This window comes from Pseudopodoces humilis, chromosome 8 (assembly GCF_049639895.1).
Source record: "Pseudopodoces humilis isolate 2021_Gansu_Grassland_sample_001 chromosome 8, ASM4963989v1, whole genome shotgun sequence".
NCBI classification, from domain to species: Eukaryota; Metazoa; Chordata; class Aves; order Passeriformes; family Paridae; genus Pseudopodoces; species Pseudopodoces humilis.
In genome coordinates this window covers 1283695-1399348 of record NC_142207.1, presented here as the reverse complement: position 1 = coordinate 1399348, position 115654 = coordinate 1283695, and the positions used below count along the sequence as shown (strand labels likewise).

General features: G+C 46.7%; 3 protein-coding genes and 1 long non-coding RNA gene across 14 annotated transcripts; 1 reads left to right on the top strand and 3 right to left on the bottom strand.

The window, feature by feature from the left end:
* Positions 1 to 228: 228 nt before the first annotated feature.
* On the bottom strand, positions 229 to 10409 carry ARL5A (ARF like GTPase 5A). Of its 3 annotated transcripts, none has more exons than XM_005519580.3 (6): positions 10294 to 10409; positions 8482 to 8542; positions 6185 to 6332; positions 4699 to 4782; positions 2830 to 2981; positions 229 to 2195 (listed from the first exon to the last, which is right to left on the bottom strand). In XM_005519580.3, exons 1-6 carry the CDS (start codon positions 10337 to 10339, stop codon positions 2147 to 2149), a joined length of 540 nt encoding a protein of 179 aa, XP_005519637.1. In that variant the 5' UTR covers positions 10340 to 10409; the 3' UTR covers positions 229 to 2146. The 3 variants fall into 3 exon arrangements, with proteins under 3 accessions (XP_005519637.1, XP_014104819.1, XP_014104818.1); XM_014249344.2 differs by lacking the exon at positions 10294 to 10409 and adding an exon at positions 9559 to 9647; XM_014249343.2 differs by lacking the exon at positions 10294 to 10409 and adding an exon at positions 9062 to 9083.
* A 3775-nt stretch (positions 10410 to 14184) lies between these two features.
* CACNB4 (calcium voltage-gated channel auxiliary subunit beta 4) lies at positions 14185 to 93002 on the bottom strand. 7 transcript variants are annotated; one of them, XM_088058703.1, is made up of 15 exons: positions 92956 to 92970; positions 92796 to 92879; positions 48113 to 48222; positions 38601 to 38720; positions 38226 to 38348; positions 34968 to 35098; positions 34104 to 34180; positions 33195 to 33214; positions 33004 to 33084; positions 31269 to 31327; positions 29166 to 29275; positions 28060 to 28211; positions 27552 to 27647; positions 23520 to 23705; positions 14185 to 19847 (listed from the first exon to the last, which is right to left on the bottom strand). In XM_088058703.1, the coding sequence occupies exons 3-15, from the start codon at positions 48188 to 48190 to the stop codon at positions 19587 to 19589; spliced, it is 1494 nt and encodes a 497-aa protein (XP_087914829.1). In that variant the 5' UTR covers positions 48191 to 48222; positions 92796 to 92879; positions 92956 to 92970; the 3' UTR covers positions 14185 to 19586. The 7 variants fall into 7 exon arrangements, 5 of the variants coding, with proteins under 5 accessions (XP_087914829.1, XP_087914828.1, XP_087914830.1 ...); XM_088058705.1 differs by lacking the exon at positions 48113 to 48222 and adding an exon at positions 22425 to 22477 and having other exon boundaries at positions 19718 to 19847; positions 92956 to 93002; XR_015773071.1 differs by lacking the exon at positions 48113 to 48222 and adding an exon at positions 23127 to 23192 and having other exon boundaries at positions 19737 to 19847; positions 92956 to 93002.
* Positions 27562 to 38170, top strand: LOC148183819 (uncharacterized). Of its 2 annotated transcripts, XR_015773072.1 has the most exons (5): positions 27562 to 27670; positions 27989 to 28047; positions 30704 to 30870; positions 31292 to 31396; positions 34352 to 34952. It is a non-coding gene; the product is annotated as an uncharacterized LOC148183819 (long non-coding RNA). The 2 variants fall into 2 exon arrangements; XR_015773073.1 differs by lacking the exons at positions 31292 to 31396; positions 34352 to 34952 and adding an exon at positions 35708 to 38170.
* Positions 93003 to 94556: 1554 nt separating the features above from the next.
* Positions 94557 to 115323, bottom strand: STAM2 (signal transducing adaptor molecule 2). 2 transcript variants are annotated; one of them, XM_005519578.3, is made up of 14 exons: positions 115213 to 115323; positions 108933 to 109017; positions 106741 to 106816; positions 106455 to 106550; positions 103892 to 104038; positions 103000 to 103069; positions 102488 to 102674; positions 101720 to 101814; positions 101217 to 101299; positions 100966 to 101053; positions 100513 to 100567; positions 99574 to 99727; positions 98419 to 98576; positions 94557 to 97314 (listed from the first exon to the last, which is right to left on the bottom strand). In XM_005519578.3, exons 1-14 carry the CDS (start codon positions 115250 to 115252, stop codon positions 97116 to 97118), a joined length of 1533 nt encoding a protein of 510 aa, XP_005519635.1. In that variant the 5' UTR covers positions 115253 to 115323; the 3' UTR covers positions 94557 to 97115. The 2 variants fall into 2 exon arrangements, with proteins under 2 accessions (XP_005519635.1, XP_014105090.1); XM_014249615.2 differs by having other exon boundaries at positions 101217 to 101296.
* Positions 115324 to 115654: the final 331 nt, after the last annotated feature.

Genomic DNA, 115654 nt, shown 5'->3' with positions numbered 1-115654 from the left:
GTGATGTGTAAACACAGAGTATCTGCTTGCAACCCAAGGCACACCTGCAGCAACCACCACACCTGCATCATCTGACAGAGTTCCTACAAATGCACAACCAAGCAGCAGAAATCCCAACACTGCTCCACCACCATCAGCAACAACTCCTTTCCTCACCAACCAGCCCCCAGCTCACCCAACCTGCGTGGATTCAGCCCGGGGAAGACACAAGACTCAAAAACCAAACACTTGGGTTTAGAAGCAAATCTGCTTTTTCTTTTTTTTTTTAGACTAGAAAATGTACAGTTCCATTTCGTATGCAAGTGTGCACAGAGCTCGTTGCTTGTAGATACTGTCAGAGAAACTGAGAGTCTTTGCATTAAATTGTTAATTCTTCAAACATTGATACATTTTGCAATACACCAGTTAAATACCAAGATCTATGTGCATGCACTAGAGATATATGCATGTACACCTTAATGTTTAACAAAGACAGCAGATCCCCCAGCCAGGGAGCATTGAAGATACCAAAAATAGATTAAAAAGTTAAATTCTTTACCTGCCTTTGTTAAATACAGACTTTGAGATTGCCTCCCCTCCTTTCCCCAGGATTCCCGTGCTCCCAGGAAGGCAGGTGGGCAGGAAGGCAGGAGCTGACCAGATTATCCCAGAACCAAAGAGAAGCACCTTAAAAAGTTCAAACCAAGCTTTAAAATGCCTTTTCCATCCTTACCAGGCACGGGGGCTGAGAAAGGGAAGAACACTTTTAACAGTTTTGTTTCATTGTGCTGAACTCCCAGTGCATCTCCCACAGAAGAACCTGACTTTTCCAACCATCCCACTGCCTTCCCAACTGCCTGGATCCTCCAAAGTGGGAATTCTGACCCCCTTCACCTGGGACAGCCAGCCCAGCAGGTGCTACAGCAGGGAAAAGTGATCCTGGTGTTCTCACACTGCTTGGGGACCATGCAAGGGAGCTCTGCTTTCACGATCTGCCCTGGAACTCATGTGGGTCACCTGGAGCTTTTCAAGTAGTGTCATCTGCTTTGTCCCCATCCAGTCCCCTCCCCACTGCATATTGATACATCTGCACATTTTAGTATCTGCAGGTTTTATGTAGCAAAGAGTTTTTCCTCTGAAAAAACACCTCATTAGAGCCTGACTTGTACGATTCCAGTGACACTTTCAAATGTACTTTTGTGCCTCTTCTTTGGTTAAGAATAAAAAGATACTTTTCCCTTTTTGACAGCTAAAGGTACCTAAAGGCCAGACCTGAATCAACCAGCACAGCAGAGAAGGAGAGCAGTGGGCAGGACCTGCAACATCACCCAATCCAATGATGACCACAATAAAAGAGGAAAATCCGTTTCATTTGAAACTCTTTGGCAAATTTGTTCTGTTTGCCAACCCTGGAAAGCAAAGCTCAATCCGTGTGCCTCAATCCATTCCAGCCTCTTCCCTAATCAAAAAATCATGTGGAAAAACAAGCAATGGGCTGAAGAGAGAGTTTGTTTATCAGGTTGTGGAGAGCCGAGGTGTGATTGCTGTTACAGCCGTACGGACACAGAGGGACGGCACCGGTGACACGGGGACGTGCCACAGGTTAGTACTACTGCCAACATACTGATTCAGCTTTACACTGGTCTGAGCAGATTGCAATTAACCTAGGATTGAGGTATAAATATACACAAATATGTACAGTACACATACAGGAAAAGAGTTTTGCATTTGTAACCTTAGGAATACTGGAGAGTCGATGCCTACGCCGGTGACTCGCTCGCTGATTTACTGGAATAACGAAGCCAACAACTTCCACTAGAGAGGGCTACAATGGATAATAAAACTCTAAATTAAAAGCTCCTTCCTCTCGCTTCATCCTCCCCACGCCCAAGGCCGGACTGTTCCGAGGGGCAGCTTGAAAAGAAGGTTGGTCACAGCTTTGAACGCGTCCTCTGAGGAACCCGAACCAAAGTGGAGCCCAAAGTGCTCCTTTGCTCTTGTGCCTGCTCCCAGTTCCTGTCCCTGTGTGTGTGTGTGTGTGTGTGTGTGTGTGCAGCTATGTAGAAAATACAGTTGCCATCAGTTCAGCATAAATACATCCACCCCACCAATCTGCCACTGGAACAGCTCTGCTGCAGCAATGTCTGTGCAAAGAAGTCATTAAAAATCATCTGATCTTCAGCCGGGACATCATCCACTCCAGTCCTTGGCACAGCCTGGGAACACAAGAGAGAGCGTTTAGGGAATGCAGGCACCTCTCAGGATAACTCCACAGCATCAATTTAAACTCTTCCCAAGAACTCCACATCATTTCTGGAAACTCTTCACTCCCTGCACGGCACTTCTGAGACCTCACCACATCATCTATGGTGAGAGAATTCAGGTCCCAGCTCTTCAACACATGAAGTTCTCTCTAATTAAGATTATTCTTAATAAACCAGATTTCAGCTTGCCCCCACCTCACCCCACCCTCATCAAGTCCGAATCATATCAAGTCTGTCTCTGTGAGGTGACAGTGTGGGTCTGATGTAGGAAATCTTGCAAGTATCAATATGTTGAAGTGCTGTGGCCCTGGCACAGGATGTCCAGAGCAGCTGGGGCTGCCCCTGGATCCCTGCAAGTGTCCAAGGCCAGACTGGACACTGGGGCTTGGAGCAGCCTGGGATGGTGGAAGGTGTTCCTGCCATGGCAGGGGTGGCATGGGATGATTTTAAGGTCCTTTCCAACCCAAACCACTCTGGGACTCTGTCACCATTATGGACAGGGGAGGAATGTGTGTGAAACCCAAATACCAGAATAAAACCCTGGAGTAATTCAGATTCCCCTCCCGAGGACACAAATCCCTCTTACCCCTCTCCAGTGAGAGCACAGCAGGCCTGGATGTGCCACTGGTGATCCTTAATTGAAGTCAGCTTCAGGAACTGGGAGATCTCAGCTACTGTCATGCACTCCTTCACATCCTGCTTGTTAGCAAAGATCAGCAATCCTGCTTTCTTCAAATCCTGGGCAGAAAGGAGAGGAGGTAATGACAGAGCAGCCCTTGGAGGTGAAGGATGGGACACCAGAGCAGGGAACCCAGAGCCCAAACCAACAATCCTCCAGAACAAAGTGCTGCAGGCTGACAGGAACTGCAGGAAATGCTCTGATCCAGCACACCACAGAGCCGTGGATAAGGAGTAAAAAACTCAGGACAACGTTTTGCTGTGCTCCACGAGGATCAGAGCCCTGTACCTGAGCAGCACTGACAATTTGGGGACAGTGACTCCAGGGATAAGCTTATTTTACCTCAAATTGCTCGGAATTGCATCAGGGCAGGGGTGTATTATTGAAAATCTTTCCCTTGGAAAGCAAAAAGGTGTTTCCAGGAAGCCTGGCCAGCCCAGGCACTCAGCTGCCTATCAGGCACACTCCTGTTTACAAGCAGCAAAATTAATCTCCAAATAACCAACTGCTTCCAGAAAATAGCTGGAACAGAGCTGGACAACTCAATTTTGCCTTAACAGCAACTCCATGGAACCGGTTAGGAGAAAGAAAAGATTTTCAAGGAGCAAAGAAAAGCGATTTTAAATCAATATTTGACTTTCATTGCTGCTCTCTCCCAACGTCACAGCCACGTCTGGAGAGGGAGCCTGGGAACATCCTGCCGGGTAACAAAGGGCACATTCACTGCGAGGTGGCTCCCAAATCGGCTCCATTCTGCCTGGAATTCCAGACCTTCCCCCCGGCAAAATCAGCTCGTTAACAACTTCATCTTCCTTTAGACATTAGGAAACACAAGATGCAGGTTTTTGCAACAGCCTGGAGAGTCCAGCTCTGAAATCCTGATCATGGACAGCAGCACTGAATCCCTCTGTGCTACATTTAACACTGCACAGCCTCACCTGCTCTATTACAATTTATTTTATCAAACATAATTTAAATTAAACATCAAAAATTTAAAAAAACAAAAAAATAAAACCTCCAAAACATGAAAATTTGAAAGATGCTATGCAAAGCCCTTGTTTTTCCTCAGTGGAAATCCATAGGCAGGCTGTGCCCTTGCTGCAGGCTCCCAAACCTTGGCTATAGGTTAAATATAGATGTAATATTTTAGGCTATAATGCCATCATTTTTATGCACATTTTTTTTTTATTCTGACATTTAAATTTGGAAGCTCGGTGTCAGCTCACACACCCTGATCCAGTTTGCATTCAGGTCATGCCACAGGTGCTGCCTGGCTTTTACATCAGCCCAGCTCAGGTTTAGACCTGACCCAGGGCTCGGGTTTAAGGAGGGTCTTTACAATTCAGCAATTTCCACTCTGGAATTCCAAATACCCACAGAGCACTGGCTGACACAGCCACGGGATGAAGTGACTTCAGTTTTAGAGCTGGGTGCTCTAACACACATTGTAGAGGTTGTAAAACCTCAGGCAACCACGAAGATATCAAAAATAATTATTAAATTATTGCAGAAAACCATGGGGGTTTTAAAGGCTCTAATTCAGATATTAACGTGGATTGAGTGAAGTATAGAACCCACAGATGTCCCTGACAGGTCCCAACTGCTGCTTCACTTCTGTAATTTAGTATTAATTAACAGCTTTAGTTGAAGTTTCACAGCAGACAGTGCAGCAGGGCTGAGGCAGTTCAGGGTGTAAATCTGCTTCCTTTGGTGTGTATCAGCCAGGTAATTAAAATAAATATTAAAATAAATATTAAAGGCACAGGGTGCACTTACCTCGTGTGCTAACATTTTATACAGCTCTTCTTTAGTCACAGAAATTCTCTCTCTGTCTGTGCTGTCCACCACAACTATCACAAACTGCAAAAAGGCAGAGTCGTTAGGCAGAGGAACTCTGCTGCTCCCACTCCCAGCCCATTATCCAGCTGGATCACCAGACACCATCCCTGTTCCCAAAGCTTCCCTCCAGCCCCAGCAATCCCACAGGGCTGATTCACAGCTTGCGCTGGGCTTTGGGGACAAAGGCAGCTCTGACACAACTTTTCACTTTCTGTTCTCCATTTTTCAGTGAAAAATTCATACTGAAAGCAAGAAAATTCTCAGTAATCCCAGATCTGGTTTTGTCCTTTGCTTGGTGGAACTGAGGCACTACACAGACCCCTCAAATAATTTGCTGCAGCCTTTAAATCAAAGTGCATCAGCTGTCTTTGTCTAGGTCAAGAACTAACACGCAAATATATTAATCTATTATATTAAAAATAGGGATTAAAAAAGTCCTGAAGTTCCAAACTCCCAAGAAAACACTCCCAGCTTCATTTAGGCTGGAAAAGAACTTCAAGGAGTCACAGCACCTCATAGGGATGAACTGGAGAACAGAGGTAATGACTGTGATAATTGTACTTAACCATACAAAATGTAATTTATATAACAGAATAACTGTATTTAAATTGTAACTGGTAACACAGGGGAAACCTTGATTTAAAGCATTATTTTTATGAAGTTCTGTGCTTGGCATAATTTATATACATATGTATTTTTTAATATATATATATATTAAATACATGTTTTTATATTTTTATATGTTTTTATATTATACATATATTTTATATTTTTGTATAATATACTTTATATATTTTATATATTATATAAAATATACATACATATTTATATATTTCTATTATTATATGTATTATATATTATATAAAAATTATATTATATTGTATTATATTATATTGTATTGTATTATATTATATTATGTTATGTTATATTATATATATTTTTATTTATTTTTATTTATTTGTATATGTACACATACATGTGTATATATCTGTATATCTATTTTATATACATATATACACATATACATATTTTATATACATACATATATTTTTATATATATACACAGATATATAAATATATGTCTATGTATATATATATACACACACACACGTATGTATATATATATTTTTTTTTATGTACATATGTGTGTGTGTACTGCAACTACAGCTCTGCAGAGTTCTGAAAACCCTTGGGAGTGTTTAAGCTGCTGATGACAGGAGTTTGTGAGTCAGAGCTGCCAACATTTTGGAGGAAATCTTTGGGGCTGTCGAGCAGGTTTTGGAGGATCCACTGCAGAGAGAGCGAGCGTGGAGACAGCACGGGGGGCTGTGCAATCCCCAGAGCAAGGGAGAGTCCCAGAGCAGGAGCTGAGTGCCAAAAGGCAGCCCCAAATCCGTGCCAGAGGCGCCCCAGGGCAGCTCACCTCGGTGTTGGTGTAGTAGGTGTTCCAGGAGGAGCGCAGGGACTCCTGGCCCCCGATGTCCCACATCAGGAAGCGCGTGTTGTTCACCACGATCTCCTCCACGTTGCTGCCGATGGTGGGAGAGGTGTGAACCACCTCGTTCATGGAGCTGCACAAGGAACAGGGACAGGACAGTCACCAAATGTGACCCAGGAAACCACCCGAGGGGAATTTCCCCCCGCAAGAACCTCTGCAAACACTCCCTGGGCAGCTGAGGTTTGATGGTGGAGGGTGCAGAAACATAAAATAAAAACAGCAATAAAAAGGATTCAGTGAAGTATGTAATAAGCAAATTATAGAGCTGAGAGAGCACTCGTGAACAAAATCCGTTGTAATTAATTAAATCACGGAGCTGAAAGAATTTTTGCTTCAGAAGCTTTTGGGAGAACTCAGTTCTTCTTTCTCCAGGCCCATTTTTGCTCACATGGGACAGAGCAGTTGTTTTGCTTCAAGAATGTGGTTAAGCCACAAGATTTCCAAGGTTTCAGAAAAACAACTCATCCTCCAGAAACACTTCACCCTCTCCATCCCACTCTCCTTCCAGGTCACTAAAACCAGATTTTCTTCACAATGCTTTATGTCCTAACTTCCTCCTCTTCTCCCCTCAGCACAGTCCAACACACAACTCTTTGGAGACAAATCCAATATTTCAAATACATTGTTTAGAGATACTGAGTGTGACTTTGTCACTGAGAACACCAGTTTCACATCGAACAACCAAACGTGTGCTCTGGATTCTCCTAAAGTTCAGACTATTTAAACTCTACTGTAACAGGCAAAAAAAATTAACACTAGCTCCAAGGCAAACCATCTGTGTTCAAAAGAATTAATTATTTTTTCTTCTGATCATCCTGATACAGCTTTTCATTTTGTATGAACCTTTTTGAAGTTCCAGCGGACCTTTTAGTTACAGTGACAGCAATTTGAGACTTGTAATGGTGCTGGAATATTTCCTGAAGAGGATACAGAGAGCCAAGGAGATAAAGGGATGGTGCAGAGTTCTGAGAAGCAATCCCAGTTACCCTGGGCCAGTGCAAGGAGAGCTGAGTATGAGAACGGGAGAAAAGGAAGTGTCTGGGAGAGGAAAAACGGGATCTGCAAAGATGAGGTAGCGTCAAGGAGGAGTAAGGCAGAAGAAGAAGAGAGCTGGGAAAGTCCTGTGGAGTTAAAGTGGGTACAAATTAAAAGGAGACATACAGAGATCTGTACGAGAGGGAAAAGAAAACTCTGAAACTGCAGAAATAAGGGGAAGAACTACAAGACATTTGTGGAGGAAGTGGATTAAAAAGCACTAAGGATGGCCTTCAGCTGCCTTTAGAACTGCAGCTCCCAGTCTTAAGAAATACCCTTCATCCTGTTTGTGTGTTTTAACATCTCTCTATAAATCACCACCACCCTCACCCTTTCACTCTCCCTGCAGAGTGGCAGGCCACGAGCAGCCAGAAATGTTTTGGAAAAGGCAAAGCAAGTTGGAATGTGACAAACCACAACCACTTCCAAAAAGCCAATTTTAAATGTGGGATTGGAGCAACACGGCCACATCATTTAACAGGAATTATTTCTGACTCAGGAACATTCCTCAGTGCCACAGCACTGCACGTGGGAAAGGGCCAATCTGTCCCCAACACAAACAGACCTTGAGCTGCTTGTGTCACCAGTAGCTTCTGAGCCTGTGGACAGACTGGTGTCCTCTTATCAAACTGCAGCTGAGGAATGGAGATACAAAGCTCATTCGAGCTCCATGTAAACCAGGAGAAAGGTTAATGCAAGGCAAACACAAATCAATGCTGCTGTTGAAGGCAGAAGGTGCAGGACAGCACGGATTTGTCCCGGGTTTGTGCTGGTATCAGCCTTCCTCCTTCATCCCATCCCACAGACAACACCAAACTAAGCACTGGGGACACAAGGCATGGCAGCAGAGGTGCTTTGCCACTCACAGAATGAGTTGTCTGCTGTTTAAATCTGCGGCGTGGATCAGTTTTGCAACAGCCTCCCGTGGCCAGCACTCACTACAACCGTATTTTATGGGGCTGGCAAAGAGCCGAGGCCGTGACACCAAGGGCGGCTGGGAGTGTGTGCTAACAGCAGGTGATGTGATCCAAAACCCTCTGAACAAAACCTCATTCATCCAGCAGTCACAGCAGAGCCCTTTCTAAACTCCAGACACCCGCTGCCACCTGGAAAGCTCCGAGTAAAACCACCCAGGGCCACGTACCACACCTGGAAATGCCCCGGACGTCCCCGCAGGTCCTACTTACAATTGGTACAGAATGGTCGTTTTCCCTGCATTGTCCAGGCCCACAATGATCACTTTGTGCTCTGCAATGAAAACAGCACTGGTAAGTCACAGCTGCTGGGTCTGGATCAAGGTTAGTGCCACGTTTGCCACTGGTTTCCTGAGCCAACAGTGCCCAGCTCCAGGTGCTGTGGCCAGGTGTGTTTGTGGGCCAGCCCGGGATGTTTGTGTGGGCAGGTGCTGCTCTGGGCAGGGAAAGGACTGGCAATTTCTCCCCCTCCACAGGAACCATTCCTGAGAGATTTCAGAAGGATGTTTTCCATCTCTGACTGCCAGTGTCACGCTGGGATCCTCTCCCAAGTTCCTGCAGGGTTTTGCAGCCTGTATCAAACCCCATCCCCCCAGCCACAACTCCACTTTCCCTTCATCCAGGCAATATCTCCATGTCTTTACAAAAAACCCCAGCCAGGCTGGTTTGCAGTGATCCCTGTGCCCCCAGTGCCCTCCTTTCCTCCTGGGGAACGGATGTGCCCTCCAACACTTGACAGGACACATTCACCCAGTCTGGCCTTGGACAAGTCACCAGGTGCTCCACAACCCACCTCTGACATTTTGGAGCTCAATGCCCCAATCAGTTCTTGCTTCCCTTCAGCACCTCCTCTCCTGTGCATCACAAGAGTGACTGGGAACTCTACAACTGCTGGTGTCAAGCACATCCAAATTTACGACCTCCAGTTTGGGTGAGCACAGCCAGCTCTCAGCTCTGTTACACAACTTTCACTTGCACAACCAAGCAGGACCAGTCACGTAAAAGCTCGGTGAGAAGGGGGTTTCTCCCGTCCTTCCCCGTGTTCCTCAAGGGTGACAAAAAGCCATTAAAACAAGCCCAAGCTGCAGACACTGAGATCAACCCCTGCCAGCAAACTACACTCACACTGATTTATCCCAGAGGACAGGGGTCAGGTAAGTGGGGGTTTCTCGGGTTTGATTTTATCAATATTGTGTGGTTTTGCAGAGTTGTCTTTTATGCCATCCAATATAAAAGTCCAACCTCAATAACTTTGCATAACTGCACAATATTGTAAAAGTGTCTGCTTACCTGACCCCACATAACTAGGAACTTTTGTTTCAGGTGGGATGCTGCCAGCATAGTGGATGTTAGGAAATCAGTTGGAACAGAAGGTCTGAGGTGGGGCTGGATGCTACAAGACAAAAATATTTTGTTGTATTTGCGCTACTCATTAACGGGGACATAACTGGGACATTCAAGGAGCAGGTGTGAGAGTACCGAGGCTCACTCAAAATCAAATTCCAAGGGCTTTAGAAACATGGAAAGAGCATCAGCAGGTGTTTTGTAGTTAAAATTCCAACTTTCACGAACACCTTGCTGTAAGGAGACAGGTGTTAAAAACCCCAGAGTGGTTTGGGTTGGAAGAGAAATTAAGGATCATCCAGTGCCACCCCCCTGCCACGGGCAGGGTCACCTTCCACTGTCCCGGGCTGCTGCAAGCCCCGACCTGGCCTGGGAAACTTCCAGGGATCCAGGGGCAGCCACAACTGAAGCTATAAATAACATTTACTCCATGAACGAGCCAGATATCGAGGTTTGCCACTTAAACCCACACTCTGCCGACAGCAAGACGAACCCCCCCGCCCCGCCGCGCCACGGCCGCGTTCCTGGGCACGCGTTAATAATTTAACAGGCGGCTGTCAGGAAATGAACATTCCTGTAATTAAAGGGGGGGAAAGAAGGTTTAAAGCCCCGACTTCCAGAAGCCCGTGCGGCCGCCCCGGAGCGGGTGTGGGTCCCTCCCGGATCGCCCCCGGGCCTCACCCTGGTGGTTGAAGAGCCTCCATATCCTGGTGAAGAGGATCCCCATCCTCGGCCGGGCGCTCCGGGCCTCGCCGGCCGCGGCTCTGCGGGGCCGCGGGCGCTCAGGGCCCGGCGCAGCGCCCCCAGTGCCGGCTGGGGCCACGCCGGGGCCGCTGCCGCTCGGACATCGCCGCGGGGTCGGGACGGGGCTCGGGATGGGGGTCGGCAGTGGCAGCGGGGCGGCAGCGCCGGCGGCGGCAGCGGCGAGGGCGGCGGGAGCGGCGCCGCGCCCGCGGCCGCCTCCCGGGCGGGCCGGGCGGGGCCGGGCGCGCTGCGCTGACGCGCGGGGGCGGCACCGCGGCCGCCATTACACGGCACCGCCTCAGCGCGCCCGGCAGCGCGGGCTGCGGGGCCCGACAGCCTGACAGGGCTCCGGGATCCGAACAGCCAGACAGGGCTGCGGGACCCGACAGCCTGACAGGGCTCCGGGATCCGAACAGCCAGACAGGGCTGCGGGACCCGACAGCCTGACAGGGCTCCGGGATCCGAACAGCCAGACAGGGCTGCGGGACCCGACAGCCTGACAGGGCTCCGGGATCCGAACAGCCAGACAGGGCTGCGGGATCCGAACAGCCAGACAGGGCTGCGGGATCCGAACAGCCAGACAGGGCTGCGGGACCCGAACAGCCAGAGAGGGCTCCGGGATCCGAACAGCCAGGCAGGGCTCCGGGATCCGAACAGCCCACCGGGGCTCCGGGCCGGAGGGAGCAGAGCCCGCAGCCACCGAGTGCTGTGGGTGTGAGGCAGCCCGGAGCCCATCCCGGACCACCCCCCTGCCACGGGCACCTCCCGCTTCACAGCTGCTCCGGTGACCGTGCCAGGATCTCGCTGCCCTCACAGCGAGGGATTTCTCTCCAGTACCGCATCGAAATTACCCCTTCCCTTCAGGTTTAGACCGTTCCTCCATGTCCTGGCCCTCCATCCCTTGTCTCCAGTCCCTCTCCAGCTCTCCTGGAGCCCCTTCAGGCCCTGCAAGGGGCTCTGAGCTCTCCCTGGATCCTTCCCTTCTCCAGGGAAACATTCCCAGCTCTCCCTGGATCCTTCCCTTCTCCAGGGGAACATTCCCAGCTCTCCCTGGATCCTTCCCTTCTCCAGGGGAACATTCCCAGCTCTGCCTGGATCCTTCCCTTCTCCAGGGGAACATTCCCAGCTCTCCCAGCCTGTCTGCAGTCCATGAAGAAACTATGTTCACTTTGCCCTACTAAAACTTGGTGCTCTGAGGAAAACCTGGCAATAACGTGGGTGAAGTTGCTCCCCAGCAGCTGGGGCTGAGTTTGCATAAGGGTTGTGTTTTCAGTACTGGAATGGGCTTTACGATCTGCCCAGAGCCTTCACTGAGATAAATTCCCATCCAAACCCTCCACTGGGTTTAAATCCTCAGGTATTTGAAAATCCCAGACAACAATTAGGTTGTGCACGGCTGTGTCCTGCCTGAGACAAGGCATGGGGTGTTTGCCCTCTCACTCGTCCTGTCCCTGACAATTCCTTCCCCTTCCATGGCAGGGACACCTTCCACTGTCCCAGGCTGCTCCAAGCCCTCTCCAGCCTGGCCTTGGGCACTGCCAGGGATGGGACATAGAATCTCCTTTCTTATTCCAGAGGTTTTACATCTTTCCTTCAAGCAGCTTTTATTCCCACAGCAGCATCTTGCATTTAATTTTCCCTGCTGGTCCGGAACCAAAGCAGCAAGGCCAGAATAATCTCCGATTTTCTATGTCCAGAGATTTGTTGTGTTTCCTGTTGTTCTGGAGGGGAATTTATGGCCCTGACCAGTTTAGGAAGAGAAATGTGATAATCCAGTGTGCCAGTCCATGGCGGTGTCGCAGCTGTGGGTCCTGGCACCGTGTGTAACCCGCAGGGAAACAGCAGCTCCTCCGGTGTAAAACATTCCACAAGTTCAGCATCCAGCCTGCAATGGCATTAATTATTCATTAGCTGTCAATTATCCCCCTTGCTGCCGGTCCTCAGCTTGGAATTTCAGAAGCACTCGGGGGTTTCTGTTCTCAGCTCTCCTGGGCTCAGGGCAGGGTTCGGTGGCTGTGGGAGAGCTACCAAAATTCAATTAAACAATTTATTCTGATTATTTAAATAAAAATCTCCGAGGTTCCCCTCCATGTCATTTGCTCGGGTTTTTTTCCTGGTTGAACCTGGATCGTACTGCTGGTTTTTACAGGCTAAGCTGAGCTTCCAATGCTGCTGGAAGCTTTCTAGGAAAGCATTCCAGTGGGCAGGGCTGGTACAGCCTCGCAATTCCCTCCTGGAAATCTGGGAGGGCTTTTTCGGGTCGTGTACGTTTTGTTCCAGGCAGCTGTAACACAGACAGGGTCAGGCTGGCTGTGCTGGGGAAGTGCTTCGGATGCCGATTTCACCATGGAAATGCTTCTGTGCAGAAAAAACCCGAACAGAGAGAATAGGGAATGGTTTAGGTTGGAAAAGGCTTCCAAGATATTTGAGTCCATTCCCCTTGTACTGCCCCACGTCCCCAAGAAATCCCTCCAGGGATGGGGACTCCACCTGAGCACCCTTTCCATGAAGGAATTGTCCCAAAAATCCAACCTGAGCTCTCTGGTCCAGCCTGAGGAGTCAGGGAATTCCAGAGAGGGAAAAGATCCCTCGGGATCCTCCTTTGCTCCAGCCTGAGCCCCTTCCCAGCTCCCTCAGGAATTCTCCAGCCCCTTCCCAGCTCCCTCAGCAATTCTCCAGCCCCTTCCCAGCTCCCTCAGGAATTCTCCAGCCCCTTCCCAGCTCCCTCAGGAATTCTCCAGACCCTTCCCAGCTCCCTCAGCAATTCTCCAGACCCTTCCCAGCTCCCTCAGGAATTCTCCAGACCCTTCCCAGCTCCCTCAGGAATTCTCCAGACCCTTCCCAGCTCCCTCAGGAATTCTCCAGACCCTTCCCAGCTCCCTCAGGAATTCTCCAGACCCTTCCCCAGGACACAGACAACTTAAGCAGCTTAAGTAATTTTAACCCCTAGCATTGTATGAAAACACACAAAAGGCATTTTTTTCCTCTCAATTATATTTATTTGAAAACCCTTGTGCTTTTCATTAACAGTTTAGATGAAAACTCACGTGTTGAGATCTGATTTTGAACACACAGCCAAGAAAACCTCGTTAAACAGAATTTTAAGAGCTTTAAAGATCTGTCAGAGGGGTGTAAATGCACCGTGCAGCTCACCTGGCCAATGTGCTCCTGTCCCTCCAAGGCAGGGTTTGGGTGCTCACAGCATCTCTGGGAGGCTGCTGGCTCCTGCTTCTCATTTTTGGGAAGTGGAGGCTGGAACTCTCTGCCAGGGGCAGCATCTCCCAGTGCTTTCAGTTCTCCAAGACACCATCAATGGCTGGAGGTGGCACTCTGGGCTGGTGACAAGGTGGGGATCACTCATGGAATTCTTTTCCAACCTTCGCCATTCTGTGATAAACTATTAATTATCTTTTATTAATTATCCGATCCTTCATCCCTCCCATCATTCTGCTCCTTGTTCCTGCCTTGATCCCACCAAGGACCAGCTCCAAAGCCCTGAATTCCCGAGAATCCTTCAAAGGAGCAGTTGGCTGCAAGTCCCTCATTCCCTGCTGGATCAGCAGGAATTATCTGTATTTTTGTACTTCTGGGTCGCAGCTATTTAAGAGCAGATCGTTACAAAAATAAACATCATTTATTTCACAGAGCAGATGCATCTCCTTCTTCAGAACCTCATTAAATTTTCCTAAAAATGTAACACGTGAGGCTGCTGCCAAAAACTATTGGCAAACGACAAAAATGCCAAAAGACTCCAGGTTTCTCCTGACTCTCCTGAGCATTTTCCCAATCTTAGTGCAGGACACAAAGAGACCGGACAGACTTTTAAACTCTTGGTAGTTTTGTTCATTTATTGTAGAAAAGTTATTGTAATGCAGTTCATCTTTGTACATCTAAATTCCAGAAAACGAATCCATAGAAATGAGGATACTATGGGCATGCAGTCTGCATGATCCTGGTCACAAAAATAACACCACTTTTTAATTTTTTTTTTTTTTTTTAAATTTATTTTCTTTTTTTAAATTTTTGTAGTTTTCTTTGAAAGCCACTAAAAGCAGAGGGAGAGCAGAGCATGCACCACTGTACACATTGCATAGTATATGGTACCCACATGCCTGGTCAGGTGCTACACACACAGGGTCTAGAGGGCAAAACAAAGGGAAAATCAGCAGAAAACACAAATTTGGGGTGGCTCTGTCCCAGTAAAGGCAGAAATGTCTTCACCAGTGCGGCTCTGAGCTGGCTCCCAGCGAGGCAGCGCTGCCAGGCTCTCCCTGGGAACCAGCTGGGCTGAGAAACAGAGATTTCCTGGGATCTGAGAAGCCCAAGGTCTGGAGTTTGCAGTTGGAATTGCTGATCCCAGCTTTCTCCCTGGCTGCACCAGGAGGGAATCCATCAGCTCTATCCCAATCCCAAACACATTCCTTAACCTCAGCTTCCCTCCTTGGGCATTTGGGGTGCTGTGACTCTTCCCTCCCCCCTCTCCAACCCCACAAACATTTACTGGGAGCGTTTCACTCCCGACCTCGGGCTGCTGGTGGATTCACCAGTCACATCCCAGATCTACACATTGGCCAAAATTAAAGTTATTAATGTGATTTCAGCTTCCAGGAGGAAATCAGCAGAAATGAATGCAGTGGGCTCTGTGATTTGAAAAGATTCTTTTTGCTGTCATTAATTAATTAATATGGAAGGGATACGAGTTATTGAAAAATCAATCCCATGTGCAAAATGCCAAAATCAACTGCTGAAGTATCAGGCAGCGAGTAAACAGATCAAAAATGCAATAAATCCACTGATGCTGGATCAGAAATCTCCCCCTTGGTTCCAAGAACACGATGCCAGATGCAGGAGTGGAATTATTGTAAATTTGTGCTATAACAAATGTGCTTCTTTTCCCTTGCTCTGTTTTCATGCCATTGGCAAAAGAGAGAATGTTGAGCTCTGTGGATTCTCTGCTGCAGAGCAGATTTAACTGGGGATGTCACAGTTAATTACAGTTAATTGCAGTTTGGTTTTCAGGCAATATTGATAAGGCAGGGGATGATCAGGAGGTGCCATTCCTGGGCAGACCTTGCTCTTGGACAAGACAGGAGCTGGGTGTCATTGCCAAGGAATTTGGTTTCCCAAATTCCCGAGGCAGATCCATAAATCCTCCTCAGACCCAGCCAAGGCTGCTCCCAGTTTCAAAGGAATAAAGGAGTGACACTCATTAACATTTGAAATTATTTCCACCTCCTCCCCAAATTCTCTGGATGGATTTAATCACAATATTTCTCCTGACTTCTTGAGTGGATTGGATTCCACACACAATGAAAGAAATCTGAAATTTCACTCCTAAGTAGCATTTTCACCTCTGAGTTAATTCCTTACATATATTTTACAACTTTATTAAAATTTCCTTTTCTTTTTAAAGATACACCTTTTGCTTTTCTATGTAAAATAAACTGGGCTTGGCAACAAACTCACCAAGGTTATTCTAATGACTCTTAAATAATGACACCACACTCTCTTTTAGGATCATTTTAACTCCATTCCCCCAGAGTTAAGCTTGGCTGCATTACAGGATCCTGCAGCCTTTGCAGGGCTAATATTAACTAATAATAACTAATAATAACTCCAACAAAATACATGGCACCATGGATCCAAACCTGGGCTGGCACCAACAGGTGTAACACAACTTGATTTTAAAATTCACATTTTTAGGAGCAAACCCAGGTTTGTACAAATGGCATTTTGTAAAATAGGCATCTGATTTTGTCATGTGTAGTCTCCAATTATTTTGCCTTAAAAAAAAAATTAAAAAATCAGGAATGTGGGATGAAGGACAGGTTTCAGAAGTACTGAACTTGTGAAAGAAAATACAGCAGAGGACACATTTAATGGATTATTAAAGAAAAAAGCAGTGCCAGAACCCCTGACTTACCCAAATCAGTGCGCTGTGAACAACAGGAATGACAAAATTATTTTAGAATGGTGAAGTCAGTAAACACAGGAGAGTCTGGATGCTCCAGGGAATTCTGTGGTGTTGAGACCAAGCTGAATTCAAAAGATTTGGCATCAAACTGAAGTTACAAATATCAGCAGCTGTGAGTTGCACATCCCATGGGAGAAATGTTTGGCATCAGGAAAAGAATCTGTACATGTTAAATACAACTCCAAGGAGAAAGCATTTGAAATTCAAAGGTTAACAATTAAAAGAATTGATTCCCAAAGATAAGAATGTGCTGAATTTTCTCTTTAGAGATTCTTGTTACAACCTTCTTTATTGGTTAAATCCTTGTTAATTCCCAAGTGTCTGAATGAGAAGCTCGGATAACAAGAGAACTTAAAAAAAATCCCTATTTTAGAAACATTTCTAAACCCTCTGTCTCTGCCAGAGCTCAGAACAGAGCTCTGGTCTTTAGTATTCTTTTAATAACAAGAAATGATGTGAGGACTGGAGAATGAGGCTGGATTGCTTCAGTCAGGAACACATGAACTCCACAATTTCAACTAAACCCCAACAGATCCCACTGGGAATTCCCAATCCCGATCCTCAGCACAGCTTTCACTCCTTACCGTGTCCTGAACAGAAATCCCTTTTTCAAACAAAGACTGCCCACAGTATCTGCAATAAATGAAGAGTCTCCCAGCACAGTTGGTGTATTTATACTTAAAAAATATCTCTTTTTAAAGAATTAAACACCCCCAGCAAGGAGGGAGATCTGCAGGGCCCCGGCTCCTTTTATTACAAGGGAATGGGGTCTGGGAGAAACTCAGGAGTCAGGGCAGCTCCACCCCATGGAATAAAGGACCTGAGGCCCAGCCCTGGCTTCCCTCACAAGTTTGTTTTTGTCAAACCAGAGATGTTCAGGTGATGGACTGTGCAGATGTGGTGCCTGGGGTGACATGGAAGACTTCAAACAAGGCTCTGAAAGGCTCTAGGAAATGGACCTGGTGCTTTGCAGCCACTGCAAATATGCAAATCTCCTCAAGCACTTAATGAGCTGATCCCTAATTTAGCGCAGAACAAAGAGAAGCAGCTGCTGCCTAGGGTTCTACAGCTCCCCTGCAATCAGGACTTCAACAGGAGAGAAGAAGGGGTGGCCCAAGGGCTCCTTTCTCAGGCAGGTCCGTGTGCTGGACATGGAGAAAGGGCTGGAAAACTTCCTGGAGGATGCTCCACCGTGCTGCAGCACAGAATCCTGGAGGAGCTGCTGGTCCCACGCCAGGTCCTGCCACGTCCCCTCGGCCTCAGAGCTCCTCTGCAGCCAGAGGGAATGGTGCAGGATCAGGATCCACCCACAACTCTGGGAATCCAGTGGATTCCCATTATTTCCCTTGGTAACTGGTCCATTGGGATCACCCAGTGGTGCTGGAGCTGCCTGTTAAGCAGTGGGGTCATTAAAGTGATTAATTAATCAGGTGTCTGGCACCTTTGAATGCTGCTGGGGGTTTGGGTGTCCCACAAAGGACATGGATTGCTTTTCCCAGTAACTTCCAAGAGGATCATCAGACTCCTGGATGCTGGAAACACCACTGGTCTTTGCCAGCTGGTCCAGGAAGCAGAAGAAACCGGAATATTCCAGAAATTCCTTTAGTGCTACATGTTTTCAAAGCCTGGGTTCAGCAGGCTTTGGGAGGAAAACAAGCAAAAAAAAAGTTAATGATCCTTATTTTGGGGAATAAAAAAAAAAAGAAGTTGGGACACGAAGCTGCATAAACAAATTCACGTTCAGCACAATTGTGTCAAATCCAGGGAATGTGTGAGGTGGGAAATTTTGGGAGGCTCTGCTGGAAGATGTCAGTGGTTGTACAAAACGGGCAATGGGGGTCAATTTTCAATCCCATGGCATCTAAGGCTTCACTGATGGTGTAAAACACAAGGTGCAACCACAGGAATTCATCTCTTGGAAGGAACTCAGGACTCAGTAGGTGAAAGAAATGGTTGGTAGGAAGTAAGGCAGCAATATCTCCAAGGATTTATCAGAGCTCTTGGAATCCAAAGCTTGGAATCAGCTCTACGACTTCCCCGGGAGCAGATTTTTGTCTGACATTCCCTTTTTATTGCAATTCTGACCGAGATGTTGTTTGAAATGTTGGTCACCGATGATTGTTTAAGCCCACTCCCTTCCCCTTGGATTTCATGGCTGGAATGGATCTTGTGGAGAGTTCTTGTGCGCCGCTGGAATCGTCAGACATTCAGAGGTGCATTTGGGAAGATGGAACGTGTGGGCAGCGACTTGGGGTACTGGGATGGAGGTACTCTACACACGGGCTCAGAGATGGGGGGATTGCTTTCCACTGAAAAAGCAGGATAGAAAATGGGAGAAAAATCGGATGTCTCGATATTCCTGTTCCATTTTGGGAATTCTAGCTGTGTTCAGGTAAAAGAGTGAGGGAAAAAAAAGACTATTCCCAACTTCCAAGCAAACAAACCATGGAGTTTGTTCCTTTTCCTGTCCCTATTTCCCATCTCCTGTCACATTTCCTCCCCGCTGGTCCCCACAAAACTCTCAGGACTGGCTGAACTCAAGAATCATTTGGCTGCAACATTCATGCCAGGCCTAAAAACAATTTCAAACTGGAAAGTGTTTTGAAACTGCTGCAATAGTTTGGGATATTTGGCACTCTCGAGAGTTGACATTTGGTTTGTCTGAAAAAGCCATTCTGGAAAGAAATCGTTAGAATAAATCCTTTCATTCTAACCTGAAATGGAAACTGAGCTCCCAGCAAACAAATACTGGAGCTGACTTTCTGACTCTCAGTGGTTTGTAATTTGCAGATTTTTCTTTGTACTTGGTTTGTTTGTTTTTTTCCCAACATGCTCACGTCGACTTTCCAGTCAATTCACCCAAATTCCAACAGGAATTGGTTTATAAATTGGTTCCAACTGGAACTGGTCATTTGGAATTTCCAGCACAGGAAATTATTTTATAAGTGCCTCAATAAGTACCCAAAATTACAAACGGATGTGTCTAATACCTAAGGACAAGAAAAAAATATGGCTATAAATGCAAATGCTGTATTAAACCCAAAAATAATCCCAAAAACAACCTCTATGATCGGGCAGAAACGGAAGGGCCGGGTTTGGGTTTTGCTGCCCCCTAATTAAACATCAATGACAGCAGAGTGCAACCGCAGTGTCACCGTCACACCTGCCAAATTAACGTGATCTAATTGTTATTTCTAGCTACGTTATGGCAAGGTACCAACGGATGGATCCTGGTTTTTTTCCCCAGTCCCCGGACTCAGAGCCGGTGCCGCGAGTCGTGGCTGTACCCGCCGGGGGAGCCGCGGTTCCGGTGGGGTTTGTACAAGTCCTGGTAGGGGTCAGAGTATTCCTCTTCCACGAGGGGATAGTGGTCTCGGCTGTGCTGGGAACTGGAAGACAAGCGGTTCCTGCTCTTCCGAGCCCTCTCGTTGTGGTAATTCTCGTCGGAGGTCACGAGGCTGCGGCGCTCGATGGGAGAGTTCTCCGCGGAGTGGGCGCCGTGCCTCCCGCGCTGGCTCTGCGGGGGCCAAACAAGGGCAGCGTTAATACCCCCGCACCCCGGGGCTGCCCCACCTCAGTCCTGCCCAGCCCCAGCTGAGGCCTTCCAGCAGCCTCATTCTCCAGCAAAGCCCGCCTGCTGCAGCGGGCCAGCTCCGCTTCCTCGCCCTGCTGAGTATTACATCGAGCATGAAAAGTGAGCTGATGTAGTCAGCATTTATCACTTTTCTCTGATCAGGAACGGAACAGTCACGCTGCTACTCTGCTTAGGGAATGTCTAAGCGTCCACTTTTGTGGTCTTGGAAAACATCTGAAGATGTTTGTTTGGGTTGTTTTTAAAGGTGCAGCTCTGAGCCTTATTTAAAACCCTTCCTAAGACCAAAGCAATGATGATGGGCTGCTCAGCGGGCAGCCAAGGGGAGACTAAAATCATTAGATAATAAATTCTTTCAACTGGAACACAGTATTTAAATATGTTGACAGAAAAAATCCCTTCCTAAGATAATTTATTAATTAGAAGCCTTTGCTCTCCTCATGTTCCCATAATGACAATGCCCATTTGTCACATGAACAAAATTAGTTCGTATTTTTTTTGCCAGTTAATAGCACAATGAAAAAATAGCCTAAAATAAGTATTTAGTTTGCTTTCATCACACATTAAACATCTCAGGAGTATCAGCACCCATGTCTCAGGACAAACTCCGTGCTGAAAGTCCAGCCCCTGCTCTCTGGGCTATAAAACCTTCCTCCTGCTGCTACAGCCTCTGCCTGGTGACTGTTTTCCTGAATAATTTATATCCAAGGCTGCTGTGGCCGGGGCAGGGATGGAGCAGGGGGTGTGTGGTTACAGCTCTGGGCTGGTGCTGCCAGGGAGACTCCTGGAGAGGGGCCCTGAGCCTCAGCCCAGATTCTGGGGAGAACTCCAGCCAGGGGACCCCCAATTCTCCTCAGAGCACCAGGTTGTGGTGGGGATTATGGCAAAGAGTTTCAGAAATTAAAGGCAGACTGGGAGAGCTGGGGACGTTCACCTGGAGAAGGCTCCAGGGAGAGCTCAGAGCCTGAAGGGGCTCCAGGAGAGCTGGAGAGGGACTGGGGACAAGGGATGGAGGGACAGGACCCAGGGAATGGCTCCCAGTGCCAGAGGGCAGGGATGGGTGGGATATTGGGAGTTGGGAATTGTTCCCTGGGAGGGAGGTGAGGCCCTGGCACAGGGTGCCCAGAGCAGCTGTGGCTGCCCCTGGATCTCTGGAAGTGCCCAAGGCCGGGCTGGACGGGGCTTGGAGCAGCCTGGATGGGCTTCAAGGTCCCGTCCAATCCAAACCATTCTGGGGTTCCATGACTCCACAATGAATTATCCTCGTGTTTATCTGACACAAATGCAGTTTGGATGTACAAATCCCCTCACCAATTGTAGCTTTAACTCTGTGCTCACCCCTCTGCCTTCCCTGTGGTAATTCCCCTCTCCCCTCATCCTGCTGCTTTCCCTGGGCTGTGCTCACCCCAGTGCTGCCCAGGGACACACCTGGCGTGGTTACACCTGGCCCAGGTAACTTGTGATGCTGCTGTGTGACTGGAATGACTGCCTGCAGGAATGGAAACCCCAATCCCCTGCAGCCTGAGGAACACATCTCCCAAAAGCCGAGCTTTAGGCTTTCAGTCCATGCACTGAAATGGGCCAGGCTGTGTTTAGAGCTAACCAGTCACAGAGGGAAACGACTGGTTCTGAGGAGTGACAGAATCCCAGGATGCTTTGGATTGGAAAGGAAATTAAGGATCACCTAAAATTCCTTCCCCACCTTCCACTATCCCAGGCTGCTGCAAGCCCCAATGTCCAACCTGGCCTGGGACACTTCCAGGGATCCAGGGGCAGCCACAGCTGCTCAGAGCAATAAATATTTTTCTGTGCAAAGATCAAATTTACTCTTCCCCCTCAGCTCAGCATCGAGCTCTTCCCTCAAGGAAGGCAATTCCCAAGGATCAGGTGTGGCAGAGCCAGCACTGCCACCTGCTCCCTCTCTGACTTTCCTGGATCTGTGCCACAGAACGTGACCCTCATGACCTCTGTGAGTCAGGAGTTCAGTCAGGACTTTCAGTTCTCAATAAACCAAAGTCCAGGCCCCAGCCAGGGAAAAATGGGAGTCTCCCAAATGTGGATTTGGTGAAGCAGGGACAGCCTGTCCCAGCACACCTGTGTCAGGCTCTCTGCTACCTGAGCCTTTGCTTTTCAGTCCCCGAGGTACCAAGGGCATAAGGAATATAAAATCTTCCTGTATCACAAGCACCTTTGCTAGTTTAATTAGCCTGAGTGCCTTTTAATTACCACACACATCATCACAGCGAAAGCTGATGCGAATCCTTCAAAGGTTTGAATGAGTACAAAACCTCCTCGTGGATTAAGAGGGATGGTGGAAATCCTTCCTGTGAGACACCCATGGAAAACAGCAGGGCCTGAACCCTGGAGGCACGGAAAACCTGCAGCCTCTGGCTGGGCATCGATCACTCCGGGAGAAATTTACCCCTCTGCAGAGCACCAGCACCATTGATCCCACCGAAACCCTTTGGAATTCGGGTGAAGTGGGGATTAAGTGATGCATACCTTCAGCCAGCCCACTGCACAGGGGTGATTTTCATCTTCAGTGTGAGTTTTCCCTAAGTAAATGGAGCAACATTTCACAGTTATTGCTGGTGTCCATTGATCAGAGAGAAATAAATGCCTGAAAAAAATTCTGTGGATACACCCAGTTCTCAAAATGAAACTGAAGAGGTGAAAGTTCTGCAGATGGTATTTTATTGGCATGAAGGGATGGAAAACTGAAACTTTAAGGCAAGTGGAAAATGGAAACAACAGTTTACATGTGCATGTTAATTATTAGTAACAGAACAGTGCTTGTGCATTCAGCCACTCGGGAGACAGCGACTTGCTGGTCCCAATAAAACCAAGCAGGGCTTTAGAAAGGTGAGTGCAGGAATTAAGCACCTTCAAGGAAGTGCAGCTCACTCAGAGCAAAACCAGCTGGATGTTAACTGAAAACACCAAACAACAGTCATTTCCTCCAAAACTGTTACCTGCTTCCAGACACTCCACAAGCAGAGCAGACGTTACATTTCCCAGGTGAATTATTCATTAAATGTCATTTGTTCAGTTCTATTTCTGACGTACATTAGCAAGTGACACTCCTGGAGTCCCACACACACTGAAACTTGCAGGATTTAAAGCTCCCTGCAATCCTGAGCCCCTCGAGCATTCCCAGTTATTAGCCCCAAACATTTCTGGTTTCAAACTTAATAAAGCACGTACTTCTCATTAAGGACTATTTACATGCCAGGATTGAAGTGTCAAAGTTCAGCCGAGTCTGAGCTATCCCTGTGGAAAAAAAGGGTCACAATTTTTTTCAACGGGTAAAAAAAAATAAAAATAATGTCTTTTATTCACACTCAAAGAACAAGCTTTTCCACCCAAGAGAGAATGCTTGGTGAAGTTATGAGGGTAGAATAAAAGGGATCATAACAGAGCTGACTCCTGGCTAGGAAATCCACGGTTATTCTACTTCCCACTAAAGGCAGAGCATTGCCAGTGTTTCAGCCCCGAGCTGGAGCTGGCAGCACGTCCCGGAGCGGGGCTGAGTGTGAGCACAGCCCCCGGCACGCTGAGCAAACCCAGCTGCCCTGCGCCTCCCGGGGCTGTTCCTACCTGCAGGCCGGAGATGGCGGCGGGGTACGGGGACAGGGCGCTGGATGCCAGGTTCCTGCCCAGCAGAGGGGTCATGGGCGCGGCGCTGGACGTGTGCGTGGCTCTCCAGTACGCCTCCAGGTACTCGGCCAGGTGCTCGCAGGCGTCCTCCAGCTGGTTCTCGTCCAGGATCACGTCAAACATGTCCTGGGCACAGGGACACAGCGCGGTCACGGCCGTGTGACACCGGGGACGCGGAGCTGGAGAGCCCTGCCCGTCACACTGAGGCTCGGGAGGGTTAAACAAACGGGAATCGGGGCTGGGGAGAGCTGCGAACACCGAGTGGAAAGGGGGATGGATTCACACCGAAACACAGCAGGGATGGATGGGATATTGGGAAGGAATTCCTGGCTGGGAGGGAGGTGAGGCCCTGGGATGGAATTCCCAGAGCAGCTGGGGCTGTGGGAGGTGTCCCTGCCATGGCAGGGGTGGCACGGATGAGGTTTGAGGTCCCTTCCAACCCAAACCATTCTGTGATTCCGTGGCTGGAAAAGAAAATGGTACAAGGGGGTTTAGAAGGTGACCAAGAGCCAAAGCTCTCAGGAGTCACTGGACACTGTCCCTGGGTGTTGCACGAGCCCCGTTTTGTTTCCAGGCAAACAAAACTCTTCAATTTCTTTATTTCTTTCCAGTGCTGATGCCTCTAAAGGCACTCCCACAGCAGTGAAGGCAGCAGGAAATTCCTGCCTCAGGGAATTCTCCAGACACCAGCTCCATCCCTGCCTGACCTCCAACCTGCCAGAACCAGCAGAGCCCCTCGAGAGAAGCACAACCCCATTTTCAGCAGCTCAACTTCTTGTCTCATCTCTCATCTTCACTCTGCAAAATACTGTGAGAACAGCACAGGAAATGGAAAATAAGTGCAGGTGCTGTGGGTGTAAAGGGCAACCAACACCAACCACAGGCTGCTCTCTTCCACCTGTTTTTACAGTTCTCAGAATAAGATTTAAAATAATAAAGCTTTTTTTTTTTCTTTTTTTCTCTTTTTAATTTATTCTCTCTTCTCAGCATGGCAGAGAAAAGCTTCCTCCTCTGCCAGCAAGGAGGAGTTTCCTTCTAATCAGAATATTTCTAACACTGCATCCCTTGGTCCAGTTCAGTGTTTATTGCTCTTCTTTTCCTCCTCTCCTTATTTACTGCTTTTTCTCTTTTGCTATTCACCCACATGTTGATGCACCACACATTCCAGTCTATCACCCACTTGTGGAAGAAGTTATCAATTAAAACAATTAGAAATTGTAAAATTGTAAATTAGAAAATAAAAATAATGTGGTTTGCTTACGTATGCACTTAGCTTAGGAAAAGACTGGAATTAAACACTTGGGAGTGTAAATTGTTTTCTTAAATAAAGAATTAAACTGGATTCAGGATTCTTAACAACAACAACATTTCACTGCACAGTACCACTGGACTGGGGAGCCTCTCTGGAGGTCACCTGGAGGAGCTGCAGCCCTGGCAGGATCCTGACCCCAGTGTCTGACACAAAGGACAAATGACAGAGAATAAACCACTCAGGTTTTCTCTTCCATTTAACACTTCTGCTCATCCCTCAGCTGGGTTTGCTCTGTTTCCAATTATTTGGCAGGAAATCCTCTTTTGGGAGATCCCTGTTTGTGAGGGTCACGGAGTAAAGCAGCTCCTCTGCAAGATTTTCTTACATGCACAGAAGCTGCCACAGGAGCATTCCCAGCTCCTGGTGACTCTCTGGTGGTGAAAGAGGCCTTTCCTGAAGAGTAATCAGTGCCCACTGTCCTCTGCTATTTCTTTTGGTTTGCTGTAGAACCACTGTGTAGCTGAGAGGAGGAAGAATTTCAACTTGCAGGTATATCCTAATTATATCTGAATTAACCAGTGCTCTTTAATTCTGCTGCAGTGTAATTTCAGGTTGTGTCAAACAGACCAGAGGGGTTTGTACCCTCTCTCAGCATGGGCATGAATTCAGAAGTTTTAAAAAATAACAACCCTTTGATGAGCAGTGGATTTGTGTTTCCTTGAGGCCTGTCATGTTCCTGCAGAGAAGTTCCTGGAGTCCTGCAATATTCCCGGTGTCCTGCAGTGCCCAACGCCGGCTCGAGCAGCGGCAGGGGCACATTAGCAAGGAATTAATAATGAAAGCAGTTCCTGAGCTCAAATATGCCTGAAGAGACAGCTATTTTTACAGTGTCTAGACATGTAGCACCAGCTCATTCCTTATGGTTAGCTCTCAGCAAAGGAACAGAGTGAGGACTGCATCCTCTGCAAGGACCTTCCCTTTAAACAAACACTCCAAATTCTCCTCTTGCGGGAATCCGAGCTGCGATGAAGCAGGAGGGAGGGAGCAGTGCCTCTGCTCTTAGCAATGTACTTTTACTTAATTAAATCGTGGGCCAACTTTAATTTCAAGCCAAGTCAGACTGTCACCTCCCTGGGAGAGCTCAAAGTCAGCAATCACTTCCTTCCCATCACTGGTGCAAAGTGCTGAGCTGGTTTGTGAGCAGCTCCTGGGCAGGGCAGGGCAGAAACAGCCTCGGAGCAGGGCTGGGTTCAAGGCTGACACTGGGACTCTGACTTTGGAGAGGCTTTTCTGATCCAGGTGGGGCCTCACTGGATCACTTCAGTTGCCTTCAGCACTGGAATGCAACTCCAGGACTGGGTGTTGAGGCAGAGTTTAGTAAATCTGAGGATGGACAATCCAAGTGCCACAATGCTCCCAGTGCTGCACACGGATCATTTCATGGAATCTGGGAATCCAACCATTGGAAGGGACTTAAAAAATCATCTCATCCACCCCCTGCCATGGGCAGGGACACCTCCCACTATCCCAGGCTGCTCCAAGCCCTGTCCAAGCTGCCCTTGGACGTTTTCAGGGATCCAGGGGCAGCCACAGCTGCTCTGGTGTCTTCTCTCATTTCAGCTGATGTGAGCGAAGTGAAGCTGAGTAAGAGGAAATCGCTAAAGCCACAAGAGAAGGCTGTGAAACTGCCCAGGGCTCTGTGTGCAGGTGCCAGAGGAAACACCTCTCACACAGGACAACGTGCAGAGGGCTGCTCTGTGTGTAAGCTCAGAGGAAACACCACAAACCACACAGGCCAGCTGCAACTCCAGCTCCTCGGCTCACGCCCATCAGGAGCTGGGAAGGGATGTGTTTTAGAGGGATCAGTTTGTTCTCCAGGACAGTCACAGTTCTGGTTGGGTTAGTGGGACCTGGATGGCTCACAGGAACAACCCAGCAGCATTTTAAGAGGTCACAACTCAGTAAAAAATTCCATGTGAGAAATGTAACACAGCTGAGCTCTCCAGAAGAGGCTGCCCAGAGAAGCTGTCACTGCCCTGGAACCCAGAGGGGTCTCTGCACTCCCATCCCAATATCCCACACAGATCCTACACAAAGCCACATCCAACTCCCACTGCCTCTGGCCCAGAATCCAGCTGTGGCTTTCAGAACTAAAAGCACATTTGAGCTGCCCTGTGCAAACCCCTGCAGAGCCTCTCCCAGGCCCCTGCCCATGAGCCCTGCAGGCCTCTGCTCCAGCAGCAGGAATCCAGGACTCCAGGGGAGGGCAGGATCTTTGATCAGGGGGTGGGAGAGCAGTGGCTGTGCTCTGCTGAGGTGACTGGGATGGCCTGCAGGATCAGGATTGGGGCTCACATGCCTGCACACACCCCTTTCCCTTCCCACACCCCGTGCACTGAGGGCAGGCCTTTGCAGCCTCCTCTCCAAACTCAGCCTTTGTCCCTCTGGGACCCGGAGCTCCACAAATGATGTAATTTGCTAATGAACAGATCTGTTGTCCCCTCCACGTCATTCCTGCCCTGTCACCCTGCCAAAGACCGAAACAAACCCAGATAACCAGGATGAAAGTCTGCAGCACTTTGTGTCTCACGAGTGCAGGGCAGTGTGAGCACCACGAGGGAGTGATAATGGATGGAGCCAGCTCTGCACAGGGATCAGCACAGCAGGAATCATCACAATTCCACAAAGCAGGAGTTCTTCAGCCTTTCCTCTGTACTTACTGGTGGGCATTGTGCAAGTTTATCAGCTGCCACCAACTGCACATTCAAGTGTTTGCTTTGTGACTTCCCTCTGGACTTGATCAGTCGCTGCAAAACCTGACAGGAGGAAAGGGCAAAAGGTGAGTTTAAGGATCATTTATCTCCCTAAAGCTCAGCCTGACATCCCCCTGAGGGATTACCAAGCTCTCCATAATATATTGCCCTTGAATATCCCAAACCCCTGTGATAACCCCTCTGAGGACTGGGTACATTTCCCTCTGGATCATGTTTGAGCCCTTGAAAAATTTCAAATGCATTTTTGCTTTATCCTGCTTTAAGTCCTAAGTTATTTTTGACAATAGGGAAGCATGAAAATTATATTTATACAGAATTTTCTGGGTTGCTGGATGGACTGCAGCATACCAGCAGTACATTATGTCATTTTTTCCCCTTTTCAGGTGCAGATTCCACACTGCCCATTCCCACCCTGCCCTCCAGGTTCCTCCTGGATTTTAAGGTGAGCAATTACCTTTGGAGAGGACACCTTCACATGGACAATAATTGGTGCTAGAGATGTCTTGATAAGCTGTGCAGGGTGATTTATAGTGTCTGCATCCAGGACAACCAGCTGTAAGGACCTGGCCAGCTCGAAGATTCTTTCAATCTCACTCTGCACTTCAGCTGGGAAGGAAAACAAAGCAGGTGAAACCACTGAACCCCAGAGCACTGGGATAAAAATATCCTCACCCTCTTACTGTCACAGGCTCCACATGTGATTTGATGGCACTGCCATTAAATAATCTGTTACCTGTAGCTCTAGTGCAAGCAGCCACTCAGGATGGCAGGGATTTGGAATCTGGGTTGTATTTTTTTTACCAAACCCAACTCCTCTTAGTTCCTGGGGTGGTGTCCCAGAGAGCAGGGTGTTGGAATGCACGTGATGCACACAAATTTCCAGCCTTGTGCAAGAAAGAATCACACAATCACAGAACCATTAAGGTTGGAAAAGACCTCCAAAATCATGGAGTCCAAATAAAAATTCCTCAGGCCACTGTTCCCCAGCAGTCCTGACACTGAGGAGAGGGGCAGGACCCCAAGTCTCACAGCCAGACAGCCAAATTCAGCTGTAACTGCTCAACATTAAACATAAAACTGGTCCCAGGGTCAGGAATGACATTTCCTTGGCTGGACAAGTGAAAGCTCTTTGGCTCCTTGTGACGTGGAATTAAAAGCACAGGGCTGGGAAGGAGGAGGAGCTGTGAGGCCAACTCAGGATTACGCAGTAAAATGCTGTAGACACATTTAAATCTGCAGAACTGATGTGATCTTGGGAAAGGCTGGAGCTGAGCCAGGGGAGGGAGGGTCAGGTTGGATTTCAGGGCAAGGTTCTTCCCCCAGAGGTGCCCCAGGGAATGAGCACATTCCCAAGGCTGCCAGAGCTCCAGGAGCGTTTGGACAGCGTTGCCAGGGATGCCCAGGGTGGGATTTTGGGGTGTCTGTGCAGGGCCAGGAGAGGGATCCATGATCCTTGTGGGTCCCTTCCAGCTGAGATTCCATGATGAGGAAGGCTGGAAGCATGTCCCTTGCCTCCTGAGTGTAACCACAGCCTGAATTCAAGCTGTGGCACTGCCTTACCTAGGCTGGACCTGGTGTTGGAGCGCTCGATGATCGCCCTCTTGCTGGGGTTATTGAGCACAGACCTCTTGGCCAGGGAGATGTCAGCTGTCACTCTGGTTATGGATATCCTGGGAGCAGAGCACAGCACACACAGACACCAGTGGCATCTCCAGTCACAGCCCATTCCAAAGGGCAAACACAATCAAACATGCTTCCAGACGAGTTATGGCACCGCTAAAGAACAACTGGAGAGAAGTGCTGGGTACCTGGGAAGTATTTCCTATTCCCTGAGCTCTGGGATGGAGTTCCTGCTATTCTCCTTAGTGCATTAATTAACTTTTCTCCTCCCAGCTCACCCATCTCCTGCATTAATTTCCACAGTGCCATAAATGCTGTGAGTTCTGTGAGGTTTGGGGCACTCAACAAGGGAGCTGCAATGTACCAGCACTTCCCTTACCCTCAGAGTTACACCAGGAGTAAACCTGGAGTAAACAGCTGCCAGGGAGCTGTGCCAGGGGCTGGGATGAGCAGGAGAAAAGGAAGTGGAGCTGCCTGAACTCATGTTTAACTTCACTTCACCTCTTTAACTTAAGGCAGGTGATTTATTGACTTCATCTGTCAGTGAGTTAGAACGACACAAGGTGTTACAAAGCAAAGACCACACAATCCTTCCATATAAAATCCATTTAGGGGGCTTGGACTGAGCCAAGGAGCCAGAAAAAATGAAAAGAAATCAAGCTGGGAATGAGCAGCAGCTTTTGCACATAACCTAAGATTTATGCAGCTCTAAGTGACGTTTTTCAGCTGCAGGGTTAAAAAGAAGTGCAGTTATTTTTCTGCATAATACATAAATAAATGCATTGCCAGAAAATACAGTAGAGGCCAAAAGTAAAAATGAGTTTAAAATAGAAATGAATGGATTGTGGGGTCTCTGGCTCACTGGCCAGCAGGGGAGGTTGCAGTTGCAAAGGAAGGAGCTGGCAAAGCCAAGGGAATTCAGAGGCAGGGAAGCAGTCAGGTCTTGCTGAAGCCTTTGGAAAGGCTCTTCCTTGGACACTCAGCCCCTTTCTTGGTAACGTGGACCTCTCCCAAAACTGCACAAGAGATGGAAAGAAAGAAGGAAAGAAAGAAAGAAAAAAGAAAAGGGAGGGAGGATAAAGACCACGAAGCCATAGAAGTTGGCAGAAGGAGCAAGAAGCAGCTTTTTCCTGAGTTCCTCAGAGCTAAAATCAATGGTCTCGGGCTGCTGGTGGCACTGAGCTCTCCACTGCTGAAATTTCATACTCCCACCTGATCCAGCTGCCAATGGAATTAGGATTTCCAGAAAATCACTTGAGCTGAGCAGCTCAGAACAGGCCAGGAGAGGAGATGCTTTGCACAGAAGTTGATCATTAAATGTTCTCTCTGAGCTGTTTAGGGATCAGTTCAGCACTGCCACCTCCTCACTCCTAAAATCCACAAATCCCTCTCCAGCTCTTCTACAGAACAGCATTTCTCCTGCCCTGGTGCCCATGCTTTGGGTATTCCAAACCTGACTTAGTGTTTTGTATCACCAGAACAGCTTCTTTTCCCAGCTGGAATATCCTGAACTAACTGGGAAGGGCAGAACATCCCAAAGATGCAGCAGACACCTGCAGGGACTGAGGTGATGCCATGGACCAAACCTGTGCTCCTAGCAAGGAAATACAAATTATCCTCTCCAGCTCACCAGGAAATGCTCCAGGTGAAGATAAGCTTTCCTTACAATTCCTTTTCTGTGCTTTATTTCTCAGCATTTCCTTCCTCCAACCACCCTTTTCAGTACTTTTGCCTGCTTAAGGCAGTCAAAATAAAATCTTATATAAGGAATATTTTAGAGCTGATTTTTCTTAGGTGTTGGGAAGACACTGAGATGGAATTCTTGTTTTAGTTAAGAAATCCTAGCCCAGCCATGGCAGAAATGCAGACATGTGCACCTCTAGTAACACATGAGCTGTGTCCCACTCTTCAGTAGTGACACAAAGCCAGAAAATCAGCTTTGATCATGCAGTAAAGCCTCTGGCATTAAAAAAAAATAAAGTAATTCACTGAAATGTTAGTAACACATGGGCAAAGCAGCATGAGAAGGACAGAGTTTCTCACCTCCCATCAAACCTGTGCTTCAGGAAGTCAAAGAGAGCTTTCTGCATCATGTCTGTCACCTTGGCAGAGGGGAGAAGATTGAGCAGGGGATGGACAGGGAGAGAAAGAAGCCAAAAGGAAGGAAAGAGGTGAGTAGAAGGCAGGGATACAGCCAACAATCAACACCCCTGATGGGCAGAGCCATCCCAGTGCCACGCTCCTGCCACAGCGCTCAGGAATAAATCCATGGAAACTTCCTGACCACTGCTCCAAGTGCAGGGCTGTCACTGTGTGTGCTCCTGTCCTGAGCTGCACTGGGCATTCCTCACCCCCTGCCCCATCCAGCACCATTCCCAAAGCTTCACAGCACGGCACAACCACAGGGGATGTGTGTCAGACACACCTGGGGCTTTTCCTGCACAACCTTGTTAGAGAGGGCTCCAAGCTTCAGGGATGAGGGGACTGCTCTCAGAGAGGGATAACAGCAAAAAAAAGGGATCTTCCCACTGCTGGACACGGAGCACATCTGAGATGCTCAGCCCCGAGAGCTGTCATCTCTGCCATCTGATTTATTGAGCAGCTCCTTGTCCTTTCCAGGACAACTCAGGCTGACAATTATTATCTGCCAGGCCAGACAGCAGCTTCATCAAAGCCCCCAGGCCTCTCTGCCAGTTTATTTCTCTCCTTCCAACTGATTCCTTCAGCATTTAGCCAGAAAAAAAACAGGCAAAATAATTTCCCCCAAGTAAGAGGAATAGTTTTTGTTATTGAAATTAATATTGTGTGTTAGCATCTCCACACATTTGCATGTTCAAGGTGTTGTGTTCAGTGCTGTTTTCTTTAAGAAAGAGACAGGGTGGCAGATTTGAAGAGGTTTTTATGAGCAAACAACCTCTCTCTCCCCTCCAAACTCGAGAGGTAAATTGATCTGTGCTGCAGCACACGGGGAATTTACTCCTGTCAAAAAACTTCCCCATCAAATTAAAAGGCAGAGAGCAGAACATGAAGTGCCTGCTCTGCTGAGCTGCACCTTCAGTCACTCACAGAAAAACAATGCCAGAACACTGCATTATGCCAAGGCTCTCACCTCCCCTAAAGAACCATTCCAGTATGTTTAATATTATCTTATAAATTACTGACATCATTAATGAAGCTTAATGAAGTGTACCCTTGATTTTATGTTCATTTAGTTCCTGGTTCAGCACTTCCCAGATGGTTGAGCTCCCTAAACTGCCCTGCTAGAAGTCTTCAGCACGTGGTAAATGCTCACTTGAACCTCCAGCAGCCTAAAAAAGGCTGTCCTGGTTATCTGGGCATGTTTTCCTGCCCACTTCCACCTGGGGAATCTTTTAGGAAGGTTAAAGGTTTCTTTGAAAAATATTTGAATTTATTAATAAAAAGGAGAACAACAAGGAAGCTCCTTCACATGTTTTTCTAATTAAGTTCAAAGCAGGGGCTGGTTTGATGAACATTTTTCATGTGTAGAGCCCAGCTCGTTAATTTGATTGCTTGTAGCAGACACAAATTCTCTTTTTTACTTGATTTAATCAGGAATGAGTGCACTGAAAAGAATGGATTTGTACTATGCATAAAACAGTACAAGTCTGAAGTAACTCTTAGCTCTTACAGAACATTCAGGTAATTATTTCAGCTAAATCACTTGAAATTATCAAGTTGCACTGAGCCACACCTGGAATTACTGAGGATGATTAGAGATAAGAAAAGCTGAATTAATTGCAAACCCCTCAGTCCATACCTCATAGCCTTTGAGTGAGGGGCCCACCAACACCACAGGTCTCATTGATGGCACTACATCATAAGGGGGAATATGTTCTGTCTGGAGGGGAAAAAACAACCCTTCAGATCACCAGGCAAACAACACCCACAGGGAAATCCTGGGAATTATCAATTAGAAGGGAATATGATGGAAACAAAAGCTTTACTTACCACTTTTTGTTTCTGTTTTGCTAGAAGACCAAATGAGAACTTGGTTAAAACACAGCCAGGCAACCAGAAATCCCTTTGCCAAAGCACTTTGATTTCTCCCTGTGCACCTCCCTCGGCTCAGGCCTGACCAAACTGGGAAATCTGTGCAGTAAACTGGGTGATCTGTGCATTAAACTGGGTATTCTGTGCATTAAATTGGGAAATCTGTGCAGTAAACTGGGTGATCTGTGCAGTAAACTGGGTGATCTGTGCAGTAAACTGGGCATTCTACACATTAAACTGGGCAACCTGTGCATTTAACTGGGTATTTTGTGCATTAAACTGGGAAATCTGTGCAGTAAACTGGGTGATCTGTGCATTAAACTGGGCATTCTGCATTAAACTGGGCAATATGTGCATTAAACTGGGAAATCTGTGCAGTAAACTGAGCAATGTGCACTAAACTGGACATTCTATGCATTAAACTCAGTGATGGGTACATTGAACTGGGCAATCTGTGCATTAAACTGGGAAATCTGTGCAGTAAACTGAGCCATGTGCACTAAACTGGACATTCTATGCATTAAACTGGGTGATGGGTACATTGAACTGGGCAATCTGTGCATTAAACTGGGAAATCTGTGCATTAAACTGGGTGATGGGTACATTAAGCTGGGTATTCTATGCATTAAACTGGGAATTCTGACCATTAAACTGGGCATTCTGGGCAGCTGCCACTGTTCCCAGGTTATTTCCCAGCCCTCAGCAGCTCCTGCATGGTTGGAAATCGATGTCCTCCTCCCCTGGGCGTGCCAACATTTTGCTGGAAAACACCTCAGTAACTCAGCAAAGGGGAAAAGCTGCACTTCTCATGTAGGGTTTTTAACCAGAATTATTAGCAAGGGTTTCCTTAAATAAATCCTGGCTTACCTGTGGCTGTAGGTGTGGCTCGAAATGTGCCAGAAACCATCTCTCCAAGGCTTGAGGAGGAATTCCCACTGGATTTCCTACAGCAGCAGAAAGAGCCCCATGAACAGCAGGAACCCCAAAATGTGGGAGGTTTTGGGGAGGAATTGTCCCATGAGGAGTCACAAGATCATACTAACATAAATTAATTAACAAAGCTAAAAATTAACTGTTTTATCATTATAATATGGAATTTTATCATCCAAATCCAGGAGCATCTCACTGAACTCAGTAATTTCTCTGAATATTGAGACCCCCCTGGCTGCCTCTGAAGTTGTGTCAAAAATTATAGAAGAAATTTGGATGTTGTTCAACCATTCTGAAAGCATTTCCCAGGTTCATCTCCCAGACCTTTTCCCAGGGGTTTCCAATCTCCAGGTCTGGCAGGGTGGAGACTCAAAAACCTCAGGCTGGAAGATGAAGAATAAAGGCTGGGAAAGCTGATCTCACAAAGTTTGACAAGTCTGGTTTGGGCCAAAATGGAGAGAAAAGAAAAAAAGGAAGGAGAAAAACCCCACAACCTAAGAAAAGCTGAGAAAAATCCAGGAGACTGTGAGCACCAAGTTTACCTAAGGCCACGGGCACACAGAACTCTCAGAAATTCCTGTCATTATCCCTCACTGCTCTTTCCTACAGCCAAATACATTTTTTTGTTTCTCATCACCAACATCTCCCACTCCCGCTCTCCTCAAATCCATCCTTCCACTGGGAATCCCAAATCCAACACTGCAAATTCCCTGCAATAAAGCAGCAGCAGGTGACCTTTGGAAATGTTGCCCTGCGTGAGGAAGGATTTGAAGCGATTTGCAAAGGTCAGGGCACTCTCACCCTCCGTGGAAGCGGCCCCTCTTCTGCTCCTGCTGGATGCGGATGTTCTCCAGGCGCAGCGGGCTGGGGATGAAGCCGATCTCGCAGCCCTCCTTCACCAGTCTCCCTATCCACCAGTCATTGTTGTATTTCTGCAACACAGGAAAGGTTCCTGGCTACTCCAGCTCAACAATTCCCTCCCTTTGTTATGCACACTCCTGAGCTCCTCGCTGGGTAACAAACCAGGCTCACCCCGGTGTGTGACACCAGAGCACCGAGGCTGTTTCCCCTCGTTCTGGCCCTTGCTGATTTAATTTCAAGGTTGATTTTTAATGAGCAGAACCTGTTTTTTGGAGCTGAGGCCACCAAACAACCTCCCAGCAGCAAACATAAAATAACACCTTCAGCTTCCCATCAAATACTGCTTGTCATATTTAATGGTCTAGACTAAAGATCACCACTTTCCCTTCCTCCTTTCCAGGTATTTGTAGGGATGTTATTAACAGGTTATGACAGATTAAGACAAATCCACCTTAAGGAAGAAACTTTAATATATACCTAAAGCATAGCATTTTATCATTGACCTTTAGTAACATATATTTTTCTGCTTTAGTCAAAGTCTGGTCTGTCCCTAATGATGGCAAGATGAAAAGCAGGATCCTGGTGGATACTGGAGTGGAAAAGGATTTGTTGTAGCTGCTGCCAGCAGAGCTTTTGAAGAAAAGTATCTGAAAAGCCTCTCCTCTGTTCTGCTTCATTAGGCAGCTCAGTGTTCAAAAGAAACATTGCTTTTCACAACTGGCTCTGGAGTCATTAAGAGCAGCACGAGTGAATGGGTTTTGTTTGCCTGCCTCGAGGAAAAAGCCATCACAGAGATCTCATCTTCAAGATCATCCCTGCTCCTGGCTCCACATTTGCAGGCACTTCAGTTCCTGCAGGAACACAGAAACGCTGTCAAAGGTGCAGCAGGGCCTGGTGATGACTGAAACACAGAGATGCAGCACTGAAAAATAAATGGGTTTTTATCAACCCAGATATTTGAACACTAACACAATCATAAATATTAACATATAATAAAAACTAAGGGAATGCAATCCTCATCCCCTGAAAAACCTCTTTATCCTCTTTTATATATTTAGGCAAGAGGTTCCATTATTTTATCATTCCAACTAAGTATTTATTCCTCCTGCTGTTCTGACCTTGATTCAGACAGTGGCAGGGAGCAAGCAAAGCTTATTTTGAAGGATGTTGAATTACAGAACTACTTCCAGTCTGTGAACTGGAGAAATCCTTCAGGATTCAATCCTGCTGCTGTAAATCAGTGAACTGAGAGGTTGTGGAGTGCCCATCCCTGGAAGTGTCCAAGGCCAGGCTGGAGCAGGCTTGGAGCAGCCTGGGACAGTGGGAGGTGTCCCTGCCCAACCAAACCAGTCTGACTCTACAAAACCAATCCCTGCAACACCTGAGTTCCAAGTTGTTGGAACTCCTGCTCCATTTTGGCCCTGAAGGTACAGCCTGACCATGGGAATCTTTCTTCATGGACCTCAGAGCGAGGCCTCTAGACATGGGATCAGAATCAGCCCCTTTGGGACAAAGGACGGAGGGATGGGACACAGGGAATGGCTCCCCCCTGCCAGAGGGCAGGGAGAGATGGGATTCTGGGAAGGAATTCCTGGCTGGCCCTGGCACAGGGTGCCCAGAGAAGCTGTGGCTGCCCCTGAATCCCTGGAAGTGTCCAAGGCCAGCCTGGACAGGGCTTGGAGCAGCCTGGGATGGTGGAAATGTCCTGCCCATTTAAGGCCCCTTCCATCCCAAAGCAGTCTGGGTTATGCTGAGAGCATCTGAACACACAAATGCCAAGGCTGCAGTGAGGAACACAGGATTTATCTGCATTAGGTCATTCCCTCCCCTCTGTCACTCTGTGTGTGGGAGGATCCCGTGGTTGCCATGCCCATGATTCCTTCTGCTCTGTCAGGAATTGTTGCCATTTCATCCTTTAAGCAAGCACACAATGTATAGTTTGGAGGAGACAGATGAGACATACAGGGCACATCCTCAAAATAGCAGCTCCTCACTCACTGCCTCTGCTCCATCCTGCCAGAGGGTGACCTGGCTCTGTACCCAGCTCTGCAACGTTCCAAAACCTGGAACCATTGTTCTGGTCCAGATCACTGGAAAACAAATCCTGCAAAGCCTTTTTGCAGCGTGGGGAACCGTTCCCCAAATCCTACTGAGTTCCAGCTCCGGGCAGGCTGAGCTGACAAACACCAGTAAACCAGATGGTTTACAGCTTAGTGACTGTGTGATCCCGGGATTTTAGACCTTGGAAGACAACTCATGGAATGCCAAGACATGGATTTGGGACACTTGTCTGGAAGAATGTACAGGGCAGCATGACAGGAGCTTGCAACTCAATCAGTGCCCTGACAATAAGGGTGGGCACGTCCAGGAAAACCAAGATTATAAACTGGAAAAAAAGGGAATTTACTGCCTTTCTCTCTCAGGGAGGGGGGATGTGAAGCAATTCCCTGTTCCAGCACCAGAGGAGGGGCAGCAGCAGGTGTTTTCCTCCTGAATGTGCTCTGTCTAAGGGAGATCAGTGCTCGGGAGTGATGATGAACACGTGTTCAAAGAAAGACACAGATGAGCACTGAACACCCCAAAATAAACCCAAAATGCAGAGATGAAAAAGTGCTTTTGCAAGCTGCAAGCCTCTGTACCAATCCATAGCACAACAGGGGGTTATGCAAATGTGGAGGGCTCACTTCAGATAAAAAATTGCAGAAAATATGCTCAGCATGCAATAAAATGCAATTTTCTCTACCAAAGCCATACTCAGGGCTCATTTATTCCCATTTTTTTTCCCTTATTTTTGCATCTGTCCTCTTCAGGATTTTCTTTGCTTACTGTATTACCCTAAGTGTTACTTCCTCTCTGGAAGGGAGCCTATCTGGGGTTTTTTTTGAAGACCTGGTGTGACCTGGTGCTGCTCCACGGAATCCCCTTCTCCTGGACCATCTCTGACCCATCACAAACTTGTTCTGATGAAAAGAATCTGAACCCACCACTTTAAAGGGCATTATTTCCTTCCTTTGTGATGAAATTCCAACATGTTGGTAACACGAAGTGTTCTGAAAGGGCAGGATAAGCACCCCAGGGTGCAGAACCACCTCATCCTCATTGTGCCCTCCTGCCTCCTCTCAGCACTCCTGGATATGGCTCAGTTGTTCAAATCAAAGTCTTTGGCCTGTAAAAAGATTCCCTTCTCCTTGGTTTTACCTCTTTAATGTGGAGGAAGTCCTTGGCATCGAAGGAGATGGCAGTGCTTGGGACAGGAACATCTTCATCCAGAGCCCCACAGTAACTCACGTTGGTCTTGACAGCAAATGCCACTGGTTTGGACTACAAACAGAAAAAAAACACATCAAAAACACTGGGAACTTTTCATCCAAAAAAAAATTCAGCCCTAATAATTTCCCCCAGGCCAGCAGAGTTCAGCTCCCTGGAGAATATCCCCATTTAGAGGAGAATATTTACACTAAACTCCCCAAACATCTTCTCTGCAGATACTTTGACTCAGTATTTCAAAAGAAAGAGTGAATTTTACCAGCAGGCAGAAGGTAACTGGCACATGACTCAGGGAAGAGAACACACCTTGGCCCTCTCAAGCTGGATGGCTGCTTGCTGCTCCCTTTCCTGGCGGATTGCTTCCCTGTCCTCTTCCAAAGAGACATCAGAGTCTGAGGGTCTGCTCGTGTACGAATCTGCTGAGCCCTGAAAGGAAATCCAGGTCACTAAGAAAACACAGGTAAGGAACAGAAACCCCCTCCTCCAACACTTTTAAAATACTTATTTTCCTTTTTTTTTTTTTGTTTGAGTGAGTTTTCCAAAGACAAAAAATCTCCTTCACTTTCTTACTGACACAGTGAAATCCAGCTCAGCTGTGGGCACTGTCCAAAAGTCTTTATCAGTCATATCCTGTTTGACAGCCTCAGACTTGGGATTGTCAAGGGTTAGGTCACATCAAATATAATTAAGGAATTATAAAGCTTGGTTTGAATCATCCCTCCCCATGAATACACTCCATTGTGTAAGGGCGCTGTTCTCACTCACACAGAGCTTTGTTCTGGGCTTCCAGGGGGGAAAAAGTGGCAAAAATGACATTATTAAAGCTGCTCAATAGCTCCGTATCGATATGACACAAAACCAACACATTCAGGCAGCAGCAGCAGAGAGCAGCAGCCTGTCAGGAAGGAAAGGTGTTGCCACTGTTGGGATTTTTTGTCATTTTTTTGATATTTTCCATTATCTGGCAACCCCTGAAGAGCAGGGTGGTTCCTCTCTTTGTAGAGACCAGAGATGACTCCAGCATCCCACACACCTGATCTTTGTGTGTGGGGCCAGTGGAAAAACAGGGCTTTAACCTTGCAAAACAGGGAATGGTAAACATCAGGAGTAAATCCTGATCAATCTGTGGCTCTGTGTGTTCCAACAGAGCCACTCTACAGCATCATATCCTTATTATTATCCTTTTTCCTTACACAGATTTATATCCTGCAGCACAGGCACTGTCAGTATTCTTACTATCCATGGAAAGTCACATATTCTTAAATATTGCTGTGAATACATGGCCACTGCTGTGGATCCCCGTCCACTGCTGTGGATCCATGGCCATCCCTGTGGATCCATGGCCATCCCTGTGGATCCATGGCCATCCCTGTGGATCCATGGCCATCCCTGTGGATCCATGGCCATCCCTGTGGATCCTTGGCCATCCCTGTGGATCCATGGCCATCCCTGTGGATCCCTGTGAATCCACATCCATCAGAAGACTTCTGGCTAAGAACCACGGATGAGCCTGTGCTCTTTCCTTGTTCCATACTCAGATCAGATTTCCTCCAGGCCACAAATGGGATTTGCCAACAGGAGCTTCACCCCCAGCTGTGATTTTAAACACACCAGAAGATTCCTTCCAGGACATCCCACACTCAGGGAGAGCAGGGAAGGGCTGGGAAGACACAGGAGTTCAGGGTCCTGAGCTGGAACAAGTGGAGCATCCCCAGGCTGAACACTGGCATTAGGTGTTGGCAGCAGCTCAGCTTTTCCCAGCTGGGAAGCTGCACATCCTGCTCTTCCTTCTGCTTCCTTCAGGATGTAGCAGAGACCAGGGAACTCTGCAGCCACAGCGCCTGGCCAGGCCTCACACAGACACCTCTGATGGCCTGAGCGCCCTTTCCATGGGGAAATTCCTGCTGCTGTCCCCCCTGAGCTGCCCTGGCCCAGCCTGAGGCCGTTCCCTCTCCTCCTGTCCCTGTTCCCTGCCAGCAGAGCCCGACCCCCCCGGCTGTCCCCTCCTGCCAGGGAATTCCAGAGAGGGAAAAGATCCCTCGGGATCCTCCTTTGCTCCAGCCTGAGCCCCTTCCCAGCTCCCTCAGGAATTCTCCAGCCCTTTCCCAGCTCCCTCAGGAATTCTCCAGCCCCTTCCCAGCTCCCTCAGCAATTCTCCAGCCCCTTCCCAGCTCCCTCAGGAATTCTCCAGCCCCTTCCCAGCTCCCTCAGCAATTCTCCAGCCCCTCAGTGTCCCTCCTGTCCCAGAGCTATTCCCAGCACGGGAGCTGCCCCAGCAGTGCCAGCTCAGGGACCGGCTCAGCTCTTGCCCACTTGAGCACCCCTGGGCCACTGCTGGTTGTTTATTCATATATACATATTATTTTATGTAGCTCAGCGAGGGAACTGGACAGGAGCAGAGCCCATACTGGTTTTTACTGGTGTGTGTTTGAACAGTGACTTATTTACTGCTGTCAGAAGCAGCCTCAGGCAGAGCAGCTGACGCTGCCAGGCCACCCCCGGCTGCTCTGCCAGGCTGAGCAGTGCCTGTGTGCCAAGTGAGAGGGATTGGTACAATCACATCCGCATGATCCCGGCTCTCCCAAGTTGTTCCAAACAGAGAGTGGCTTATCTGGAAGATGCAGCCCCAGGACTGTGACTCACATGGTGCTGAGCTGCAGCATCACATTGAAAACCAGGCACCGTTCTGCAAATAGCAGCAAGAGGGGCAGAAAAGGAGCCAAACTTGTATTGAATTTTGGGTTCTGTTTGAAATGTTTGATTGAAGATCAGAATTATTGCCAGAAATATTGTGGGATATTGACAGAATATTGCCCAACAATCCAAAACAAACACTGCTGTCTGCTCAGCACCAAGTGCAGCGAGTTCTGCTCTGACAGCTCCTACTTGCTGAAACTGCAATAGGCAATGAGAGGGAAAAAAAAAAACCAAACAACCGTTTCCCATCTTTTTTTGTACACCAAGGGGTTCCTAAAGGAAGAATTTCTTAATGGAAATTGTGGTCAGACACTGGAAAGGGCTACCCAAGGAATGGTGGAGTCTCCATCCCCAGAGGTGTCCAGGGAAGGACTGGACGTGGCACTCAGTGCTCTGGGCTGGTGACAAGGGGAGGGTTTGGACACAGCCTGGACTCGATCTTGGAGGGCTTTTCCAACGTTGGTGATTCTGTGATTTTGTAAAAAGACCCTGTAACTGCTTTATTTTCACATTGCTTAGAGCAGCAGCTGGGTCACTTGGGGATATCACCTGTGCCCACAGTTTTACACATAATATTTGAGGACCAATTATCAATCCCACCCTTACCTGACCCAAATCCCATGACCCTCTGGGAGACAGAGGAACTTCGTCAAGTGGGGATTTAATGCGTTCAAGTGACACCAGATTTGGCAATTTGAAAGAAACAGGCTTTTCTAGATAATTACATTATTCAAGGCAATGAAAGACTCACTGCTTACTTCACAGCCTTTATACTTTGGGTTCCTGTGAATCCATTTTTTTGTGCAATTTATTAATTATTTTCTCCCTCTCTCATCAACTAACGTAATTCAGCTTAGCAAAAAAACATGGAGGTTTGAAACAATCCCAAAAACACCAGGGAGAAGGGTAAAGCAGAAAGAACAGTGGGTCTGTTTATTTTTATTCTCCTGCTCACTGACTGGTCTTACACGAGGCTGACGGACAGGGTGGAAATGGGAACATTTTAGGGAGGAAGAGGTGACATGAATCCTCTTCCTGGACACTACAACATCCAGCCTTTGTGTTCACTGAAGGAATAATCAACCTTTAGCTGTTACAGCTAAAAAAATAAAGACTTACTGAGCTTGCAAATCATTTTTCCCCAAGCGCCATAAATCCACAGCTCCGGATTGCTGTCCCTCCATCCCTAAGGAATGCTCTGTCACACTGCTCGTGCAATTAAAGCAGCGATCCATTAGCAGCTCCAATCAGCCAGATGACAGGCAGCCTCTCCTGAAAAGATTTAGGGTGCTGTGGGGTCTATCCCAACCTGGAGAGCCTTTGGGAAAACATCCCTGCTCACAAAGAGCTCCTGCCTTCTCCATGAGGCCAGCCTTACTGCAGGGGGATGCATTCCTGCATCCTGGGATGTGCAGGCACGCAGGGAGAGCTGTGCAGGGAGAGCTCTGTGCTCAGACACTCTCCTGTGCTCAGCTGGGAAATGAGAGATGTCAGTGCAGGAGCACAGAGCTCACTCTGCACCCACAGCGCTGGCAGGTCACACAGCGCTCCTCCAGGCAGCCAATTCTTGGGAATGCTGGAGATGGAATAACATCCGAGCTGGGGACAGCATGGAATGGAAAAAAAAACAGGGAAAAAAACCCCTCCTGTCCCACCCTCTTCCCCTGTGCTCCTCTTCTTCCCCAGCACCAATCCCACCTGGCACCTCCCAGCTTCCCCACAGGTCTTTGGACACTCAAGGCATTCTCATCCTGCAAGACACAGGAAGCCAAATTCCCAAAGATCCCAAAGATCCTGTCCTGATGCCGAACTCTGAGATTACCCAGCAGACCACACAGCTGAACCAGAGGTCACTTCAATGCTTTTAAATTGGCCAGGAGCTCAACTAAAATATTTTAGCAGACATGGAATCATGGAATCCCAGACTGGTTTGGGTTGAAGGGACTTCACAGCTAATCTCGTTCCAGGCCAAGACACCTTCCACAAGCCCAGGTTGCTCCAAGCCCTGTCCAAGCTGGCCTTGGGCACTTCCAGGGATCCAGAGGCAGCCACAGCTTTCCTGGGAAACGTGTGCCAGAGCCTCATCCCCTTCCTAGAAAACAATTTTTTCCAATATCCCATCCATCCCTGCCCTCTGGCACTGGGAGCCATTCCCTGGGTCCTGTCCCTCCATCCCTTGTCCCCAGTCCCTCTCCAGCTCTCCTGGAGCCCCTTCAGGCCCTGCAAAGAGCTCTGAGGTCCCTCCAGAGCCTTCTCTTCCTCAGGCTGAGCACGCCCAGCTCTCCCAGCCTTTTCACTGGCAGGAAGCTTCATCAGCCCATCCTCCCTTTCCCCCAAGGCAAATTCATCCCAAACTGGAGCCTCCACTCGAAAAAAGCCCAAGTGCCCTCAGCCCTCTGCAAGTTCCCAGGGGAATCGAGGCCACATCCCCCCCTGACGAGTTCCCAGAGACCTGACAGAGCTCCTGACACAGCACAAGGAGAACAAACAGGCACAGGGATGGCTGCAGGGCCATATGCTGCCATATGCCACCCATGTTCCAGAAATCACTTCAAAAACCCCACAAAACTCACAGGAGAGTTATTCCTTGGGGAAGCAGCTCACTCCAAGCCCCAACACAAAGATCTCCGCAGTCCAGGTGCACAAGAGCAGGTTTAACTCACAGGTTACTACTAGAATTATGTCATGGAGATGGGGGTCACAGAAAATAAGTATTAACTCATTTTTACATGAAAACAAGAACCAGAAGTTGAGGATTTAAGAAACACCCATGTTTTAAATACCAGTGGCCACCACAGTTGCTGCTCATCTCATCCCAGCACTCAGGGTGGGCAGCTAAATTTAATTACTGGGCAGGTGATGTAATTAATTAAAAAGCAAATACAAAACAGTGGGGATCTCTTCCTTTGGCGTGAAAACCTTGCTGTGCTGCAATGGAAACCGGGGCCAGGAAAATCTGTGTGTGCCCAGGAAAATACTGCAGAGTACTAGCCCAGACTGGAGGGAGAATTCCATGGGAGGAGCAGCAGGGAAAGCAAAGTTATTCCCATGTGGAAAGGGGTGGAGAGATCACACAGCCCCTGCTTTGCTTTAATATCCTCTGGAATTAGTAACATCCCCCTCGAATTACAACATCCATTCCAGCTCCTGCAATGTTAAAAATATGGAAATCCAGGAGGAAAAAGAGGTTCAGTGGGACTTCTGCACGAATTCCCATGTGGATGTGGCACTGGAAGTCCAACCAGGACAAGGTTCAGCTCCCAAGCAAATGATTTTCTTGCTGAATCTTCCCAACACACACGAGGCAGCTGCACAACCGCTTGGCATTGAGTTGTGATTTCAGAATCAAATGCTCAGCAATTATTTCCTTCTATATGTTTGGTAAATTTATTTAAAACAACTCATTAGGTGTCTCAGCAATTTGGAAATTACTAGGTAGTTAGAACATGTTTTTTCTTTGGGAATACTAATTGTTAGAAAATAGGGCAATTCTTCCAACATTTCCTGATCTCTTTTTTTTTCCCCCTGGATTTCAAATCTTGCAGTCTATCTCCTTTCTCCAGCTGCCTTCAGTTCAGCACAGATTGTGTTGCTACATTTAAGAAATGGAGTTTAAAAAAATACTGGTAATATATATCTCTATTTACTGCCAAAATACTCCCATCTCTTTTGGTAATGTTCAAATGAACATGCAAGGCACAAGGTTTTGCTTAGCTGGCATTGCAGGTACCCACAAAGCCTGAGGTAGTGGTTAGAGAATAGATGAGCTGCTCTGAACATTTCCTTTTTCACAGGTTAAAAATTCAGATCTTCCTCCACAAAATAACACCCAAAGCACACTTTTCCCACAGGCTCGGAGCCAAGGGGAAGGTGAGGATCACAGCCACAGGGATGGCTACAGGCTCAGGTGGTTTTCACCCAACAAAATGTTCAAAATTTGAACACACAAACCTTTCAAATTCCATATTTTTGTTCAGCCATAAAGCAGCAAAGATCTGCCTGAGAATGCTCTGATCTGTGCTTTGTTCCAAATGCAGGTTGTGAGACCTGGGACTGAATCAACACCTGAACACCTCAAGCCTGAATTTTGCTTCACTCTCTGCAGCTGGTCTCTCTTTTTCAGGAGAGCTATTCAGCAGTCCCAGGAGAGAAAAAAAAGGTGCTATTTTTCCATGATAAAAGGCACCAAACTAAAGCTGCAACGGCACAGAGACACTGCTTTATTTTTTCTAATTACTTCAGCTCTTGAAAGCACTGAATGATCTTCCCAAGGCTCTGGGGAAGCTGCTGCTGCTGGGTTTGATGAAACCTGATAATAAAAGTGCACCTGGTATCCGAAATGAGCTCTGCTGTGAGGAGGATGCTCTGTGTCTGTCCCACATAACATGCTGGGAAGTCAAGAATGTTCCATAAGTCTCCAGAAAAAAAAAAATAAATTACAAATACTGCCCCCAAACTAAACTTAATCATCCTCCCAACTACACAGGCATCTGTGGCTGCCATATGTGGTCTGCCACAGCATTCCCTCAGACATGCAGGCTTCAGCCAGGAAGTGCTGGAATAACGTGGTGTATTCCTAAACCACCCTCCAATCATCCTCCTGTGCTGCCTGCCATGGAGAGTTCCTGCTGACAGGGGTGGATCATTTCTTAAAAAATAAAAATAAAAATCACACCTCCATCTAGTTCCTTGTTACTGCAACAGGGATATTTAAGTTGGGATCTGCAAGGGGATGAGCTCCCATTTCTCCTCTTGCTTCGCTCTGTTCCAGTTTATCTCCATTTCCCTTTTGGTTTCATGCTTGCTTTGCTCTCCCTGGGGCTCTCCTGGCACCAGGTCACCTTTGGGAGCAGCAGGCTGACCTGTGCCAAGGGCCTGCTCATGTTCTGGCCTGGCACCGCTCTCAGACACCACAGAATCCCAAAATCCCAGCCTGGTTTGGGTTGGGAGGGACTTAAATCCCATCCAGTGCCACCCCTGGATGGGCAGGGACACCTCCCACTCTCCCAGGCTGGCCTTGGGCACTGCCAGGATCCAGGGACAGCCACAGCTGCTCTGGGAATTCCAGCCCAGCCAGGAATTCCTTCCCAATATCCCATCCATCCCCAAGCCATTCCCTGTGTCCTGTCCCTCCATCCCTCATCCCCAGTCCCTCTCCCTCACTTTTATGATCCCTGGAAGGACACAGAGAGGTGTCCCCAAATCCTTCTCCTCTCCAGGCTGAACAAAGGAAAAAAATTCAGTTTATTTTCCTGGGGGAGTGTTCAACAGCACCCATTCAATCATTAGCTGAAATGATTTTTCAACTTCCCAACAAATAAAACCAGTCCATCTCTTTCAAACACACTCAGGATACTTCAGTCCCCAAAGCAGGGATGTGCAGCACAAAAACCTTCAGGGTATTCTACGTGTGAGGAATGAAGTGGAATTTTCCTCACTGTTGAGAAGATCCTTGCCACCTGTCTGCTTTCACTGCATGCTCTTCCTAATTCCAACAGCTAATTTAAAGAATATACATCTTTTTTTAAGGATTTTGATGATTACAGTGTCCTGATTTTCTTCTAGAGTGGTGTCACCACTTCCCACACCATCAGGCTTTACACAACCAAAATAACCCTGAATATTTATTTTACTTTTTTTTTTTTTCCAACAGAAGTGCTTTAGAACGTCACAGAATCACAGAACCAGAAGACTCCCATCTTCAACAGAATTATAGGAAAATGACTTTGTTTAAAATGTTCACGCTGGGTAGTGAAAAGGAAGGAATTGTGACATGCTGGGAGGGCATTGTTGAAATGAATTTCACGCTGCTTAATTTAAGCCAAGCTTAATGGATGGAGTTTGGGCCTAGGCTGGGTATGTTGTGCTATGCTATGGTTTTATTTCCTTCCAAAAGCTTCCAAACCAAGAGGTTTAGAAGCTGCTTTAAACACTGATAAATCAGGCTTACAAACAGAGCATTTTATTTTATTTTACATTTTCTACTCTTTTTTTTGGTACTTTTTTTCCTTCTCTTTCCCAAGGAGCTGCCATGATCTCCAATTACTTTTCTTACAGCCAATCAAACCACCTGACCAAACCTCCAAGAAGCTCTTATGGATGGCTAGGAATATCTTAGGAGGAAAAGCCCTAATTTTCCCAGTGCTGTGCAGGCTGTAAATAGCAACTCCTTCCCCTGAGCCCTTGCAATCGAAAAACTCGACATGCTGAGAGCAAAATACAAGAGAAAAGACATTTTGCTGTCACCTGCTGAGGTAATATTTGAGCCACACTTTATGGTCCTTAATTGCTGTAATCAACCACGGAGCCCAAGGACTTTCTAGGACTTTGCTGCCCACTGGGAATTCACAGGGATAGGGCTGGGAATTCAGTGGGCTCAATTCCAGCAGCTCTGAGAGCACTCTGAGCTCACCTGCTCCACCAAAACTGGTTGGTTTTTGGCATAAAATGGGGGGAAATATCCCCCACTGACAATTTTATTGTTTCCATATCTGCTCCTACTCGGATATTGCTCCACACACTGAAAACAAAACACTGTTGGGAGAGGGACTTGTTGTTACCAGGTATTCCCAGGTGGTTTGTGAGAACCAACAAAACACAGGACAAACAATAACTGTTATTTTGGGAAATGAGAAGCAGGAACAAATAAATAGCCAAGATTTAAAAAAAAAAAATTTGGGGATGCCACTGGCAAAACAGTCTCTCTGTGTATTCCCTGTTGGGATAAATGGGAAGGTAGTAATGACAGGGAGAAATGCAAATGCAGGAGGAGGGAACAGCCAGAACTTTGTGCTGTATCTCAACTCCAGCCACCATAAATCTTTTTTTTCCCATGCTGTGAACATATTTTCCCAAATTCTTATGACTATCTGGTCATCAGGGCCCTCAAACCCAACCTGTTCTGGGATTTGATGATTGACAGTAATTTAGAGAGTTAAATATTAAAAATTCAAAGTTTTTTTTATTTTTGTTTTTTAATAACTGCCTCCAGTTTTATCTTAAAATGTATTATTGATGAAATATCTTAGGAGGAACAATAGTTTAGTACTCGTTCTTGCCAGTGACCAGCAAGCATTCTAATCAAGAGAAAAAAATCCTTTAGGAATCACTTTCTTACTCACAACCCCTTCGATCTGGCACAAGCAATAACTGAGAAAGACCCTGATGGTCTCATTCTGTGCAAAAAACTCCTTCTCCATCCAAGTTCTCACATGCACCAGTAAACACAAATCTGCAGGAGCAAACAGGACAACTTTAAACACTTGGGTATTGTTTTTTTGCTGAAAGAAGGTAAAAAAAAAAAAAAAAAAGCCTTGTCAGAAGTGGAATCCGTCAATCTGGACAGGATTTAAAACCTTTAAAAAAGCTTTGCCCTTATTTTGGGATACTGTAGCAGAGCTCCAAAAGAAAATGTCAAAGGTTCTGCTGTTGGCCTATAAATCTGCACTGAAATGCAATCAAAAAGGCAGGGAATGGTCAAAGGAACAGAAAAGCATCCAGCAGGAGGAAGGAAACATTCCAAGATGAGCAGCCAGAGCACAAAAGTCCCAAGTAAGGAACTCATCCCAAAATTGGAGGGTGGTGGCTGATGTCACCCCGAGTGAGTTCCCCTGGCCAGGGAAGTGTCTCACTGACATCGGATGCAAAGCCATTTCCAGAGGAAGAGAAGGATGAGGGGAAGGATGTCAATCCAAAACATGCCTGAACTTCAGCAAGTTCACAAATTCCCTTTCTGCCCTGGGTTGAACAAAGCAAAGCCCCCAGCATCAAACTGCTGCTGGTGGCCAGAGCCCTCCCCTTGCACTGCAGCTGCTGGAGCGGAGATTTCCAGCAGGACGATGTGACACTGATCCAGGCCCAGCAGGGATTGAGGATGGACACAGGCCGTGTGTCAGTGCATCCCTGGCACTCCAAGCAGGAGACACACGGCCAGGAGAGCTCCGTGCTCCAGGATAATTCCGTGCAAGAGCTGCTGGCAGGAAGGAAAGGCTTCTGCTAAACTCCCATTTTTCTGGTGCGTTTTAGCGTGAACTGTTTGTTATTTCCTCCTTGCCGTGCGTTTCCCGTGCCAGGAGCTCTGTCCCTGGGAGCCGGAGTGTTGATGGCTCCTGCGGGATCGGGGCTGTGTTCATCTGTGCACATCCCACTTCCCACAGCACAGACCTGCAGGATGATCCAATTCCTAGGCTGCTGTCCCTGCTCCTGCTCTGGAGCTCCTCCAGCTCCGTGTGCTGCCCTGCCAGAGCAGCTCCCCGCCGTGCCCGGCATCCCCATCCCTGTGCAGCACCTCCAGCAGCACCTTCCGTGTGTGATCATCCCCCTGAGCCAGGGCTCCCACCAAGGGATGAGCCTCCCAAACCTTCCTGAGACAGGGCAAGGGATGGTGTTCCTGCCCTGATCTTCCATGGACACAAGGACAAGGTGAGGTTTGGGCACCCAGACTCACTTTCCATCCCCAAAGGAGGATTTTTCCCCAGCCCCACCAATGGCACACAGCAGAGGGAAAGTCCAAAATCCTGATTTCCTTGGAGGCACAGCTCATGTACCTCCTCTCCAGGAGGACCGCCCAGAGAAGCCGTGGCTGCCCCATCCCCGGCAGCCTGCAAGGTTCTGTAGAGCTTGGAGTGGAAGGTGACCCTGCCCATGGCACGGGGTGGAAGGAGAAGAGCTCTGAGGTCCCTTCCAAGCCAGGCTGTTCTATGATTCCTGCATTCCTGTACATCTTTTCCAGCAGGGAAGAGCAGAGTGAGCACAGAGCATCACAGGCACATCCGGGATGGGAGCTGGCTCCAGTTGACATTTGTGTCTGCATCTCTCTCGAGCTGCCCTGACACATCCCCTTCCCCACCTGTGTGCCAGGCACACTGCTGACATCCCCAAACTAGTTAAGGGACATCAGTAAATGAGAGGAAAAACGTGCTGAGCCTCGGGGAGGAGGGGCTGCTCCTCCTCCCCAGCAGTGCTGTCCGTTCAGCCTGGCCAGCTCCCCGGGATGTGCCGGCAGGAAAACCGGAGAGGAGCAGGATGAAACTCATTCCTCCCCTCTGGAAGCACCATTACAATTCCAGGCACAGAGGGACTCTCGAAGAGAAAGGAGCGGAAAAAAACGAACGCAAATCCCTCCCAGAGAGCCTCAGCTCTCCAGAGATTGCAGCAGGACCCGCTGCAGCAGCCACATGGGAGAACACTTTGCTCACTGCCTTCCTGAAATGCTGTGATGGGGGAGAGCTGCTTCAGCTCCCAGCTGCTGGAAGTGGCTTTTTCCCCTTTTTTTTTTATATTTTTGCAACTAATGCAGCAACTGCACTTGGGTGAAAAGGCAAAGGGAGGAATTATTTAACAGCTGAAAGGAACGTGCAGCCATCAGGACTTTTGGGCTGCACTTTAATGAAATACATCAGTGCAGCTCCTCTGAAACCTACATTTCATTTCAGATTTAAAGGAACGTGTGCGTCTGGTTTTAGACTGGTTTGAAAATGTTCAGCAAAACCAGCCTGTAAAAGCTGTGATGCCTTTGGAGATCTCTTCACCGATCAGCTCTCAGCAAAACAACACTGCAGTGTTTGTATTTATTTGTGCTGTTGTGGTTGTTACTCTGAGGATACAACTGGGATTTCTTTACCTGTATGAGATCAGACCATCCAGAAGAAAGGCAGACAAGCTTTATGAATAATTACATGTTGTTATGGAATGTAAAATGTTCGATTCTGATACCAAAGAGATCTCATACATCTTTTATAAATTAAATTCTTGCTTGTGAAGGAAGACACAAAATATCTGTGCAAAGTTACGTCCCTTTGAAGGCATCTTCCCCCTCAGCAGGTACCCCCTGCACGCAGAGAACCTGAAAAAGAAATCACAGGAAGCTTCCTCCTGCAGACAACACAGAGGCTGTGGAACCTGATGGGTTTGTCTGTTATATCTGAGCACTGCTGAGAGGAATTGTGGCTGTGCTATGTCTGCAAGTGTCCAGGGCCAGCTTGGACACGGCTCTGGAACACTGGGAGATGTCCCTGCCCATGGAACTGGATGGGATTTAAGGTCCCTTTCAACCCAAACCAATCTGGGATTCCAAGGAAGGCAACAAAAAGGAAAGATTCCTATGTGAAATATTCAGTACAGGGTAGTGAAGCTAAACATCTAACAAGGTGTTTAAATGTTCTAACAGACAAAACACCTTCAGCTTCAGCACTAAAAGGACATCCAATGGCAAGTTTGAAGGCCTAAGGCCTCCAAACAACTTCTACATATCCAGCACCAGTGCCTGAATTCTCAATGTGTAATGGGAAATATTCCAGCTCTGACTCCTCTCCTCCCAGCCTCCCACTCACGCTGGATGTTTACATTGATCTATTAAAGGGAAATATCACTTAATGCATTCCTGAAATGAATCCACTCCAGGCAGAACACAGGAGCTACTCAGCAATGTACTCCTGCACTTCCTACCACTCTGCTCCTTGGGGCAGCGAGTGAAAATCAACAGACAGCTGTAATTAGCATGGAAAAATGGAGGGAGGCAAAGTGTAACTCATTTGTCTGTTTTTCCATCTGTCAATACCCCGTCCATTCTCCAATAGGAGATCGATAACAAGTGCAGAGCTCCAGCATTCCTGGTTTCAATTCCAGCATTCCTGGTTTCAATTCCAGCATTCCTGGATGCAAAAGCATCTTGAGAACATTTTAACCACAACAAGCACCACGGTGGGGATCTACTTCTCTTACTTGTCAGAAACTTTGGAAATAAATACACTTTGAAGTAGTTTTGCCCACTCTTCTTGTCCCAACAGAGGCTTCAGCGGCACGTTTCACTTCAAGTAATGTTGGTTACAGAACATGAGCTGGCAGCTTGGTTGTGTCCCACACTGGAGAAACATTCCCTGAATCCAGCTGGAGCCTCGTGGGCAGGTGAGAACAGCCACAGCCTGCAGAATCCTTCGCCAGCGTGGTGTCCCTTGGACACGGATTTCTGTGGGATCTGTCACCCCTGGAGCGTGGCAGCTTTGTTCCTGAGCTTTATCACACAGTTCAGGATGGAGCCCTGGGTGCCAGGAGCTGCTGTGAGGCCAAGCTGCCACTGGATTTTTTTTCCTTGGCGAGATTTTCCAGTTATTTGGCATAATATTGAAACATCCCTGCTTCAAGTGTGATGCTGGGGCTTGTTTTGTCAGGACCTGATGAGCTCACCACTAATTGTCCTGGAACATAAAATTTTATCACGGTATCTCATGACCTATATATCACAGATTAACTGCTGATTTGTCAGAACACATCATTTTCCCAAGCAAGAGAGAGATTATTCAGGGAATCCACCAACCACAGTGGGAACTGGGGTTAAAATATTGCCAAGAAATTGTGCATGGAAAGGAAACTTTTATAAAGCAGCAGCACAGGGGAGTAACCATTAGAGACATGATTTTATTCTTTTTCTGAGAGATTACTGAAATAAAGTTTGAACTGTTAGGCATGGGGTATTCAGGTTATACCTGGCTCTGTGAACAGGAAAAGGGACAGGGAGGATCCTTGGTCACCCCACCCTGGAGCCTGTCCCATGAGGGCTGAGGGTTTGTTTCTGGCCATAAAAGACATTGCTACTAAAAACTAAATCCTCCAGCCTCCTCCACACTGAGAGCACCCAGCACAGCACCTACAGCAACACTTTTCCCAGGGAAACAGGACATTTCTGCCAATGCAAATTCTGCAATTTAATCTCTCAGTGCCATCACTGACTGTGATGCCACTCTACCAAGGGCACACAGCCCCTGGGAGTTAGCAGAAAGCACAAATGAGCTGAGCAGAGTCCATTTGGAGGGAAATGTCCCAGCACAGGGAAAAACCAAGGGAGGGCTCACAGGGAAAATGTATTTGGTATAAGCAGAATTCTCTCAGAATAGAAAGGCTTGTGAAGTTTTATATGAAGCGTTAGGAGCTCGTTCAAACACACACTTCACCACTCCAGTACTCAGCACGATGATAGGGAGTGGTTTTTCCTCATCATTTCTCCCTTGTTGCTGTAATAAATCAAATCCCTGCCAGGCTGCATTTCCCAGGCTGGTGAAGCAGCACAACCGAAGAGCTCCATTCCTGCAACTTACGGAGCCTTTGTCCTATGTGACTTTTTAGGGAAAGAAAACCCAAACCAACTAAATCAGAAAAGCAGCCCCTTGTCCTCCTGTCCCGGGGTTTTCTTCCTCTCCCCTGCCCTTGTGAAAATCAAAATCCTCCTGAAGAGCAGAGCAGAGCCTGTAGCCACCACTGCCCTTTCGAAGTCTTTTCCTCAGGACACTTCAAAGCCCTTCTGACAATTCTTTAGGGAGAACCAGAAAAAGCAGATTTACACCCTGTGTTGTGCATTCACAAAGTCAGGCACCCCTGGCGTCCTCCAACTCTCCGTGCTGGTGGAAAAGCTTGGCTGGCTCTGGACACTGGAATATCCTCCAAATCAAAAATCCAGTTTATTTGATGCTCACTGTGCTCCACATATTGCACCTGAATGGGTATTTATGCTGAGGTATGGAAAGAAGGAAAGGACATGGCAAAAGAAGATGCTGTAGAACTGAAACCAGTTCACTGCTGGCATGAAAACCAGTGCCAAAGCACTGTGGAAAAATACAAACCAGGAGCTGAGGAGAGGCTGCAAGCAAATCCTGACACCACCTGCGATGCCTACGGAACTCAGCACTCCTCCAGCTAAGTGACATTTTGGAATTAATTACTGGATTCCAAATGACCATGAGCAGTTGTCCTGTTTGTAAAGCAATCTGCATTTGGGTAAAGTGCTGATTTGGAAAATCAGGCTCTCCTATCTCTATATAAAAGCATGCTCCAAGGGAAAACATCCAACATCTCAGAGTCTCCCAAGCAAAGAATGTTTTTGGGAGATAGGAAAGCAAGCCATGGCATCAACAAATCCTAGGTTAAGCTTGTCCCCTTGTTATTTATTATTTCTATGATGTGCTCCTTCAGCACTGAGAGCCATGCTCCTCCCTCCCATGCCCTTGAGCCCAGGGAGAGCTGCTTCCACTTCCCAGCAGCAGCATTTCCTTAAGCCCTGGGCAATTTGGAGAGCAATCTGCAATCCAGGAGCAGCACAGTGCTGAGAGGGCCCTGTGGTTTTGGCTGCACTCCACAGCCAGCCAGGAGTTGAGCAGAAGGAATCCAAAAGCAGGATAAAGCCACAGTCAATCCCACACCTTTAGTGCTCCAGGTGAACTCAGAGTTTTAGCAACCACACCCTGGCCCATTGGCTGAGCTCTGACCTGCAGCTGGAACTGAAAACTGAAAACACAAAATTAAAATTATCTATTTCTGTTACCTGTTCCTCATTATTATGTTTCTCGTTTAGATGACTCAAAGCTTTTCTCTCTTTTTTTTTTTTTCCTTTTCCATTTCAATGTGTTTCTGGTATAAAAAAAGCACCTCTATGGAAACAGCAAGCAGCAATTTATAAAAGTGACTTATGATTCCCACTGAGTGTTTTATTTGACTACTATACTATCAAATCACAATGTGGCATTTAACAAACAGAAGATCTGAGTCAGACAGAAAACCATCCTCACAAGGGCACAAAACAAGGCAAGCATAGCTAATGGTGTAGTAGTAGAACTCTGGATATTTTAGGAGGAAAACCTAAGTAAAACCATCCCAGCAAATCCCCAAATAAACCACCTTCCAACCCCCCCAGGCAGCCCTTTCCACACAAGATAAATATTGGGCAGCTGATGATTCATTAGTCAAGGCAGTCTATTAAGGGCTAATAGAAATGAAAACAGATTTGAAACTGTCAAAAACACACAAAAGCTTTGACCATGTAAAAGCCAAATTTCAATGAGAATTCAGGAGACATGATGGGCAGAGGATAATCTCTTTTTGTCAGAAAATATTGATTATTGTCCCAATTAAGGCAGGGTTTAGCACACATTTGAGACTAAAAATCCTACATAAACAAGCAGCACGTAAGGAGGTGGTGAGGCAAAAGATCCTGCATGCCTAGGTCCTGACATCACTCAGCCTTTTTGGATTAAACAATTAGAAACTAATTGAAACGGGCAAATTAAGAACAGTTAAGCTCAAAGAGAAGCTGGGTGTCTCCAGCAAACCACTGCAAACATTTCTCCCAGTTCACATTGCCATCCATGGTAAAAATCCTTCCCTGGGAGGGTGCCCAGAGAAGCTGTGGCTGCTGCATCTCTGGAAATGTTCAAATCCAGGCTGGACAGGGCTCGGATACAGGATACAACCTGGGATACAGGAAAGTGTCCCTGCCTGCAAAATCCATCAAGACACATAAAAACAGCATCAGATCTCGACTACCAACCCTCAGCTCGACAATCTCAGAGGTGCCCTGTGCACATGATACACCCAATAACCCCTGAAACCTTTCTAGCCAACCCCACTGCAAGTCCCAGGCTTTATTTAGCAGCTGGATAAAGCTTCTGCTTGGTCTCAGCTGCCTGTTGTACAAAGATGTTCTACAGAACGAGCTGGGTGTTGCAAAACCCAGCACACCATCACTGAAGAGACAGCATGAAAATCCCTCCTAAATACACATTTTGATTGTTACTCAACCCACAACAACTGAGACATACAGAGCAAGCAAAGCCCACCTTTCCTCCCCCTTCAGCCATCAGAGAGGCACCAGACACAAATCCAACCAATATTTGGATATGACCTTCCCTACCAAGGTTTGTTTTTCTCTAATCACTTCTCCTGCTTGGGCAGCACAGGGAGATCTTCTTGTCTCAGGTGCCATGAGAAAAGTGAACGCTGGAGCAGAAGGAATGACAGGTTTGAGGAATAATGTCACTGAAAAAGCAGGGGAGTACAGTGTCCTCAAAACACCATGCTGACCATTCACATGGTGAATGGAATGTGTTTTCCCATCATTCCCATGACCTTTTCCTAAGAATTCTCAGCAATGCTCTCAAAGAATTGTGTGGGGTAACTTGGAGACAAACCCTAGAATAAGGCAGCACCACACACAGCCCTGCTCATGGCCTTTTTTATGGCAAACTGGGACCAGCAATTACCAGGGTTGATCTCACTGGTTCTTAGTCCCTATAAACACCAAAGGACCTTCAGAATCTAAAATACCATTGTGGGCACGAATCCCAACACAAGAGTTTGTCTAACTCTTGGTGACAAAGTCTGAACTTGCACATCACCCTGGCTTACACAGCAGTACAGCAAAGTCCTGCTTCCCTGAAGAACTGGTGCCAGCTGTAGGAGGGAGGCTGTGGATGCAGGAATGGGAACTGCCAAGGGATGCCAGGCAGGGTTAGAGATGGGTCAAAGAGCTAAATAGAGGTCTAGGAAAGAAGGTGCATCTATGGCTCAGGAGAGGAGGATATGCTGGGGAAAGAGAAAATAAGTAAAAGCATTTACTAAAAAAAAAATCTACAACAGGGATACACAGAGCAAGCAAAGCCACCTTTCCATCTCCTTTAGGGGTCAGAGGCACCACATGGAAATCCAATCGATACCTCAGGAAGAACTTCCCTACCAAAATCCCAGGTGGAAAATAAAGGCATGAGAGGAACGGAGCCAGTGCCAGCCCCGTGCCTTTTTAAATAGCTGGGACAGGAGGAGGCACAGCTGCCCTGCCTGGGAGGCACTGGATGACCAAGGGAAAAGGCATGGGGCTGGCACCAGCTCCTGGGGCCAGCACTGGGTCCCAGGGCAGGCACCGGATCCCAGGGCAGGCACCGGATCCCAGGGCTGGCACTTCCCAGCCTTCCCAGCACTTCCTGGCCCTGCCCATGCCAGCCCATTGCTGACCCCTTGCCCAGCCCCACACTGACCCCTTGCCCAGCCCCACACTGACCCCTTGCCCAGCCCCACACTCACCCCAGCCCCTCACTGACCCCTTGCCCAGCCCCACACTGACCCCACTCCAGCCCCCCCCTGCTAACTCCCTGCCTGATGCAGAGCTGAGCTGAACTTCCCTATCCCAGCCCTTTCCAGATAAGCCACTGAAGCATCCCAGATAAAGCTTCTCACGTGCTGACAGCCATTGAACTGGCACCCTGAGAGGTGAGGAAAGGTGTTTCACATGCTCAGGTGTTGTTCCAAAGGGATAAAAATAAGCAAACAACCTAAAAGGGGCTGTTCTGGCACTTCTGCGGGTGCAAAACACTGACCTGAGGCAGATTTTATTCCTGGGGCTGGGATGGACTCTGTATCACAGGGTATTTGTTGTTAACTCCTGTAGATCATTTTTTAATGAAATGTTGCCTTAATGGAAACATAATTTTATGGAAGAAAAAAGTGATTTCTTATGGGAAGGCTTCACTGAAGTTTGTTTCTGAAAAAGGTGGAGTCTCTCCCAAAATCAAAGAGAAACTCTGGACTGGCCTATGGAGCAGCATCCCAACCTCTCCCCAGCACAGACACACAACGAGTTCCCAACTGTGAAAGGTGAAAAAATATTAATTTATTATTTGCTTACCCAGAGGATCTCACTGCCTTAAGCCCTGTGCTAATGGGCTTTTATATCCTCTTGTGATCAAGAATGTGAAATACTTCCCTACAAGGGAAACAAGCTTTAATTCCCAAAAGGATTTAAGTTTAGAACTACACAAAGAATTAATAAAAATATCACAAGGCAGGACAATAAGCAAGGCAAAAATCTTCATCTCCCTAGGGTGATGCACTCTCCATCTTTCTGTGCTCCTGACAAGCACACTTGTCCCTGCAGAACTTGCTCACTTCCATATCCCTGCTCCTCTTTTCCCAAACGTGGAAATGACTTTATAGCTACAATCACAAGGAGTTTTTCTCGCCATCAGCATTGTAATTTTCCTCCTCCAAAAAGCCTCACACCAGCTACTGCATCATCTACTTCACGTTAATCATCACAGCTGGTAATGGACTATAATACCATGCACACACTCATTTCTTTATAGATCCATCAATAAAAATGGTATATTTGCATGTTTTATATATATGTACACACACAAACACATTATCATAAGAGCTGCTGTTTACAAAATTCATGGAAATACCTGTTCACTGTTCAAAAATACATTTGTTGACAGTTTTAACAGGAAAATTTCACCTGCACACTTCTCCTGGTGCTCTCTGAGCAGTGAATCAGGAGAAATTAGCTATAAATTTTACAGTACCTTTCCAAGAGTGAGCATGTTTACTGGGGATAAGTGCCACTCACTGCCTGCTCACTTCTGCCTTTAATGCAAATTCAAGCTGCATTCTGCACACGTGCCTGGATGGGTTTTATGAGGGCAAATGCCCACTTTAGGCAGACGTTGCCGTGCTAGTGACTCATGTGGCTGTGGTTTATTCCCTGCTGGAAGCGCTGCAATTAGCACCAGCCCTCCCTCCCAGCTCCCATCCAAGCCCAGGGCTGCTCCAGCTCTCGGATGAACCTTCCAGGTCCTAACCCAGAACAATGCAGAGGCCCTGCTTTCATCTCTGCACGCTCGCTGTCATTTGCTCTTCACCGCAGGGAACCAGAATTCCACCACTATTCTGGTTTTCAATTCTCTCCCTTGCTGCTCTCTCTGGCCAGAAAGTGGCACTCGTGACCCATCCCCACTACCTGTTTGCCAGGATATTGTCTCAGCAGGCATCCCCAATCCCTGAGCTGGGAGCTAAAAGAATAAGGTTTAATGTTTTAAGTAAGTGGTTCAGGAGCATAAAGCAAACAGACACCTGGGGAATTTTAACTGCTTTGTGCCTGAGCCTTTGGGGTTTATGGCCTCCAGTTTTTCCATACAACTGGGAGATCCAAATTGCTTTTAGGATTTGGGGTGTTTTTATTAAGGAGAGGGAGGTTCTCACCTATTCCTGTGATTCTGGAAATCAGGTTTATCAAAAGCATTCTCAATTAGAGAGAGGCTGTAAAATTTAAAAAGCTGTAAAATTGCATTATCATAAACTGCTTAAGGGAGTATTAAGGAATCTGGAAATTACTTCTTCATCCCAGTCCTTCCAAGTGGACATCTAAAGACCAAGTTCCTCTCAACTATAAACACAATTCTTCCAGCATAAATCCTAACCCAGATGTTTGTGCAACAGGTGCCATTAAAGCTGCTTTTCCCAAATAACGTTTTTGAGATCACCAGGGTCTACTGAAATATGAACTAAACCACAAGAAATTCCAGCTCAATATGAGAAAGAACTTCTTTCCATGGAGGGTGGCCAAGCACTGAACTCTGTCCAGGGAGGGTGTGGGGTCTCCCTCTCCTGAGATATTCCAGACCCACCTGGATGCATTCCTCTGTCACCCCCTCCAGGTGACCCTGCCCTGGCAGGGGGTTGTGCTGGGTGATCTCCAGAGGCCCCTTCCAATTCCCTGAGATCCTGGGAATGCACGGAGCTGAGCATCTGGGAAGCACCTTTAAATGCATCACACATTTACCTGCATTCTCTGATGAACTTTTATAAGCAACGCGTTTCTTCTACGCCAACCATTACCCAGCAACTCGGTTTTCTCAGCCCTAATACTGCGCTTTTAAATTGTCTTCTTAAGAGCACAGTCTTTGCTGAAAGACATTAAACCAGCACAAGACAAACTCGGGAGGGAGAACAGCTCCCAAGGACTCACGCTTCGCCTGGTTTACAGAAACATCCAGTTGGATCCCAAAACACATCCCTAGAGGAACCAACACACTCATCTGCACTTGGCCTGGCAGCTTGTGAGCAGCAGCAGCGAGAGGGAGCCCAAAGGAAGAGTTAACACACACATATCAAAAGGGCAGGAGTTTCTAAATTGACCCAAAGCTTTTCCTCATCCCTGGCAGTGTCCAAGGCCAGGCTGGACAGAGCTTGGAGATGCCTGGGATAGTGGAAGGTCTCCTTGCCCGTGAGATGAGCTTTAAACCCTTCCAACCCAAACCAAAGCTTCTAAGCAGCACAGTTTTGAAATAATTCAAATACCCAGTTCGGAAGGATTCCAATACACAGCATTTCCTCTCAACATGGTGCACTGCATTAATGTCAATTTTGCACTTTGTCAATACGGATCCCTTAAATAAAGGGATGCTAAAACAAGTGAGGCGACACTTCAGAGGGATTGCACTTCCAGACCAACACTGACACAGGCAGGAAAAAATTCCTCATCCGAAGCCCTACAGGACCCATCCATTCTCCTGAGGACACCACATCATACCATACATACGTCTGCATTGACGTACACTCTATATTATGTTGTTATCGGTGTGTTTTTACGAGCTGTCCACAACGCCTTATGTAACGGATCCCTGTTTAATATGGAACGGCGTGTCCATCGCCGCGGCAACCCCGGCCGTGCTCCGGCCGCCCACAGCACTCACCCGGACACGGCCGGGGATGGCTCCCGAAGCGAGCCCCTCACCGCGGCTCCGGGGGCTCTGTGCTGCCACAGAACCGTTCTGCGAGCGAGCATTCCCTAGGGAAGCACAGCAGCCCGTCCCGGCATCTTCGGGGCAGCACGGAGACAGCCGCCGGTGCCTCGCCCGCAGCACGGACACCCAGCCCGCCCGTGCGGGTCTGCGCGCCCCCCGCCCCGCTCCCGCGGCACTCACCGCCTCCGAGTCTTCAAACCCATGCAGGTACAAGTTGTCGTACATGGAGAGCCGGTGAGGGGCCGGAGGGCCGGGGGGCGCGGCGGCGGAGCGCGGTGGGGCGGCGGGGCCGAGCTCCCTGGGCGCTGCGGCGGCGCCGCCTCCCGCCGGCGCCCCCCGCCCGCCCCGCTGCTTCCCGCCCGCCGCGCCGCCGCCCCCCATTGGCTGAGCCGCGCCGCCGCCGCCACGCCATTGGCTGGGACGCGCCGCCGCCGCCGCGCCATTGGCTGGGACGCGCCGCCGCCGCCACGCCATTGGCTGGGACGCACCGGCCGCGAGCAGCGCTGCGCGCTGGCCCCCCCCCGCGGCGCCTCACGGGCTGATGGCGGCGGCCGCCTGTTCCCCCGCGGGCGGCCAGCACGGCGGCGCTTGCTAATTTATATAAAACCTGTTCGGTTTAGGATAAAACAACACCGTGTAGTCTAGGGAAGTCTGAGGTGAGATCTCATTAATGCATATAGATATCTCCACAATCTGCTGGTACCGGGCTCCGTTCGGTTGTGGGAGTGACAGGTTGAGGAGCAATGGCCATAAAATAAAACACAAGTTCCAGCTCAACGTGAGGAAAAACATCTTTCCATGAGGGCAGAGCACTGGAACTGCTGCCCAGGGAGTGTCCGGAGTCATCCCAAACACCTGGGCACATTCCTGTGCCACCTGCTCCAGCTGACCCTGGATGGTCTCCACAGGTCCCTCCCAGCCCAATTCTGTGGTTTATTTACAATAAAATACAGCCTTTCTTCCTCAAGATTCCAGAAAACAGAGGGTGGTTTCCAAGGAAAACCATCCGTGCACCCCACAACAATATTTGGAAACAATTAAGCCCTAAAGATACCAAGACTAAACACTAAGAAGAACAGAAGTTCAAACCTGATTTACAATTAAATTAAGAAACAAAATCTCTAAACAGGTTCCTCCTGGAGCTCTACAAATTAAACTTCTGGTGTAACACTGTGTGATTAAAAAGCCAATAAATAATTAAATACTAATGACAGAGCTAATTTACAATTTACTTCCCATCCTTATTGAAACAATTATTTAAAATCTCATCTTCAGTGCAATCTGATCCAACTCCGCAGTTTCACAAACGCTTCCTATTTGTGTTTTCCATTTGCTTCATCCACTTTTCCTTCCAAAAGCTTCCTTCAGTTCTGCAAAGTTACCACTATTCCCATGGGAAGTGTCCAACAGAGACCTGAAGCAAAGCCAAAGGTGATATTCTTGTGAATATTGGGAATATTGAGAACCCTTGCTAAGCTCAAAATTAAAAAAAAAAGGCTGTGAAATCACAAGATGAAGGGGGAAAAGTGAACTTCACACAGATTTGTAATAAAACAACTTAATTCAGAAGTCAGGGGAATCACTATTTGATTTCCAGTCCTTACATTTCACACTGTCCTTTTAAGCCACAGAGGTTATTAAAAATATATATTTAATGACTCAACTCAAAAGGCTCCTAAAAGATGCTATAAAAATACAAATCCCTGTAATACAGAAGAATTCTAAATCAAAGGCTGTTTTGAATATTATGAGGCAATTTATCCAAGAAACACACACCGAGGTGAGGGAGCAAGACACGCAGCTCTTTTAAGTTGACTGGGAAGGAATATAAATATAATAAATAGACTGAGGGAACAGGGCACTGAATGGAGCTGATATTATCCAGCAGCAAAAACATGGAATGGCTAAAGAGCTGAAATGAGCCTTGGTAAAGTCTAACCTTTAAAAAATGACATTTTTTGAATGGTTTCAGTTGCTGAATTATTAATTTTTTAAACAGCATTCATTGATGATGTTAATCAAAGCCCACAACTCCACGTTTCCAAGGGCAGAAGAGATTTTGAAAGAGATGTAAACAAAGCCCACGAGTCATCCAAAACTTTTAATGCCCAACAAATCACTGAGGATATAATCCAGACGAAAATATCTTCAGGTTGGAGGTGGGGGAAAGAGAAGGGCTCAGGAGTCAGAAGAATTTGAGAACCCACAGTCCTCCAAAACACTTGGCTTCCTCCAAATACTCTGCTGCCATTAGAGATTATTCACATCCTCTTTATTTTTAATTAGAGTACAAAGGAAATCTCTCTGAGACGTGTATCCATCTATTCCAAAATATCCATTATTTAGTCAGTCCTGAGCTACCCAAATGTGGGAACACTGGGTTTGTTGTTTTTCCAAGGGTGTGAATACAGAACCAGAGAAAATTTTATTTCCAGCCCGATCTAATGATTCCTCAATCAAATGACAGCACTTGTGTGGTTCTTTCAGGAGCTGGAGCAATGAACTATTTGCATAAACACACTGAAGAGCTGCTGGAATAAATAAATGCGCAGGATCCAGATTGCCAAGGCAAGGGAACGCCTCGGCACCGCACTGCGCCAAGCCAGGATGGGAGTCAGCAACTTCTCCCTTCTCCCGACTTCAACAAATTCCACCTGGGATTTCACCCAGTGGAGCAGCAGCGCTGCCTCTTTTCCTGCTGCTGAGGGGGAACAACAGGAATATTAACCCTGAAACCCCAACACAGCCGAGTTCTTCATGGCCTCTCCATGCTCTCACATCCGATCACGGTCCTGGATACCTGGCATTAGTTTGGGATAATGAGGCAAAACCCCCCTCAGCAGCCAAGGGCACATTCACAAAGAGCATCAGTGGTTGCATTTAGAGCAGGCTTGGATACGGATCCACTCCTTGCAGCACACAGAGAGCTCCAAAACCCACAGCCTCCATCAGCGTCCTCCCCGTCAAACACAAACTTTGGGTTGCATCTTCCCCCGCCTGGATTCCTGGGGCTGCTGAAGAAAATCGCTCTCCCCTGTGGAAAGAGCTGCTCTTGTTGGCATCAGCAGAATGGATTTCATCAATAGGAAGGGAAAGGACCGTCAGCAACCTCCAGCAATCCACCCTGCTTCCATCCATGGGCAGGAGGCCAGCTCCTCACTCCCCTAAATTACTTGGCACAGCCCCACTCCTTGCCCCCTCTCCCTCTAAAGCCATTTCTCTGCCTCTCTCTCTCCTCCTCTGTTTTATAATAGAGATTAGATAAGAATCTGGTGCAGTGACAGCAGCTTCTGCCTTGGGAGGAGGCACAGCCAGGAGAACCCCCTGAGATCCCCTCTAACCCTGATTTCCAGCAGAATGGGATCTGTGGGACTTGGAAGTCCTTGAAGCCACCAGAGGAACAGGGATGTGTTTCTGTTTCTAAAGAAAGGAGGATTGTGCTGTTTGGGATATAGCCCAGCACAGAGGATTCGGTGAATTTTAAGGTTTTATTCAAACAGACTGGTTGGACGGAGCGCTTTAATCCTTGGAACTTCAAGTAATAAATTAGTCTGGTCTAATTTGACAGTTCTTCTGGAGGAAGCGAGGTGCCACCTATCCTAAACCACATTTATCTGACACTGTTATGTAAAGGCTGCTATAATTAAAGAGTGTGAAGACTGGGTTGTCACTTCCTCTTGGTTGGAGGCACCTCCAGAGAGGTAACTGGGCTACATTTGTAGGTACCCTCTATATTTAACGAGCTGTGAAATGCCTCTTTCCCAGGGCACTGTGGAGGAAACCGAGCTGCAGGGAAGCCAAGGCCTTCCAAGAGGGTTTTTCATGGGAAGAATGGATGATCCCCAGCTCCCGAGGCAGGCACGGATGTGCTCCGAGGGTTTCACAATTCCAGCCAGCTCCAACTGTGAAGCACAGGACTGAGCTGAGCAAATCCCAAATCACCTCAGGAACTGTGCAAGAACAGCCCTGTGTGAGCACAGGGATCCCTGTGGAAGATGTGGAGCTTGGAATTCGGGATCTACACGGATCCATGGACACTGACCACAGAGATCTCCCTCCAGCAGCTCCCACTGGCCACCAGGCTGCTGAGGAGGTCCAAAACATTGTCACACCCCAGGCAGCACCCCAAAAAGCCAGAGTGGCTGGAATTGTGTCAGATTTCCTTGCTGGAAGGGAGATGGGGGGGGTTCTGTTTTTAGGGAAGATCCACAATTTTATCTGCCATGCCAAAAACCATCTGGGCCGAAGGATTAAGCACTTGTTTTATTCCTTATTTTAAGCTCCTCTGCTTTCCTTATGAATGTTAATCAATCTCCTTAGCTGCCAGAAGTGCTGATGCCGAGTTTCTGTGCAACACTTGAGCCTGCAACTGTTGGAATGATTGGAAACGCTCTCTAAAAGCCAATTACAAATTTTATGGGAAGCTGCTGCTATTTTATCCAAGCAGGGGAAAGGCACCAGTGCATCCTGGAAACCACATCAAGGGTCCTGGAAAACACATCAAGGTTCCAATCATCCCCCTGGGACTGGGAACAGCAAAGCTGCAGGGAGGAGGAGCACTGGGAGTGTGCTGGGAATGCCAGGACATCCCATGGCTGAAGATCCAACCTCTACAGAGCAATGAACTCAAAGATTTTCCAGTCTCAGAGCAGACAAACAGCCCAGAAAGCTCCGGGTCGGGGTTAATTTCCCAGATGCATTTCAGCATTTGCAGCTTTATCAGTGAACACTCATGAAAAAGTTGCTTGAAATGTATTTTTGATAAATTGTGATTATCATGTAATAGTTCTTTAGAGAAAACAAAGCCTTGAGTGAGCAAAAAGCAAGCTAAAATTAAATTCCAGCTTCTGTAAAACACAGAATCTCTTGGAGATCTTTTTTTCTTTAGCTAAACTAGTAAAACTACACATTTATTTTGTTTTTAGGTTCAAGGAGTAGGGCAAAGGCTGTCTTTAAAAGACTCAGACCCAGAGCTTTTAAATCCCAGTGCTAAAGAATTCACCGTTCTAGTTAAGAGGTTAAAATAACAAAAATAATTAACTAATTAATTAATTAATTAAAAACTAGCTCAACTTCATCTCCAGTTTGCTCCTTCCCCTTGGGATTTTACAGGGATGCCTTGATGAGGCTGCTGATTTTATTGCCTTTCCCTCTGCTTTTATAATCCCATTACCATAGGCTGCACCACAGCTCTTGGAATTTCATGGCAGGGGACAAGAGGAAACTCCTCAGTTCCCTGCAGTAAATTTCCATGACTCCCATCCAAGTGGAGAAACTGATCCAGAAACAACAGATCAATGAAGGAGGAACCGCTTGTCCAACCTGATTTCTTGAAATATTTAGAGTACTTGGGAGCTGAGTTGAGAAGAACAAATATTCACGGCTTTAGCTGTGCATATTTAAGTGAGTTGTGTTCCTTCCTGGAACGGCTCTGGGAGATCTCTCCTCATGTACCTGATGAAATGATGACTCTGTGATGTTCTCACCAGCCAGGAGAGGATCACACAATCTGTGAAAAAATCCTCAAAATGATGAGTCCTCGTCTTCTTATTATTCCTATAAAAACCCTATTTCTGCATTTCTAGTCTTTCTCCATTGGAGAGGTTCATTCCCTTCCACTGGCAATTCTGGAAGGAAGCGTTTCCAGCAGGACTCGGGTCCTGCCAGCGAGGTGGGGATGGCTCAGAACACACACCCAGACACCAAAACCTCCCCCTGCTCTGCTCTCCCTGCAGGGACACCTCAGGCCAGGTCTGCTCCAGCAGCTCCAGGGACAGGATGAGGGTTCAGGAGGGAATTTGGGATGAAGGGAGCTCTCTGCTCAGGGTGAGGAACACCTGCAGCTCTCATCCCCTCAGCACCCCTGGATGCTCCAGGTACCAGCAGCTCCGTGAGTCCCTTCACAAGGCCGAGAAGTCAGGAAGGGCTGGAAACACCTCCTGCCTTTGCCTTAGGAAGGAGGAAAATGCCATTCCAAAACTCCCTGCAGCAGCACAGCCCCTCCTGGTGCCACAGAGCTGGGAAACCACCCAAGAGAATCCCAAAATCCCAGAATCCCAGAATAATCTGGGTTGGAAGGGACCTTAAAGCTCACCTCATTCCACCCCTGCCATGTGCACAGACACCTTCCACTGACCAGCTTGCTCCAACCGGAAATTTGATTAAATCAAGCAATTTCTGATGCTCTGAACACTTAAAAATTTTAATATTTTTTCCTCAGACTTTTCCATGCAGGTTCAGACCTGCATTTTCCCTAATCTCTCAAACCCTGAATTAAAAAGAGAACAGAATCATTAGCTTATTATTAGTTTATATATTCTTATATTATTTAATATTATTAGTAGTTTATATACTTAGTATATAATACATATTATTTAGTCTTATATCTTACATCTTATATCTTGTATCTTATATATTGTCTCTTATATATTATCTATATGAATGCATTATATAATTATTAATAATAATAATATATTTAATAACTTAGTAATAATATATTTAATAATAATATTATAGTTTATTATATTATATTATAATATGTAATAATTATGTAACAATATATCATACAAAATATATATACTCTATATATTACAATATATAATATAGATTACAATATATAATATATAATTATTATATAATTAATTATATTCTATATTATAGAATTAACAATATAACATAATTAATATAATATAATATAACATAACATAACATAATAATATATTATTATTATTATTATTATTATTATTATTATTATTATTATTATTATTATTATTATTGTAAGTTATTTATTATTTATTATTAGTTTATATAGTCTTTTACAACATCCCTACAGAGATTAGTTAAAAACCCCCAAATTCTAAATAAAGTGCTGAAAGTTCTGTCCTAGATCTCAAACTGCCTACAAGACAGGAAACAAAAATTAGGAATAAATAGGAAAGCATCAATATTCAGTGCCTAATATTTTCTGTGGCCCCCAAAAAGTTGAGGGACTTTTATTTCCATTATAATTCAAGTGAGAACTGGAGTTCACTTGAGAGCAAAAAATGGGAAAATTCAGCCTGAGCAGCTCAGGCTGATGGATTTACAAGCAGAAAAGAGAATATTCTAATTGGGAGTGTAGAGAATAATAACTAATGGCAGCTCTGCCATCCCTGCCTATAATCATGATGAGCAATAGAGGAGCAGATCAGAACCTCATGTTCTCAGCATTTAATTCAGTGTCCAGATGAGGGAGCACGGAATTAAAAGGTGATAGAACTCCAAATTCATAAAAGGATGTATTTATCCCAAATGGAGAAAATGATTAAAATGTTAAAATGATGAACTTGGAAGCTTATCCTTAAAAAAAGCTTGGACATGAATTGGAATATTACACCTGCTGCAGCTTTATAAAACAAAATAAAGGTAAAGCTTTGACTTCAGCCTCGATCCCTTGGCAGGAACAGGTTTTAGGAAGGGACCTAAAATTGAATTTATTTATTTTTTTTCCTGTATGTGTTTTCCACTGCATTTTATTCTCCAAAATTATCTGCTGTGATGGGCAGAATACAAGCTTAAACACACAATATTTCACTGAATTCTGGTAGCTACTACTGTGTCCAACACCCTGTGCAGCCAAAGGAAACCCAAACTTTTCAGGTTACACCAAAAACTTTGAATTTTCAGATCCATCGATTCACTGATGAAAAATTTGGTTGGTTCCAGTTCAGGCTAGAAATAAAAAGGCTCATTATTGCAATTAAACATTTTATTGATGTAAAACACATAAAATGTCTTAATAGGGAATATTGCTGCCACCTCTCGGTTCAGCAGGATGAAAATAGCAGGGTAGGATGAACCAGAGAGCCGCAGGTGGAGCTTTCCTGGAGCTTTTCTCCAGGCAGAAATTTGGCTTTTGGAAACCTGTGGGTTTGGGATGGTTTTCCAAAGCCAGCTGGGAACTCTGAAATCACTTCTGGTGATCCTGAGTGAAGGAAAATCAGCTGGACACAGAGGGAATTTGGAGGAGAAAGCGCCATAATTTGACTTTACTGTTCAAATTCTCCTTGGAGCTGCATCAATGGATACAACAAAGGTTACTGAAATTCCCAACAAATGGAATTCCACCCAGGCACCACCAGTGTCTCCCCACCCATGTCCCACTGTGGTTGTTTTTACCTGGCCATCAGGGAGCAGGATGTGAACAGGCTCTGAGGCTCCTCGTGGCCTGGCAGGGTCAGGAATACCCCACCCAAAAGCTGGGAAAGCTTTCCCCAGCAAAGCCCACTGGTCCTTCTCACTCACTTCAGGCTGGATTTCTTGGAAAACTCTTCCAGTGGAAGATTTGGAGCCTTGGGTTCTGTCTCCTCTCCACTGCTGCTGTCAGATTTTGTGTAGCACAGGGAGGGACCCCCATCCCACCCCACTCTGCTCCTTCCCAAGGATCCAGAACCTCTCCCCAGCACCAGCTGAGCTCCTTTTGCTTCCCAGATCCCATCCCAGCCAAGGGATCCAGCCCGGATCCGGGTGGGATGGGAGGAGCAGAGGGAAGTCCCAGGGAAGGCTGCAGCTCTTATCCCAACCCCAAACCTTACACAGCCAAAACCTGCAGAGGAACTGAAATCCCACAGCCACACGTGGAATGTGCTACAACAAAAGGAAATGGGGAAAACCCACCCTGAAAAATCCATAAATAACCCTGATCCTGCCTAATGGGAAGGTGTGGAATGACGCTCTTAATCAGAGGTGAAGTGACCCCCACAAAGGCTGGATTGTCCCTCAAGCTGCACTCACACACTCCCAGAGCCGGGAGATTTAACCCCAGCTCAGCACAGCAGCTTTACAGACTTAGTCACGGGGAAAAAATAAAAATAAAAGAGTTTTTATTAAACATCTTTAATACTTTTCATAGTAGCAGGAAGCAGGCATTAAGGATTTAACAGGTTCTTTTGTCCCTGGACTCATTCCTGCCCACACATTTGCGTGCCCACTCTCCCCACGGAATTGGAGAGGCCTCAATTCCTCCTCAATTCCTCCTCAATTCCTCCTCAATTCTTCCTCATGCAGATAATTTGAGTTTATTCATCTTCTGCAGAGCCCACCTAAACCTTGGGGGTGGTGAGTGGGTGGGAAGGGCAGAGGTGACAAAGGAAGGGAGCTGAATGATGCTCAGAACCGGGAATATCCAGCTCTGAAGGTGAAGCTTGACAGGGCTGATACATCCAGGAAAACATTTTCTTAAAATACCAAATGTCTCTAATCGAAAGCAGACTCTTAAATGCCTTTATCTTAAATGAGCAGGTATGAAGGGGTAATGAGAATATTCCTTCTACTGCAGACTATTCCTCCTCTCCCTGCTGAGCACTGACAGACAATAGCTCCAAAATTCCTTCCCAACATCCATAATGCAGATTAAACTTCAGCTTTAGGAATCTGAGGAGCCATTTCCAGACAAAGCTGTTGTGTTGCAACACTCACAGGAATAGTTTGCCCACCACAAAAAAAAAAACCAAAACAACCAGCAAATAACCCAAAAGCAGTGTCTGATTCCAGAATCCTCCTCACAGGTAATTTACAGTAATTTCCAGTGCAGCCAATCGGTTCATAAATCCCAGAAATGCATTTAATGAATGGAATAAACATGTTATGGCCATTTGTGGCACAGGAATGCTTCACACACAGCGTCATTTTCTTATTTCAAGCGAGCTGGTTGAAGTCCAGCACCTGAAAGAAGTGCCAATTAATGGAGGTGCATTAATTAGAACTCTGGACTGATTTCCAGCACTCCTGAATGTGGGCAAGACAAACAGGCTGCTGAGCCCAGGCTGGATTTGGGCCAGTAATCCAAAAAAATGAACCCAAAAAATGACAAGCTGTGGTCTGGCTGAGAACACAAAATTGCCCACTTGCTCCTGCTTTTACAGAGCACCACAAATGACACAAAATAAACTCCCAGAAGGAGGAAATGGCACCACACAAAGTGGGAAAACCAGTCCTGTGCTCCCCTGTGTCCTGCACTTAGCCAGGCTGAGGCAGGAAAGGATTCCAAGAATCCCTTCCATCAGGAGCAGGACATGGTTTGGGTTTAGTGGGGAAGCAGAGGCAAAGCAGCTTCCACATCAATGCTTTGGGCAGAGGGAAAACCCCCCTGAACTCCAGTTCTGGTTCTGCATTGAGTCTTAGAGATGTGATAAAGAATTATCAAATACTGGTGGCGTTTTTACAGCTGCATTTCAACCTCACTGAGCATTCCCAGAAAAGCTGGGGACTCCCCATCCCTGGGAGTGTCCCAGGCAAGGATGGACAGGGCTTGGAGCAGCCTGGGACTGGTGTCCCTGGCATGGCAGGGGTGGGATGGGATGAGCTTTAAGGTCCTTTCCAACCCAAACCAGTCTGGGATTCTGGGATTGTTGGTGTCTGTGCAGGGCCAGGAGGGAGATGAAGGATCCCACTCTGGATATTCTGTGATTCCCAGCAGCTCTCCTGCATCATCCCCTGCTGGCTCTGCACAGGCCAGGGCTCACGATCCCAATCAGAAATGCTGGACTGGGCTGGACAATCCCAGAGCTCTTTCCCAAACTTCTGTGATTCCAAGGAAGAGCCAGCGAGGCAACACCAGGACTCCCCTCCTCTGCAGCTCCCCCCGGAATGACTCAGAGCACAAAGCTCATTTTAAACACCAGTGATGTGCAAAATCTGCACAGGATGAGAAAGTCTTTCAGCTTTAGCATGAGGGTAACACTGAATGCTTTCCTCAACACTTCCATTTCTGGAGACAGAGGAACATCAGAAATCAATCAAACCCAGCTTTAATTCAGAAGCTTCTCCAGCACAAATGGGGAAAACAAAATTCTCTCAGAATTCAATAAAATCACAGCTACAAAACACTTAAAAATGAACATACAGAGGGAGAAAGTGGCTCCAAAGCAGCTGGTTTGGGAACAACTGAGGTCAGCTTTTACTCCTGAGAGTTGGAACATGTCCAGGGAAGGGAACGGAGCTGGGAAGGGTCTGGAGAATTGCTGAGGGAGCTGGGAAGGGGCTGGAGAATTCCTGAGGGAGCTGGGAAGGGGCTGGAGAATTGCTGAGGGAGCTGGGAAGGGGCTGGAGAATTCCTGAGGGAGCTGGGAAGGGGCTGGAGAATTCCTGAGGGAGCTGGGAAAGGGCTGGAGAATTGCTGAGGGAGCTGGGAAGGGGCTGGAGAATTGCTGAGGGAGCTGGGAAGGGGCTCAGGCTGGAGCAAAGGAGGATCCCGAGGGATCTTTTCCCTCTCTGGAATTCCCTGGCAGGAGGGGACAGCCGGGGGGGTCGGGCTCTGCTGGCAGGGAACAGGGACAGGAGGAGAGGGAACGGCCTCAGGCTGGGCCAGGGCAGCTCAGGGGGATTTGGGGACAATTCCTTCAGGAAAAGGTGCTCAGGTGGATCAATCCCCACCCCTGGAGGGATTTCAATCCCTGTGGATGTGGCACTGGGGACAGGGGCAGTGCTGGGAACGACTGGACTCCATGGTCTCAGAGAACTTTCCCAACCCTAACGATTCCACGATAATTCCTAAATCAATTCCTAAATTCCCAGCTCACACCTGCACGAGACCCTTCCATCCCCAAAGCTCCAGCACAGCACTGATGGCTCTGCCTTCAACAAACACCTCAAAATTGCCTTTCCCACCTGGGAATTCCTCCTGGCACTGCCACTTTTCCTTCCTCACTAACTGCTGCCAGAAAATCCAAAAACATTCTCCAGCACGAGGTTGGATATCCCAGGAGAGACATCTCCCTTTCCCAGGAGGATTCCCAGTGTTCCACCTGTGATTAAGCAGGGAAATGTCTCCATTTGAAGGATTTCTTCCCCAAAATCTACAGCATGATCCAGTTAATCAGGGCTGAACCCCTGGATTTCTCATGCTAAGTGGCCTTGGACTGCTATTTTCCATGTGGGTTTCCATGGCAATCGGCAGAACCCGGAATAAATTGGTTTTGTCATAATTGCCGCACGATTCTGGGCAAATGGAATAAATAAATATTCTCTGACTATTTCTCCCAGCTCGAGCCAGGAGCTGGAGCTTTCCTGAAGCTCCTGATTTAGTGAACAAACCTAAAAAATCACCAAATATGATGAATTTCAGCAATTAGGATTATTTAGGATAACCAAACCTGAGCGCTGCCAGCGTGTGGGAGTGTTTATTAATGTCTCCATGACTCAGAATTATTCCATCTTTAGAGCTTTTCCCAGATTTTCCCCGTGCTCCACGACGTGGGGGGACAGAGCAGGGATTTGACATCAGCAGAACATTTTTAGAGCTCTGAGAAGACAAACCAAAAGCTGAGCCAGCTCTGAGATTCCTCCCAGTATTCCCAGTTCCACCAGTCCAGGATAAGGAGAGTCCCTACCCCACGTTCCCAGCAGATTTAGGCTGCTTAGAAACCATAAATTAATTTATTTTGTATTTAATTATTAATCTATAAAGTCATCACAGAGATGACCTTGGGAAACCTTTTCCATGGTTTCCATGTGTGAGTTACCAAGAAAACTTGGATTTTTAACAAAAAATTGAATATATATAAAGATAAATAATATAAAACAGAATCAAATATAAAAATGGAAGGATAAAATATAATATTATGGAGTAAATAGCTGGACATGGAACATTTTTTTGAGGGGGGAAAAGCTGTGATTCAGACAGAGCCACGTGCTCTTATTGCAGCTCCCAGGGAGACAAAGGGCAGTGGCTTCTCCCCAGAGAAATCCTAAGGGCAGGATGGGGGAATAATTTCATTTTCCCTATTAAAGACCTTTCCCTATGGAAAATCAAGCTGGGAAAGCTGCACCTCCTGAGGGCTCTTTTGATCAGATTTCTCACACTTTTATCCTCTCAAAGCAGCACAAACGGGGCCATTTGTGTTGGCAAATCCGGCTGCCTTTGCCAGTTCTTTCTTGAAAGTTTAATCTGGAAGAAAATCCATCATCTTTGAGTTAAAAAGGATCAATTTTTAATTTACAACACCCCAAAACTTTTAATTTACAACACACCATGCACCCCACCAAATGCCCACTGGGGATTTCTATTTGTTTGTGGGCTGCCAATGTGGAATTTTCTTCCTTGGAAAAAAAAAAACCTGCTGGAATTCCCATTCTCTCCTCTCAGGACAAAATATTTTTATGAAGTTTTATCAAAATCCAGCAGCTCTGGGAGGAGACGAGAGAAATCAATGAGCATTTTGTGTCAGTCACCATAAAACAATGGGAGGGGTAAATAGAAAAACAGAAAAGGGAATTGTGGAATCAGAAAATCGTGGAATATTTTGGGTTGGAAGGGAGATTAAATCCCATCCCTGCCATGGCAGGGACAGCTCCCACCATCCCAGGATGATCCAAATCCCAAATCCAGCCTGGCCTTGGGCACTGCCAGGGATCCAGGGGCAGCCACAGCTGCTCTGGGAATTCCCAATTCCCAATATCCCGTCCTGACACAAAGTGTGGAGGAGAGAAATGAAAAAACCCAACCAACCAAACCAGCCCAACAACAAAAAAACACCCAGCCTGTCTGTGGTATTGATTAGGTACAGGTCATTGATCAGCTCCAGGTTATTGATAAGTCACAAGTTACTGATAAATTACAAGTTATTGGTAAGTTACAAGTCATTGATAAGTCACAAGTCATTGATAAGTTACAGGTCATTGATAAGTCAGAAGTTAATGATAAGTTACAAGTCATTGATAAGTTACAGGTCATGGATTAGTCACAAATTATTGATAAATTACAGGTCATTGATAAGTCACAAGTCATTGATAAGTTACAAGTCATTAATCAGTTCCAGGTTATTCATAAGTCAGAAATTAATGGCAAATTACAAGTTACTGATAAGTTACAGGTCATTGATAAGTCACAAGTCATTGATCAGTTACAGGTCATTGATAAGTCACAAGATATTGATCAGTTCCAGGTTATTGATAAGACACAAGTTTAAGTCACAACTTAATGATAAATTACAAGTTATTGATAAGTTACAAGTCATAAATCAGTTACAAGTCATTGATAAGTCACAAGTTTTGATAAGTCACAAGCCATTAATCAGTTGCAGGTTATTCATAATTCAGAAATTAATGACAAATTACAAGTTATTGATAAGTTACAGGTCATTGATAAGTCACAAGTTAATGATAACTTACAAGTTATTGATAAATTACAAGTCATTAATCAGTTCCAGGTTATTGATAAGTCACAAGTTAAAGTCAGAAGTTAATGATAAATTACAAGTCATTGATAAGTTACAGGTCATTGATAAGTCACAAATTATTGATAAATTACAGGTCATTGATAAGTCACAAGATATTGATCAGTTCCAGGTTATTGATAAGTCACGAGTTATTGATAAATTACAAGTCATTAATCAGTTCCAGGTTATTGATAAGGCACAAGTTTAAGTCACAACTTAATGATAAATTACAAGTTATTGATAAGTTACAAGTCATTAATCAGTTACAAGTCATTGATAAGTCACAAGTTTTGATAAGTCACAAGTCATTGATCAGTTCCAGGTTATTGATAAGTCAGAAGTTATTGATAAGTTACAGGTTATTGATAAGTTACAGGTCATTGATAAATCACAAGTTATTGATCAGTTCCAGGTTATTGATAAGCCACAAGTTATTGATAAGTTACAGGTCATTGATAAGCCACAAGTTAATGATAAATTACAGCTCATTGATAAGTCACAAGTTATTGATAAGGTCATTGATCAGTCACAAGTCATTGATCAGTTCTGGGGAGCTCTGTGGTGGAGCCAGAGCCTGGCTTGGCAAAGGCTGAAGTGTTTCCCAGCTGGAAATGAGCTCTCCAGGAGCAGTTCTGGAGGCTGGCACGGGGATTTTATTTATTTTGTGGTTTCTGCAGCCACAAAGTGCTGCCAATCCTGCCCAGAAATGAGGATTGACATCCCTCTGCTGGGGAATATTTCATTTGGGAAGCTGAGAAACGTTCGCTTGGCCTCGTGCGCTGCACGTTCACACCTGGAGAGAGATCAGAGGAGCCACGGAGCTGCTCCAGGGCTGGAACTCCTCTGGAGCCGGGCTGGGAGAGCTGGGAATGTTCCCCTGGAGAAGGGAAGGATCCAGGGAGAGCTGGGAATGTTCCCCTGGAGAAGGGAAGGATCCAGGGAGAGCTGGGAATGTTCCCCTGGAGAAGGGAAGGATCCAGGGAGAGCTCAGAGCCCCTTGCAGGGCCTGAAGGGGCTCCAGGAGAGCTGGAGAGGGACTGGGGACAAGGGATGGAGGGACAGGACCCAGGGAATGGCTCCCAGTGCCAGAGGGCAGCGATGGATGGGATATTGGGAATTGGGAATTCCCAGAGCAGCTGTGGCTGTCCCTGGATCCCTGGCAGTGCCCAAGGCCAGGCTGGATTTGGGATTTGGATCATCCTGGGATGGTGGGAGCTGTCCCTGCCATGGCAGGGATGGGATTTAATCTCCCTTCCAACCCAAAATATTCCATGATTTTCTCATTCCACAATTCCCTTTTCTGTTTTTCTATTTACCCCACACCCCCCTCCTGTTGTTTTATGGTGACTGACACAAAATGCTCATTGATTTCTCTCATCTCCTCCCAGAGCTGCTGGATTTTGATAAAACTTCATAAAAATATTTTGTCCTGAGAGGAGAGAATGGAAATTCCAGCAGGTTTTTTTTCCAAGGAAGAAAATTCCACGTTGGCAGCCTACAAATAAATATAAATGGGATGGGATGGGATGGGATGGGATGGGATGGGATGGGATGGGATGGGATGGGATGGGATGGGATGGGATGGGATGGGATGGGATGGGATGGGATGGGATGGGATGGGATGGGATGGGATGGGATGGGATGGGATGGGATTGAAGGTCCCTTCCAACCCAAACCATTCTGGAATTCTGCACATTTACATTTAAGGCAAGAGAGAGCATTGTGTTTTTATTACCTGGGCTAAAAAAACCAGGAATTCCTGGAAGCAGAATTCCTTGTACCTCCAACTCATCTCTCCTGGGATATCCCAGGCTTCTTACAGACATCCAGCACTGCAAATTATTCCCCAAAAATCAGCAGGAGCAACACTGGAAATCAATCCCATTGTGTTTGTGGTATTTGTTCCTGAGCCGAGCTCTGCGCTCAGGACTTTGAAAAAGAATTTTAAAAAAATTAAAATATTAAAAAATTTAAAAGTTAAATATAAAAAAATTAAAAATAAAAATATATATGATAAAACATAAAAAGTATAAAAGTATAAAAATATAAAAATACTGAAATGTTGAAATGTTGAAATATTGGAATATTGGAATATTGGAATATTGAAATATTGGAATATTGAGATAGTGAAATATTGAAATATTGGAATATTGAAATATTGAAATATTGGAATATTGAAATATTGGAATATTGAAATATTGAAATATTGAAATATTGAGATAGTGAAATATTGAAATATTGGAATATTGAAATATTGAAATATTGGAATATTGAAATATTGGAATATTGAAATATTGAAATATTGAAATATTGAAATATTGGAAATTGAAATATTGGAATATAAACCCCACATTTAAATGATGAAAAGGACTTAAAGTCCAGAGGACAGGATGCTGAACATTCAGATGTTCCAGGGAGCCTCAGTCCAACATCCCCATCCTGTGGCTTGGACCAGAACTGCAGAGTTTCATCCCAAAAACTCAGCTCCTGCTGCCACCTAAGTCTGGATGCACACCAGGCAGGGAATTTCTCTTTTTGATGACTTTCCTGCCTGTAATTCTCTCGGAAAAGGATTTTCCTATGGATCTGAGCTTGCAGAGAAATGGGAATTGTGTATTTACAACCATGAAACGCCTTTTAGTAAATCAAGAGCATCTTCACTCTAACACTGCACAAGAACCTAGGAGCAGAATCCCACAAATACCTCTCAAAAACTGGGCTCACCAGGTTTTTTCTGAGTTTTTTTCTGAGTCAGGCTCGTCCTGCCTGAAGGAAAGATAAGGAATGAGGAAGAATCTTGTGGAAAGGGGCTTTCAGAAGGTAATTATTGACTTTCTGTGTCAGTGGATACATGTGCAGTGGTCTGGAATTGTTATAAACACCGTTCCTGGTGTTTTCTAGGATCAGATATTTCATTCCCATGAAATTCAGCGTTGTCTGTTCTTAGCAAATGCCTCAATTGATGGCAGGAGGGTGGAAGGAGTCACAAACCCCCAGGATATCACCAGTACAAACAAACTGCAGCAATGTGCTGTTCACAGGAGCCAGCCCAACCTCTGGGGCCCCACGAGAGAAAAAACAGCAGCAGCCACCAAACCCAGCTCTGCTGGAGCCTAAAGCAGAGTGGGATGGTTCAGACAAGCTCAGGGGTTTGTACTTGAGCCCTGCACTAAATCTGAGTGGCTGAGGGAGGGAACACAACCACGGAGGAGCTGGGGCAGGATCCAAACCAGGGGCTGATCCAAACCAGGGGCTGATCCAAACCAGGGCAGGATCCAAACCAGGACAGGATCCAAACCAGGAGCTGATCCAAACCAGGACAGGATCCAAACCAGGAGCTGATCCAAACCAGGGGCTGATCCAAACCAGGACAGGATCCAAACCAGGGGCTGATCCAAACCAGGGGCTGATCCAAACCAGGACCAGATCCAAACCAGGACCAGGATCCAAACCAGGACAGGATCCAAACCAGGGGCTGATCCAAACCAGGACAGGATTCAAACCAGGACCAGATCCAAACCAGGACCAGGATCCAAACCAGGACCAGGATCCAAACCAGGAGCTGATCCAAACCAGGACAGGATTCAAACCAGGACCAGATCCAAACCAGGACCAGGATCCAAACCAGGACCAGGATCCAAACCAGGGGCTGATCCAAACCAGGACAGGATCCAAACCAGGACCAGGATCCAAACCAGGACCAGGATCCAAACCAGGACAAGAATCCAAACCAGGACCAGGATCCAAACCAGGACCTGATCCAAACCAGGAGCATCCCTCCATGGTTGCACTCCCACAGCCCCAAAGGTCCCAGCCCCCATTCCAGGCAAGACTCAGGATTTATTTTGGTCGAAGGTTTACATTTTGGAAGATTATTATTACTTCTGGATACCTGTTGGAAACACAGGTACATTTGTGTCTGCTCTCCTGGATGTGGGGAGGATTGCTGGTGAGGGGCTCTGGATCAGGACAGGACACAGGGAATGGCTCCCACTGCCACAGGGATGGATGGGATATTGGGAATTGGGAATTCCTGGCTGGGCTGGAATTCCCAGAGCAGCTGTGGCTGTCCCTGGATCCCTGGAAGTGCCCAAGGCCAGGCTGGACAGGGCTTGGAGCAGCCTGGGATGGTGGTAGATGTCCCTGCCACGGCAGGGGTGGATTGGGATGGGATTTAACCCTTCCAACCAAAACCAGTCTGGGATTCTGGGATGACCACAGCAATTTGCAGACGTGCCAGATGCTCAGGGCACCCTCTAAGCCCAGCTTAACCCCCTCAAGCGCAAACCAAGTCACAGCTGGCACGGCCAGCATGGGAGTCAGGGAGGCAGATCCTTTGGGATCCCTTGGGATCTGCTGTGTCAGGAGTGGAGGCATCTGTGATGAACACACAGACACCTCCCTGCAGGCTCCTCCCTCCAGATGGGCACAGATTTCCAATAATGCTCCGAAATTTGGGGTTTTTTCCTCTCTGCACGGTATTTTGTTTCCATAGGAATAGTGCAAGCTCATCCCACCCCAAAATGTCACCTTTTAGGTACAACCCAAAAAGGGCTTTTCTAGGAACAAAGGATTTGAGCCCCTCCAAAGCAGTGACACGTGGGTGGACACAGCAGGAGCAGTTCAGAGGCACAGTCCTGACAGGGGCACACTGGGGAGCCAGAAACCATCAGCACGGTGCATTTTGATTTGGGGTTGTATTCAATTATACCCTAGCAAGAAAGTGTTCTAAGAATAGAACTGAATAGGAAAAAAAACCCAGGGATTTTATTAAAATACACTGTACCAAGGAAGGGTTCTAATAATAGACCTGAATGGGAGAAAGGCAGGGCTTGGAACTGCTGTGGAGAGCAAAGTTACCCCTCTCCAATCCAGGTTTATCTGAAATTCCCCAAACCCCAGGGAGATGCTGTAAATTCAGAGCATCCTCCCTGCTCGTTAGCTGCTCATTAGCATATTTCACATTAGCATATGGCCAGGGCCCCAGCTGAAGTCCTCTGATATTTGCCAAACTCTGAGCTGCATGTGGCACTGAGTCACAGTCCCACACTGGCTGGGACTGGAAAGGACCTTGAAGCTCATCCTGTTCCTCCCCCTGCCACGGGCAGCGACACCTTCCACTGGAACATAAATAATTGTGCTTAAAAAATGTCATGGAACGGGGGAAACTGCACAGATTCCTCATGAAAGCACACATGAGATCAGTTAAATATAGCCCAGGCAGGCTCCTCACACAAGAACAATAAAATATTCCTACTGTCTCTCTTTAGCATCTCCAAATTCTGCCTGCTGCATCCATGGCAAAATCCAAATGGTTTTCCAGGATTGGATTTTGATTTCCATGATTCCACCCCCTCTCTCCATCTCCTCATTCCACCCCTCTCTCGTGGTGCCCACGCTGCTCCACCCACTCCTTTATTACCATGAAAATCACACTTCCACTTGTTCTTCCCATAACGTTCTGTATCCTTGGAGCAGGCTCGTTTTAGGTCCAAAGCTGTTCCATCTTCTCCTGCTCCAAACAGCCGCTCTTCACCTTCCACATCCTCCCCAGAGCCCTTCCCAAGCGGCTCCCTGCTGCTGGATGTTCCCTCTGCTGCAGTGATCCCAGCCCAGACATTCCTCATGGATAATTCCTAGGGCTGCATTCCTCTAAATGCCCCCTCAGCTTGCAGAAATATCAATATTATATCTATATTTTACCCAAAATACACGGCAGGCAGCGGCACCCTTCACTTCCTTCAGGAATATCTTCCAGTTCCTTTATTTCCCTACTCAATTCCAAAGGTTTTTTGTTGTCCAGGCCCTTGGCTTGAAGGCCACGGCTCCAAAGGTTCTAAATCCATGGATATATGCACACAAGAGCAGACTGCACCTTCCTAAACACTCACTTATTCCCACAGATCCTTCAAAACCAGCTGAGGGATCTCTTCAGAGATCTCCAAAGCATAAGATGGAAACTCTCCTGTGGGGAAAAGTAAATTCTAATTTATTTTGGGAGAAAATTTAGGAGCCCCTTTTCCAAAGAGGGTCTTCAAGGAACGGGTCTGTCGTGAGGAAAACAGAAACATCCGGAGCTGTGAGTTCAGCCAAAGTTTAGGGATGATGTAAAAAGAAAGGTGGGGCCAAAAGGAGACATTTGAGTCAATGTAGGTACTGTAGAAATTCAGGGAATGATTCATTAGCCAAAAAAACCCTGAACCCCCTCTGCAGCTCTTTCCAAGGAGGTACATCCATAATTTATGTGGAACAGGAGTGGGCTGCAATTTCCCCCACGCTGCTCCTGCATAAATTACACCAGCTTGTGATTCCCCAGCTCCTGCTTCTCCTGCCTGTAAGCGGTAACCTCTCATTCCCCCATCACAGAAAGCACAGGCACCTGTGAAAAACGGAAGGGAAAGGGTTTGCAGGTGAAAGAACCCAGAGTTTCACTTGAGAAAGGTGAGAGGTTCTGGGGGATTCTCAGTTATTCCTCAGCCCGGGCTACACAAACCCACTAAAGCCTCCTAAATCCCTGAGCACAGAGAGGACCCAGAGCACAGGATCATGAAGAAGTTTAAAACACCAAGAGATTTGGCATGGAGGGCTGGGAGCTGCTCTTGTGGATGGTTTGGAGCAGAAGAATCCTTGAATACATGAAATAAATCCATAAAACATTTCATAAAACATCCAAGGCCAGGCTGGATGGGCTTTGGTGAGGCTTTGGAGCCAAGGGAATTTCCTTTGTGAAGGTTTGGCCCCTGAGAGAACCAAGTCAAGACAATCTCAGTGCCCTGCAGAACCCCCATAAACAACATCCCTGGAAAAATCCCTTGGAAAAAGGAGCGGGGCAGAGGCTGGAGATGAAGTGTCCGTGGACAGGGCATCACGTGGCAGGAGGTGACTCCTGATGGCCTTTCTGCTGTCCCCTTGCTGCCACTTCTAGCACCAAACCTCACCCAAACTCTACAGGGACAAAGGAAAAGGAAAAGAGAAAGGAAAAGGACCAAACCAGAAAGAAAAAAGAAAGGGGGGAAAAAGGGATGAAAAGAGAGGAAGCTGCTCCAGGAGCAGTGAGTGTGGCTAGGACACATCCAACTGCTCCCTAAGGGAAAATTTTCCTTCCAGAACACCTAAGAGTGGGGGAATGAAGTGACAGAAGATGAACTGGAAAGAGTCACCCACTCCTTAGGGCCACTACCCACATTTTGTGCTCACAGACTCTTTGCACACAAACCAGAGACAGATTCTACCTCTCCTTTCCCGGTCTTTTTTCCCCCCTCCTTTTCTCCTTCCTCTCACTTTTTTCCCTGCCCCTGGTTTTTGTCAGGTTTTGGGGAGCTCTTTATTTTTGTCCCTCAATGTGTTGCCGTGGCCTGGCTGATGTGACACCCTGTCCACCGGGCAGCTCCCATCAGCTGTGGAGGGAGTGTCCCAACACTGTCACGTTTAAGGGACAAACACAAGCTGTGACACACAGAATGGGGAATAAAAGAGAGTAACAACATTCCCAGGAAAAACAGAAACAAACAAAATACAAAAAAAAACAAACCCTACATGCCGTCCTTACCCGAATTTAACTAGTTACTATAGCAAAAATTTGGGATTTCCCCTCTTCCCACTCTTTTTGCCTGGTACAAAAGTGGGTAATGAGGCAGCTGCTGCAATTCAGTGCAGAGGAAAGGAAAGAGAGGCACTGGTGAAAAGGAGAGAGCCAAGGCAAGGCCAGAGCTGCTGGAGGAGAAGATGGAAGTGGAGATGGAAGAGGAAAGGGAAGAGGAGCAGGGGCCAGGAGCTGCAGGAGGGGAAAGAGCCTCAAGCTGAGCTGGGGGAGGATTAGATTAAATGTTAAATGTTAAATGTCAAATGTCAAATGTGAAACGTTAAATGTCAAATGTTAAATGTGAAATGTGAAATGTCAAATGTGAAATGTCAAATGTGAAATGTCAAATGTTAAATGTCAAATGTCAGAGGTTAAATGTGGAATGTTAAATGTGAAATGTTAAATGTGAAATGTCAAATGTGAAATGTCAAATGTGAAATGTCAAATGTGAAATGTCAAATGTTAAATGTCAAATGTTAAATGTCAAATGTCAGAGGTTAAATGTGGAATGTTAAATGTGAAATGTCAAATGTGAAATGTCAAATGTGAAATGTCAAATGTGAAATGTCAAATGTGAAATGTCAGGATCAGTTCTTTCATGGCAGGGGTTGTAAAGTGCTGGAATGGGCTGGCCAGGGCAGCGAGGGGTCCCCACCCCTGGAGGGGCTCAGAGAACCTGTGGAGGTGACACCTGGGGACACGGGTCAGTGGTGACCATGGTGCTGGTTCATGTTACACTTGATGATCTTCAAGGTCTTTTCCAGCCTCAGCGATTCCATGACTCATTCCACAAGGATCCTTCCCACCCAGCGCTCACCCCACGCTCTCCCATCTCCTCTTTTCCGCCTTCCTGACGAGCTTTAACCCCAGCTCACTCTTCACTTCTGCTCCTCTCCCACACCTCCTGCTCCTCCGAGGAAGGGGGCTCCATTTGGAATTCCTGGATTCCCTCTCCTCCCATCACAGCCCCCAGCAAAGTGAGGATCATGTCCCAGCCCTCTGCCACCCCAGGTCACGCACATCTCCTTTACCCACGGCACGGATGGAGCTTTTCTCCCCCAGTCCTGACGGGTGGGGAGCAGGGAGAGGGAGGAGAAGCTTCTCCTGCTGGCCCAAGATGCTCAAAGCCAAAGCAGCAGGAGAATATTCCAGCCCTCATTGCCAGCAGGCTCTGGGAAGATGAATTCCTGCCTGGAGGTTTCATCATCTCGGGCCATTAACCTCGACTGGTCATTAAGGCCTAAGAAATGCCAAGTGCTGAGGGCATTTTTATCACTCTCTGATGGATAAAAGAGAGGAGGAAAAAAAAAACCCCAGCAGGTCATGAAGTGTCTCCTAACGGGAAAATCAGTTCCCACTGATTTTCAGTGAGATTTTCAGAGGAGATCACCCAAGGAATGAACAGCCCAGCTAATTCCCGGTACAAACACTCCACTTGTGAACTTTGAGGTTCACAGAGGGAATTTGGCATAAAAGGCTCCAAAAACACTTCACAAAAATGGGAATGAGCGTTTTATGTGTCAAGTGTTGTCCCCAAGAACCTTCTCCTGTCTCGTGCAGGTCTCCCAAGGCCTTGAGGCAGAAGTGGAGAATGAAACTCACCACAAGAACCTGGGCAAGCAAAATGCAAATCCAACTCAACAGTGGAATTTGGTTGGAAAAGCCTCACGGAATCCGTCTTCCTCCTTGGAAACGGACACGTAACTCTGACGTTGTCGAGGTTTGCTGGAGTCACAAGTGAGGAACAGAACTGGGATTGTCCTCCAGGACACACTTGGGATTCTCCAGGTGTCTGATGCTGCTTCAGGTCACCCAGCAAATCCCAACAATCACCCCAATAAAAGGATAGTCACGATTTCCAAAGGAGCGTTTTCAAGAGGATTTTGCGAAATTCCAGCCTGGAATTATTTTACTGCCTTGCCTGGCTCGGGATCTCTGATTTTTCCAGGGATTTCAACCTGCAGATTTTTACTTAAGGATGTTAAATCTCTGATTTGGGACAAGAAAAGGTTTTCCCAGAAGCGTGATGCTCATCATGGAAGCGCCAAGGAAAGGGAATGCCGAGGGTTTATTACTCAGTGGGAATGGGACAGATGTAACTCCCAGGCTGTGTTTTCACCAGAACCTTTCAGTGTTTCACACCCTCCAGCCCAGATCTCACCAAAGCCCACCCAAAGCAAACAGCACAACCCCCAGGGCTGGGTGTGGGGACACCCAGGGAATGCTGGCACCAGAATTCCCAACAGCACCTCCCACAGAAGGGCTGAGGTGTGAAAGGTCCCAAAAACCCATGGGGTTTGTACCAGGGCAGAGAATGGGGCCAGGAGGGATCTCCAACCTCCCCCCATGCATTCCTTTTCCTTTTCCCATTTTTATTAGAGGCTTGCTGTTCCCAATCCCATTTTATCTGGAGACCTCATCACCAGCAGCCAAAAATTAAACCAACAAAGGACAGGCTGTTCTGATTCCCACTCACTAAATTGGAATTGTCAAATTATCCATCAGTCATTATGAAGATGTTCAGTTGGGATATTGGGAAGGAATTCCTGGCTGGGAGGGTGGGGAGGAGCTGGGATGGATTTCCCTGGATCCCTGGAAGTGCCTTAGGCTGGATGGGGCTTGGAGCAGCCTGGGATGTGGGAGGTGTCCCTGATGGAACTGGATGAGCTTTAAAGTCCCTTCCAATCCAAACCAGTCTGGGATTCTTTTTATTCCATTTGATTATCAGCCAAAAACTCTTTTAATAGCAGATCTTTTTAACATGGCTCAGGAATTTTAGATTTCATTTTCCTAGAGCTCTGCTTGATTACTGTTTAAAGCCAATTTGGAAGATTGTTCACAGCAGGCTTCCCTCCCTAACCCTGAAACCAACAGAAAGGAATTCAGGAGCTCTTTTTTCCAGCTCTGTGGGTCCCCCAAAACCTAAGGGGTTTAGGATAAAAAGCTCTTTCTGTCTCTGCCATGTTCCTTTCAGAGGAACAGAACACATTTGAGCATGGAGTCCCAAGCAACCATCACCTCTGCATCCTCCACAGCCCATGGGGTGTGTGTGGTGTCCATAGAAACGTCGGCACAGCCCCGGATCTCCTCCCGGGGGATCGCTCCAGGCACCAGCCAGCAGAAATCCGGGGCCTGAAAACCAAACTGGTGGCACTGGGAGGAGCAGGAGGTGGGGATGGGGCTGCCCAGGGACCTTCAATCCTGGATTTAATGGATTTAATTCAGTGTGGATCAGGTTGTGTCGGATTCCTGAATTCCTCATTGCAGGAATGGGGACAGCAAGAGCATCGTGCATTTGTACCCACCCTATATATATCTATTTATCTTTATATCCCTTTTAATATATATATTTACATGGTTGTTAAGGTATTTTTAAATTCTTTCCTATTAAATATTGAAGGAGGACAGCAAGAGCATCATGCATTTGTACTCTATCTATCTATCTATCTTTATATTTATATCCCTTTTAATATAAATTTACATATTTGTAAAGGTAATTTTAATTCTTTCCTATTAACAGCAAGAGCATCATGTGTTCATACCCTATTTATTTATATATTATAGATATTTATATATATCTATCTATCCATACATATATCCTTTTAAATGGCATATATATTAATAAATATAAATAAATTCCTATTTATTGTAATTATTGTATTTCCTATTGTAAAGATATTTTAAAATTCTTTCCTATTAAATATTGAAGGGGGACAGCAAGAGCATCATACCCTATATATATTTATATATATTTTTATACCCATATATATGTATATTTTTATACCCATATATTTATATATACTTTTATACCTATATATATACATATACATACATATATATATATGTGTATATATATATACACACACACATACATATGTATACATATCTCAGTATTTACATCTTTGTAAAGGTATTTTTTTCATTCTTATCTATTAAATATTGAAGAGGGAAAGCAAGAGCATTGTGCATTCATACCCTGTATATATATACTAATATTTATATGCTTTTATATGTATGTATTTACATGTTTGTAAAGGTATCTTTTAGTTCTTGCCTATTAAATACCCAAGGGGGGCATCAAGAGCATTGTGCATTCATATATAAATATATAAATTTTTATATATTTATATATATATATCTTTATATATCTTTACATTAATATTTATATTTATACTTATATTTATATTTACATTAATATTTATACTTATTTTTATATTTATATTTATATTTATATTCATATTTCTATTTATACTTATATTTATATTTATATTTGTATTTACATTTATATTTATATTTGCATTTACATTTATATTTATATTTATGTTCTTTTTTAATCCCTTATTTCCACACCTTTGAAGGTGTTTTTTTCCTCTCACCTCTGGAACATGCCCCGTTCACATCCTGCTCCCATTCCTCCGCTCTCACCACGGAAATGCCTCCTTGGGATAACGCTGCTCGCCTAAAGAGAATTCATTTTATAGGTCACGCTCCACAGAGCCACGTAAACAAACACCCACGGCCGCTGCAGACACACAGATCGCTCCCAAATCCCACAAATTTGGGGTGAGGAGCAGCCAAATCCTATTTTTTCTCCATCCCTACGTAGCTCCCTATTAATATCTGACTTTTCTTGGGTGACTTTCGGCTATTTCCAAGCCCAAACCTCGTTGCCATGGAGACAATAAGCCGGTCAGCACATCTGCTGGGGAATGGGACACGGCCTTTGGGAAGGCACAATTCCAAAGGCTCCCACTTTTCTGCATCCACGGCACTGAATCCACGGAACAGATCCCGTTAATTCCAACAATTCCAGGAATTCCAGGAGCCGCTGCTCTGTGATCTGACCCCACACATGGACGGTGTCCCAATTCCATGGGAACTGCGCCACGGGGGACACCTCAGCGTGGACATCCCCCCTGGAACTTCTCCGAGGTTCTGGAGGATCCAAAGGCAGCCAAAAATAAACAGCTGGGGGATTTTTCCTTGGGAAAAACACAGCCGCCACCGGGATTTGCTTGCAAACACATCGCTTCCTACCGGAGCACCGAGTGAGAGCTTAATTGGGGATTCAATTAGAACATTAAGAAACATTCAATTAAGCCTCCTGGTGCCACAGAGATTCCCAGCCACGCAGTTTTCCAGAGGAAAAACGGGAATGTGCAGAAGGCTGATGGCTTCGGCGCGGCCGCGGTGATGACAGATTTGAGGAGAGAAGCCAATTTTCCTACTCCCTGTTTTATAATTAAAAGGGAAAAAAAGAAATCCATTTCATTTCCTTTTACTGTTATTTCAACCTTGTGAAAGTTTATGGAGTCACAGAATATCCCGAGCTGGAAGGGACCCACGGGATCATGGATCCGGCTCCTGGCCCTGCACAGACACCCCAAATTCCCACCCTGGGCATCACGAATGCTGCTGGAGCTCTTGGGAATGTGCCAGCACCCTCTGGGGGAAGAACCTTGCCCTGATCTCCAGCTCCATGAAGGACACGCTCCAAATCCATCAGTTTCCCTGCAGGAAACTCTGGGAAAGGTCCCAGCTGCTCTCCCCATCGCTGTGACCATATCCACAGGGGCAGCATCCCAGGAAATTGGAGTCACATCCTCTGCATGTCCTGGGAGCCTCGGGCTCACCTGGAGCTGCCCAGCTCAGTGCCTTCCACACTGGAAGCTGTAGGGAAGGAGGCCTTGACTCCACAGCCCTCATTTTCCCAGGATTTCCTCACCAAAGGCATTCCAAAATCCCAGCTCTGCCCCTTGGTGGGGTGGTTTCCCTCCAGCTGCCAGGTGACAATTCCATGGAAGTTCCCCAGTCCCTCACAGGGAATTCCTGCCATGGATTGTCCCAGTGCAGCCCTGCATGGCCCCAGAGATCAAACCATTCCCAAAAAACACCTGGAATTCACCTCAGGCCATGAGCACTGACAAACCAACAGCATCAGGTGTCCAGGCCAGGCTGGCCACCAGGGTTTGGAGCACCCTGGGAGAGTGGGAGGTGTCCCTGTCCATGGCAGGGAGCTGGAATGGGATGGGATTTAAGTCCCTTGCAGCCCAAACCATTCCAGGATTCCAAGATTCTGTGACATCAGCAGGAAGCACAGCTTTCCCCCAGAGCTGCGAGGTCCTTCTGTAAAGCTGTTGGAAACTCTGCGGTGCTGAACGCAGGAGGAAACCTCAAACCTGAGGGAAAGTCAAGCAGGACACCCTGAGAAGATTCATTTCACCTCAAACCTGAGGGAAAGTCAAGCAGGACACCCTGAGAAGATTCATTTCACCTCAAGCCTCAATCCCCCTCCTTGATTCAACCTAAATATTTGGATTAACAAAGTCAAACCTCATCTTTTACAAACTAAATCCACTGTTACTTCATCAAATGGCGTGACCTGAGAGCTGCCAGTGAGCTGAGCACCCTGATTCCAGCAGGGATGAGGCACAACTTTTATTCACCTGTCAAATGCTGAAACAGCTCCTGAGAGAGGAAAATAAGAGCTCAGCCTAAGGAATAATCATATTCCATGACACTAAGCTGTATTTTAGAAATTAATGACTCATGGCAGGATTGAGCTCATCCTGCTAAATTACTGAACCTCTGCTCTGCTCCTCTGCAGACACGTTTTATTCTCCATGTAATCAGCGCTGGATTTTGAGGAATGCCTGGATCACTGCAGGTTCCCACTGGAATGGACCCTGCTCCCAGCAGCATCTGCCTCCAGCAGAGACCACAATTCCCAGCTGATGCTCTGAGGAAAAGCATTTTGGTACCAAAAAAAAAAAGCAGAATTCTGGGAAGAATTCAGATGCACCTCGAAAAGTTCATCAAGAAAGGGTCACTGACATGCAGAGCCCGATGGAAACAAGGCCACAAAACTCTTTTTAGAGATTCTAAATTCTTTTGTCGCAATATCCTCAACCTTTAAAGTGTTGTTACAGCCTGGGAGCTGCTCTGGTAACAGAAAATGCTCTTCTCTTCCTCTCAATATTACACAGGAAAAATGATATTTAAAAAGGGGAAGCACTGCCAGAGATGCAGCACCAGGTGTAACTAAGTCTCAAAAGAAAATTGGCTTTAACCTCCACTATCTCTAAAGAAGCAGCAAAAAAAAAACTTCCAGAAATAAAACTGCACATCTAAATATAGTTTTGTGCGAAGTTAAATGTCCTTGGGCTGCTCAGGGACACTCAGTGGCTTCACTTGAAGTCTCTGGCACAAGCTGGGAAGGATTTCCACTGATTTCTATGAATGTTTCAAGGAGATTTTATTACAAGGCCCTGCTGGTGCCAAAAAATCCTCTGAAATCACTGAGTCCAACTGTCCCCAGCAGTGCCCAGGCCACCACTGACCCCTGTCCCCAAGTGTCACATCCACAGGGATTAAATCCCTCCAGGGATGGGAACTCCACCCTTTCCTGAAGGAATTGTCCCCAAATCCTCCCTGAGCTGCCCTGGCCCAGCCTGAGGCCGTTCCCTCTCCTCCTGTCCCTGTTCCCTGCCAGCAGAGCCCGACCCCCCCGGCTGTCCCCTCCTGCCAGGGAATTCCAGAGAGGGAAAAGATCCCTCGGGATCCTCCTTTGCTCCAGCCTGAGCCCCTTCCCAGCTCCCTCAGGAATTCTCCAGCCCCTTCCCAGCTCCCTCAGCAATTCTCCAGCCCCTTCCCAGCTCCCTCAGCAATTCTCCAGCCCCTTCCCAGCTCCCTCAGCAATTCTCCAGCCCCTTCCCAGCTCCCTCAGCAATTCTCCAGCCCCTTCCCAGCTCCCTCAGGAATTCTCCAGCCCCTTCCCAGCTCCGTTCCCTTCCCTGGCCACGCTCCAGCCCCTCAGGGTCTCCCCCGCCGTGAGGGGAAAATCAAAAACTGGGAGAAAACGTGAGGGGAAAAAAAAGTGAGGGGAGTTTGGGGAGTCTGCTGCAGAGCTTTTCCCTTCTGGATCCTCCTTTGCTCCAGGCTGAGCCCTTTCCAGCTCCCTCAGGAATTCTCCAGCCCTTTCCCTGCTCCCTCAGCCACTCCTGGGGCTCCAGACCCTGAGGTGTGAGGGAGAACATTCCAAAGTGAGACCCTGCATGTTTCAATCTCACCTGCACAAGGGTTGCAGTTGGGTCAATAAAAGGCAAAATGTGTAAATATTCCTCTGGGAGACACCTGGAGAGGAGGAGAAGGAGAAAAAGGAGGAGGAGGAGGAGGAGGAGGAGGAGGAAGCTGAACTTCCACCCCAGCAAGAAGCGACGGATGCTCTGACACAACCTCTGCTGTTCTGCACAGGTCACAACTTTTGTCAGTGAAATAAATCTCTTTAGAAGCCGCAGGGAATAAATTGATACTGCCAGAACTCCAAGGAAAAACACCAAATCCCGTGCAGGCACAGGTCACAAGGGCTGGGAACACAAAACACCCCAGAAAACACAAAGAGGAGTTCTGATGCCGTGGTGTTGAATCACAAGCACATGTTTCCAGCTGCCCTAATTAGCATCTTATAATTGACTCCTGTCCCTTAAGGGGCTTCTTGGCTCTAATTGAGCAGCACCTGCCACGTCAGAGGAACACTTTTGTGCACCCATTCCTTGCTCAAAAGCCACACTTGACCCCTCCAGAGCCAGCTTTGCTCCCAGCCTTGGCTGAGCCCCCGGATTCGGAGCCCATCCCACCAGCTGGGAATCTCCTGCATCAGGAGTCACTCGGGGACAGCAGCGATCCCACTCACTCTGGGGGTTTCTAAACAGCATCCCCCTGATTTCCAGCACACCCCTGTGTGTTCCTGGCAGCACAGGACTCCACCTGTGCCCTCCAGAGAAACATTTCCCCCAGCAAAGAGGGCACTGCCAGCTTCCCACGCGGAGAGGCTGGAGCTGGGAGCTGTCCTTGAGGACACACACACAGCACTCAGCAGCACAGACCCTCCCTGCTTCCCACCACACAGCATGGACAGAAAAAAACACACATCCAAAAGCTCCTCCAAACGTTATTCCCTTACTAAATTAGACTGAGCAATGGATCGGACCCAAAAATTAAATGCAACATAATGAAAAGTCAAGTAATGAGTTCAAATCCCAGGGAGCTGCGTCTCTCCTGGCACAGAAGGAAAGCAAGGATATCATTTCCAGAGGTATTGTGGGCTTGGGCAAGAAGCTAGTGCTCAGTTTTTAATGCATACAAGATCTACAAAAGATTTAAACTCCTTTGGGACACTGATTACAAATCTCACTGACAGAATTCCTGATTGTTTTTGAATCAGAGCTACGGTGTTACCTGAAGCTAATCCCTGCTGGTGGGACTTTCTGTTCCACTTCTGCTTGTAGAGCCTGTTAGGAGGGAAAACTTCCCTGTGGGAGGGTAAAGGACAGGAAAAACATCCCATCACCAGATTTTCCTATTCTTAACTGGAAGTGCCCATCCAATGTGTAAAGCAACACCTCAGTGGGGGCCAGGAGTGAAGAGAGTCCCCCAAAACCAGGCAGAGAGACCGGCTTCCAAAATTCCAGGCCATGTCCTGCTCCCTTGGACACCAGGTGTTCCAGGTGATGCCAAGGGCCCTGTGCCCAAGGCACAAAGCCTGAATTCCCATGTGGCACAACCCCAGCTCTGGAAGCAGCACCCCTGCCAAGCTGAGAGCTCCTCCAGGAGATCTCCCAGGAGCACCCACGGCCGCCGGCAGCATCTCCTCGGCTGCCATGAGCCTCCAGCATAACCCAAAACTGCCTTTCTGTTCCTTTATCCTTGTTTCAACTCCAATCTCCACGGCTCAGATCACACTGAACGTCAGATTCTCCCCGAGACTCTCACATGTCACTCTGGAAACGGGGACTGCCAGCCCGACACGGCTGGAGCCGTGACGAGGAGATGCCACCAAGCAAAATGAAACTTCCCTGGGTTATTTAAATCCCTTTCTCTGACCTCCAAGTCCTGAGCACAACACGCTTCCATGCATCCTGGATCCATGCAGGGCCCAGTTCCGCTTTCCCTGAGCTCCCTTCGATTCCTGCTCGAGTCACTGAGGAATCTGGGATGCGGGTTCGTGCTCTGGGGAATGTTCCACACGCTGTTCTTGGAAATGGAACGGATAATATTAACTGCAAACAGCGTTTTTTGGGTGAGAGTGATGCTTCAGGGGGACTCAGGATGTCAGTCTGTGTCTGAGCAGGGGACAGCTGGCAGTCAGGAGTGGGAGACTGGGAGCAGAGATGGAAAAGGGGGAGCAGGGAAGGAAAAGGGTGACAGAGGAGGAAAAGGGGAATGTTAGCGGGAGGTTCCATGCTGATGGCTACCAGCGCTCCTGCAGTGCCCGGGGTGCTGTGGCATCAGCTCCGAGCAGCCCCAGCCGGAGATGCCGATGCTCTTGACACATTTAAAACCATTTTTTTTCCCAGAAACCCCAAAGTCAGGAGATGACCGAAAGCTCAGCTTCCATTCCCTAAGCCAAGCGCACGTCCCGGTGTCACAGGGAATGAACGACCCGGGATGCCCAGCGGGTCGGTCAGAGCCGGGAGCCCGAGGCGAGGACAATGCACGCGTTCATCGCCCGAAGCGCGGCCCCGCCGGGCTCTGGGGACGCTCCCGGCTCCGAGCGCAGCCCCAACTCCCGCGGGCGGCGTTCGCAACTCGAGCCGGAGCATCCCCGGGCAGCGCCGCCGGGCACGGGGGTCCCGGAGCCCCCCCGAGCCCCTCCCCGAGCCCCCCGAGGCCGATCCCGGCCGCTGACCTGCCGCAGGATGAAGCTGGTGGAGGTGGTGCTGCCGTCCGAGCGCTTCAGGCGGCTGCGGCGCGTCGCGGTGCCCCTCGTCACCTGCCCGGGGGACAAAGCATCAAGGAGGTGTCAGCGCCCCCGGCCCCGGCCCCGCCGCCCCCGGCCCCGCACGCACCGCGGCCATGGCTCCCCGCTCCCCGCTGCCCCGGCCGCCGCTCCCGGGCCGCTCTCCGGGCGCAGCGGAGCCGCCGCCGGGGCGGAGCGCAATGGGGAGGGGGCGGCGGGCGAGGGGCGGGCCCGGGGCGGGGCTGGCACCGATAAAAGCCCGGAGCCCGGCACAGAGAGCCAGACTTAGCTGGGGACAGGCTGAGAGAGAGGGATGGGAACGCTCGGCTGGAGAGGGGAAGGATCCAGGGAGAGCTCGGAGCTTAAAGGGGCTCCAGGAGAGCTGGAGAGGGATGGAGGGACAGGACCCAGGGAATGGCTCCCAGTGCCAGAGGGCAGGGATGGATGGGATATTCCTGTCTAGGAGGAGTGGGATGGAATTCCCAGAGCAGCTGGGGCTGCCCCTGGGTCCCTGGAAGTGCCCAAGGCCAGTTTGGACGGGATTTGGAGCAGCCTGGGATGGTGGGAGCTGTCCCTGCCCTGGATGGGATTTAATGTCCCTTCCATGGGGGGATGCCTGGGAAGCTGCAGCCTCTGAGCCCACCTGGACCCTGCCCAACCCTTCCCACATCCATCAGCTCCGGCTGGATCAACTTCCAGCCGTGGGGAGAGCTGCCATTCCCAGGGCACGGAGGAAAACCAGCTCAGGCAGGAGATGATGTGTTGGAAGCTAAAAGCTGAGGGAGATTTGGAAGCGGGACCTGGATTTCCTGCTTCCCACTGCCGAGCTTCACCTACAGGCACTTCGCACCTCCCACTGGGATGAGCAAGAAGGAATTTGCACATCCTGGGAGTGATCCCACTCGCACCTGCAGCCAGCTCTGCTGAGGGTCCAACCCCGCCAGCGTCCTCCTGCCTCGCTCCAGACACCAAATCCCTTCATTCCTCGGCTGAGAGGAGCAGCCTGGATTCTCTGGCCGGGGTGAATGTGGGTCACCAAGGCTCAAGCCTAAATCAGATTATTTGTACATTCGGTTTCATCACTGAATTGGTCCTAGGAAGGCACTGCTGTTTAAACGTGAATCGTGGGGTGGCTGATTTCCCAGGGGAAAAATTCTCTCCAGAGACCCGATGGATCAGGCTGGGATTCAGAAGGAAAAGCAAGCCAGCATTTCCCAATAATTCAGGATATGATTGGGCTTTTTAAAGGTTGACTTCCAGCCTGAGGTGACCCCAAATCAACCCACTGGGGTCAGTAGCTCCAAAAGGCTGTAAAAATAATGATGAAAACCACTGATTGATGTGAAAATGACGATTTTTGGGGTTCCTTGCAGGCATTTTTGGTGTCCATGCGCAGCATCTAAAGCCCAGGGATTCACCTGGATTTTTTGGGATGAGCCAGGATTCTCAGCCTCGATGACACGACTCAGCTGTTGCCTCTGTGAGCAGGGAATTCTCCTGGGAGTGTTGGTTAAACGTTACTCATCCCACAGACACCTCTCAGAGCAAGCAGGGGCAGTGCCTGGCAGCTCTTAGGAAAGATGCAGGGATGAAAAGAAGGGAAGAAAATCATTTTCATCTCAAGAAATAATCCCTGAGAGAAGCCACAGCATCGAGGGATGGTGTGATCCATCCCCTACCCTCCAGCACAAAGAACACACAACATCACACTGAAGGTTTCAAGAATCTGATTTTTAACATTATTTCTGGAGCCAGTTGGAGAGACAAAGCGTGGGTGACATCAGGTGACAGAGCACAACCCCTCAGACCGCTCTGGGGTGACAAATTCAACAGACACAACAGGTCCCCAGCTCACACCAAAGGAAAATGGGTCTCAGAGTGATATTTAACAGCCATGAAACAAAGATATCACGTGGAAAGTCTCATTAGAAAGTCGCCCAGGTTCCTGTGTGAAGGGTTTATATGAAAAAGCAGGAGTTCTCCACCCTGAATTCCTGATAGAAAACAGCAGGTAGAAACCTAAGGTAGAAATCTGGAGTTAGAGAAATCCTTTGGCAGCATGTTCAGTTACAATCAGGCCTTAAAAATAAATATGATCATGTCTAGAAGTATGAAGAGAAGCACCAACCCCCTCTAAATACACTGGTTTAATAATAATTAAATTATTTTACACTATCTACAAGTTGCATATCACAGAATTAGGAGTAGAAGAGGTGACAGAAGGACAAACCCTGCTTTTATAAAAGTTCAGGCATGTGTGGAGTTGTGTAGAAAATCTCAGACAAATGAGTATGTACATTATTTATATTTAACAATTAACATCATCAAATCACATCTGGCTGGCTCAATTGAAGATTTTTCTTGGCCCAAAGCTCAGAATCAAAAAAACAAAACAAACAACCCCACCAATTTAAATTTCCTGACAAACATGGAGAGTTCAGAGCAATGAGAGTTCAACCCCAAACCAACTTGGAACAAAGTAAACTCCGACAAATAAAAGCTCCAGACAACCAGAATTTGAAACAGCAGCGTGGAAATAAATTCATTTCCTCAAAAAAGACACAAGGAACAAGTTATCAAAACACTTCAGTATTGCCACGTGTGTTATTTGTACTGAGCTACTTCCAGGGGAATTAAAGTCATGTCCAAAGGAAAGACAAAATCCTCCTTCCAATTGCACACATTTAAATAAAAAGTGATTTAGAGAGCAGGTGCTGAAGGCTTTTTGCATGAGCACGAGGCTGCAAATATAAGGTCAAGGTAGCAAATAATTAAATAAAAGGGAAAAGAGATGGAGGAGGTGCTGAGTGAAGGGTGGGTTTTGGCACTCAGCAGCCTGGGAGTTCCAATCTGGGATGAAATTTATCCATCAAAAATGCTTATTTAGACACCTTGGAGCTTCCTGCATTCAACTGAGATGTTTCTGTCAGTAATTTGCTTCCATTATTTCCCCAAACCAAGGACTCTCACTCACCAGAGGTGGTTAAAAGCAGGATAAATGTGACCATGTTCCAGTGAGGAGGTAAATAGGAGGATGAAGTGATATTTTTTTTTTTTTCTCCAGCAGTTGAAAGCAGAAAAAGAAAGAAATCCCACATTCCCAAAGGATAATCCAGCTCATGGGCTCCCTTGGACAAACCCCACCCTTTAAAAAGTGCATCAGGGAAGAAATTGTTGGATTTCTTTTCTCACCAACTGCCACAAGTGCCCAGCTCCGGGGCAATCCCTGCTCCAGGGACACGGCTCTGCTTTTCCACGTGCACAGGAGCCAAATCCCAGCCACCAGCACGTGGGATGTGCCTAAACCCCCCTTTCCCAAGTGCTGCAGGAGCTCCTCTGGGGCCAGGGCTTCTTTAGACACCGACACCGTGGCAGAGAGAGGAAATCCAGGAGAGGCAGAACCCCCTGGTCCCATCAAAACGATTCCTGTTGCGCTCAGCTCCCCCTTGGAAAGGGAACAGATCCTCAGTGTCTTCAGCAGCTTCAAACCTTCTCCAGCCCCCTCCTTTCCCACAAGGAATGACAATTCTCCTCCACTTCTCCATCCATCCAGAAAGGAAAACTGAAGAGGGATTCTGGGCGAGTTCCTGGCTCAGCACCTTGGATCCACGGAGTGCCCACGCGGGCACAGCTGGGAGCATCCCCTGCCTGCTCTTCCCAGCGCCACCTCTGCCAACACCGGGGAATTTGAGGAAAACTTCTTTTCCTCCAGAAAAACACAGCAGTTCTCTGCTTTTTCTGACATATAGAGGCAGCAAGCACTGTTGAAACCCTCTTTTTCTCCTATTTCCTATTCTGAGTGGCAGAGTTTCCTCTTCCAGCCGGAGACAGGGATCCCTCGGATCTTCCTTCAGGAAGGGGACCCCGAACTGCAGAGATTCCCTAAAGCCCCTGGGACAGAAGGATTACAGAAGACACCAGAGGAGGCAAAGCAACAGCACCTCAGCATCCTCAAGCTTCCAGAAACACACTGAAAAGAGAATTATTTTGGGACAATCTCTCAAAGATTCACAAGTGGCGTTTCCTGAAAGCGTAGGGGAAAAAAAAAAACAAACCAGAAGGGACTCGGAGGAGCGGGGAATTATTTTAAACCATCCCCTAATCTAGTTCAGGATGCAAAAATGCAAATAACCATCAGAGCTGGTGCCTATTTTTACTCTGCATCACCCTAACGCAGCGAGTTGGGTTATTTGAGAGGAAGATGGACTTTGATATCCACGGCAGGGACTCCCGAAGATCCTCGGGTCGCAATTCCTCCATTCCGGCCGTTTAAAGCAGAGGCTGCTGATGGAAATTGTTCTGCTGCTGGAGCAGGGAATGAGCAGGAAGAGGCACGGGATAAGCTGGTCCTTGGCTGCTCTGGAATGCTGCCATGTCCACGGCCATGCCCATCTGGTGCTGGGGGAAGGCGGCAGCGGTGCCGGTGACGCTCGGGAAGGCCGGCGGCAGCGCGGGGTCGGGGCCGGGGCTGCGGGGACACAACACCAACCAGGCTGAGAGTGCCAGCTCTCACTGATAGCAAAAGGCTTTAAAATCATACAGAATTTGGGGATTTAGAAAGAAAGTTAAGCTTGGAAAGCCCTGGGAAAAGTTAGACCTTGTGTTTGCTAAAGATCAGGTGAAACTGCACCTGTGTAATCAATATATGATACAACTGTTAGATGTGATTAGATATAATTATTGTTTAAAGAACATGAGGAACAATGTTAAGGGGTTGAGAGGGGATCACAAGAAATCCATGCTTGGGTAAAAACAATGCATACAACAAAACAATATAAGTTTAATAATTAATATAGAAGTTATATAATGATAGAGTATAAAAACCTGTTCAACTCAAAACCAAGAGGGGTCAGATTTGGGTCTGTGTACCCCTGACACCCAGAGCTCTTAATAAAGCACCTTCAGATAATCATTCCATGATTATGTGTGTTCCTGAACTCTAACAACAGCATCACCAGAACAAGCTGGGAGCTCCCTGAAGATGAATGTTTGACCAAAATGGTCACCATATACATGTGAAAGGTATTTCATGTTTTTCTGGCTGTGAAAATAACAGTTTTTTACGTGCAAGCTCTTAAATTAAACCAGCTCTGGCCCTGCAGTTTCCCTCCTGTTACTCCTCCATGTTAATAAACAGTTTCCCAGGAATTCCACACTTTTCATGTCCATAACATGGCAGTTTTTTATGGTTTTTGCAGGAAAAACGTTTTCACCCTCAAAATTCTTCCAGCAGCTCAATAATTCTGCTATGTAACTTTAACTTTTTAATTTACTCTTGCTTTTTAACTTCCTCTTTCTTTTTAACTCACTCTTTAACTTGCTCCTACTATTTAATCTTTAATTTTTGGTGCTGGCTGCTTAAAGCCAAGGTCAGAGATTCCTTTTCAACCTTCATGGGAAACCTCCTTGTGCAGGATCAGCTTTATCCAGAATAATGCTCTCATTGCTCCCTGCTTCAGTAAAATGGGTATTTTCCTCTCCAAATGAAGTGGCACCAAAGGAAAACACCATGAGAACAAGCAAAGTGGCAAGATTCCCACCCCCCAGGAAGAAGAATTTGCTGGATCCATACCTTAAATAAGCAGCTGGAGGTGGCTGAGTGGCTGCAGAGTTGATGCTCTGAGGCAGAGACCTCACCTGGCTCACCTGCTCCGGGGCCAGGCTGTATCCTGGGGACATGGACACTCCCTGGATCATGTAATTCCCACTGGGAGGCTGCACAGGATACGACTGCAAATCAAATCAAATCCAATTAAATCCAGGAGATTTGCTGCTTAGCACACTTTGCAACGAAACCACCAGAATATTCTAAAGCTGGAAGCAAAACCTGCAGTTTCTTCCAATTCTGGTTTAAATCATGCAAGATCGCCTCAAAATTCAGGTGGCACAGGCTGGAGCTGCTGGTGGGGTTTGGATTTGGGATAAACAGGTTTGTCCTAAATAAAGCCCAGCATTATCCTGCATTTCTGTGCACCAGTCTTGGGAGGAAACAGCAAACTCCCGTTGCCTTTTGGCTTAAATTACTTTGTAACCTCCAAATATAATGAATTTTCCATCGTTACTGGGAGTTAAGGACACAGAATTACTTTTAACTGACATATTTTCAGATCTAGCAGTTGCTATGGCAACTATTCTTTTCCCACTGAACAATTAACATGAAAGTAAAATTCACTTCAAGTAAAAAAACCCTCATTCTGTGCTTTTTCAAAGTCTCTCCTTCCCCTCCTTGTTTATTCCTTAAGCCATCATTAGGGACAGTGTAAAACAGTTTGGAGCACAAATGCAACATGCTCAGAACTGATACAAAATGTTCATTTTTCTAAGGGCAAAAGGAGCTAAAAGCAAAGTGTTTCTATATGTAGCACAAAAAAATACACTTGGGATTAATACACTGATATTCCAGCTCCCTCCCATCCCCACTATTAGATAAGAAGGGAACATTTCACTTTGGAGATTGACGTGACTCACAGCAAGAATATCCAGCAAGCTGCTGCAACACCCAATTCCAACTGCAAGAAATGAATTATGGAAGGGATCTTTTGGAATTTTCAACAGTGGCCAAGCAAAACCTTCTGTTCCAGTGCATAAATCCCAATTCCTTGCAATGTCAGATTGCTCGTGGGCTCCCTTTAGTTTTTGCTGTGATTTTTCTTTTTTTTTAAAAACAGGGATAAGCAACAGGGAATTTCCAGATTCCAGGGAATTTCCAGATTCCAGGGATACTGACCGGCAGGGAGACTCCAGAGGAGGTGGGTGGGAATTGTGCAGGGTGCTGGAGTTTGGAGTAGGCTGAGTACATGGGGCTCTCGTTCATCAGTTTGTTGTAGAGCTCCAGAGCTTCCAGAACCTTCACGTTCAGTTCGGATAACTCGGAATGTTTCCTGTTCCAAAAGGAATGGAGAGGGCACTGAGCTGCTGGGACAGCTTAGATGGGGAGGGAAGAACAGTGCTGCACCAAATGTGCAAGGAAAAGAAGCCCCTAAAAGGTAAAAGGTCCATTTTTTACCCATTTTTTACTCATTTACATTGAAAAATTGCTGTTCTGCGACTGGAAGGAAAATCCAAGAGCTGCACAACCACTGGCACCAAACCAGCAATTCCCAGGTGGAATTCCCTGTTCTTTTCACCCCCAAACAGCCCCAGGAGTCACAGAATCATGGAATTTTGGTTGGATCTTCCTTGAAAGATCTAATTCCAGCTTTCTGCCATGGGCACCTCCCAATATTCCAGGGTGTTCCAGCCTGGCCTTGGGCACTTCCAGAGATCCAGGGCAGCCCCAGCTGCTCTGGGAATTCCCAATATTCCCCCCATCCCTGCCCTCTGGCACTGGGAGCCATTCCCTGTGTCCTGTCCCTGAGCAGGGAGAGGTGAGGATAACACGGAATAATCACCAACAGGCTGAAAATTCCAAGCTCTACACAGCCTGGAGAAGGCTCCAGTCACAAAAACACCAAAACAAAAAGCATCCATGACTTGTGCAGTGAATTTTGGGAGAGCAGCAATCAAATCTCAGTGCACACACTCAGAACTTGATATTTCAGCATTAAAAAATATAAAGCTGTTAAAATTTTCTTGCAAGGTTTTCTAGCTCAGGAGATGAAAGCACCAAAAAGATGTGATTAAAACTGCCCAATTTGAAGGAAATCAGTGAATAAATTGTGCTCACCTATCTATCTCCTCGAGTTTTTCATCTATCATTGGACCCATCTGCTGGCAGATATCTGTGAAAACAAAGTGTTGAGGCAGTTGATGTCTTGCACAATTAAATGTTTAAATGCAGCCAAAAAATATTTTATCTAACTAGAGTAAAATTAATTGCCTATTTATTTCAGGGTTGGGATTGGTAGATGGATCTTGCAAAGCTCAGGCATCTCACAGAGCTGGGAGTTATGCAAATGACTCTGCTAAACATGGAGCTGGCTTGGAACTATTAAAAAAAATTCAAATTATCCCCAGAGCCCCACACTCCCACGGTGAAATAAGTGTTCTCCAGCACTGTTAGCACAGAGCACAGCTCCCCCAAGCTTAAAATAAACACAAAGAACTCCCAGCTCAATCCACAAAAGGTAATTGTGAGGAGAAGTCATAAAAAACAGAGCTCATTTAGTGCTGCTGGTACCTTCTGAGTCGAGGAGATCTGGAGAATCGAGCTTTAGGTCCGTGGGATCTATGCTCTGAAGCACCTGCAGTGTTTTATCCATCTTGTCCTGAAAGGGGAAGCCAAGATGAAGAACTTTGATTTCTCAGCCATGCCAAAATTGGTTTAATATTCAAATAAAAGTTCTTTATTGACAAAGAATCATCTGCCAACGTTCAGCACCAAAAGAATGTAGAAGTCCAGCAGTATTTTATTTCCAAGTGGCTTCATACCTCATCTATATAAACTGGCTCAGGTTCTGCTTTCTTAATTTCTTCTGCAGCGTCCTCAGGAACAGAGATTTTATCCACAGCTGCTGAAAGAACAGAGATGAGTTTCTCTTTTCTCTGTTGCTGTAATAACTTCAAACAAACATTTGCTCCTTGTTATTTTTCTGTGTGAAAAGACACTGTGACATTTGAAGTGGCAATTTACTGGATTTGTAAATATGCTGCTGACAAGGAATTATGGTGAATTGAACCAAATTTCTGTCACAGAAAATGAGAATAACTTAAAAGAGAAATAGAGGCAGAAATTAAAGCGAGTTATGGAATGATCTGTGCTTGATTGTTTGAAACAAGGGCAGGATGTCTCTCAATTCTTTCCTGAGACTGACAGAGGAAATTATTTTGCTGCTGGGCTAATTAGGATTGCAGCACAAAGCTGCCTTTGTGAAATAATCCATCATTTCAGCCTTTGTGAAATAATCCATGCGTGGTTTCAGCAGGTAACTCACCTGCCTCGGGCTCCACAGACAAGTCAGAGGTGACGAAATTGGATGGGAAGAGCCCCACTCCTCTGTGGTTCTCCCCTTTCCACCAGTTGGCATCACTGGGGAAACAAAGAAGGGTTACAGGACTGGGGTGAACGGAGCCAGGGACATATCTGGGGTTTTTACTGAAAACCTGAGGTTCAGAGACATGTCTGGTGGTGGTTTTTTTAACCTGTGATATCTAAAAGAGAACATTTGCAGGGATTAGCACAAAGCCAACCAGGAGCTGGGCCAGAGGGCAGGGAAGGGAAGAGGAATCAGGGGATCACTGGAAGTTGAACACAATTCATCAATTCCTTACATAGATTACTTGTCAGCCCTTTAAAGCTGTAAATATCCTATAGGTGTTAACAACAATCATTGTTTTAGCTACTTTTATTCAGTTTTACTCTTGGCAAACGTGATTCTGGGTAGCCAGAGGTTTAACAATTGCTGGAAGCAGATGGAATGTGATGCCACTGCATCTTCTTATGTCAGACAAGCAATTAAGATTTATCTTCAAAACTACAAATTGGGTGAAATACTCGAGGTTCTTCCTGCACTAAAAATGATTTGAGGCCAGAAACTAGGATTTTGGAAAGATAAAAGGAAGAGAAAGGGATGAGAGGGAGGGCAGAGTGACAATTACATTTCTGGGGGGGAGTGGGGGGAAAAAGCATCAGAGGAAAAATGTGCTACCCTGAGAAAACAAGAGTGGTGGAACCAAGTCAGCTCCACCTGAGTGTATTGTACCTGTCATCCAAAACAAAAATAATTTCTCCACTTTTAAAGGTGAGCTCATTGTCCTCCACAGCTTCAAAGTCATAGAGAGCTCGCACCTTCCTCAGGCTCGGGGGGTTTTGTGGCATTTCTGCAGATGGGTACAAGGATTTGGTTTCCATTTGCTGCTGTTTCTGCTCTTGCAAAGACAATTCGATGGCTGCAGGTGGGGCAGAGAGGAAAAGAACAAGTTTGTGGGGTTGGTTGATCCCTGGAGACAAAGCAGTTTGATTTCCTGATTTAACAAAAAGAGGATTTCTTTATTGAAACACGGGCTGTATCTGCTTCTGTAGTGTTAAAAGCTAATGTTTCAAATGTGATGGGGAGGAATGGGGCTTACCCCCAATTTCCAAACACTTGGAATGCCACAATTCCCAACCTGCTGTGCCCTTGACTGCAATTCTGTGCAGCAGGAAAGAGCCCAAATTTCCCTGCTTTTTAACAAAACTCCTGGAGTCTAACCCAAGGCTGAGACAGCAATTCACCTTTAGCTATATCCTCATCTTCCTTGGATTTACTGGATGAGGAGCCATTCTTAGCAGCGTTGGTGGAAGCCTGCAGAGGTGGGAACAACAGAGAGACAAATTAAATCTCCAGAATTGTGTGTTTTTAATAAATTAGCACTGAGTTGTTCCTGATCACAGGTGGATAATGGAAGCCAGGTGATCTCCTAGAAATAAAAATCACCATTCTTCAGGGTTTCTTTTTCCGTTTTCAGCAAGGAAAAAAGTAAAATAAATCATAAGACTTAATTGAAATGATTGGTTGTATTGAAATAATTATTTTAATCATATTTATTACAGTGAGATTACTCATTTAAATGACTCTTTCCACCTTTATCCTTCACTCCTCCCTTCAAGAGAGAAGATGCTCCAGTTGGGAGCTGCTGACTTAAATCCTCCAGTTCTCCCCAGCAGCACAGTGAAATCATTCCTGGAGTTTTCATTCCCACCAGAACTGGAATTGGGTGCCAGTGCTCAGCTCTCCCATGTTTCTGCCATATGTTTTACACATAGATCAGATTTAGAAGTGAAAACATCTTTGTGGAGGAAGGAGGGATTGTAAAAAGTTAAAAAAAAACTTGCAGTGTTTCACCCAGAGGAAAGTAAACTTTGTGGAAGGAAACTGTAATTTGAATTTTCAGGACTGAACAGCATGGGAATATTTAGAAGTATCAATAATAAAAATCAGGGAAAAACCACCTGGCATCTTATCAGCTGTTAGATCGGGCACAACAAACCACCAGAAGTGAAAAATAAACCACCCCAAATCCAGGACAACTCCTGACACAGGCAGGAAATGGGACAAACAGGAAAAGGGGATTTGGGACAGGAAAGCAGAGCATGGGATCCATCACTATCCCAAAGCAGCTCTGACCTGGGATCCTGCTGCAGGAAAAGTGACCCCTTCTTCCTTTAGGGATTTGATGGTTGCGGATATTAAGCTACACTGCGGGTCTTTCTGGAATTCTTCTGACCACTCCACCATGAGGGTTTTTAGCTTTTCACTCACTTTTGGGTGAGCCTGGAAGACAAAATTGGATAAAAAGGGATGTTTGAGGCTCAAAATGAACAGAAGGAGCTGTTACCAAAATTGTTACCGAACCCATTTTACTATATATATGCTTAATTATTGATAATTGTGTAGATTGAGAAGGTTTGGGGAGCAGAGAGTGGAATATCTGGCTTTTTAGAGCCTGATCTGATATTCCAGAGAACATGCTGAGCTCCTGGAGCACTAATTCTGGAGAAATTCAGGCTGCCTACCATACTTACCCCAAATTTCTGCCTCTCTGTGTTACTCACCCTCCATTTAACCTCAATTTTCTCTTCATTCCTTCTCAGGTGTGTTGTTTTCCACTTCCCAACTGCATAAATTGGTCTGATATAAGACACAAGAAACACTACAAGAAATCCTACAAGAAACCCTTCCTTACAAGAAATCCTAAAGAATTCTTTCTCTACAAGAAATCCTACAAGAAATCCCGTAAGAAATCCTGCAATAAACCTTTTCCTACAAAAAATCCTGTAAAAAAATCCTACAATAAATCTTTCCCCCACAAGAAATCCCACAAGAAATCCCATAAAAAATCCTGCAATAAATCTTTCCCCACAAGAAATCCTACAAGAAATCCTGTAAGAAATCCCACAAGAAACCTTTTCCTCCAAGAAATCCTGTAAAAAATCCTACAAGAAATCTTTCCCCCACAAGAAATCCCACAAGAAACTTTTCTTCTACAAGAAATCCTACAAGAAATCCCACAAGAAATCCTACAAGAAACCTTTCCCCCACAAGAAATCCTACAAGAAATCTTTCCCTATTAAAAATCCTGTAAGAAATCCTACAAGAAACTTTTCACTGTAAGAAATCCTACAAGAAATCCAGGACAGGTTTGTCCTGGCTGAGAGAACCTCACACAAACGTGATCTGTGTCTCCTGGAGCCACAAAATAATCCCACAAAAAGGGATTATCCATAGGGATAATCCATAGGGACAGCTTTGGTTCCCAAACTGGGAGCTGAGCTGCAGGGACAGGAAGAGAATTTGCCCCAGACATGGATTTGGCACACATTTTCTCTTGGAGAAGAGGGAAAAAACACAATTTTCCTCATTTTTCCTCCAAGCGGGCCAGGGGTGGGGGGTAAGGGACCAGTGTTTCCCAAGAACACGGAAACTGTGCTCCAGAGCCCATCCCTGGGCGGGATCCTGGGAATCCTGCACATCCCTGGGTGGGATCCTGGGAATCCTGCACATCCCTGGGTGGGATCCTGGGAATCCTGCACATCCCTGGGTGGGATCCTGGGAATCCTGCACATCCCTGGGTGGGATCCTGGGAATCCTGCACATCCCTGGGTGGTATCTCAGGATTCCTGCACATCCCTGGGTGGGATTCCTGCACATCCCTGGGTGGGATCCCGGGATTCCTGCACATCCCTGGGTGGTATCTCAGGATTCCTGCACATCCCTGGGTGGGATCCCGGGATTCCTGCACATCCCTGGGTGGGATCCCGGGATTCCTGCACATCCCTGGGTGGGATCCCGGGATTCCTGCACATCCCTGGGTGGGATCCCGGGATTCCTGCACATCCCTGGGTGGGATCCCGGGATTCCTGCACATCCCTGGGTGGGATCCCGGGATTCCTGCACATCCCTGGGTGGGATCCCGGGATTCCTGCACATCCCTGGGTGCTGAAGGTCAGTGCTGAGCTCCAGGATGGAGCCAGGCTAACGGGAACACAGGGAGCACCTGGAGTCCTATTTTTCCCCAGAAATCCAGAAACACAGGAGCTGTGAACTCATTTTGCTTCCCAGCAATTTTATTACTTTCCTTAATTGCTTTGCTCAGCCTCTGATGATTGCAGGAGCTGAAAACTCCTTTTTAACCCATTAACCAGTTCTGTCTCCAACTGGAGCAGTAATTAGGGAAAAGCTGGTCCTTTTCCCAATTCCTCACATCCACATTTAGATCCCAGCAGCTGCTGGACCCCAACCTTTCTTTTCCAGGCTCTTTTTCGCAGTTATTTTCTCATTCAACATTCCCAGAATCTCGAAAAACTAAAAAGGATGGTCTGTAACTTTGTGTTTTTCCTTGTAAAAATGTGATTTCACTTCCTCATCATTTTCCCTTTCACTTCAGCCCAGGAATTTCCTTCAAGCCTAATAAAAACTCTCTTCAAGGAAAGCTGCACTTATCATGATCAAATTAATGGAGCTTAGGAACACAGATTTTAATTCAAATTACTCATGCAAGTTTGTAAAAATCTGAAGGATTATCAGCTGTCAATTCTTATACAGATTATTTTTTTTCAGAGTGAAAAGTACACAAATTTCAGTGAAAACACAGCACCAAAAACTAGAAAATGTGCATTAACCACAACATGAATTTGGAGAAGTCACCAAAATAATCTTTCCCCAGGACTGAAGGTTCTAAAACAATTACCTTGTTTATTATAGCTCGAGCTTCAGTGGCAAAATCCCGGGAACACACTTCCAAGTGGAATATTTTCCCACAGTTTGAGACACAGGCTCCTAAAAGCTGACAGCAGAAAGACCATCGGGAAAATGTGGGGGGAAAAAAGTGCAAATAATAATAAAAAAAAGGTGTAAATAATCCAAAATAAAAGGTAAATTTACTGAGGGTAACTCAGGTATTAATTAATTGATCAGTGAATATCGAATTGCTGCATTCCATGAGGTTTTTAGGGGAAATTTGGGGATTTACTCACTGTGAGAGCTTGCAAAGCCACGTGGGGAACTTTGTGATTCATTCTCTTCATGATGGCTTTAAGGCAATCCTTGGCTCTGCAAAGGAACAAGAAAATAAAGTATAAATGGGAGTGACAGGAGCTGTGTGAGGAATGAGCCCAAACCTCCAGCAGAACTGAGCCTGTTGAGCAAAAATGGCACCAAAACTGAGCCCAGTGAACAAAAATGGCACCAAACCTGAACTTATTGAGTGAAAATGTCACCAAACCTGAATTTATTGAACAAAAATGTCTCCAAACCTGAATTTATTGAACAAAAATGTCTCCAAACCTGAATTTATTGAACAAAAATGTCACCAATCCTTAGCCTGTTGAACAAAAATGGCACCAAACATGAACTTATTGAGTGAAAATATCACCAAGCCTGAACTTATTGAAAAAAATGTCACCAAACCTGAACCTACTGAATGAAAATGTCACCACACCTGAACTTACTGAGCAAAAATGTCACCAAACCTGAACTTATTGAACAAAAATGTCACCAAACCTGAATTTATTGAACAAAAATGTCACCACACTTGACTCTCTCAGGGCTGGGCAGAGATTTACCCACTGAGCAGTTTGTTTGTCCTCAGCTGGGTGTTGGATTAGAAGAAATTCCCTTTTTTTGCCCTGGCATTCCATATCCATTCCCAAAAAGCTGCTGCCAGGCCAGGAAAGGAAGTGATTGCATGACAATGAAAGAAATGCCCCCAGAAAAAAGAGATGATTCAATAAATGGTTATTTTAGTGGCCATTGGATTTAATTCCCAGCTCTTGGATCTCCTTTTCCACAGCCTGAGGACACAAAGATATTTCTAATTTGTTTCAGCATAATCTGGGGTGAGTGGAGAATAATAAATAACATTTTAAAAGCTTCTGCTGAGGCTTTTCCACACTTTAAATGAGCATTAATGGCTCAGGCACATCAAAGGCTTCATTAACACTGATATTTGGAACATTTAAAAACATGAAATCCTAAAAAAAAAAAAGCTGAGGTAGCATTTAAAAAATAATATCCCAGCCAGATACTTGAGCTGCTGAAATAGCAAAGCACAGAAAAGCCTCTGTGCCAGAAAAATACTCTTAGCCCTAATATTTTCATCTTATTTCACGTACAAATCATGCAACAAAGTCAACTCAGTTCTTTTAAATTGTATTTTTTATTCAGGGTAGGCAACAATCTTCATTATTTTCAAGGGCAGGAGGGAAGAAAATGACACAAAATAGAATTGAAATATGCCAGCAGCAGTGGCATTTTAAAATTCAGAATTTAGGATTTTATTTGCTATATATTTAGATTTAATTATGCATTTTATATACTTCTATTTCTGCATGTGTCATTTTTTTTTTTTTTTAAATCACTGAATTTTTTACAACATCCCTTCCTCCAAAACCAGATTTAAAACAGTTCACTCCACAAAAGTCTTGTGGCACTAAAAAAAATTGATTTGTAATAAAGGACGGAAAGGAGATTTTTTTCCCTTCAGGACTAAAGATTCCCAGATTGAAGAGATTTGCTGTTATTCCTTGTGGCAGGTAATCAATGAAAACCAAACCAAAACACCCAAAAAAAACCCCCAATTTTAATGTTAAAATAGAACTGCTGGAAATTCTGAATCACTTAAGAATTCTCACTAATTGAGGATTAATTCCAAATTTAAAAGATGTTATCACTCAAAAATTCAGCAAATACTTTTGGCCACTACAGAATCACTCAAATTCCATTTATGTTGCACTCAGGCTAAACTGATTCCAAATGATTTTGTGTTTTGATCCTTATTTTTTCCCTTTTCTCTCCCACTCTTCCTAACAACCAAAACCAGACAAATATCATAAAAAGCCCCTGGTCCTTGCCAGGTATTTTTCTGCACAAAAATTATTTCACCTTCTCCTCCTGGCACAGTCACTTCCCCAAATTTATGCCAGCTCATTAAATATGAAGAACTTGGGTGTGCTGTTGAAAACTCCAGGAAAAAACTGGAATGTGCTCAGCACATACAAATTGCTCTGCTCCAAATCCCGTTGGAATGTTTCTTTCCAAGGATTTCCAAGCCAGCTCCATCAATTTGGGGGATTGAGCATTTTGAGATGTGTTCTCTGTGACATTTTCCTCCTCACAGCAGCACAGAATTCCCTGGCATTCCCACAGAATTCCCTGAGGTTCAGCTTACCCATTGGGAGTGCTTCCAACTTTGTCACAAATATCCATGATCAGCCCCCAGTCCTCGCTGGTGTTGTATTCATTTGTAGCTTTTTCTGGAAAGGAAAAAAAAAATAAGATTTAACAAGTGTTTTATTTATTCAGTTCAGATTCTGTCAATAGAATGTATCCTTAATTAATATTTCATGGATTCGTGGAATTATTTAAAGCTCATCTTGTTCCAGTGTGCAGGGACACTCATTCTATAGATTAATTAATAAGGTTTAATAGTATTTATTTGTGCTTTTCAGTTTTTTATTAGCCAGGTTATTTAAATCCCATGTAAATATTGCAGTTTGAGTTATTAAACAGCAAATTAAATATTTTATTGCATTTGCTGCTTCAGGATTAAGTTTTAACCAACTAAATTCTCAGCTTTAAACCAACTCAAATCTAACCAACTAAATTGGTTGGTTAGAGGGAACCAAACACAGAGGGAACACAAACACAGCACCCACCAATGTTCCAAATCCCTTTTGTTACAGACAATGGAAATTAAAAGATGGAAATTTAGAATTTAAAATGGAAATTTAGAATTAAATTAAAATAGAAATTTAGAATTAAATTAAAATGGAATTTTTAAAAATATGGAAATTTAGAATTTTGGCCATAATTTATCTTCACAAACTGGTATATTTACTCAGAAGAAGTAAATATTATTTTGAAACTGTAACCTTCTTCAAAATTTACCCCAAAAATGATAGAATTGCTAAATTTTCTTTTAAGTGCATCAATATTTTAGGACATGAACAACAAAATCATGGATGTTGTGGAAAATAAATGAGTGCCCACAATATTAAACACTTAAAAAAAAAAAAAAAAAGGAAAATCAAGCCAAATCAGCCTCTGGAAGCTGCAGATTCCCTGGATACACAATCCCTAAGTAGTGAAGAGATTCCCAAGGATCCACTGAAGTTTTCCTGAGCCCTGAGTGGAAATCCCAACTCTTCCACTGGCAGCAGGAAGGTTTGATGTTTACAGGCTTCACCAGGAAGTTTTCACCTCAGAATTATGGATTTTGGCTGGAAAAGCATTCCAAGATCATCAAATCCCAGCTGAGCCCAATCCCAGCCAGAGCCCTGAGTGTCACCTCCAGGAATTCCCTGGACACCTCCAGGGATGGGCACTGCAAACCTCCCTGGGCACTTCCAAGGCCTGAGCGCCCTTTCCATGGGGAAATTCCTGCTGCTGTCCCCCCTGAGCTGCCCTGGCCCAGCCTGAGGCCGTTCCCTCTCCTCCTGTCCCTGGGATAAGATCCCAAATCCCCCCTGGCCATCCCCTCCTGGCAGGGAATCGTGCAGAGCTCCTTTTTTCCTGGTGATCCCTCACTCCACACCTTCCCCATCCCAAAGCTCGGTGCTGCTCCCTCCCAGCTCCCAGGACATTTTGTCCCTGAGCCAGCACATTCCCACAGGGAGCAAAGTCCCTGCTCCTGGATCCACACCGTCCTGGGAGCAGCCGTGGAGATCCAAACTCCGTCCTTGCCCAAGGATCTCACGGATCTGGAAGTTTCCCTCCCTGCCAGCGTGACAAAACGAACAGCAGCTGCTTTCCTCCTTCCCAGGAACAATCCTGAGGGATAACTCCTTCCCAGATGCTGAGACTTGGACATGGCAGAAGAAACAGATGTGGGAGGAAGAATTTTCCATTATTTTTTCCAGCACAGAGGGAACCTAACCTTCAAAACCATGGAATGATTTGTCCTCTGCAGCCCTCCAGTTAATGAAGGAACATTAGACTTGAGCTGGCTTTTGTAGAAATAATGGGAAAAGCAAAATGCGCTGCTTGGGGTGTTCTTATAAAGAATTCCAAGTCCAAGGAATCGCTTTTCCCTGGGTGAGCTCCCTGAGCTGATTTGCTGTTCAATCCAGGAGAGGGGAGAGCACTCAGAGGAGCAGCTGGGAATTGTTTGCTGCTCCCACTGCCAAAAGGAGAAATGCCTGGAGAGCTCCTGCCTCAAAGCACTGGCACAGCCCTCCCAGCAAAGGTGGGAATGCTTTGCAACTGAGGGAAAAAAATTCAGGATCATCCCTCTAAGCCACAAACCCTGAATGTCATGGAATCACTCACTGGGAGGGATCTGAATCCCAATCCAGCCCTGCCATGGGCAGGGACAGCTCCCACCATCCCAGGGTGTTCCAGCCTGGCCTTGGGCACTGCCAGGGATCCAGGGACAGCCACAGCTGCTCTGGGAATTCCCAATTCCCAATATCCCATCCATCCCTGCCCTCTGGCACTGGGAGCCATTCCCTGTGTCCTGTCCCTCCATCCCTTGTCCCCAGTCCCTCTCCAGCTCTCCTGGAGCCCCTTCAGGCCCTGCAAGGGGCTCTGAGCTCTCCCTGGATCCTTCCCTTCTCCAGGGGAACATTCCCAGCTCTCCCTGGATCCTTCCCTTCTCCAGGGGAACATTCCCAGCTCTCCCTGGATCCTTCCCTTCTCCAGGGGAACATTCCCAGCTCTCCCTGGATCCTTCCCTTCTCCAGGGGAACATTCCCAGCTCTCCCTGGATCCTTCCCTTCTCCAGGGGAACATTCCCAGCTCTCCCAGCCTTTCCAGCCCCTAACCAGGTTGACTATTGCATTATTTCTTTTCTTTTTTCACCAGGAGGGATGGGCAATACAATGACACCAAAAACCAGGGAATAACCCACACTGATCCATGTGGGAATGCTCAAAGCCTCCCTGCTCCCACCTTTCCCAAGCCCTGCTCCTCAGCCGAGCTCCCACGACCTTCAAACTTCCAAAACATTTTATTATTTCAGCCCTCAATTCCCTTGGGACAGGCTCACAGAGTAAATCTGGGTTAAAAAAACAGAAATGTAGTAAAATACAACATTGTTTCTCCACCTGTGTCACTTTTTATGGCAGAAACAGAAAATGAGCACTGATTTCATAAAAAAATCACTACTCAGGCACTTCCAGCACAGAGATTTTTGTGCTAAACTAGTGCTTGGTTATTTTTTTGGTGACTGTCATCACTAAAATCAGAATTTCCTTGATTGCTTTGCCCATGCAGTGAAATAAACCCTTGTCTGCACAGCAATATTTCAGATTTTACACAACTTTTCGCAGCGAGAAGTAAATCTAGAAGAAATGGAGGGCTCCTCCAAGGGCTGTTTACCAGATGGAGCAGGAAGATGTGGATGAAAGGCAGAGGTTTTAATCCCACACACCTTCCTTTGCAGAGCCTAATTAGAGAATTCCAGCCTGGATTTAATTAGAGATCACAGCCAGGATGGACCTGCAGTCACAAGGCAGCCCTACCTGTAAGGATCCCTACTCATGGTATTACTATATCCTAAAAAATTGGGTTAAAATAAATTCTTCAAATAACTTTTTGCAATATAAATCCAGTTCACTGAAAAAGCTTTTTAAAATGCAGTTTTTGCTTGAAAAGTGAGTGGTTTGTTTGGTTGAGGCCAATAATCTGAAAAGGAAATAATTTCATTTATCTGTCAAGAAAAACCCCAAAAAGATTTGAGAGGGATTAACAGAGATTATATTCCAGAGCCTGGAAACACCAAGATGAAAATTAACAACTCTTAATTTATGTACAATATATAAATTATATTAAATTATAAATTTCTGCTTATTATATAAAATATCTTTCATAACACAAAGAAAACCATTATCAGTGAGGCTGTGGTATATTAAAAGATACTCAAGGCAGGGTGGGGGAGCAGAGCAAAAATAATCTGAAAAAATGAGAAAGAAACCTCATAAAAATGCAGGTTCAGAATTCAGGAATTTTAAGCAGTCAGATCAAAGACTGGAAAATATTATTCAAGAATAATAATAAATAAAATATTGTTCAAGCAACAACAAGAAAAAAAAACAGAATTAGCTTTTCTCCAAATATTAATATTTGCAAGATTTTAGCCTAAATTTTGAAGACAAGAATTATTATGGACTGAGAAGTAAAAGGAACATTAAGAAAATAATAATGATAATGATAATAATAATAGTAAGTAAAATACTAGAAAAATAAACTATAGAATAATAAGAAAGGAAATAAAACATAAGGGAAATGTCAGCCCTTGAGGGCTGGAAAAGGCACCAAACTTCCAAGCTCAGCACCTCCCCAGAGCACCCACATGTGATTATCTGATATTTTGCATGGTCTAATTTGCAACAGAATAATAATTTCTTTAAAGCTTCTAATGACAAAGTTTTCCTGGCAAGGGACTCTAAGATTTAGCCCAAATAATTCAAGTTTCTAGTCTGTCGTACTTGCTAAATTTTAGTAAGTGATAATAATAAATTATAAATAATCAATATTAAGATATTAAAGAAGAAATATGCTGAATAAAGTTTAAGAAACTGGAAGCAAACAGAGTGCCACTTTTGAAGTTGTGGAGTCTGGGAGCCCTTGAAGCATTTAGGTTTGTTAAAGAATCCTGCAGAGTTCAAAGAAAAATCCACTTGTACAAATACACCAGTTAGAGCCACGTGAAATATGAGTGGGGTCAAACAGCAAACTGCAGCCGGGAACTGAAATTAGAAATAAAATAATAAATAAGTCATAAAGCAAATAAGAAACCAGCTCAACTTATACTGCAAACAAAACAGAGATTGTGTGGCAACAAGAGCACTCAACCTCTTCCTTTTTGGCCGTGACAAAAATGCCAGGAATGTTGAATTCTTCTCTTTGCTACGATCCCAACAAGAAAGCTGAGCCCGTTGTTTCGCCTATTTCATTTTTTCAGTGCTTGGAATAGGTTTTTTCACTCAGAACAAATGTTGTGTAACAAAAAAGTGCCACAGAGCACGAGTGTAAGAAAGCACAAGTCAGGGCAGGACACAAAAGAAAACAACTGAGTCACCGTCTTCACCACAACTCCAGGCAGGTTTTGTAATCACTGAATCACAGAATATCCTGAGCTGGAAAAGATCCAGAAGGATCATCCAGTCCAACTCCTGGCCCTGCACAGACAGCCCAACACTCCCATCACGTGTGCTTCCAGGGAAGCTACTGGGAAGCTGGAAGAAATCACCAATAAAAGGATGCAAAGCAGCTGATTTTACAGCAGCCACAATTCCCTGAATCCCTGCAAACTCAGCGACACCATGGGAAGGGCAGGAGGCACCTCAGACCCGCTGGAAAAGCTGTGAAACCTCAGGAGTCAGAGCAAAACGGGACACAAACGTTCCTTGATGCTGCTGAGGGTAAGGAGAGAGGGACCCACTGATCTTTTCCCTGTCAGAGCCCCTGAGCCCGGACAGGATGTGTCAGGAGCAGCCAGGGATCCCCTGGAGTTGCACTTACAGGAGGAATCCCAGGATTATTTCGTTTGGAAAAGCATTCCCAGCCCATGGAGTCCCAGCTGTGCCCGGTCCCACCGTGTCCCCAGCCCTGAGTGCCACCTCCAGGAATTCCCCGGACACCTCCAGGGATGGGCACTGCAAACCTCCCTGGGCACTTCCAAGGCCTGAGCGCCCTTTCCATGGGGAAATTCCTGCTGCTGTCCCCCCTGAGCTGCCCTGGCCCAGCCTGAGGCCGTTCCCTCTCCTCCTGTCCCTGTTCCCTGCCAGCAGAGCCCGACCCCCCCGGCTGTCCCCTCCTGCCAGGGAATTCCAGAGAGGGAAAAGATCCCTCGGGATCCTCCTTTGCTCCAGCCTGAGCCCCTTCCCAGCTCCCTCAGCAATTCTCCAGCCCCTTCCCAGCTCCCTCAGCAATTCTCCAGCCCCTTCCCAGCTCCCTCAGCAATTCTCCAGCCCCTTCCCAGCTCCCTCAGGAATTCTCCAGCCCCTCAGTGTCCCTCCTGTCCCAGAGCTGTTCCCAGCACGGGAGCTGCCCCAGCAGTGCCAGCTCAGGGACCGGCTCAGCTCTTGCCCACCTGAGCACCCCTGGGCTCGTGTTCAGCCGCTGGCATCGGCACCCCCAGGGCCTTTTCCAGCTCTCCAGACACTTCTCCCAGCCCGGAGCATTCCCAGGGCTCGGTGTGACCCAGGTGCAGGAGCCGGCACTCGGCCTCGGGCCATGGATCCAGATCCCTTCCTGCCCCCCAGCTCGGCCACATCTCACCCGGCTCCGCGCTGCTCCTGGATCATCCCCTCCTCCCCTCATCCACCGAGAGATCCAACAGCACCGGGCCCATCCCCCGGGAGATCGGCGGCAGGCAGAGCGGGGAGGGGAACAGGGAGAGGAAAAGGAGAAGGGAAAAGACGACGGGGAAAAGGAAGGGGAAGAAGAGGTAGGGGACGAAGAGGCCGCCCCGCCGGGCCTGGGCCTAGCCCCCGCCCGCCGCTCACCCACGTCCTGCTCGAAGGGGTTGGGGGCAAAGAGCGGCATCTCGGTCGCCGCTGCCGCCGCCGCTGCCCCGCGCCCACAGACCCGGCCGGAGCCGCCGCCGCCGCCGCGCCCGCCCCGCCTCGGCCGGCTCAGCTCGCGAGGCTGCCCCGCCGCGCCCGACCGCCCCGCGCGCCGAGCGCCGCCGCCGCAGCGCCGCGAACCGCGGGGGAGAGCGGCCGGGCGGTGAGAGAGCGGAGCCGCCCCGCGGGGCGCGGGGGAACGGGGCGGGCGGCGGAGCCGGGAGCGCGGCGGAGGCGGCAGGCGCTGTTCGGGGCAGCCCCAAGGAGCGGGGACCTCGCGGGGGCCTCGCTGGCGGGGAGGCGGGAACGGGGCGGGGGCGCTGCGGGCGCCAGTGACGTCACGACAGCGACGTGACGTCACGCGCCGCCATGTTGCGGCGGT

What these genes read in the sequence shown, in the direction of transcription:
- ARL5A (XM_005519580.3), bottom strand. Translation starts at nt 10,339, where the DNA reads ATGGGGATCCTCTTCACCAGGATATGGAGGCTCTTCAACCACCAGG. An exon ending in GAGGCTCTTCAACCACCAGG is followed by an intron (nt 8,543 to 10,293) that starts GTGAGGCCCGGG and finishes TTTTCATTGCAG; the next exon opens with AGCACAAAGTGATCATTGTG. An exon ending in CCTACTACACCAACACCGAG is followed by an intron (nt 4,783 to 6,184) that starts GTGAGCTGCCCT and finishes GCCTTTTTGCAG; the next exon opens with TTTGTGATAGTTGTGGTGGA.
- STAM2 (XM_005519578.3), bottom strand. Translation starts at nt 115,252, where the DNA reads ATGCCGCTCTTTGCCCCCAACCCCTTCGAGCAGGACGTGG. An exon ending in AGCCAGTTTATATAGATGAG is followed by an intron (nt 101,054 to 101,216) that starts GTATGAAGCCAC and finishes TTCCCCTTTCAG; the next exon opens with GACAAGATGGATAAAACACT. An exon ending in AAACTCGAGGAGATAGATAG is followed by an intron (nt 99,728 to 100,512) that starts GTGAGCACAATT and finishes CTTTTGGAACAG; the next exon opens with GAAACATTCCGAGTTATCCG.
- CACNB4 (XM_088058702.1), bottom strand. An exon ending in TCCAGCTTGAGAGGGCCAAG is followed by an intron (nt 38,349 to 38,600) that starts GTGTGTTCTCTT and finishes TTCTGTTTGTAG; the next exon opens with TCCAAACCAGTGGCATTTGC. An exon ending in CAACACCAGGTCCAGCCTAG is followed by an intron (nt 28,212 to 29,165) that starts GTAAGGCAGTGC and finishes TTTCCTTCCCAG; the next exon opens with CTGAAGTGCAGAGTGAGATT.